Source organism: Choristoneura fumiferana, chromosome Z, assembly GCF_025370935.1.
Source record: "Choristoneura fumiferana chromosome Z, NRCan_CFum_1, whole genome shotgun sequence".
Classification (NCBI taxonomy): Eukaryota; Metazoa; Arthropoda; class Insecta; order Lepidoptera; family Tortricidae; genus Choristoneura; species Choristoneura fumiferana.
The window spans coordinates 32,371,661-32,482,684 of NC_133472.1; the positions used below are offsets into that span (position 1 = coordinate 32,371,661).

Below are 111,024 nucleotides of genomic sequence, written 5' to 3' on the forward strand. Positions count from 1 at the left end.
CTGTTTCAGGCGCATGATATTAATTTTTCATTTAAAATTTTATATAAACTGATAAGTAATTACCTATACTTTATGGTCTTTTCGCATTTCTAATTTTTCTCAACACATTGGAAATTATTTTAGTTTTTGGACAAATAAAATTAATTGACACAAGGCGGATGTTCACTAAAATTTAGTAATTGCCAATATGAACAGTGGGCAAAAAGCGAGGTGTTATTTTAGAGTTTGTTTTGATTGAAGCTGTCGTTGACAAGTTTATTGTTGACAGAAAGGAGTTCTGCTCAAAGAAAATGAAAAAAACTTTAATTACAAATTGCTAAATGAGCAGAATAAAGACTAAACAATGTTATTACAAACCAAAAAAATTGGTTCCGTGGTGCGTCTGGATATCAAAAGACGTCATACTTGTTAAGTCAAGTATAGCGTCTGTCTGAGTCCGCACTCGCAAATCTTTTGTGGTACACCTAGACGTATTTATAAAAATATTATCTTCAAGATTGATATTTTGATATGATTTATTTTTGAAAAATGGATTGTAGTTTTGGTGTCATAGGGCAGCCGCGACTTGTGTCTTCGCCGCTTAATGTGAAAAATTGTACTCTCTGTCGCTTGCATTTCTGGAAGTATGATAGAGATAGACTGGCACTGTCTTTATTTTACTAACATGTTATAATGCTACTTACATACCTACGACTGGCAGGTAATTCCAGCGGTTTTATGAAATGTGAAGTGAATGGGCATGTTATAAATAATAACCTCGAAATCAAATTCGTGTTGGCAAATTACGAGCTCTTTAGTAGTTAATTGACGTTTATATCTTTATGTTTTTTGCCGACTGCAACGATAGTGGTCGGCGTAGTGTTTTGAAATAATGAAAATATTTCATATTTTGCTTTAATATGGCTAATTTATATAACCCATCTGCTATAACCGTGCGAGAGTGATGAATGGCTTTTGAGCCGATCTTTTCAAGTCAATATTGCTGATACTTACGTAATATTATTTACTTAGAAGTATCTTGTTGTAGGTATTATTTGTGTTGTAGTGTCTTTGGCTGCATATAAGCCTGTACATTAAGGAACTGGTAGCGGAGCCACCGCCGCCGCACGCGCAGCGCGTCCGGCCGCCTGCGGCTCTGGCGCTCCGATGCAAACCGCTGCACAGAGAGTGATACATTAATAACATTTTAGGTACATTTCGATTCTTAACCACCCATTTCGTATCTTTTTCGACTCAAAAAGTTACAAAGTTTACTGTTATTGTTGAACAATAATTGTTAGGTTTTTAAGAGTTTTGCGCCCCATTAACGTTAAATTTGCATATTGGGACAATGTAAAATTTTTGGCACATATATTACGCGTTTTTGGGTTTTTACAGCCCCCATAGATATTAAATAATTCAAAAAAATAAGCAATTAAATCGTGGCTAGGCCATGGATAGAGATCATTTTTAACAGAGTTTTTTGCACGTGTACAATTTTTGAACAGTAGGTACGTTAAAGTTAAATGACGTGTAAAATATTTAAACTTATGATATGTAATTTAAAAGTTAAATTTAAGACGTGAAGTTGATTAATTAACAACAATCGAATCATGTTGAATAAAATAAAATAAATGAAAAAAAAACACAAAAAATTAACTCACCATCAGAATTAATTCGTAAAGTAAGGAAAGATAGAAGATAGCTATTGTTAGGGCGGCGAGCCAAGAGCGCCACCGCCACCCAAGAGCCCCGTGCCTTTGCCGGTCGCCGCATTCGTCGCCGGTGCCGGCCGCGCCGCGCAGCCCCGCGCCCGCGCGCTCCCGCGGCCGGCGCGGCCTGCGCCCGGCCCAACCCTACCATCGGCTCTTATAATACTAATATATACGTGGGTCACTAAATAAGTTTTGAGATAAAGAAAAAGTAATCAACATATAACTACGATTTATTTAACATTTTTTCAAAATATTCTCCACGATGCTCTATACAAACTTCCATTCGTCTAAACCAACTTGGAAACACTTTTGCCAGTCTTGATCTGACAGATCAGAAATAATCACTTCGTAGCATGATTCCTCGAAGCTCGCCCTTTGGTCTAAGCTCTCGCACAGCTTGGGTAACTTTCGGCAATAACTGTTGTATACTATTCCGAACTAACTGACCTACAAATTTCCAGCATAGATGTCGATAAATGTCCGTTCCAAGAAAAAAAACTAGCTACCATTTTTTTAACAACGTTACGAGGTCTTTGCATTTATGTAGGCAACTCTCCTTCTGAGTAGACCCAAACCGACGATTGCTTCTTACTTTCGGGGTAACACTGATAGATCCATGTTTCATCACAAAACGTTGACGCACTGAGCCTGTTTTTCAATTTCGGAGAGCAAATGCGGGATCCAATGACAACTAAGCTTCTTGACTCTAAGATGTTGGTGTAACATGGTGTTCACGCTCCGGTCTTCCCTTACCTACATTGCCTTAGTCCAAACATTTTCTGCAGTAGGTACTGCTGTTTGCGGGCGTCCTCTTTTTTGATCGTCTTCAAGGTTAGTTAGTTGCGTTCAACTATTTTTAAATAAATTTGCATTTTTAAAAACATATAACACAGATGTGTTCCATTTTTAAATTTCGAGCATCTCAAAACCTATTGAGTGACCTACGTACCACTCAATCAGTCCAACGACTTAGAAAAGTAGTAGGGACCCTTCTACCACAGTCGAATAAAAAACAGACAAATAAGTGCATGTTGACAATGTACCTTCTTCGTTATTTAACATTAAAACTTATTCATGTCTTAGAGTCGTAGTAATATGAAGTAGATTGTGTAATAACCTTCTAACTACCACGTCACGGCACCGCGGCCGGCGCCTCGCGCGCCGGCTCAGGAGCACCCACTGTTCTGACATCTTTGCCAAATGTAGTGTTTGTTTGTACAAACGACCCTTCGACTTCCTACTTAAATACTCTCTTTGATGACATCTTTCCATCCTTTTTGGCGAATCCTGAATACATATTTTTTGGAGGACTTTTGGATATTTCCGTTAGCGACTCACTGTAACCTAGTAATTATGTAAGTATCTCTAACTTAAGGTAATCGACTCATCTGCAGCTTTATACGATAACATTGTTATCTTTCGCTTGTAAACTCTCTTATGATATTTGTATTAATCTATAAAAAAATTGCTAGTTATAAGCCTTGAAAAGAGGTGATGTCGGGGCAGTGACCAGCAGTCGAGCTCGCGATGTTAAAAATATTGATAAAATCGAGTAACTAACTGACAAGGTTCAATTCTGCCTCTTGTTTCAATAACGGCATTATACTTACCTGTGAGTGCTTACTTCTAACATCGTTAAGTATCAAAACTGTATATTTTAAAGGCAATGCGCTCATTGTACCCTACTGCTAGTGCCTATAAGTACTGTATATCTAGCAATCTACCCCTATACATATGTATGTTGATTCGAGTTCAAGGTATAGAAGTAAGTACACATCGGAAAGACCACACACCACAATCCTCTCCATACATGAGAAAAAGACTGTGATGTCCACTGCACTGACTAACCTTTATATACCTAGTATTAACATTCTCATCTATTTATTGCGTTTTCCGCTTGCTCGGAGTTTTTCAAATATAATTATTTATACTATTTAATTATAGCTTTGGACTGTGAGTCAATTTATGTCATTCGACAATCTTTGTAGGCGTAAAGAAGTTAACGAACTAGAGTAGGAAAATTGTTGCGGGCTGTGCATTTCGAATAGGATTAAAGTAGGTAGGTATTACGCCTACGATATGAATTTGTTGAATGATCAGTAACGACTGACGAGCGACGAAAACAAAACCAATACCGTGTACCTACGTAGTCACCTCTCTCACGCTGTGTTTCCTTACTGATATACTTCAACGTGCACAAGTTTGAGATACGAACGATTAAGCCTAGGTTAATGTTAACCGCAGAATATGGAATAGATTTGATTACTAATCTGGATATGTATAGCTGGAAAAACTTTTCTCATTATAAAATACTTAGATATTGTGGAGGAAACTCGGCTTTACACAATATCTATTGCCCCGAATACCCAACATCGTAATGTAAAAATCCGAAAAAAATGGTACAGCAGCCTGGCAAATGATAATGTTAATAGCTCGAAAATTCGATTATTTCCAATGTTCTTAGCAGCGGTGTTTCAAAATGTTGTGTGATGGCCTGATCTATCTAGCACGCGCAAACAGAAATGTAATCATTACTTTAAAAATATATACTGTACCGATGCAGCACAGTATATTTTTACGTGTATAAGTAACAATTTATAACTATTTATTGTATAAGTTAAAATGTGCGTATGTTGTCTAGAATTTATTAATTAGGCGATTAGGTTACCTACCTCACACATTCATCGTGTAGCGTAATTCGATAAAGTCAATGTCAAAAAAGTCAAAATATCTTTATTCAGTTAAGGCTATAACACGCACATGAATGTCAAAAAAATCTACCACTATAAATATCTAATGGCTTTTTATAATTCATAGTACTGATATAATTTACCGCTTTTGTTATGTATTTATTAACTAAGTTATCGAAAGAAAACAAATAGAATGTCCAAAAGTAACCTTCGGTACCAATAAAATGTTAACTAATAGGTACACCGAACAATTTAAAATCTAACGCTGGAGAACACTCAACGAGCCTATACTTCTATCCTACCATTTATTTTAACATTTGAAACTTAACGTTGTTAAATTGTACACGTTTTTAAATGAAACAACGAAACTATTTTTAAATTGTGCTAACTTCTATAATAAAAACTTAATTAATACCGCTAATAAATGTACATGTAGGTATTTTTAGTCCATTTGTGTTCGAAATACTGAAATAACGTGTGTTACAATTTGACCGTTAATTCAAACCTTAAACTAAACGTAGTACAATTCAACATGCCATTCAAGTTTACGAGTATAATATAATATGATACCTAGTAATGGCGAATGGACGAAAAATTTAGAAACGCTTGAAACTTTTTATATCAATAACCATTCTAATTAACAGAAAAAAATATCAGATTTTTAATTAGAATCAATTACTTTTAAAAAATGAAAGAGTTTTCTTTACCGCCAAATTACAACAGCCCGGTCGGTTACGGGTTGTTCCATAGCCCAGAATAAAAAACATTAAATAAGAATTTATGTGTTCTTCTCCTTCTCTTTTAAAATATGGCTTTTCTGTCCTAATAACGGTGGTTGTAATTTTTGCAACTTGATAGTAAAATTCCAGAAACCACGTGGAGACAACTTGCGCATTAAAAAATGTCAGACACGAGAGCAATATAGAATTTTGTGATCACTGTATTCACTGTTCACTGTTAAGGTTAATCGCCGCATAAAACACTATCAAAATTATGGTTTACTAATGTTTCAGCGAAAATTATTTAGCAAATTATTAGCTCCCAAAACATTTATCCCATATTTTTATTTAGGCGAAATATTATTTCCCAACTTAACATTTCGCACTGATGTCATTTCCCAAGTAATCATTTGATAAATTATTATTATGCAAATTATTACCTGGGATTTTTAAAGATGTCATTTATGTGGTCAAATGTATTGGTTGGCATACCTTAACTTAGTAACATATTGAATGGCATCCAACCTACTTTCCTAGTGGCAGTTATCCTGGCTGCTATAAAAAAAAACCTAACATCGAACCTTAACTATCCAAGTCGCTTCTGCTCCGAACCGTCTTGCTCGCTCGCTTCGCTTGCTCGCTCAAATTATGAAGTAAAACTTTGCAATATAAAAATTGGCCAAATGTTACATAATTATTTGTCACATAAAAGTGTGATGAAGTAAAATTTTGCAATATAAAAATGTTGCCAAATAAGAAAAATTCGAAGTAAAGTTATGCCAACGAATGGTTTGCCAAATTAAACTTCGGCGAAAGATTGGTTTCTAAGTGAAATTTGGCAAAACATATTTCGCCGAATAGGCAGTACACCCAAAATTATACTTCAACTAGCCAAAGAAACAGAAATAGCAAAATTAGATATTGTCTACATCCTCCATGTTCGAACGCTACAAATCGAATCAAGAATTTATGTGTCTTTGACTCGATCGTTTTGACAGGTGACACTCTTTACCGGGCTGAATAAGTAATACTGACATGGAAATACTGACATGAGCTTCTATGGGTGTGTAGATGAAAAACAGGGTCGGTATTTCCATGTCGGTACCTATTATCCGAGCCGGTAAAGAGTGTCACCTGTAAAAACGACTGCTTCAGCTGTGCTTGCACTGTTGTGTTTCGGCGTGGAGAGTAAGACAGCCGGTGAAACTACTGGCACTTGAGGTATCCCATCTTAGGCCTCTAGGTTGGCAACGCATATGCTATACCCCTGGTGTTGCAGATGTTTATGGGCGGTGGTGATCTCTTACCATCAGGAGACCCACTTGCTCGTTTTCCATACAGTCGAATAAAAAAAAACATTTCATTATACCCGGCATTATATTTTGTCACCTAAAGTCAGTCTGCAATCAGTATTTTTAACCCAAGTTATTAATGTTCATATCTAATCTACCTTTGTCTCGAAGTTTAAAAATCTTTTGATCGTCTATTTTGATATTGTTTGACCTTTGTTTAAACCTCGTGCTATATTTTTATTTTACTTTGCAAACCGAAGGCCTTATCATAACATGTGATTTCCGTAAATATAAGATACTACCTAGATGTGTAAAAGCGAATTAAATTATTTTCATGTTTGAATGTGTTTGTAGATATATGGTCCTTGGTTTGTAGCCATGACTGCGTTACGGAAACAAATGGTACCTCCTGTTTATATCGTTCCCTGTAACAGTAACAATACATTAAAATATAAGTAACTGGCTGTTGCCCGTGACTTTGTCTGCGAAGAATTCATTTATCGCGCGTCCTCGAACGACTCATTTTTTCCAGATAAAAGGTATTGTTATAGTTATTGTGGTCTTCTAATATGATATATAGGCATTAAAGTGGAACAAACAAACAAACTCAATTTCGCATTTATAATAAGTACTTATTAAGAAGCGGCAATTACACTGCGTCGTTCACCTAATGCGGTCGCCGAGTTTTTTTCAAACTACTTCGGCGAACGACTGTCGCCTTTATTGTGCCTTTAAGGCGGTGACAGCTGTCGCTCGCCGAATGCGGCAGACTACCATGTTATTTACACTTTTGCGACTCAGCGTAATTGCCGCTTTATTTTTAACTAAGTTAATCGCACCAGCAATGTAGATACACACAGCAAACACATGGCAAAATAAAAACCAAAGAGCAGCGGCGGCCAGGGGGTGGCGAACAGGGCAATCGCCCGGGGCCTCGCTCTTGCAGAGGCCTCGCGCAACAACCTAAGCAAATTTAACAAAATATAGATTTTTTTAAACTATGTTTTCGGATCACATACTTTTCACGAAGGACAAAGGGCCTCGCAAAGACCTGCCGCCCGGACCCTCGCACTGGGTAAGGCTGCCAAAGAGCAAACTCCAACCACGTCGCGGTGTCAAATCTAAATCTGTGAAGTTTGACTTAAATTTATTATTTCTTAAGATTTTAGGACATAGGAACATTAAAATGTGTTTTTGTATGAGTGAAACGTTTTTGTATGACTGTGTGCGGATAGTCTTAAGAATAATGTTTTAATTTATTGTTTTTATTATAGGGAGCACATGGCTAATCTGTGAAAAAGGGTGACATCTAAAAGAAATGCAAGCAGCCCTTCTACTTATTTCGGCGTTTTGGGTGCTTTGCCATTTTGACATTATTTATTTATTTATTAATAGGAATTCGCGAGTCTGTCTGGTAATCAAATAGCAGCAATTAAAGTATCTTCTTATTATTCACATGTTGTGTAGGTACCTACTACTTACACAACTTTTGTAAAACGATGACCATAATTATGCAATATTTCATGACCGCGATCAGCAGTAAATAAAGGCGACTGAACAGATTAAGAGCTACCTATTCGTAAATGTGTTGGGTGGGTCTAGGTATATCGACTGGTCGAGAAGTGTTTTGCATTAAAAAAGTTTCGTAACATATTTTTTGTATACTTAACAACGTTTCGTCGAATGATTGAAATGTCGAAAATTGTTTGGTCGAAATTAATTCTCATAATATTTTTGGTCGAAAAGTTGTTTAGTATAATATGTGTATGGTATAACATTGTTTTGACGAATGTATTATAGATATAAAATTGTTATTCCGAATATTGTTACCACTAATTTTATGTCTGGAAAAGAAATATGGTTTTAGCGACTCTGGGGCGAAGTCGACGAAGCTCCGCTTCATGGAGCTCCTATTCCGCCTAGTTAAGGCGCTTCGCGCCTTGACACAATACTAACCTAACCTATATTTGAGCAATCATGATACTGGGTTTTCTTTATTGCGGGGGGCTCTGCCCCCAAGCTCCCTTGTGGGACGCTTCACCCTTCCTCGTCCCCCTTTACTGTTTCGCCTATCAAAATATCAAATATTCATTCCTTTTATTATTTTTTTAGGACATTCAATATTAGACTAAATAATAATTGGATCTAACAATATTATGAATTTATCATTTTAGTAATAAAAATTGTAGACTAAACAATTATAGACCAAAAGTACTTTAGGGAAAAAATATGTATGCAAAAAAATAAGTTTGCCATACAATATATACCAAACAATTTGGACCAAAAAAATTTAGGAAAAAAAAATTTAAACCTTTCGAAGGGCGCCCGTATTGTATAGGTACACAAATTATATAGGTACCTAATGAATAATTTAATCTGTCTATTTAGTCCATTCAAATAAAGAGCAGAGCGTATAGGTAGTACTTACCTACGCTAAAGCCGCAAGAAGCTGATCGAGTTCATGAAATTTTACATCTTCATCGTAGGTAACTTCGACAGAACACCGGTAAAATTAATTTAAGTAGGTATTAAAGATAATACTTTATTCTAGTTTTAAATCGCGAGACGTGTTGCGTACTTACATTTTTCGGTCACTAAATATGTGGTGACTGTTTGTATGATTTTATTCCATTCCGTCGCTTTCTTTTATTACAGATTTCGTTTGTATTTAATTTGTCTAATTTCAAATGGCTCTGCTTTATTACTAAATAAATGTGGATATAGTATATTTATGATTTTTATTTTAACAAAATTAGCAAGTGGACTAATAAAGCAACACTTGCTTGCATAACAGTTCTCCGTAGCTGTGCTGAAATAATATGTGCGCGCCGCGTGGTAAAGCTGCGTACCATAATGTCATGGAGGAGATTCAATTCCCGAAACACGAATATCTACGAAAGCTAATCAGAGACAGCCTAAGCCAATGTTTACACAACCACAGAATAAGTAATACTTAGTACAACACAACATCCAAAAAAAATACTTTCCGAACGACTGTCCACTTGCTAAATTACATATGGTCGGTTTTGTCAAGTACGAATACTAAAAGAGTGGGTAGGTTATCACTGGCTGAAGTTCGCGCGGATGTAAAAACACAGCCAAATGAATTTATATTTGTTGCTTTTAATACCATCGTGATAATAATTGTTTTCGGTACAACTACACAATTCGATAAAACACATCATCTATAAAGAAACTTCGATTGGCCATGTTATCAAATGGGCACCATCTTATTCCAGCTCTAGCCGAAAACCTACCTGGATGGAATATCTTTTCATAACAAATTGAAAAGATTACTACAGTATAGTAGTGTATTTAGCTATCACTAGGTATTTTTATTTTGCAGCTTAGCTCGGTGCAAAGCGCCATAATTCATTTCAAACCGTAACTATTATAGGTACATGTCTTATGAACCTATTATTACTTGTACATATTAGAAAACTGTCTTCAAAACTATTATTCTCCTATTTTACTAGTTATTACGGAAAATTCACTTTTAATATCAATGATTGATAAAATAAAAAACAATATTAAATTCGTGTTTGTAATTTTATTGATCCTTAACTTGTCACTTAATCCCAGAATTCCTCGATATGAGTATGTGCTTGTTACAGATCTGTAAGCTAACCAGCAACTAAATAGTTCACACTGTCAGGAACCTACCTCTACATTAATCAACACTGGCAAAAGCAGAGCGGACTAGTCTGGTATTAAATACAATACAATACCACTGACCTACCTATGTAGTACATTAAAAATATTTGAGAAAACCGGCCAAGAGCGTGTCGGACACGCCCGAAATAGGGTTCCGTAGCCATTACGAAAAAAATAAGTAATATTTTTCTAAGGATTTCTTATTTTGTACGGAATAATCCAAGTTTAGGTATATTTTATACCATAGGCTACTATTTACTCTTAAAACTACTAATAAACCTCAATAAAACTTAACCGTTATAGATTTCCTTGTAAGCTTGATATACTTACTTACTACCATCCTGATTTTTTTCAAATTTCTGCACCCACCGGTTTAGATTTAGAGGGGAGGGGACGCCCGATTTTAATGAAAATGTGCACTATACTTAAAGTTGAATATTTTGCAATTGGATTATTTCGTTACAAAAACCTTTGAATTGTCATTTAAAATGACAGATATTCGATCTTGAGTGGGTCCATAATTGAATATCGTGACTGTACCTACATAGGTACCTAACTATATATACTTATATATATATTAATATTATGAAATTTTCATGGAAAATTATCTAAGTGATGACGGCGAACACCGCATTAAAATTCCTTGCATAGTAAGATCCAACCGTACCTAAATATATACATAGCTAAGCTACATACATGGGACAAACCCCGAGAAGAGACTATCTTTACGTGCGATTTCGCTCCCATAAACCAATAGGTCTGCGAAGCAATCGAATTGAAATTCCGGGATTTTAATAAGTTCTCATGGGAATTATCAAAACATCGTGGTGTTCACGATTAGGTTGCGTAAAGCGACGTTGCACCATTGTGTTTTGTTTTACTACGAGTATAAGCAAAATTCATTGAACTGGCAACCTGCTGTGTTCTATAAAATTAGTACCTACGTACTTGCCAAGAATCGGGCCGTGCTAATTGTATTACTCTAGCCAAATTGGCACAACACAGCAAGTGCAGGGAAAGCACGAGCCAGCAGGAGTGGACCTATACGGTCATCTACCTCACCTACGCACTTTACGTATATATTCGGCTTTAATCCCTCCTGCTGGCTCGTGCTGAGGCACCGACCGACTTCAGACTGGTAGAAAATTATTTTCATGGTTTTTTGTAGTCGGTTCAATTTTTTTTATAAAAAAATTTTTCACGCTTTTTAGTGTAAATAATCTAAGATACAATAGTTTAATATCAACTGCTCGTCACCTTTTACGTAAGATTGCTTTTCCCGATGCTGAGACGTTCATTATTGAGGAGTCCTGGTGCTTCACCACCCTTTTTACCATATGCATTACGATGAGCATAAGTTGCTTAGCAACTGTGTCAGAGTAATTAAAATTCAACCCGTGAAATACTTGTAATTGAGTAGTAACTCCGATGGTCAACTGTGGTCTTCATCATCAGTTCCACTTCACCAAATGATGATTTTCAAGAGCAAATGCACAAGTTACTGCTAAATATATCGAATTTACTATAGGTGCCCCTACAACACTTGAAGAGTTCCCTCGATTTCCTTAAGACCCAAACATCAGATCCTGATTTGGTGCTTATGGGACCTAATTGAAGACATTCCTAGACGAACGCAAAAAAAACAAATCAGTTCATAAATGACGGAGTTCTGAGGTAACAAACATAAAAAAAAACATACAACCGAATTGATAACCTCTTTTCTTTTTTTGAAGTCGGTTAAAACAAGAAATCAAGCTGGCGGGACGCTCGTCTTGTCGGCCTGTTGTGCTAGCGTTGAAACAAAAGACGGTCGCATTGCCGGCCAGCAGCCGGAAAAGTTGTATGTACCTTCTCTTTGCAGGCCGCTGGTGACCGTCAGCAGGCAGCCGAGCCGCAGCGCCTGCAGCACGATTCTTCCCGACCTTTTTTTTTGTAACACAACGTCAATATTTCATGTCATGTTTGAGAAAATTTCTTAGTTCGTTTTGCCGTGTAAGCTTTTCCCACCCAAATCATTACAAAAGGACCACCAAAGCGGTCAATTTCCTTGATGCAGGTACTACAAAATCTCTCACCGTGTCGTTTCCATAATCTAATCCGCCGATTGTCACTACAAAACTTCACTTTCCACTCATCTGTGAAAAGCACCATACCTACTCCATTGATTTATGCCACAATACAAAATAATGTTGACGATTCCACTTTGAACCCTAGTTATGGATTCGTACTACTCGTCGTTTGGACCCTTGCTGGTCTTTATGCAGTCGATTGCGTAACGTTTGGTTACGAGTACTTACACGAGTCCCCGCTGTCAGCCGTACGCGATTTTGTAGCTTATGAGCCGTCAAAGAGCGCTATCGTCGGGCACCTAACCGAATATAACGATCCTCTTTTGCCGTTATAGTCGTGCAATGTAAATATTTTCAAAATTGCTTTCTTGGGGTTAGATATGAGGCTATTACGGGTCCATATTGACTCGCATAAAATCGATCCTCCGATTTTTTTTTTCTGCTACCGATTTGTAGCCAGAATCATCACTCTTCCGAATTTTTTACTAAATAATTTTATTTGTCATAAATTTGTACTACTACCAACTGAGGTCATAATGGTCAATTATCAGAATATCGTAATGAGGGCTATCGTTTTTTGTCTCACTAGATGGCGCACTGTTGCGTGAGGTTTTTAAGTATGGCTTTCAAAGTTTGTTATTACGGGTGTGAAAACAAAGTTTAGATTAAAATCGTATTTAATACACCTTAAACCGTACTATAAAAATGTCGAGCATGCCACAGTGTCGCATAGTCCCCGTTTTGTTCGGAAAAAAGGGAGGACAAAGGTTTCCGAAAGACAAAACTGTCTCAAAACACAGACATTCATTGCCCCGGAACGCATATTTGCCACAATTAATTTCAGATATTGCAAAATATTCACAAAATTATTCTAATTATAAATAAACCCGCGTAGCTCACTCAAAAACTATGAGATTTGACATTTCGGAGACCTCACGCTACACTAGCGCCTCTAGTGGCGAATTCATACGCGATAGCCTCATTCATAACGTTGTCTGTCACTTAGATATGTTTTCACTCATAATGCTGGTTTTCATATTTCTTTCATTCATAATCATCAATTTCAATAAACTTGTTAATCATAACATTTAAATATCGATACAGTATTTTTAAACTTAAAACTTAAATTGTGATTATCCTACTTTACTGGTGGCAGTTTGGATCTGTAGTGGTCGCAGTTCTAACCTAACCTAACCTATATTAATGACAGTAGTTTGGTTCTGTAGGGGTTGCAGTTCTAACTTAACCTAACCTACTTTACTGGTAGCAATACGGTTTTGAGGGGGTCGCAGTTTTAACTTAACCTAACCTACATTTCTGACATCTACTAAAAATTATAAGACGATTGAGGGTAAAATTCATATAAAATTGATTTGCTGACGAATTGTGTTATCTTTGTTACTTACATCTATTGTGGTTAAATAATGTCTGCAGTAATACCATACAACAGATGGGGATTGCTTCGCCCATTGATGGCGTTGTCATCGAAATACTTATTTTATCACATTTTTTTTCACTAAACAAAAGCAAATCAGGCCATAAACTGTATGACAGTGCAGCTTATAGCTACAAATAAGTCTGCTTTAAATATATATGATAAGGGAGTTTTATGAGTACAAAACAAAATGCTTAAAAAAAGTATGACAAAAAAAAGGAGTACAAGAGATATTTATGACAACTGTCATTATGGTTTTAAATGTTTCGGAGTTATGATCGGTAGTAATAAGTAGTGACTAAGTATTAATAGTGAGTATTATGACAGAAAATTGTAAATTGAAAATTTTACAAATAACGAGCTGACCCGGCAGACGTCCTGCCCGAAAAAACACTACATTAAAATTATGATAACATACCTACCAAACAACTTTACTGCGCCATCAAGCGGGTCCAATTTATTTGAATACGTTCTTCAATTTGAGGGGAGAGTTTACTCAGTTTACCGTACCGACGGGATTAATGACAGCTACGAAACTTTGTATGGTATTTTTTTTCGTAAATTTTCCAATGTTTTATTGTTATTCTATTCCTGATGAAGATAAATCCAAAAACACGAAAATCATAAAAAATGGTCCAGCCGTTCTTGAGATCATAGTTGAGTTGAGTCTGGTCGGTAGTTGCAATTGAAATTTTCGGGATTTTACAAAATTCCCATGGAAATTTCCAAAATTTCTATTGTGGTCTTCATTGGGGTTGTGTTGTGAACAACTGTACAAAATTCAGGACTCTAAACCCAGTGCTGAAATTTCAAGATTTATTCCTATCCCGTGAGAATATCGGGATAAAAAGTAGCCTATGTGTTATACCAGTGGTCCAGCTACCTACTTACTTACCAAATTTCATGGCTCTAAGCCCAGCGGTTGTTATTTCGAGATTTTATCTCTAGGTAAGTATCCCGTGGGAATATCGGGTCAAAAAGTCTCCTATGTGTTATTCCAGACGTCCAGCTACCTATATACATACTAAATTTCATGACTCTTAGCCCAGCGCTTATTATTTCGAGATTTAATCCCTATCCCGTGGGAATATCGGGATCAAAAGTACTTAACCTATGTGTTATTCCAGAGGTCCAGCTACCCACATACCAAATCTCATGGCTCTAAGCCCAGCGGTTGTTATTTAGAGATTTTATCCCTGTCCTGTGGGAATATCGGGCAAAGCACGCCTATGTCCGTCTCCTGGTTCTAAGCTACCTCCCCACCAATTTTCAGCCAAATCGCTACAGCCGTTCTTGAGTTATAAATAGTGTAACTAACACGACTTTCTTTAATATCCTACTAATATTATAAATGTGAAAGTTTGTGAGTGAGTTAAAAATTAAAATGGTTTAAAAGCATTTCTTCAGTTCATTTAAAAAGAAAGAAAGAAAGAAAGAAAATACATTTATTCACAACACAAGACACAACAATAGTATTAAGTACAAATAGACAACACGTAGGAAAGTATGTGTCATTGCGGTTGTGAATCGGAAACTGGCTCAGCATAATGCTGAAGCGTTAATAATAAACACCCCAGCGCTGATTTTCAGCCAGCACCGTTGGTGACCCTCGGACCGCTACAAAGATATACTACACAGTTTTATTACTATACATAAGACTACATAAAATAAATAGATAATTTGTAAACTATGAAACATATTATTTATTTTATGGCTTTGAAAGACATTAACATTAGTACATAAACATAATTATTACAACTATTATACACTCACTTGCCAAATATACAACACCGCTAGGTACGCGGGCTATAAGGAAACATGAAATTAACAACCGGAACAAAAAATAAGTTTTGTGTAATAGTGCTGGAAGGGAGAGGAATTATAGCTTTTGAAGTGCCAACAAATAGCCTTTAAGCTTTCGCCCAAAGATGTACCTGCTAGTCACTACGAGGTATGTCATTCCAGCACTTAGACGCCGCGAATCTGAAACTACCTCGAAACTGTGCGGAGGCGCAATAGCCTTAAATTTGCGCACACTTTTCGACCATGTGATTTTTTAAAAAGGTACGAAGGCGTCTTGTGCCGCACTACACCGAACAAAAGGGTTGCAAGGTGCAAGCGCCTGCGAGCGTGCATTTTTAATAGATCAGCAGCATTCAAGTACGGAGTGACATGGGACCGAGGAGGGACTTTGAAACAAAAACAAGCACATGCGTTTTGAACTCGTTGAATCAATCTCCTAGAACTACCAAGTATAGGTACAACCATCATAAACGACATCGCAATAGTTCAATCTAGACAATACGAGTGACTCACACAGTTGGACACGCAAATCCACACTGAGGTAGTCACGAACATTCTAAAGAATTCGGAGGCGATAGAAGCAGCTGCTAACTGACTGAGCTATATGGCTCTCGAAGCATAACTCACCATCCATAATAAGCCCATGATTTCTTGCTACATCTACCCTTTCTATTGATTCGCCCATGACAGCAACATCCCTGGTAGCCAGATTTTTCAAAGTATTACGAATCTGATACTTAGATCCAAATATAAGGTACTTGGATTTTCGGGGATTAAGAGCAGTGGATTAGACAGCTCCTCCTCGACCAAAAGAAATCGCGATCAAGGTCTGCATTAATGGTCTCCGCGTTGGTGACTGCATCTAAAGGCATACTAGATGCATAAAGCTGCAAGTCATCGGCGTAAAGATGGTATTTACTGCTCTCTATACTAGAAACGATATCGGCGCTATAAAGTATAAAGAGCAGTGGACCCAAGATCGAACCTTGCGGCACTCCTCTACTCAACGAGCTAAGGGAGGACCGCAAAGCACCACCATGCATTCCCCGCAGCTCAACCGCTTGTGCTCGGCCGGACAAGTAACTGTCAAACCACTTAATCGCCGTAGCCTCAAAACCATATATGACATCTTAGATAATAGCAAGGGTAAATTGATGCAATCAAAAGCCCTAGAAATATCCAAAAGAACTGAAATGGTACTTTTACCAGCATCCCTCGCCTGTAAGATGTTATCGACTACGTCGAGTAACGCAGTAGCAGTCGATCGACCCTTGCGAAAACCCGACTGTAGTTTAGGCAAGAATGGCAAGATGCTGTTTTTCTCTAGGTATTCCGACAGCTGATCACATCCCTTTCTATTATCTTCGATGTACAAGGGAGGATACTGACAGGACGGAGATCGGATAGGTCGGCTGGATTCGGTTTCTTAGATATTGGGGTCACTCGAGCGTTTTTCCAATCTTCTGGTAATGTCATAGTTGTAATACTTTTGTTAATAATGTATGTCAGAATGTCAGAAGTCTTTGAGAATGTCAAATGAAGCATGTCAATAGAAAGTGAGTCCAGTCCCTTTGCTGTAGATTTTATCATAGCAATAATTTTAGCGAGTCGTCGACGTCGTTGTTTAAAAGTCGAGTCTCCATGTCTGTGAAATTCGTAGAAAGTCAAGTCTGAAATAGCCACTTCTGACTGCCCTGGAACGTTAAGAAAATGGCGATTTATTAAGTCACAAAGTACATGGGTATAAAAAAAATACCACCACCACCACCAGACCTCCTGACCTCCTGGCAACATTCAGAATCATAATTCGAAAGCTTTTCTGAGTTCAAACTATTCACAGAATGCGGTCCTCTAATTTTGCATACACATTTACCGTCCTTTTTATCTCTTTTAAAACGCTTAACGTGTTCCTTGTACTCTTCAAATGCTCCGTTTCCATGTTTACGTTTTAAATAACTCAGAAAATTTGATGTATAAGTTAGAGAACCCTTCACTTCATTCAGTGGTAAACATAAGTACAATATTACATTTTTCCCATCAGAACTTCCCGAACGATGTTTAAAAAGCTTGCCGTCTAATATTTGTTGAGAGCCAGAGCTAGAAGACGACATTGCAGCGTTTATGTTGTAACAATTATTATTATTATTCCCCTTGATGGTGTTTATGGGCGGTGGTGATCTCTTACCATCAGGAGACCCACTTGCTCGTTTGCCATCCAGTCGAATAAAAAAAAAAAAAAAAAGCCATTATTTTCTGATTATATGAGCAATGTCAGTGTGACGGTTTGACCCGACGTGACATTCTGTATACATTTATTATTATAAGCTTACTTCAATAACAAACGAGGTCGGTAGATAATTTCTCTAAATAAAAAAGTTGTCAATTCACTATTTGTGATTGAATTTATCTTCGAATTTTTTTATTTGAAATAATTATCTAGATAAGAAATTGTCTAAATAACGCCCAACTCTGGGTCTAGGTACAAAAGGAGTCTTCGGGACCAATATAATAATAGTCACTTACATATGAGTGAGTCCCTGATTTGCAAATAGTTAATTCAATACTCGTCCATCAACGTTAGAACGCATATCAACTCGATATGAGTTACGAGTTACCTTTACCGATAAAATAAATATTATTCGCTTTATAAATGTTTTTTGGAGATAAACTGTAAAACATACGGGTAAGCAAGAACAGAGGTTGAGGTAAAAGGTAAGAGCAGAGGCTTATAATCATTTCTTTACAGTTTTAATAAAATCCTATTGTACAGTCAACTACAAAGTAATTGATACGGCAAAAGTAAAAAAAAATGTGTATACACGACTTTATTACCTCGACATAAGGGCGTATATACATATTCTTGTAACTTTGGCCGTATTTGATATCTTTGTACTTGACCTACTACCAAAAGAAATACGATATAAAATTCAGATAAGTCGATAAGTACTCAGAAGTACAGAATTTGGCCCGCTCAAAAATTATCTAGTACCTGGGCGACGGTAACAATCGTTTTCCCAGAGATAAGACCAAGTTAGATCGATTTTTTATCCCCGAAAACCCCTACGTATACCAAAGTTCATCGAAATCGTTGGAGCCGCTTTCGAGATCCCCGAAATATATATATACAATAAAAATATAAAGAATTGCACGTTTAAAGGTATTAGATAGATAGATTACTGCATACATTTGAGGGCCAGATTTTTTGTCGCTCAGTATATTTTTATAAATGTGCCGACCCCCTTATCAAATGAAAAAAAGGTAGCCGTTATTTTTTTTTGTATTTTCGATGTAAGTGCATACCTTATCTACTTCTTTACCCAAAATTAATCACTTGGCTACTCTCTATATGAGGAGGACATAGAAATGCTCACATTGAAGCAAATGACGTAAAAAATAAAAAAAAGCTTTCATTAAATACTTCAATAATTTATATAATAACAAAATAAATACATGCTACAAAACATCAGGAATAATTTGGGTTGGGCCCTTTTTCAATTACTTGTAATGAAAATACGTATTTAGTATTTCAATTATTTGCTTAAAATGTAATTCGTAATTCGTATTTCAAAATTACCTGACGCCGAGGTATTTTGTAGTTAGTAGGTATTTCCAATACTTATGGTTTCAAAATACATTTTAACATAACTACATTAAGCCTTCATTTAGCGATCTTATTAATGGGTGCTTTCTGAAGAAAATAGCGCTCGATAGCTTTCGTAAGCAAAATGGCGATTGGCCACCGCTAAATATGCGATCTTTAGCGTTGGCAACACTAAGGGTCCGTTGTTTGATCAGTAGTTAAACAAACTAATAGTTAAAATGAATGGCAAACATAACAATAGCATATGCAAATGCATTTCAAAGGAAATTTGAATTTAGTATCTTTAACTACTGATCAAACAACGGGCACTAAAATGAAAAGGAAACTCTAGTTTTACTGATGAATGATTTGTTAGATAATTTTCAAAAACGCATTTTTTTCTGAGTTCCTAACGTATTTTCACATCGCGGTTTTTCAGGATCGCAAATTTATTTATTTTGCTTTTTTCATGTAGCGATTTTTCATGAAGCGTTTTTTAATGTTGGCGTAGGTATATTTTTGTCGCTTATTTTACCAGTAGATTATTTTATCAGTGGCATATATTTCCAGCAGCATTAGGTAACCCACGCCTTACGTAGACGGAGCCCCGCGCGAGGTTCCTATTTCTGGGCGTTCTGCCTCAGTCTGCTTCAGTGTTGCCACCTCTAAAGATCGACATATTGAGATCCTGAAAAACCGCGATGTGAAAATACGCTACTCAGAAAAAATGCGTTTGTGAAAATTATCTAACAAATAATTATTTAGTAAAACTAGTTTCCTTTTCATTTTAGTGCCCGTTGTTTGATCAGTAGTTAAAGATACTAAATTCAAATTTCCTTTGAAATGCATTTGCATATGCTATTGTTATGTTTGCCATTAATTTTAACAATTAGTTTGTTTAACTACTGATCAAACAAGGGGCCCTTAGTGTTGCCAACTCTAAAGATCGACATATTTAGCGGTCGCCAATCGCCATTTTGCTTACGAAAGCTATCGAGCACTATTTTCTTCAGAACGCACCCATTAATAAGATCGCTAAATGAAGGTTAAATGTATTAATATTAAAATGTATTTTGAAACCATTAGTATTTAAAATAGGTACTAACTACAAAATACCTCGGCGTTGGGTATTTGAAATACCAATTACAAATTACATTTTAAGCAAGTAATTGAAATACAAATACGTATTTGTATTTCAATTACGTATTTTAATCACAAGTAATTCAAATACTGCCCAACCCTGAGTCAATATGCCTGAGTCAAGTCAGGCGGGGCACTGGCGTAGGAACTCAGAGTCGAAGTAGACGACAGTAACGGTGATGTCATCGCGGAACATGCGACTGACATCGGGCGACAGGCTAAGCAGGTGCGCAAGTCGCGCATGGTCCACCCCGTACTCGGTGCCCCCGATAGCGTGCCTTATCAAGTGGGTGGCCGCATTTCTGTCCTTTGGCTTACTCTTCAAGCTCTCTCTTCTATGAAGCAGTAACTCGTTTATATCCCCTAACTGAATATTCTTACGGGGCAATTTGAGCGGATTAAAAAACACTTTACCTTTCATGTGCTCACCGACTAACTTTACTGCTTGCAAAGGAGTCATCATGTCCCATAGTCCGTCGGAAGCTATGATCAAAAATTTATCTTTAGGTGTCAGTCTATGGTAATATATGTCTGGAAGTGCTGTTAAGTAAGGAGGAGTGTGATAGTTAGCTGGTATTGCCTTCTCGCCGTACACGGGAACTGCTAGCTGGGACAGGGTCTCCACGGACCATTTGTACCGGTAATCGCCCAAGCTACGTAAAGGAGCTAGCTCTCCCAGCAATCGATCTCTTCTGATTACTGTTTTTCTCTCGCTATCAGGATGCTCGTTCCATATCCTTTTTAATTCGTCGAAATTTTCAGAATTGTGTTCTTTTGTTATTTTTTTAGCTTTCCATTCGTCATCCTCGGTCTTCGTGCCTATCACGGCATTGCAATCCCCGACGTTAGCTACGTGCAGGTGCTGGCCATTGACGTACGACACACAAGTCACAGCTCCTGATAAAGCTACAGACAATGTCTTTGGGTTTATTTTTCCAGTACTTTTATACGGTTCTAAAACCTCTCTTGATATATCACTATCTAATTTCATGATTGCCTTCTCTAATGCCATGCTTACATCAACATCATCATTACGAGTTTCTACTAATTCTGCTAAATATTGTTTAAAGCTATTTTCATAAGTTAATTTGAGATCTTGAACAATTTCAACCTGAAAATAAAGACATGTTTGTTTGTAGATGTAGTGATGAATAATTTGGCCATCGTATTTTGTCGGAAAAGTTTTTATTTATCTTGCTCTCTCAACTAGCTTACTGTAGTTTACTGTTCTCCAACAAAATATGAGGAAAAACATTATTCACTAGATCTGTATTGAATGGGTAGCATTTTATATTTGTCACTTTAAGAGCAAATGTTGCTCAGTATGAAAATATTTATACTTTGGAAATCAAGGCCCCTGATCTAAATGTTCAAGCAATATGATTATGTGTTTTTTAGTTAGTGACTCACTCTGTCATTAAAAGTTTCCAGCAAACTTTCATGGGGTTGATCTATAATCTTCTTCAATTGATCTGTGGGAAGGAGAGCAGCTGCAACATAGTTGAAAAGCCGTTTTGATATAACTTGTGCACAAGCGGGGCCGCCATGCCCATCAAACACTCCCATCAGTAAACCTGAAAACGAAAATGTGTACAAACCTTTATTTGCTGATATGTGTACAAACCTTTATTTGCTGATATACTTAGAGACCATAATCATACGCGATTACATATATGCATATGCCTTTGCATTGTTACCCTATTTTCATTGATTGTTGCATATTTTACTTGAAACTTTTTATTTATTATATTTACAATATAATATATAAGTAGAATAATCAATGATTCATTGCTAGAAGCAATAAGTGCTAATTGCACCTGAATACAAATACTGCCTAATTATGTACGTCAGTGATTGTGGGACAATCTTTTTCCACTTTCAGAAATATTTTGAGGGCTTGAAGGCACAACTTTATTACTATAACATATTGATTCTAAAATTATTAAAAACTAAAGACTTATTGTAATGTAGCATAAAGGTTGCCTATTTAGACAATTTTCATACATATTTCAAGCTTTTTATGTTACATCATTAAATAACCTATTTTTGTTCTACTATGGATTTGTGTTCATCATGATCACTCTTTACAAATTTTCCATCATTAGAAAGAAAGAAAGAAAGATTTATTTTGGCTCCATAAGTACCACCTAAGACTAAGACTAAAACTATGTTACTTGGTGACACAACAGGATACTACTTATTTATTTGTTCATAATTTTAAGGCCTCTAACGCAACTCCTAGGTGTCATATTATTTTTCAGGAAGTTCTTCACAACAGATATACTTAGCCCAAAAATTGGCTGATATTTTTTGGTACTGAAAACTTGTCCTATGTCTCTTCTATACTCCGTTTAATTTAAGGTTTGAATTAACGGTCAAATTGTAACACGTTTCTTGGTATTTCGAACTTAAATGGACTAAAATGCCTACATTTATTAGCAGTACTTATTATGTTTTTATTATAGAAGTTAACACCATTTTAAATAGTTTCCATTTACCGTTAAGTTTCAAATGTTAAATAAAATGGAGTATACAATGTCCTGATACAGAACCGCAGAGCTGACTGGGGAGTACTGGAAATCAACCCTTATATTTTCCAAGTAGCATTTTCTTGAAAATATATAGAGTAAAAAAAAATTAATAAGCCAGATTATTAGCCCGCTGAGACAGTAAGTCCGCTGATTGTGAGCTTATTATCTAACACACTGAATCACAATTGTTTTACCACTTCTTTCTGTCACATGGTATAAGATGACCAGGGATCGGACAAAAAGTGCCGGTGACGTCAAACCACTTATAGGATGACTTCAAATAGTGGTTTTGATTTTCGTAAACAATTATCACTTAGCATTTATCAACCTCTTTATTAAACAATATGAAATTTATTTTATTCACTGAATTCCATTGATTTATTTACGATTATTTTGTTACTACATGTCACACGGAAGTTTAAATAAAAACACCATCTTGTGTGCAAGATTACGTGATTTTTACGTCATCTGCACTTTTTGTCTGACCCCTGAAGATGACGGTAGAATGAAATGCTGAATGCAATCATGCCAATAATAGACAATACGGCCTCTGGGCTTTAAGTTTGCCTGGTGCTTGCGAAATTTAAAGGTAAATATATTTTAATTAAAAATGAAAAACTTATGCTTCTTTATTTGTGAAATCTTTACTGACCAAATGAGATCCAGCAAATACTTGCAGGATTCAGAAAGCCCAGTCACGCAAATAGCGGAATTAATTTTTTCTTATTGGATAGTATTCCCTATGATCACCTGATCACCAGTTTGGTCACCTTGAGTTATCCTGCACTGAGCCTCGCTCCTGGTGTCTTCAATGGGATTGTTGGAGGCCAGCTGATTTGAGTCATAAGACTTTATTGATCCAGTTGTGAATTCTTTATTAAACTCATTTTTTCTCAAAATTATGGTTACCTGGAAAAAAACTTAAGGCTGAAATCATATTCTGTAATTAGACATTGTTATCAGATTATCAGACATTATCTGCTAGCCATACTGGGTGCTACAAAAACTGCATACTGAGGGGCGGACTGAAAATCAGCACTGAACAATGCAGGCTTACGCATGCACTCGCAGCAAATGCTGAGTCCACTCCTTTTGCCACAAAAAACTGTTTTACTGACTAGGTTTAGTGAATGTTTTTATTTTTCAACTGTTTATTTTGTTATTTATTTTTTGTGGCAATAAATGATTTCTTTTTTCTTTCTTTCTTTCATACTGATAACAATCTCCCTTTGTAATATAGGAACATAGATGCATTGCAGTAAATATACTGCCCTCCAAGCCGAAAGGCGCTATCTCAAGAAAAAATCGCTTCTTCCTTTTAGACCATGTGATGCAGAATGTTTTAAGCTACACAATAGTATTAATATAATAACTCGTGTTTTTTTGAGATAGCGCCTTTTGGCTTAGGAGGGCAGTATAGGTTATTGAAAAGAAAATAGAAGATTGTATGTTACAGATTGGGGAAATACTAAAATAAAACCTTTAAAATTGTTCTAACTAAAGTATCTAATTGCGCGCTCTGTAATAGGACCTTTAAAACAAAGTTTGAGTTTGCCAGCCATACTCGGGCACATCAATAACCAAGCTTAAAGGTTTACCTTTGTTGGGCTCAATATGGAAGACAAGTAGTATAATAGCAGTATACAGTATTAATAGCATGGATTATATTTTATATGGGTTGATAGTTAGGTTTAGGAATGTAGCTGTAGCATGTACCCAATTACTTAAAGGTAAAAAAATTAAAACATGCGTTTGATTATAGCAGTGGACAAACAGTCACCAAAGAATCTATCATTTACTTACTTCTTGCGGCGAAGGCAACACTGTTATACCATCCTTATTGACCTGCGCTTCCCCCGTGGACGAATGCAAGCCTCTCGTGTGAGCTATCGACCGACAAAACAAAAGGCGGCGACATTCGAGCTTATTACTCCTACACCAGCTGCTTATAACTTTTTGTCTCAGCTGCCTATCTAACCTCAGACAAGTCCTCAAAATTATATTTATATGCGAGGTATTCATATTATTATTTTCAAAATTGGGGTTAGCCGGGCATGTTATGCAATCACAATCTGCAGCACCAAAAATAGAATATTGACAAATAATTTATATGGGCGTTGTCACTAACTAACCGAATACTCTGAATGTGAAGTAGTTGGCGATATCCATATCACATTTTATATTTGGAAAAGTAAAAAAATAAGGAGAACTGTAGCAATCGGAATAGCAACCGTCAAATATATGTGTCAAGTAACTGTCATTTTTTTTTTTACTAAACTAAACTGGTTTCCAGGTCCAGGGCTATCAGCAAGGAGACAAGTTTTTGGTTAAAATTTCATAATACAAGCTTTTTTGCTAACTGTACCTTTTGTCGGTCGACTTTACTTGCATTGTCACCGCACCGCAACTACATTTTGTATACCAAATTTTAAGTCGATGCCATTAATTGTCTTCCAATGGACAGAGCCATATTTTTCTAAAAAATCTAATGTAACCGTTGAAGAGCTCCGTCCTGTGGCTTTTTGTGTGCCAAATTTCAAGTCAATCCGACTAAGTACTGCAAGTTGGTCGAATTTAACTTAAAGACAGACAGACAAGCAGATAGACAGACAGACAACGGGACAGGTGAACCTATATAAAAGCTTATAAAAAGAACAGCAAGAGTGTTTTCAGATTATCCGATCCGATATCGGTATCAGACGCCGATACGATATCGGAGTAAGTAAAATTGATAAAAATATATTTTATGATCCGATGTAGGATCGAATAATCTGAAAGACAGGTAAGTACCTACATCATTTTTGCCCGATATCGGTAACGGCGTCCAAAAAATCGCGGAGAAAATTACAATCCAATTTAGATTTCAGTTAAATCTCTTCTTAGCCATACGCTCTGTGTGTAACTGTTAGACATGTCAATTGATACAATTAGATGGTTCGGAGTTCGAAGATGGTTTAGCACAAAAATTCTATGCATGAGCATTGACCGTTCAAAGTCGGCTTGGCTTGAGTCAAGAATTCAGAGCAAAAATTCAAAGCAAGCAAGCATGTATACATGTTGTTGAGCTTGACGCTTGACGCGACGTGGTTTTTTTTTTAATTTGTACCTACCAAGCTAGCTAGCTACCAACGCGATGTTGCGTGCGTGCGAGCATTGTGTTAAGGTAAGCGTCCACTGATCCGCATCGTACGATTCGGACGTACCGCATCAAACGGATTGAAATATTCTTTGTATAGTCATACAATACAAGTGCCGCACTGTACGGATGGCATGGCACATTTCTATACAAAGCAACAAATCTGATACGTCCGACCGAAGCGTACGATGCGGATCAGTGGACGTTTACCTTTATCTGTTCCGTAGTCTATTAGCTCTACTTATACAAATATTTAACTGTTTCGATTAGTGAAATGTTACTAAACAAGATTGATATTACTAACCATGAAATAAGAAAAGTTGAAGAAAAACTTGTGCTTATATCAAGCCCTTTGATCAAGCCGTTTGACCGACTCCAAATTAATTGCTCAACCTACCATAATTTTTCGTGGGGCAATGATAAAATAAAATATTTGATACAGCGACACCATTCCAAACAATGTTGCCTATACACAAAAATTACCGTTCCCGAATAAGTGTCTAAACCAAAGTCTAAACTGTTTGTCTACTATACTTACCTTTGAGTATAAGGTCTAAACCTGGTCTTACACACTTCTTTCTTATTTTATTTTTCGTTGAAAATATATCTTTTCCTTTTTAGGTTTTTTAGTAACATTTTAATACTTATCAGATACTTACAACTTACGTTAATGCCTTTATAACATTATTTTGACCAACAGAATCCGCTTATTCTCATTTTTTATTTAATAATACAATTCATCATCAACATCATCAGCTGGAAGACGTCCACTGCTGAACAAAGGCCTACCGCTTAGACCGCCATAATGAACGACAACTCGCCACTTGCATCCACCGGTTTCCCGCAACACTCACGATGTCGTCAGTCCACCTGGTAGGAGGCCTGCGAACGCCTCGTCTTCCGGTTCGTGGTCGCCACTCGAGTACTTTTCTCCCCCAACGGTTATCTGTTCTTCGACCGATATGGCCCGCCCATTGCAACTTCAACTTGCATATTTTTCCAGCTATGTCTTTGACTTTATTTCTTCGACGAATAATACAATTAAATCCATCCAATCCATTAGTTAAAGCGTTTGCAGTTTATCCGATCCGATATCAGTATCGGACGCCGATACGATATCGGGGCAAGTAAATGTATGAAATATGTCCTACCTGTCTTTCAGATTATCCGATCCGATAACGGATCATATTTCATACATTTTACTTGCCCCGATATCGTTTCGGCGTCCGATATCGATATCGGATAGGATAATCTGAAAACGCTGTTACGGTCTTTTCTTTACCCAATTTAGAATTTTTTATTCCAACAAAAAGCGGACGGAGGTTTTACTTTGATTGTTCTGATAACGTCAAAATATATAGTCTGGCCATACTGGCGCATACTACGCATGCGCATGTCGAATTCGTCATTCATCGTTCGCTGTGGCCGATATCGTGAAACAGTCATCTTGTTAGATCTGTTAATTTTTCCAACAAATTACTGCATTACTATAAATATAAAATGCCGAACCAGGTGTTAACTATAGAGCCGCAAAATGAACTCAAGTTTAAAGGTGAGTGTGTTTTCTTTTACCGCGTTAGTAGCTAACCGTCGCATTGTAACTCGCATCATACATAGGTCGAGAGCTAGCTGCTGACAAATGGAGTTTCTATTTCCAGATATCGGCGTATTGTCAGGGTGCGGTTTTTTGTATTTCCCATAATCTACTCTTAAAATAACTGTTTTTTTTCGCCATAAGTCAGCTAAATAGAGTAAAAAGTTAGATAAGTAGCAGACCAGAAGTATTATTTAATTGGGTAGGGTAACTAGTCGTTCATGTTCCGGGCACGGACGTGAAATCTGCCATATGAATCTGCAGTATCGGCATGATTGTTTATTAGTGCTCACTGACTGTAACTGTAATCAATAAATAGTAATGATCCACAGCAAAATTCAATAAAATACTGGAAATAAACAGTGCTGAGTAACTAACACCCTCTCTCTATTTCTGAGAATAAATATGATATCATTAGTTCATATATAATAGAAACTTCTTTTATAATTAGTTTTTGGTATTTTAAACCATATTTTAATAACTGCTCTTTTTATTCTGTATGTTGATTATTCTTTTAATTTTATCTTGTTTTTACTGGCCTTAACTTAATTACTTATAATACCAGCTTAGTTTCTGTAATTAAAGTATGTGACTATAGGTATAGCTTAGAGGCACTTGGTAATTTTCCTATGTAGGTGGTACTTAACCCCTTGTATGCTTAAGACATGGTTCCATGTGAAATTTAAGGCTATCTTTTTGTATTTTTATAAATCAGCAGAATTTGGGCTTATTAAAACAGATGAGACTAGAATTCAGTACTTTTTAGTTCCCATATACAAGGGTTTAAGCTACACTTTTGTCATAAAGTGGAGATTGGAATTTATTAGGGTTTATACTTTGATGAAAATAAAGTGGTTTGTATGGGCCTTACACATACATAAAGAATGATAATAAATTCAAGTAAGGATACACAAGTGACACACACACACACACATTACCACAATCTTTCCAATTACATCTCACTCAATCAGGTGCGATGGGGATTGAGAAACATACTTTCAGTGTGACACAAATGTGATAGCAGAAATTACTTTGCATCTCTTTGAGACTAATTACTGTATTGCAGTTCCATTATCATGGGTGCATATAAAGCATTCTGGGCCAATCAACTTTTTTACCCACACTAATCTGTCTGCGACATTTTTCAAAAAATTGCAGATTTTTGTAAGTAAACATGTTTTTTCTGTAATTTAATAGATGGTGTACATGAATACATGCCATCCTAGGTAAGTTCAACCTATTAAACCGTGAAATATCTTGTTGGAAGTATGATTTTTTGGTAATGCAGGAGACGCCCAAAGTGTCGGTAAAATAGTTGATTCTACCAAAAAAGTAGAAAATATTTTAGCAAAGAATAAGTCTTAGAAGGGGTCATTTTGATCAATTCTCCTTCTGATTGGTTTAATAGTTACCAGAAAGGGTTAAAGTGCTATTTGCATGAACGAATTTGGCCCTATTGCTCAGATCATAAAACAAAACCACAAATAGACTGTTAATAATAAAACATTTACTATACTATGTATGTGTGTATGAGCTTTGCGGTGAAGGAAAACATTGTGAGGAAACCTGCACAAACCTGTAAAGCGAGTCAATGGTGCGTGCGAAGTTCCCAATCCGCACTGGGCCCGCGTGGTAACTATGGCCCAAGCCCTCTTGTTCTGAGAGGAGGCCTGTGCCCAGCAGTGGGACGTATATAGGCTGGGATATGATACTATGTCCTCAACATTTATGAATAAGGGATTAACTAAGTTTTCGGCATTATATTTTATATTACCTGAAGAAGTGTCCCACTCCTGGGCAAGGGGCCCTCCCCATTTCCTCCATTTGCCTTGACTTTGAGTGTGGTCCAGCTTCTCATTACATCACTATGGGAACGGATGGGGAAATGGGGTTGTTCTTTAGCATTATAAATAAAATAAATAAATAAATATCATGGGACACTTCACACCAATTGGCCTAGTCCCAAACTAAGCTAAGCTTGTACTATGGATACTAGGCAACGGATAAACATACTACATTATGTTTATTTAATTTAAATAGTGTTTCTAGGAACCATTGCCATTTAATAAAAATATTGAAATGGAGTAGGAATATAGAAAGTCATGTAAATTAATGTTTTGTTTACTCACACATACAGTTTGTCTACATTTTTAAATGATAATTTTAATTGAAGACACTGTCTAAAATAAAATGCATCCCTATTTCCCAACTTATTTTCTACCTCTGAAGTATATAGTATTATAATATAATTGCATTAGTTTGTACATATGTATGCAGCATATAATGTCTGGAAAAACAAAAGAAATAAAAATAAAAGCTACAGCAGGCTGGCGAGGACCAGAGCAATTATTTAACTCTGAGTTAAAGTGTCCCCAGCGTTACTATCATCCATAACCCAGGTTTAACGACTGTGCAGGTCAACCTAATAGGAAACTACACTAATCCGGATTATCAGATTAACATATGTTATTTTTGTCTTGTTTAAAATGTAGACGAAGTTGCCAGCAACAGCTTGTTAAACCTAAGCAGGAGAAAGAATGATTTTTTCTCCAATATGCTCGGAAATGTCCGCCTAACTGTCGCAAATATATTTCCAATTCCAATAAAGAAAAGAAATTCCATTACTGTATAGTTTTTTACTTTTTAAAGGCACATTTTGACTACGATAAGTCAATCCAAACAGCCAAATATTTGTGAAGATTAAGAGCGTTTATACCTGCTGAGCTGGCATCTTTGCATTTTTGTTAGTTTTTCTCGGTTATTCCATAAAAATTTAATGAAAATTAAAAATGTGGTCTGATAGAACTCTTCTAAATGTATATATAAATAAATAAATATTACGGGACATTATTGACACCAATTAACTTATTCCCAAACTAAGCAAATCTTGTACTATGGATACTAGGCAACGGATAAACATACTTATGTATATCGATAAATACATACTCAAATATATAATTAAACCAACCAAGACCCCAGAACAAACACTTGTATTATTCATACAAATATGTGCCCCGGCCGGGAATCGAACCCAGGACCTCAAGCTTTGTAGTCAGGTTCTCTAACCACTTGGCCATCTGGTTGTCTAAAGTTAATTTTAAGTTAATGTATCTAGGAACTCCAATAATTATTTGTTATAGACTTTTATTTTCTTTAAAAACATTAATTCGTTTTTAAAGAATATAAAAGTCTACCTACCTACCTTGGTCTTAGACGAAGATTTTATTTTATGCACTAGTGCATAAAAAGTCATTTTATGTCGCCTAGATCCAGCATAAACACGAACTTTACGAGCGTGAGAAGTGAAAATCTTATTATCTATGTATAAACGAGCAATTCTTGTATTATTTGTTTTGGGGATGTCGGAAACGGCTCTAACGATTTCGACGAAATTTGCTATTGAGGGCTTTCGAGGGCGAACAATCGACGGGCATTATTCGAGCGTTTCAATCGCCTCATTTTCGTGGTCACATTTTTTTATCAAAAGGCTGTAGAAATTGATGAATTTAATCAAAAATAATAATTTTTATACGTCCTATAGGTACTTCTACTAAATAACCTGGATACTAACAGAATCTACCATGTGACCAAAAAATGTGCCCACGAAAATCATACGAAATAAACGCACGAATAATGATTCCGACCTAACTTGGTCCTATCTCTGGGAAAACGTGTGTGGGCAACTGAATTCATACCTACAGGATGTTGCTGGTGCTGGACACAAAAAAAATGAAGTCTTAAAGTCTTTACTCTCTCAAAGGAAACTTCAATAAACGGCTAGGTACAATATTACTTTAAATTTAGCGTCTAGCATCGATAGAATAATCTTTGCACTTTTATAACATTATAAATGTGGAAATATCTGTCTGTACCTCTGTACAGTCGAACAAAATTGAATCATGACCCAGGGTGGAACCTTTTATTAATCAATTTCACTATGATTTCCTTGACAAAAGTATGAGATGTCAACATGACATTAGTAGCACAAAGGTTCCACCCTGGGTCATCATTCAATTTGTTTGTAAACCGCTAAACCTATTTAAATAAAATTTTGATATGGAAATAGCTTGAGAGCCTGAAAAGGACATATGTAGTTTCCGCGGGCAACAGCTAGTCGACAAATATGAAACATCTAATCTGTAAGGAACTGCGCTGTGTGTGACAAAGATAGTGGCCATTATTCACTACCTACCTTTAAAAATAATATGTATAAGAAATGTTATTTATTTTTTCAGTTGACTTTTCAAGGGTCTTTGAGCAAGGCCATACAACCTACATGCGGCTGATAAACCCGACTACGGATACAGTGTTGTTCAAGATAAAGACAACGGCGCCTAAGAAGTACTGCGTGCGCCCCAACTCGGGCGTGCTGGATCCCAACTCCAAGGTGGACATCGCTAGTAAGTGAACTCACAACCACTACGGCCACCGTACAAGCAGGGGGGCTACTACGAAATTTGAAGATCGATGTTCTTATCGTATCGGTCCTTTCACTCTCGTGTTATAATAATTAGCGTCATGTTGTTATTGTAATGTTTAGCAGGAATTGTGTACTTAAATGAAATATGTAGAAGTCAAGTTTTTCTTGACTTGTTTTAGTATTAAAATGATAGAGATTCATGTGTAATCCTGCATGGTAAAAACAAACAAGAAATCGCTGGGCGGACCACTTTGAGAATACCAAAGTATTGGCTTGCAGGTTGTGCTCTAGACTTAATAGTAAAGGCTGAGCAGGAATATAAAAAACCTGACACGAGGGTAACATTTCTACGTTTTATTTTGCAACATTATATACACTTACTATACAATACCTACGGGTGACACTCTTTCCCGGCCCGGATAATACCGACATGGAAATACCGACCCTGTTTTTCGTGTACACGCCCATAGAAACTCCTGTCAGTTTCTATGGGCGTGTACGTAGTCGGTCCCAAAGTTCTGTCAGAAATAAAAATAATGATAAAAACAAAAGTTCCAATCAGTTTTTAATAAATTATATACCAATTTAAAGTACATTTAATAAAGAATTAAAATTACTTAAAAATATTCAAAATGACTTCCTTTGTTTTTAATACAGGCCCTTAATCGGCGCGGCCAGTCGTCTATCGCAGCACGCACCATTTTCATGTCTATTTCAGCGACTGCTTTTCTTAAAGATGAGTTCAGGCTCTCCAAATTTTTATGGGGTTTAGCAAAGACCATCCCCTCTAAGACCTGCCAAATTTTATAGTCCAGAGGATTAAGGTCCGGACTGGAGGAAGGCCAATCTTCGTGTCTTATAAAGTCGATTTTTTGACGGTCAAACCAGGCTTGAGTGGTCTTTATGTGCTGGCGCAGAATTCTGTTGGAACACAAAATTATGTCCTGAAAATAGCGTGTTGGGCAGATCTTTGACATGCTTATGCAAAACTGTCTCTTGGTACACTTTCACACTGATTTTGACTCCTTTTTCGCAAAAATGAACCTCAGTTGGCCCGTAATAAGATACACACAACCAGATCATCACTTATGATGGATGATACCCATTTTGCACCCGTGGAACTCTTTTTTCTGCTTCTTCAGAGCTCCTAGCGTACACTCTATCATTCTGTTTATTGTACTTCTCTTCAATATCGAAAATATTTTCGTCTGTAAAGAGGATATCACGGTGTCGATTTTTCGCGTACCGCTTTAACAACTTCGGGGATCTTTTAAGCCTTATTGTTTTTAGACGGGCATTAAGTAAGTGCCCACTCTTTTTTTTGTATGCTCGTAGACTAAGATCTTCGCTTCAAACCTTTTTGACGGTTTTTCTACTGACACTCATCTGCAAAGCCATCAACTTTTGTTTTCGGACAGGATTTCTTGCTATGCGCGCCTAGATCGCTTTGATCACTGCTGGTGTTCGTACGGAGCGGGGCCGGCTAATTCTTTTCTTGTCCTCAACACTGGAGACTTCATTGTACCTATCAATAGCACGGTACACAAACCTATTTAGGCGTTATATTTAAATTTTTGAGCAACTTGAAAATGGTACGTACTTGGCGAGTGTCCACAGCGGTGCAATGCTAAAACAGCTATTCGGTTTTCTTTCAATGTCCACTCCATCGTGAGAAATTGCAGCGAATGACTGTTTTTTGTTTTAAAATATTTGTCAAACATTCAAAAATGGAATTCAATCAAATGTTCTTAAAATCATGTTCTAAATTTAAAAATAATGTGCCAGTGACAGAACTTTGGGACCGACTACGTACACAAAAAACAGGGCCGGTATTTCCATGTCTGTCTGATCCGGGCTGGGAAAGAGTGTCACCCATATCACCAGTCATATTGACAATGGGGTGATGTTATTTAAAGGAATATTTTGTAATCCCTCTGACTTTTTCTATGAAAAATACTTTTATACATTGAGAATTAGTTTCCTTCTGAAGCTATGGATAATCTTCGGCATTTTAACGCACAAAAACACAAAATAACACTTCAAAATACCACGCGCAAACAACGTTAAACTTTGACAGTAATAGACAGATGACTTGAATTTAGTGTTACCAGTGCAAGAAATTAGTTCTATTGGTTTTCCGCAATATGGCGAGGTTTTTTATAATTCTGGTCAGCCTTTACATCCATGTTATAGTACCCAACCGCTAAGAAGTCTATCCTGACACATTGCACAGCTATGAAGTTCCTGATTATTGTTAATGTCAACCATTGAAAAAAAATGCTATACTTACTACTCTGTCGCACGCAACAATGATTCATATTGTTATTATTAAGAAACTTCATAGTTTTGCAATGTGTCAGGATTTACTTCATATAGGTAGATTCATTCACGATGACGCGAGCCGTGGTTCTTATTACAATGTCATTAATATCTAATTTAGACAAAATCACGCGTCTTCGTGGATGGCACTAGGTAGGTATTACGGCCGTTGGCGATAAATACTATAATGAATAAGAATTTCTGTGACAGGTCAGTTGGCGCTAGTATTGTGAGGTTCGTTTGACAACTTGGACATTTGTGACGCGTTTGTGATTGGTTAAATAACTCCAAAAAGACCTCTCGGTACTCACGCCACCTAGCGATATTTCGCCTGTCAAGAAATCTTCATAATAAACCTAAGATGTGACCAAAATGACGATCTTTTTTTTTGGGAAAACACTATCATTACACCCTGTTGACAAGATAAGTACATGACCCTGTGTTGTAGTGTCCGGCCTTAATACTTGATGCTTTCGCCATTGAATTGTTCAATAACTGTCAATATTATTTATTTATTTTTTTCAGTAACTCCACAGCCAGTGTTCGTCGATCCTAATGACAAACATAAACATAAGTTCATGGTGCAAAGTGTAATTGCTCCTGAAGGGAAGACGAATATAGATCAAGTGGTATGTTATACTCAACACATTTAATATATTTACTACTAATAATGAATGAAACTTCCATGGTATTGAGCTTTGTTTAAACTAATCTTGATTTGCAGTGGAAGGAAACCAGCCCTGATCAGCTTATGGACTACAAGCTAAAGTGCGTGTTTGAAAATCCACGCGGTGCTATTCTGAACGTAAGTTGGATTGCTTTAGCACATACCTAAATTGAAATGGATAACGCAAAACCGGTAAAATAAATAAGAATCGAACATTGTGGTTCTTTAATTATGTCATCCGCACATTGAAGTCAAAAACATATAATAATCTACACTATCTGTTGTCTGTAATTGAATTATAAGTAGAGTCATTCACGATGACGCGTGCCGTGGTTCTTCTTACAACGTCATTAATGCCTTATTTTGACAAAATCACGCGTCTTCGTGGATGGCTCTAGGTATTAGCAAAGTAGTCGGGGTTAGCAAATTTTGCAATTTCGCTTCTGATTGTTCGTATATCTTATAAATAACTGACGTGTGGTAACATGCACTCTAATTTGATAAGAAATCAAAAGTTCACGACGCGCATGAAATATCTACTAGCGTTATCCATTTAATTAAGGGCTTACCGAGTTTTTTGCGCTAATCTACAGACTACAGAACTACAAACTACAGACCTAATCTTTTCTTCACAGTGCATGAATTACGAGTATACAGTAATTACTCAAATATCTAACATATGAGTTTTAAAACTCCTACCAGTAATGAAGTAACAAGGGATTAGGTAAATTAATGCAATGCAAATAAAACTCGGGGCGCCTTTAAATACTAGCCGGAGAGCCAGCTACAGAAATAGGTTTGCAATTTATAGAGCAACAAAATCCCTCTAAATTGTATTTAGATTCCAAAAAAGTTAACAAAGATGGCCGAGCCGAACGTCACAGTCAAGTTTCATTGTTGTTTTGTCGTTCCAGATGTAACAAACCCATGCACATTAATAAAAAAATAGTCGTATAATATTTTGTTTAGCCCTTAAATGTGTACACATTTAAGGGCTAAATAACGAAATATTAACAGTAACAGAAAACTTAACAGGAAACAAAAACTCAACAATAAAAATTACCACGAGTATTAGAATAGAAAGCATTCGATCAATTCAAACGTCAGATGCTGAATGAAGTGAAGATTTTATTGGAGCTGTCATGGTGGCCTTGTGATTTGCCGTGCCTGATTTGTTGTCAATATTTTCATGCGCATAGCAAATTAAGAGATTAATAGTATCCAAATGTTGTTAAAACCTGAAGTATTACCACTGTAATATGTTCAGTTTTCTTCTACAAAATAGTTTCTAAAAAAACACACACACAACTTAACTTAAAGCTTCTTCTTAGTTTATCATATTATAGAGATGATTTATAGCCGCGCGAGCATTACTTAACTTTGACGAGTTCCGTTGGCCAGCCTACGGTCTTCTTCGTCAGGTCCAGTTCACCAAATGATACTTTCTGAATGTTTCTGAAAATGCTTGTCTTAGTGTTAAAAATACTAAAATCGCTCTAGGTGTGCTTATGAAATTTGAGGTTTGCCCTCAATTTCCCTAGAATCGCATGATCAGATCGTAACTTGGCGACAGTGGGAGAGTGGGACTACTTCTGGAAATGTTATATTTGAATTAAATACATAATTAGCTATAATATCACACCAACCACAGAGCTCTATAAATTGCACGCCTTCATTTGATTTTACAACCCCTTTGATGCCCAACCACTGTCACACCCACCGCTGAACAGATGCCAGGAGCCCGGATCTATTAATAATGATACTATGGCATACTAACTAGAGGGATTTTGTTGCTCTATAAATAACAAACCAATTTCCGTAGCTAGCTCTTAGACTATACCGATTCATTATTGATGACACTATCTTTGTCGCTTGCATCGCCTTTATGTAATATGTTTGTGTGTATGTGTGTGTGTGCAGGACGCAGGCGACACCGCCGCTCAGAACGAAGTTACCAAGAAGCGGGTTGCGGTTGCGGATGAAGGAAAAGCACCGACAAAGGTACGAACGAATATCATTTCTTATATCCACTACAAGATAATCAGAAATTCAGGTGGTTTTCATCAACACTATTGAGGGGTTTTATCATTGGCATGGTCATTCTTGGTAACTGCCATGTCGTCGGTGTTTCATACACAGGGGCTAGCGCATCCATCCCCATTTCCCAACTGGTTTGAAAGGGATTCATGTTCTATGTCTTCAACAAAAACTTGCTTGCTGAGTCCACTAGTCGCGTTGAACTTTGTCCTGTTTGTAAACGGCGCAAGTGCGAGTTGGCGCCTCTAATTCATGTACAGTTCTAAAACTTGAATCGTGATACCTTAAGTATGTACTACCGTGAAACTTTTTCACAGTAAATTGTATAATGAAATCCAAGGCAGATATACCTTCTATAATAACTTATATGAATGCTCGATGTAATTTATGTCAGTTATTTCCATGCAATATTAGTAATCCGCATTGTAACAACCACTTTGGTTAATGTAAAATAGTGGAAGACAAGTACTGGTGGGGTCGCGGTAGAATGTAGCGCATATAGCTCAAAAATTATTCCACGTTACCTAACTAACCTAGGCGCAATTTGAGTGCGCGATAGAAATACTTTTGTGGTTTTAGGCGGTATAAAGGTACTGAAATCCCTTTACTGGTTGTAGAAGTCGTTAAAAACAAGACATGCCATTATATTGCTCGCCTTTTCGCATCACGGGACTGATGAGTACTATACTAACGAAATAATACGAACAGCTATACTTTTTCTTGCTCAAACGCTCCCTGTTTCCTTCATTCGATCTCTCTGAGTAGGTGGATAATGTAATTACGTCACCTATCTTCTCCTTTTTTACTTCAACCAAGCATCAACCAGTACTTATTCCGTTATGTTTGTATGGTAACAATTGCCTGCTATTGACATGCCAAAAATTACCGATTAAAGCATGGCAACCTTATGCATTCAAAACGAGACGGATAGCAAAGTTTGACACGAGTTGTATTGGTAGTCCCATCAGAGTTGAGGTCACGCACACAAGTACTTGTCATGTAATGACAGCGTGATTTTGACATTTACTCATTCATTTCATTCATTCTCCTTTTGTACAATCAGTTCTTCATGTAGCTGTGCGAAATCATTCACTTCAATTCTCGTGGCACTACCTATGCAAGGGGCGATTTTTCCAACGCCCCTTTTATGTAAACACCGGCGATATGACAAGCCATTCCGCATGAAACCACCTCTAATATGTATATTAATGTTAAGGTTATCATGTTTTTCAGGTGTTAGTAAGCTTTTTAAATTTTCATTTGCCCTTTCTCCCATCACGTTGTTTGTAGTTAATAATATAAGTCGAAGCACGAGAAACCCAGTTCATACTTTGTTTATTTTTCAGATTGTAAATTTAACTGTCAAATTTCATACATTTTTATAAGTACCCAGAAATTAAAATGGCTGTATTTTTAACTTTCACATTTCAAAAATATTTTTAATAGTAACATTAGTACTTTTAAATTATTAAAAAAATAGCGCTAATTTGACAGCTACATTTCTAACAAAAAAAAGTGTAACATCGACCATTGTTTATACGCATTGTTTGCTATTACTGATCATGGCAATCGCCTTATCATTTACTTCATTATTTGTGTGACTGATATCAGAGTACAGACGTGTAATTCGGAAATCGGCAAAAGGTGCAAACTCCAAGCTTGGCATGTTATTAAAATTGTCTTGCAGGATGCCGTAGAAAGCCTTAATCAAAACGACGCAAAAAGGAAGGATGAGGACCACAGAATTGGATCTCAAAGTCCAAACCCGGTTTCTACGGTACCCCATTTTCTATTCTTTCTAATCGTTTAAGGAATTTCAATTACTGTTTACATATACAGAAAGACTACAATGACGACTCCAGTAATGTGTGACAACAGTATCAACAAACAGCTGTAAATATTTGATCAGATTGTTTTAACTTTCCGGTGCACATGTTTCAATTGCCGATGTTTAGTGCAGTGTTTGAGGCGCGCGGATAACTCGGCGACTGAATCACTTAACACTGATTTACTCCGAATCACTGTCTTACAATAAAGCCCTACTACTAACTCCGGCTACTATCTTAGACTATTTATTTATTAATATCACAATCAAATTGATAAGACCAACTGGCCTATTTTCTGCTTTTTTGGCTAGCTTTTTTACACATTAACTTCAACAGGAAAATAATACCCCAGTCACCTAACACCTTCGCTCTAAGTAAAATCAACATTAATTCAAATAAGCATTTTTTGCATTAAAAATTAGGTCAGGTAATTTTCAATAATCCACGAAAATTTATCACCGCGACAGTAAAATTTTATAAAAAATAATCTTTAATAATTCTGTAAAAATCAGGCGAAATTGCTATACTTAAGCCTATTTTACTTCATAAATTAGCAGTTTTATTTATGTTCTTTGTAACACATGTAAAATCCACTTATTTTTTTTAAAGGAACTTAAAAAAATCGGCCAAGAGCGTGTGGGACACGCCATAAATAGGGTTCCGTAGCTATTATGAGAAATTAAGATATTTTTCTAAGAATTTCGTATTTTGTACGGAATATTCCAAGTTTAGGTATATATATTTTATACCTTAGGCTGCTCTTTACTCTGAAACTACTAATAATTCTCAAGAAAACTTAACTGTTATAGTTTTCCTTGTAAGTTTGATATACTTACTACCATCCCGAATTTTTTCAAAATTTTCCACCCACCGGTTTAGATTTTAGAGGGGGGGGGTCGCTCGATTTTAATGTTTTTTTTTTAAAGTTGAATATTTTGCAAACAAATCACTGAATCGAAAAATCGTTTCGGCGACCCCGTAATGGTTTTAAAAGACCTATCCAACGATACCCCACACTACAAAGTTGGATAACATACAGGACAGTAAATTTACTGACAATTTTCTTTTTACCATCTTCCGGAACCAAATTTTGGTGGATTCGATAATATAGGTTCTTAAAATTACACGTAAATTCCGTATACAAAAAATAATCCTTATATTAAATTATTTACAAAAAAAACTGTAGAATGACCAGGCTATAATAAAACTAGGAGATACATTAAAGTACAAGGAAACTGCCTGCTACTGGCAAACCCGTGTCAATTGAAGTTGCATGTTCTTGGGGTCGCATTTGTTAACTAATTCCTTATCTATCAGAAATATATCATTCGAAAACAATAAAACAATTGGTTGCGAGCGCATTGAATGCGCTGAGAGCCACAGTTGGGCGAGGGAAAGTTAACGCGATAGCGGTGTGCCTGTTACAAGAGAGTATACATTTTTGTACTATAACAAAAATACCTAAGACACCTGGACAAATTTTAAATCTATATTTCACTTTTCGCCAATTACTAATACAAAAATTATCGAAATTTACGTCCTATGCACATAGCAATATTTATTCATTGTCATTCTTAAATGTTAACGCTTGCCGGTGTCTCAAACGTGATATAGGTAGAGTCATTCACGATGACGCGTGCCGTGGTTCTTATTACAATGTAATTAATGTCTAATTTTACCAAAATCACGCGTATTCATGGATGGCACTAGGTATAAATAGGCGTATTAACCGACCATTTGAAAAACGAATAATCAGGAGTTCTTTGCCCAGCACCATAGCCTTGTTTATGATTTCCCAAGTGCATGCTTTTTATTTTTTATTTTGCGGTGTATATAACTTGATCACATCTGCTGACAACCTGTATACGCTTCATATAGGTACCTAAAAAATTTTTTTTTATATTACTATTTGGCCAATGCTATTCCGAAATTGGTAATTAAAAATAATCAAATAACAAACCTCACTGTAATGGCTTGTAGAAATGCCAATAAACTTTTTAGGACACGCATTTTTCTATGGGGTTCTCCTCAAATATTTAAATGGTTGTTTATTTTGAATAAATCATAACGTCATTCAGACTAACTTTTATAATATAACCCTCTTCAATTCTTAAAAATAAGTCTTCAGTGCTTATAAAAATAAAAACTCGTGAAATTGGGTGGTCTGATTTTTTACCGTACTTGAATTCGAGAAAAAAATAATCAATTTTGACATTCTATCACAAGGAACTTGAAACTATCCAAAGCATCATTTTTGTTTATTTTGAAAATTAAATGACGTGCTCAGAGATAAACTTAATGGTCATTTGCTAGCCATGGTGCGGGATATTACGCTACAAAATCTAATATAAAGCAGCAATTACACTGCGTCGTTCACCTAATGCGGTCGCCGAATTTGTTTCAAACTACCTCGGCGAACGACTGTCGCCTTTACATTAGTCTGTCCGTCTACTGCGGCAGCCATATTAAGGCGCTGGCAGCTGTCGCTCGCCGAATGCGGCCGACTACCGCGTTCTTTACACTTTGTAATTGCCGCTTAATATATTTTAGGTTTCCATGCTTAAAGGGTTCCAAAGAGGACCATGGCACGAGATGGTAGCTTTTTAACCATAAAAAAGATAATCAAATTAAAAGGAGCCCCATACAAAAATCGTGTTTATCTCGGGAGTTTTTGCTCTTTTAATAGTGGTCGTTACCACGGTGTACGGAGCACTTCGTTTGGTCGTTTTTCCATAAATGATCACGTCTGCTTTTATAAATTAATAATATATAAAGAATGCTTAAAATGCTGTTTGACCAACTACCTATATCAATACAATACGGAAGTTGCTTAATACACCAAAAGCATTGATTTTTTTAGTAATTTCTCAATCGCATGTCTTTTTGTAGTACTTATGTTAATGACAAATTATGTCATTATTTTATATTTTGAGTTGGGCAAAATTATTTTATTTTTTATTTTTTCCTATTTTTCTAAAAAATTTCAGACTTCGTCATTCCCTGAGAATGCAGAGAGCGACTTGCAAAAAGCAACATCAGAAGTTATTCTTTTGAGGGAGGAAGAAAGCAAGCTTAGACATGAAAATCTTCAGTTAAAAGTGAGTTTCGCGTTTATTTTATTTTTGTTGTGTCTTATTTAGGCGTATCTGTATTATTTATGTTAAAGTTGAAACATAACCCTTGCGAAATAACATTTAGATGCTGCAATGCGAAATTATTCTGAAGTTGTTTCTAAGATTTGCAGGCCACACCAATGCTGGCCTTGTACTACGAACTTCAAAAATCGAACTTCGTTTCGTACCGTCCCTCTCTTGGTAATAGTATTGAGAGAACAGGACAGCAAGATACGAACTTCAATTTTCTAATTTCGGCGTAGGCCTCCCTGCAGTTGTTGTTACAACGGCAAGCGAAAGATCAGTTTAAGCAAAAGTTTTCTTTATTTAATTATAATAAGGGTACTACGGGAAATATGAATAATTTCGATATAAGTAAATTATACCTAGATGTAACTATAACGTGAAGTAATCTTCTCGAATAAATGAATAGATCCTTTTAAAAATATCCTTAAATAAAACTAAATTACCTAGAACAATCCAGTTATATATACATCCATACTAATATTATAAATGCGAGTGTGTATGTTTGTATGTATGTTTGTACGTCCTTCACGTCGAAACGGAGAGACGGATCGCCGTGACTTTTGGCATAGAGATAGTTTATGGGCCAGAGAGTAACATAGGCTACTTTTTATCCCGAAAAAATGCGCTGTTCCTTTTAAATAAATAACTGGGTTAATCAACTTTTATTGCCATAGTAACGTCTCCTGCGTTACCTATTAAAAGTTTTATTTTATGGTCAAATAATCCACTAAAAGTTGGGAGCTATGACAGTTTTAGGGCAATTCCTTCGTGGTTCATCTCCTAAGCATGCTAATAGTATACATACATTGCAAACATTTTTTCTAAGAAAGTGTATCTCTAATGTCTCCTGCGTTACGAGACAGAATAACAACACATACAAGTTGATTGACCCAGCTACTCTTGCTAAAACACAAAAAGTGCAATTTCGTTCGCACAGCGCTAATTTGCTTGCAGTCATATTTAATCTATGGACAGAGTAATTGAAATATGGGTCTGAATAAAAGGTTATATTATTATTATTAATTCTTTATACTTACAGACTATTACCACAGTATTGTTTTCAAATGCCGAAACTCGGCTATAATTTGCGTTTAAGGTAAAAGAAACTAGCTTCCCATGTTATATCACCATGTGAACGAGGAACGAGGCGAGGAGAGGATACTTTGAACAGCAATACAGCCTAATTTGATTAGAAGTGATTGTTCACTTGTGTGCCTTCGCCCTTCGGATACTGATTTTAAGTGCTCCCACTGTGTACGTCGAGGTCATAAAATTGTGAGCAAAAAATTATAAAAAATTGTTAAATATTTTTGATCAAATTTTTTGCTTACAAGTTTATGAACTGGACTGTACAAGTTGCCTGTCTTTCTACTGCATATATTAATATCTTATATTATGCCTTCGGACTACGTTAGGTCTTTTTTCTTTAAATAATAATAAATCTAAAATATGTAGTAATTAAGATACTACGGCGTCGCACGCGGTCTCGTATCTTTTAAAATTCGACCTAGCTATTGTATTTAAATTTCGGGATATCGCCAAAATTACCGTAGGAATTCGCAAAAAATACATCACGAATTTAATTGACATTGTATTAAAAACTGGCGCCAAATTTCATAGATGTAAATTGTAATCCTACTTATTTGAAGATTGAAGTTTTGGGATTTTAACCCGATCACGTGAGAATTGCAGAATAAAAAGTAGTCTGTGTTATTCGAGACGTACGATAGCTGGACTGGATTACATACCTAACTTCGTTAAAACTTCCCCGATTTCAAAAATAATCCCAAAATTACATCGCGGATTTCATTGTAGTTGCAAAAAAAATATGCAATATCGATTGCGAAATAAATATGTTGTGATCGTGTTCCTTCATGGCGACAAACTATAAAGAGAACTGACGTTGTCATAGCGGTTTATTGGTTTGTTCTAGTCATTTGTTAGTTATTTACCTCAAAAGCATAAATTTGTAAAATGCGATTCTCCGAATTCACTTCGATCGTATAAGTATTTAATTATGGCGTTCTGTCACGATCGTTTATTATTTACTCGCATTTCTCGTCTATCGTGCATTTAACCATCGCGTTGAGTCTCAATCGTATTTTTTTTTAGTCGCTATTAGTTTTAGTTGCATTTCACCTTGATCGTGTATTAGTGTATTTTAGTGAAATGCGTCTAGGCTAAAATGAGATGCTACAAATTCATTATACTAATGTAAAAACCTACAAGCAATGTATGCCTTTGAGGTAAAGAACTAATAAATGGTGCTAGTATTGCCCCCTGCGCAGAGCCTTGCCTAATATAATATTCCCTATTGCATTTATTTTGTACTTGTGTCACTAACCGCCTGAACCGCCCCCCCCCCCCACGTCCTAAATGTGGACGTAATTTATGGAAAAAAAACAGTACATATCTATAATCTCTACCTCATTACCTAATCAGAATGACGGTGTTAGGATAAGACGAGACAGTCCTATAGTCAACGGCGGCGGTAAATGCTGACACATTGCAATGTTCAGAAACATTATAGTTGCGCAATAAGGTCAGGGTTTACTTCATAACAGCCGTTGACTATAGGTAGCACATTGTAGGTGTATTATGATATTTAAAAATATAAGGTGGAGTAAAATGAAACCAACAGAATTCAGCAAATTGTTGACAAATGTTTTCTGCCGTACAGTACATTGGTCGACGTTTAAAGTGTACCGCGCCACTTCAACTTGAATTAAATATCCCAGTGAAAAACCTTTACAAGAAAGTTAGGTCAAACTTTCCCAAGCATCTGCTGAAATAGACCAGATATAAGTTAGTCTTTGTAAACATATCGCAACGCAATGTATTTGTTAATAGGCTAAGTACATGACATCACGGCTACGTGATTCCGACTGATTATAGATTGGGTATGATAATACTGAACTATAACGTCTAATTTTAGCCAAGACAATTGACTTATGTATATGTAATATGTATTCATAGTTGGAAGCTACTAAAAGGCAAATTTTACAGCTAATTAAAAATTAATCTAATTTTTGCGGGTGTCAAATACTCTATTGCGTTTTATTTTTATTCCATAAATGGTTTACATACACATCTGCTCTTGCATCCAACTTATATCAGAACAAAACCAACTTAACTACTGTACAAGAGTTGTATTGTCAGCATTACAGCATATGCGAATTACCTACCTTAAGAACGCTCATGTATTTTTAGAGACCATTAGATTATCCTGCGTTATTTGATATAGCAAATGATCGGCTGAAGAATGTACCTAAATTATGTTAAATTATGTTGTGAACGATATCTATACGATAATTAGGAGTCAGATAATTAAAAAAATATTTAAGCATTATATTATATTCCAATAAGGAAATGTTATTTTTATAAATATATTGAGGTAACAAATACTGCATACATTTTGCATATAAACTGCAACCAGAAGATGTTGTTGCCAATTAAGTATATATATATTTATCAGAACCCGTAACCTATTTTTATCATAATTTACCGATATTTTTATTACATACATTCCATGCGGTTTCATTTAATCAAAATCATATCCGCCCTATACATCGTTACCAAGTTACATCCGCCCGCCGTCCATTTCTGATAGTGTCGAAACATGTCGAGTTAATAGCTCTTTAAGAATTTGTTTTACAGTCGCCAGTATTGAATTTGAAGTATTTTGTACTAGAATAATGTATGTGGTGTATCAGGAGGAGCTCCTGCGCCTGCGCCAGTCGGCGGGCGGCGACGGGCGCGGCGTGGCGCGCCGCCACTCGTACGGGCCCGAGAAGACCGCGCAGGTGGCCATGATGCCGTGGGTGGCCACCGCCGTGGCCATGGCGCTGCTTGGCATCATCATCGGCAAGTTCCTCATGTGAACGGTGTCCCTGCCGCCGCGGTGACCGGACGCCTCACACTCACCGCTGTTATTCCACTCCCAACGCATCTTCCTCGCACAAGGCAGCTTCACCTTTCTTTAAATGCCCTTCTGGCTGACTTTGGTCATGGCACGCTTCTGGCGGGTGCTGTGACGTTGATACCATCCCAGACTCACTGGAACAGCTAGTAACAAAAACGTGCCATGTCGCATACTTTGATTTTTATCTGCCAGCTTTAGTATTCTGAAACCTACGCGTTTTTTTTTAAATTTCTATTCTGATCCATTTAGAATCCGTTTCGAGCATCACAACAGAGACCATGTAAAGAGAACATTTTTTGTAAGTCACTCATATCATACGAATTAGTGTTTGTATAAAGATTTAATAATATCTTCTCTTTTACGTGTACTGGTGTCACATTGTTCTAGATAGAGATATACTGTAAAGACTTGAATATTTAGATTTTGTCTGAATTGATGTATCGTGGATGAGTGTGACGTCGCTGTACATTTAGAAGTCATATTACATTGGAGCGTTATTCAAACTTAGTATTAACTGTACTTGTACTTTATGAGTAATTCCGCTTTCATATATTCGGATAGGTTATAATAAATATGTAGTTATTTATAGCATTCATGATTACTGGATAAAGTAGGTTGGTGCATTGGTTATATTGTATGAGTTATGATTTATCGCAAAGTCCCCGAATCCTTTTGTTGCGATTAAATGACAAAACATTTTGAAGGTTTTAGTTTCAAGGTTCTTAGTAACCTAATAATAATAATACTAATTGTAATCTGTTGCCGTCAAACCAGCCTATGTGAATCGTCTAGCTAAACCGTTCACGTATTATGTAGCAGTAATTTTACGATGGTCCCTGTGACGCTTATAGTGCGATGTCAAAAAGTCGATTTTTTTTTAAAGTTGTCAAAGGATTGTCGTAATATGACTATTACATGTAGGATAATTGTTACCTTTAAAATTATAGTAGTTTATGCAACTGCTACGTAACAGGGGCCTTAAAACACGATGCGCCTCGTTTCATAAAAGGATCACATGAGTGTTTTAAGGCCTAATTACGTCCAATTGCATACAATATTTTATCTACACACATATTATAAGTACTCTAAGACGGGTTCAGAAACCGGTGACCTGCATTGCATTACTGACAACTTTAAACAACAATACAGCAAAAAAAAAACAATATGACAACAGTAATGGTTTTTTTTTTCAAGACAGACTAATCAGTAAAGTCCTTATTCTTATGTCGCTCCAGATAAAATTGTCGTACGATTTATATTTAAAAACATACCAAAGTGACATTTGGTATCGAGAAAATGTTGTGTCTATAGATACTAGAATAGGGGCCCATTTAAATTGTTGATTTTAACAGCTGTTCCAAATTTGAAACTCATTTCATTCCAGTACTATATTTGATACTGTAATGAACATTACGTTACTGCTGTTACCTACTACCACAGACACGAAAGTTGTCATACAAAATCGGTTGTTTAATGCTGGTCATTGCCAACGGTTTTTGAACGCATTAGAGAGGACTTATGATATGGGTGTAGATAAATAATGTTACGAATCTAAAATAATAGGTAAAAAAAACTTAAACCCACTCTTTCTTGGGTCGGTGAAGTTTGTTTAACTACAAAAAAAAATGCAAATTAATTAAGTTCGACGTTCGCACACTGGTTGGCGCAGACCAACTGTGCTGGAACATAGCATAACTATGCTATGTAATTTAGTACAAGTTACAAAGAAAGTTTTGAAAAAAAAAACAGATACAATGCTTTTCGTTTTTTAGTAAAGTAATCTAATAATTGTTATTTTATAAATAAGGCAATAAGGGAGAATATTCCACAAAAACTAAAGTTAAAATTACAGGGTTGTTTACTCTTTTATTTTCTGTAATAAATCTGTTTTCTAAAAATAAATGTAACCGGTTTTCTGTAATAAAAACACTGACACACTGAGGGTAAGCCTTACCTGTTGCATAAACAACATCCAATAATACAGTTACAACGTGTCACGCTTGTACACGCCGTTATCAACCCAAGTGTAAAGAAATCTTAAGCATTGACTTGAAAACTTCATTTTAGATTTAAATTTTTCATAGAACAGAAATAGCAATTTTTTTTCATTCAGCCATTTTACGGCCAAGATGTGGCAATTGCGAATAAAGCGACGCCCTCTTAATTTCGGTTTATATACTTAGCAGCACAAAATTTGGCCCACCCTTCATACATAATTACCGATTCTGCATACATTTGAGGGCCAGATTTTTGCCGCTCAGTATATTTGACTATTTCTCAAAAAGTTGTCCATTTTTTAATTTTTAGTTGTCCACTTATTTAAAAAAAAATCCTGACGCTATTTCACCACAAAAAATAAGTATTTTTTTTTAAATCTATACAAAACCTTGTGGTTAAAGTGATAACAAGTCAGATAATCTTTGTTGTTGGATCCAATAGAAAGTTTTGATGTAGTTACAAAATTACGATTTTTTCCTCACAAGATTTCGTGACGTTTTCTTGACGTCAAGAAATTTAGGATGTTTTATGTAGTTTATGTTTTATGATCTCGTCCTTAGGGTTAATAATTTCTTGACAAAACTGATTTCTTGTCAATTACATGACGGGACAACTTTTTGAGAAATACTCATTTAACTGATAATCAGAGCCCAATAGCATAATAAATTGAAAGTAGATATTTTGTTGCGAAAATCATTAATACTATTTCCTTGTACTTTATCATGCAATTGAGTCCTGATGTAGTGAGTCGTTTCTGTTTAAAAATTGTGTAGTAGTAAAACCGGCCCTTAATAATGAACAAAAATAAATTTCTTTGCTCACCCGCGACCTTGTTTAGAAGAAATTAAATTAACTGGTCTGGACCTGAAAGATATTCCCTTAGAATTTACGGAAGTAAGTCTGTATATTTATGCTTTTAATTTCTACTCATATTGGTTAGAACTATATATATCCCGAATAAATTACTTAAAGAATTAAGTTGTAAATAAGTACCAGGTAGTCAGACTTTATTTATTGTGATGTCACGGCAAAGTAAACCTACGATTCAGGGCAATAGACTGTTGAAAATAGTTAATTGTGATTTTATAATTGACGTGGACGAATAAAAAAATGTTATGGTTACATGGTCACTCAGGAAACTTAAATTTTTAAACGTTATTAGAAAGCCAAGAAAAAAAATATTCAGTGATAGTTCAATCGTGTTTTTAAAAAGGAAGTAAAACAAAAACGCGCAGTATATTTCCTCTAGTCCCCACTTAAAACTTACAACGAATTTTTCTAAACAGTATTAAGGTATCAAGGTTATCGCGATGTAACTTCTACTATAACTATTGCCCGGTCACAGCACCTTTGGTTAAGCCTTGGCCAGTGGGTGCCGGCGCCGCGTGCGCGCACGCTCGATGCAGACGAAGCGCGCCGCGGGGGTGAGGAAACAGCCAGTGAGGATTCTTACTTGCTTTTAAAAGCTATTAGAGTTAATGCGACCGGACGGTGTCCGGTCCGGTCCGGTTTACCGTTTATATTTAATATGTTATTTATTTTTGGTCAAAGCAAATAATGAACGTAGTTTTGAATCGAGGTGTTGACATGTTTTTTGTGGTCGAAAACTGACAGGGCAGTTATCTCTGTCAACATGTAATGATGATTCGTTTACTTTATAATATCAAGGTCTAATTATTGAATCATTTGGTATCGAATAAGCGCATAATTGCGTGAAGTTTACGACAGTTAAAAATCGCATAAGTAAGTTTATAAATTAACTTCTAACTAGTGTTCCGAAGACTATAGGCTTTTAGTCTTTTTTTGGTGGTTAGACTTCGGCTTGAAAGGCTAAAAGCCCTTAAAAACTTTTAGCCCTTTAGGCTAGGCCTATTCAAAACTACTGGTTGGAGGTCGAAAAGATCTTGCAAAGGCCTAAGCTATTTTAAGGCTCGTCTGACAACAGTAACGCTTAACCCTCTGAAATGGCTATGAAACTCTTAGTCCTCAAGTCTAAGCACATAATAATATTTTTTAAATTGCATGAATTAAATTTGCCTTTCGTGGCTAAATCGTTTTAGCGATACCTAAGTAAAACATTATTTTATTTTTCTTAAAATAAATGCAATGCAAAATACATGTTGCTTATTTCATAATTGATTTGTTGACGGCTTTCTTAGGCAGAGTCTCAAAAATAGCTTAAGCCTTAACATAAGCCTTTTACTTGAAAACAAGACACCACAAAAAAAGGCCTAAAGACTTTTATAGGCTCATAGGCTTTTTAAAATGACGAGTCTTTTAAAGCCCTGACTTATCAGCATAGCTCTTAAACAGAACTATTGCTTCGGCTTAAATTTAGGGCTAAAAGCCTGTAGTCCCCGGGAACACTACTTCTAACGACACGTCATTGTTTCCAACTGTCGACAGTCGTGTTTGATAGCACTTTAAAGTAGAATCGTGTCAGTATGTATAGGAAGATTTATCTCTTGTTAAATGCTGCATTTTTTTTGGCGTACTTATTATTAGATGCCGGGTTGGTTTTTTTTTACGCCGACAGATTGAAACTTTTAATTAGCGTTTTCTATAAGCTTATCTACCTTCTTAAAATTTAGATGTGAATATTGCAGAAATATTGTATATTTTAAGCACTTCACTAAAAAGACAAGAACTATATATGTAGTAGTGTTTTAAATAGGTTTAATTAAAACCTTGTTACCACATAATCCTTGTCCAAGGAGGTATGTAAAAATACAATAAGTTTGATCTGTACGATGGATGATATAGCAAGAACCATCTTTAGTAAGTGTTCGGACAGTCTTCAGCTTGTTAAACGTTTTAATCTTTTGGTGTAAGCGATTGTATTTTTACTTATTAACAAGTTGTATAATGAGCACAGCATACTCGGTGTGGGCGCGGGCTCCGGGGCCCTGGGCGCGCGAGTCGCAAGTCGCGACGCTCGGCCGGGTGGCGCCGCGCTGTTTTTTTATACTTTTATCTCTAATGGTATAATCGAGTACGTGGTTGTTGTCGGTGTCTGCCCGGTCGCCTGTTAGGGCCTCGAGGGTTGGTTTTATTGTCTGATAATAGTGTCCTTTTTTATTATATTCCGATGTTACTGCTTAACCTCGTGTAAAGGAATTCTGTTTTAAAATATGATTAATTTATTTGGCAAGGATATTGAACATCATTTCGGTTTCTTTTATTTAACGGAGACTATAGTTTTAAATTTTCCGTATGGTATTGTTGTTATACTATTATGCTATATTGTATCGTTTTCTGAAATAAAATACTTAATTTACGACGTCTATTATTTCTAAACGCATGTTACACGCTTGTATAATTTCATCATTAACAGCACATTTACAGAATAGTATATTTTTTATCGAGGGACTAAAATAAGCCAATATATACCCGAGGTGGTTAGACTGGTTAGCCATCCGAGCTTTAGCGAGGGTGTCTATTTATCCGAGGGTTTATATTGACTTTTAGTCTACAAGTGCAAACTCTATTTTTCTCTTCGATTGCGAGAAATATCAATTTATTTTAATCGTGTATGATTTACGCTCTACAACAATTTCAAAGTTTTCGCGGATAAGTATTTTTTCCAACCAGACACAGATATAAAATCGCATCGGCGAAATGGTCCATACACAAACTGAAATAAATAGAATGGCGCCACCTTTTATCCGGAAAAAGTATAGAACTAAGACCACGTAGACTAAGAACGCTGAATTCCGTACCAATGAGTCCATACTCCAAGAACTCTGCATTACACAGCGTCTATATCATCCATAGTGCAGTCTCGCATCCTTACTTTTTTCGGACACATGTCGTGAAGGAGACGCAGCTATGGAGCAACTTGTGATCCAGGGGAAAGTCGAAGACGAGGCGAGACGAGAAAGACGAGGTAGATCACCTATAGATGAGATGGACAGACCAGGTCAAAGCAGCAATAGAAGGACCACTACACGCAAGCATAAGGAAGGCGGCTGTCAGGGAGGAATGGAGGCGTATTGTTAAGCTTGCTACCTACCAGCACCTAGAAAATGATGACCACGACCACTCTGTCAAGAGTGAAACGACGAAGAAAAAGAGACTAAGAACGCAACATTTTCGTCATGAAAATATGGTCCACATACAAACTTATTTTATGCCAAAAACTAAGCAAGTACTGGCTGTTTGAGTTTATCTAAGTCACTCGAAATCATAAATTAAAAAAATAATTACTTTTACTCCCTAGGGACTAAAGTACTCACTTTACTCCCGCCTCGTAGGGCTATATTGACCTACTTTTAGAGCATGAGAAGTGAAAAGTGATTTTGTGATATAGTTTTTACCCATGCCCATTTTTACTCTTGAACCCAAGTAGAGGTGATTTAGCGACCACGTGCATTGACTTGGAAATTCAACCTTATTGTTTTAGTAATAAGCTACAATATCCATTGTAATTACTGAAAATACTAGCTTTAAAAATATCCTTTGTCAGGTATGTATTCGACTGGATGGCAAACTGGCAAATATTTAGCAGTCCGATAAGATAATTAGTCTAAATACACCATATTATGATTTGGACACAATCATTATTGGCATTAGCTAAACGCAGAAAGCAAAGTACTTTTTTAATCTCGGTTTTAATGTACGTGATTAGTGGACAATAAATTTGCTGGCTGTTTGTTGAATTTTCGGTCTTGGATGAAATTAAAAGTAAAAAACCTGCACAATAATAAACACTTTTTGCCACTTTTTTTAGGGTTCCGGAGCCAAAATGGTAAAATTGGGAACCTTATAGTTTCGCCATGTCTGTCTGTCCGTCCGCGGCTTTGCTCAGGGACTATCACTGCTAGAAAGCTTTAATTTTGCTCGGATATATATGTAAACTATGCCGACAAAATGGTACAATAAAAAATAAAAAAAATGAAGGGTACCTCCCACAGACGTAAAGTGGGGGTGATTTTTTTTTCTCATACAACCCTATAGTGTGGGGTATCGTTGGATAGGTCTTTTAAAACCATTATTTGGTAAGACGATTGTACGATTCAGTGATTTGTTTGCGAAATATTCAACTTTAAAGTGCAAATTATCATGAAAATCGAGCGTCCCCCCCTCTAAAATTTGTCTAAAACTTGTAAGTGGAAAAATTTGAAAAAACTATAACGGCTAAGTTTGCTTTTGAGTTTGTTTGAGAATTATTAGTAGTTTAAGAGAGCAGCAGGTATAAAATATACCTAAACTTGGAAGATTCCGTATAAAATACGAAATCCTTGGAAAAATAGTACTAAATTATTTTCGTAATGGCTACGGAACCCTATTTTGGGCGCGTCAGACACACTCTTGGCCGGTTTTTTAAAATTGATTATCGCATCAACGCATATAACGATGGACTTCCCGGTCGATTTTTCCAACATTAATGAGAACAGTTCCGAGCAAGTTGGAGAAAACTGTATTTATATATATTTCTAACTTTTTAAATTTGCTTACTCGTTAACTGACAAAAGAAAAATTACAAACAGCCAACCATCACTAGACTCTGTAAGAATTTGCGATATTGCGATGCGATGCATGGATGGATGGAATATTTTCTCACATTGTTTGAGAAAAGTACTATGCAAACCTCGGCCAGAACAGGGATTGCTAGACTTGTTTTATCCATCAATCCTTCATGGCTTCTGCAGTAATGTTACATAAGTCTCATCTAGTAAGATACTCCAGCTAACTTGAACTAAAATATTTTTTTTGCTCACCTGCGACCTTTACAGCTAACTTTTTATGTCATAAAGGTGACTACACAAATTTAAAACAACATTTCAACACACAATCTGCCTTTATTGAATAAAATGATAATCATTACATAACTATGCGCTACAATAGGTAATCAGCAGCATTTTACCTTTTCTTATTACTTTAAGACTGAAAAAGTTAAACAAGAATTGATTATGTGAAGTAATTAGAAGTGATGTTTCAGTCATAGAGTGCAATAAGTATTCAACTGTTTTGTAAATATCTTTATTATCAGTTTTAGTTTCAACTAATATTTCTAATAACAATACTTGTATGCACATTGTTTCAGGGTTCTTTAACTGATATGCAAACCGGAAAAAGTACATAATAGGAATGCATGCGGGATTACAGGTACAATCTACATCATGGGGTATAGGCCAAAAATTTTACATATAGTAGAACATTACAACATTAGCATCATGACAGTTAAATTAGAGTCATGCTTACAAACCAAACAATATCTTATTTAATGAACATGATAACCAAAGTAGGAGCATATAGTAGAATTACAACATTAGGTACATGACATTAAATTAGATCAGCTTACAAACCAAGTTCTTATTTAATGAACTGAAACCACATGTAGGCTGTTAGTTCATTAGGATTGTAAAATAATTTTTGTTTTTTTCCTCTTTACATTATTGCAAGTTGCAAGACTTCACCTACTCCTGTGCCAGTGATCGAATTGACTCGAAATTTAGCAGCATGGAGTAGGTATCATGATACAACTACATGTAGCCGCAATGCGTTTGTAATAAAGTCGTGAACAAAAAGCTTTTAGTAGAAGAATTACGTATCTATACATCATACCTGAGTCATTATCAAATTGTGTGCAGGTAAACTTGTCCTAATGTAAAAAAAAAGCTGTTTCCGTTTACACTATCCATTTTCTGCAGTTATTTTAGTGAAATGATTAATGATTTGCTGTCAGGTATATACCACAGATAATTATTGATGATTGGAATCGAAAAAAGGAGCTTAAAAATTATGTAATATTTGTAATGCAGTGGTAGCTTCATACAAATAGTAACTAGTTAGCAACAGTGTTCTGCGCTAAATTTGATAATAACTGACCTACACTACGGAACGGAGGCTGATTGAAGCGTAAGTGCGCTAGAATCTAGAGCACCCAACGGGCTTCTAAGATTGTAGCAAAAACTTACAACCAAGATCTAAGAATGGTTTTTTTGACGTCTCCGTCTAAAATGGTCTAAATGGATGTCTAGGATTAAATATATTCGCGACATCCGCCCTTAAAACTATCATATCATGTTAGTTTAGTACGGTTCGGTATTTGTTTAAAGTGATGTGATACCTCAATCGGATAGGATGTCTGTTTTTAGCTAAGTATACCTATTAAATCGGTGGTGGTGATTGGTGAATATTCTTTCTATCCTCACGGCAAATAAGCCTAAATAAAGATTTACGTACTACTATGACTTAAAATGTAGTCTAGTGACAGATTTATGAAATACCTATATGCCGTATCTGAAGCAGGACCCGCATATTTTTGGTCAGTTTTAAAACATTTTCTTAATCAAGCTCTTAACTCCTGCCATACCTATAATATTCGCACCTTTTAATATATTTAACACTAACGAACGTGATTACACGCCAATATTAATTCATTTTACATTTCACATATAAATCTATATAAATGAAACATGGCCTTAAATATTCATTTCTTATATTTATAGTAACAATGGCTGATGCAGACCTGAAATTAAATTTATCGAATACTGTGCATCACTGAGATCATATTGAAAAATTAACCTAGTTATCATAATTTAATTGTTAAGTAACGTAGATCTTAGCTTAAGAATATAATGTTAATTGGAGATGCGCGATGGGTAGGTACGTAGTGAAAGCCATCGGAACCAGAACGGAGTATTAAAAAAGAGTTTAATACAGCTTCATAAATATTCATAACTCTTTGTTATTTCTGGTAGAGTTTTAACACAGTTTTTATTACTTCTTATTATATTGTTAAATGTGCTAGTTACTTAATAATTAATGCTCTTAAAATTAAGAATAAATAGTTGCACAAAAATCCAGGCTGCATAAATAGAGAAATGCTTTTTAAAATATTCAGTGCCGGAGACACTTATTTTGTGTTTATGATATTTACAACTTGCACCGAATAATACCTCTATAGGAAAACCCAAAGGTAGTCTTAAAATAATACACGTACTATTACGAATTATACATATATTACGCACGTGTGCAGTAATCGACAGGTTAAAGACGAACATACCGCTAAAAATGTTTGCGACTTTGCGACACATCTAAATGGCAGCGCCGCTGTCAAGTGGCGTTCATCTTCTCGCTAACTGTACATACTATATCTGATATTTTATCTACATAAGTATAGAGATATCTAATTCATATAAATACAGAAATTGCTAACTATTTTGAGATTCTACGAGTGTACAAAATACATACGAGTATACTTAATATAGGAAATTTGCACAAAAGCCCTGAAGCGCCGTAAAAATTTAAAATATAATTATCTAATAGAATCATAATTAAAAGCCTAAGTAAAGGCGAAAACACACTGATATTATATCCAATGCTACGTACGACGAATATGTTTCTAAGCATACAAATATCAGGGTCCAGATATTTCATAATGCATTGCATACGTTGCGTACGTGGGATAAGTGTGTTTTCATCTTAAATATTCTCGTCTCAACATGTTGTACCTACCTACACATCTGTTACTGGTTTTATATATTGACGTATTGTGCCCATTTCCATCTCATTCAAATTGTATCCATTGATTAAGAAAAAAAACCTAATGGAATGATCGAATTTAGGCATAAAAGGAAGTTTAACTTCTAATTCATCACAATTTAAACATTCGCCCAAAACTTTAAGTCGAATAAATAATCTTTACAAAGCTAAGCTACGTCTCAAACTTTACACAGATAGTTTTTGTTTGTTTTATTTGCGTGTACCTAGTACCTACTAAATAGTATGGCTTGCAATGACGTACAAAAGAAGACTAGGCTCGTAGGAGAGCAGGACTTTAGATTTGATCTCTGTTACCATGTACATTAATGTGAAAGAAAATATGTACTTTTGTAACGCTTCAAAAATGTTTATTACACATATTTTGAAGTAATAAGGTCGTGGTTTATATTTGGGCGGTTTCAGACTAGTATTTTATAAGCGTTTATAAGCGCGTATAAGCTCGTGTAAGCGCTAGCGAGAACATGTCCTTTAGACCAAACACGCGCGAATGAGCGCGTACACGCGCGTTCGACTTAATGTAGCGTGCGTGTAAGCGCGTATACGCGCAGAAAAAAACGCTAGTCGGAAACCGCCCCAAAAGCAATTAGAAAAGATACATACTTTAACACATGTCGGAATTTGACAGCTCTGTGATTTTTTGTACAAAACCTGGCAAGTACTTCCGAAAATATATTTTTCTGTGAAAAGCAACCCAAAAGCCTGTATTTAAAAAAGAAAAAAAACCTTATCGAAAATCATTCGTCATTTCGAAAAAGATGAGTAGCCTCGAGTCACCCTTTCGTTAAATTGTTGTTAAATCTATATTTACATTACCACTACCTTACGGAAAGGTTATGTTAAAGCCGAATTTATCAAAGTTACGTCACGCTTAAGTACAGTCAAGGGCAAAGATATCGACTCGGCCAAAGATGCAAAAATATGTATATACACGGCCTTAGTGTTAAGTGCATAAAGTCGTGTATACATATTTTTGTAACTTTGGCCGTGTCAATATCTTTGCCCTTGACTGTACATACCTACATTAATGAAGATGTTTGTCATATACGTAGGTCGCCTTGTACAAGTTATAACAACAAAGGCCATAGTCGGGTTTTCATAGTAAGTCGGCCCTTACATCAAATGGGCTTGGGTTTTTTGTGAGTGCCTCTTATAGTGAAGAATATTTATGCTGAATATGAACATCCAAAAAAAAACCAGGTGGTACTTCCTTTAAAAAAATCAGCAATATGTGTATTCAAGCGGTGTTTTTTCAATGTCGTATGTATAAAAACTCCTCTATTATGATTCAGTTTTGTAATCAGTTTGTCGTATTTATGAGTAGGTTAAATGCTAATGACAACTTAAAAATAACAAAATTTTGTATACGACACTGAAAAACATCGATAACTTGGTTGCACATATTGTTGATTTTTGATAGGAAGTACCGCTTGGAAAATTTTGTTATTTAGGCAAGTACCAGGCCAATGTATGGTCCATTCTGAACAAAAAACTAGAGGTGTCACTACTTCACAACCACATAAAAAATGTGTTATTTTATTTGATATTTTTTTCATTTTTTATATGATAACTAGTATTAGTTTTTTGGGTGTCAATGCAAATAGCTTAATACATCCCTAAAAAACTACATTTAAAAAATCATATGTCAAAAACTGTCGAAAGTAGAATGTTCATATTCAGCATAAAAAGTCTTCACTACATATAAGAGGTACTCACAAAAAAAACCCGAGCTCATTTTATGTAAGGGCCGACTTACTATGGAAACCCGACTATGGCCTTTCAAAAATCATATTAAAAGATCGGCCAAGTGCGAGTCGAAGTCACGCACTGAGCTTCCATTAATTATAAATAATAATTAAACTTTTGAAGGAGATTGACCGGGTTTACCAAATGCTGCATGAACTTGGAAGTGATTTTCAACTGGTTCTTTGCATTTTATTATATCAAAAATATAAGTGCATATATTAAATTAGTTACAAGTGAAGCTAAAAATCCATTACGCCGGAGTCAGAAGTTAGTTAATTAACATTTTGTTTTTTTGACAAGTAGTTACATTAGTAGGTCCTATTGCCAATTCTTTTCACGACCCATTCAACACCCTGAATTATTAGACAAAGGGAGATTATGCACTCTGCGTTCATTTTGGGCGCAACTTGGTCCTACTTTCATAAAAATATGGTCAAAATACTTTGTACTTTTTACCAAGAGCAAACTATACATACAATATAAAATAACTTTATATTGCATAGAATAATATGGTATTTAAAAAAAAACAGCGCTATTACATAGCAATAACGATAAAGAAAATAAATATTTAAAAAAAATGTAACATTAGCCAGTATATTAACTACCATTCTAAATTTTTTCAAATTTTTCCACCCAACAGTAGATTTTAGGCGGGGGGGGGGGGACGCTCGATTTTAATGAAAATTTGCACTTCAAATTTTAATATTTCGCAAACATATCACGATATCACTGAATAGAAAAATCGTCTTACCAACCCCCCAATGGTTTTAAAAGAAAGAACTATCCAACGATACACCACACTATAGGGTTAGTCAAGACCCCCCCCCACTCGTCTAAGGGAGGTACCGTAAAAAAAAAAATATTTTTATTATACCACTTTATTTAACATGTGTAAACTTGGAAGATTCCGTACACAATACCTATAGTATTTTGTGTAATAATTTCACGAATAAATGTTTTTTCTTTCTTTCTTTCGACTTAATACGCAATCCTTAGAAAAATATTACTTGGTTTTTAGGTAAAGGCTACGGAACCCTAAACCGGGCGTGTCCGGCACGCTCTTGGCCGGTTCTTTTTTATTTTCAGTTTGTCTTGTTGCAAAGATTACTTTGTTTTGTTTATAATATGTGTGAACGCATTAAAAAACTCGTGTGATGAACCCACAATCCCTATTTTAATGCTTCTCATTATGTAACAGTCACATAAACTACTATTTTGTGGTCGAGTTATTTGACGAGTCTTTTTAGGTATAAACCTGCTTGTATCTTGCTAATGAAAGATAGCTATTAAATCATAATTGATGTCATGACCAACACGAGAAAGCTAATAATAAGTTTCCACGAAATGCTGATGAGTTGTCGGTATTTTATTGAGCATATTAACCAAACACGACAATTCCCAAATCTATTAGTAATAAGCACTAATACCGTAGGTACTAGCAATACTCTTTTCGAGATATATATTTTTTTACCCTACATGGATCAATGCTATTTTGGTTAAGTATAAAAATCAAGTGAGCTGTATTCACTATTCCATGCCATAACTAAATATTGACTGATAATAGAATGAAATGTATTTTAGCATAAATTTATATATCTTTTTTAGTAATATATTAGAAATGTTTTTGCGAAAAAAATCCTGGACAGGCTATTTTTTTTTAATAGTTTTTAATGATTTTTAATTAAATGCAAACAACCCTGTATCAACGTGTTCACATTAAAACAGCGCTTACGTTGATATATGATATACAATTTGTTCTATTATCTAATCAAGTGAAAGTAACTGGCATCAACATAACTGCTTAAGTTTATACCTTAAGTCAATATCAAATTTTCTTATTATCTCGATGATGCAAAATATATATTTTTTAAAATAATTTAATTATTTATAAAATAGGTTTCATTCTGTTATCAGACCAGTGAAGATCTTTTCAAGTTCGGATCTTAGACCAATAGTAATGCTTGCCAAATTCTAGTGTCAGAGATCAGCACTTGTCACAGTGGTTTGACCACTGATGGTTTGACGGTTTTTTTCTAACAAATAAAATATAATGAAATGACGTTTTCACTCTCGATGATGTACACTCGAACCAACTGAATTTCGTAGAAAAAGTCAGTAATATCGCATTACCTGACAAGGGAATTTATTATGACATTTACTGTGGGAACGTTCTACTACTGTGAGTCAGGAATGACTGTACATAGATAACTAGACTGAGCAGAGGAGCAACGGTTTAAAGGAAAAGTTGGAGTTCGATGTCCTAATTGGAAATGAGTATAAATATTTATAACACTCGCTTTAGCCAAACGAATAGCATCTGAAATTAAAATCATGGTACCACATACAATAGCCAAGCAATAGTGAGCGCTGCATATTCTGAATAGTCAGTAACTAATTTATCAGTGATGGCAACTAAACTATACTTATCCTTTATTGGTCTACGTCTATGTTGGTGGTGATTTCTCCAAACGTAGGTTCATCCTTCAGGAACGTCCCAGACCGCTGCATCAAAGGAATTTCGGTAGTTTGCTCGTGAATTTCTTGCCTGCTTGTATGCTTCAACGGTCCTCTGGATTTAGGGGTCGTTTTTGTTAGCTTCTCTTTCGTCGTTTTAGTAACTATTTTAGCTGAACTAGATTTCGTCGCGTTCATGAGAGAACCTGGTACTTTGCGCTCAACTAGTGCTTTATTACGCACAGAGTTCGATGAAAGTGTTAAAGTTTTGTTCGGCTGGTTAGTTCGCTTCGGAGATTCGTTGTTGTTGACGTGATGCGTCTGTTGCTTTGTCGCATGGTTGTGTTTAGCGCTTTGATTCAAATATACGGGTATTTTAGTTTTCATTTTATTTCCCGAGGATGTTGATTGCAATACACCCTGGTATTTCGTTGATTGGATAGCTAGAACAAAGCACATTTTTAAAATCTATGACGATTTTTTCGCATAACATAAATTGTAGGAGTCGTTTTATACTTACATTCAATAGAACCTTTCGTTGTGTATTTTCTTTTAGTGTAAGTGGCGTATTTGTTGCTGTTCTGCGATTCGCTGAGCGAATCGGTGGAGGGCTCGGCGGTGCGCGGGCGCGAACTGGTGGCGAGGCTGTCCTGCGACATGGCGGCGCCAGGCGCGCGCGCGCGTCCGCGGCTCGCCCGCGCGTTCCTGGCCAGGATGGGACTGGAGTTCCGCGATGACTCACTCGACGACACCATTTTGTTTATTAGTTTCTTTGTCGTGGGCGACTTCTTTTCGCTGTCCTTGCACAGTCGCGGCTCAAGGTATCTCGGCTTGGTGTTTTCGAACGTCGGAACTCGACCGCTCGTTTTTCCGGTCAGGCGATCCTGTGATTGATGATTAGTCTTGGCCATATTGAACCTGGCACGTTCCTCCTGCGCTTTCGTAGTTCTGATTTTGGGGGGAATCATCTTGACGGTCTTCCGGTCGCGCAGTTCGCGCAGGTCCTGGCTGCCCTTGAGCACGTCGAGAGCGTGCGTGGGCGCCGGCTTGGGCGCGTAGGGCACGAACGAGGTGCGCACCTGGTCGATGTCGAGGCTGCGCGCGGCGAGCGCGGCGGGCGGCTTGCCGCTCCGGGCGTGGTAGGTGCTGCGCGCCTTGCGGTCGTGCAGCGGCGAGGCGGCCGGCACCACCTGCGGCCCGTACATGATGCAGCCCAGCTCGCGCAGCCGCTTGCGCAGCTCGGGCGGCAGCTCCTTGAAGGCCTGCGTGTTGACAGCGCGCGGCGCGGCGCGCACGAGTGCGCCCTCGCACTGCAGCCGCCAGCTGGCGGCGTGCGCGGCGAGCGGCGTGTCGGGCGGCGCGCGCGCGCCGTCGGCGATCAAGTCGGGCTTGGTGCGCTGCGCGTGCGCGGCCAGCAGCGCGGACAGGTAGCCGTAGGCGCGCGCGGCCTCGTCGGGCGGCGCCCACTCGATGGCGGCGGCGAGGCAGTCGTGCAGCGCCTGCGTGGCGGCGGGCGGCGCGAGCGGCGCGCCCGCCAGCGCGCGCAGCACGCCCGACAGCCGCGGCGCCGCGAACTGCGCCGCCGCATTCACCAGCCGCCGGCACATGCGCGCCACGCACTCCGCCCACCGGCTGTTCTGCAGCGACGCCACTGCAACACGACCACGCTACACGTCACCACAGTGTCCCCGGCTCACGCTTTAGCGCAACACACACTTTTTTTTCGACGAACACCAACGCAACCATAGTTAAACACTCACCGGTAATACCGCACCCGTAGACGGTGTCAACAAGGTTCTCCGTGGTAAGATTGACGATGTGCTGTTGGTAGCACTTGTCAAGTAGTTCCTTGGGCAGCGTGGCGAAAGCCTTCGTGGGCCAGACCCGAGAGAAGTGCTTGGTGATCCAGCGCAGGCACTTCCGGTACAAGTCATCGAGGCTGTACACGGACGACAGCGGAAAGCATTCCAGGACGCCAGCCGTGCACACCGGGCAGGGCTGTTAAGGTCATAAAATAGAATAGAAATAATTTATTTGCAGGAATACCGTGAGTTACAGATGTATTCACAAGGGCTGGCATAATGGATTGAACGAAAGTAATGTTACTTACTTCCTTACTTAGATATTTTTGTTGGGAAATGGCAGATGCATGACATTGTCATATTTGCTTGAAGTGTATTCCAATTGGTAACTCACAGATACTGTCATTCACTCATTCAATCCATTCGTGCCCGCTCTTGTGAATCGACCTGTACAGGTCTTTATCATGTTATACGTAGTCAAAGTCAAAGTCAAAATATCTTTATTCAATTTAGGCTATAACAAGCACTTATGAATGTCAAAAAAAATCTACCACCGGTTCGGAAAAACCTCTGCTGAGAAGAATCCGGCAAGAAACTCAACGAGGTATATATATTTTTTTTAAAACAGATTTACAATATTATTAAATGATATGTATACATCACAAGTATTTAACACAACTTTATTTTTAACACAGTACTCTACCTGCTGCTAGCAAGCGTACAAACAAAAAGAGAAATTCGTCCATAAACTAATACACAATTAAATCATCATCATCCGAAAGCAGCCCTCTGAGTTACTTTGAGCTTCCTCATTTGGCCTATCGTTAGCGCCAACGACTCAGATCCGTATGTCATCACTAGCAACACACAGTGGTCAAAGACTTTTGACTTCAAACAGCTATGGCCCAAGCCCTCTTGTTCTGAGAGGAGGCCTGTGCCCAGCAGTGGGACGTTTATAGGCTGGGATGATGATGATGAGTTGTTGAATTATTTTGTCTCACTTAATTGACAAGATTTCATATTTCTAAGACTATAATTTGATTTGTTCTCTGTATTCTGGTTGGAAAGAGAAAGACACTGATATTTTTAAAATTTCGCTACGATTATTATTATATTATATTATATTTCGCTACGATTATTATATTATATATATTTTTTTTTTTTTTAAGATGTGCTTATTCTAAAAGGGCATAACTCCAAAACTACCACACAATAGATCCATTACTTTTGTCTAGTCTCTATTAAAAAAAAAGATCACGTAAATCTTGCGTGCGTAAATCTGACGTAGAAGTTGTCAAAATTATAACAAAATTATGAGAGCTCCTTTTTCTGGTGAAAAAGGCAAAGGAATCATATCTATTCTGTGGTAGTGTTGGCAAATTCAGATATATACATATTTTTTTTTTTAAATATGGAGAAATAAATTATAATAAATATTTTCCCATGTTCAGGAGGCAAAACTCTTTCGATTCCCGTAGTAATTTACAGGTGTTCAAAAAATGAAATCTTGACAATTGCAGCTACTAGCGTTTGTAACATAGTACATTGAATGAAAAGCGAATCGCCAAAACCCTTCATTCGTCGGACATCAATTAAGTATGTCTGTCAGTTCAGTATATCTATATATCTATGTAAGTAAGTCGAGTCGCTAAGGGAGAGAGTTATATAGGTTCTGAATATAGCAGGCAAGCTTAAAAGCAACCTTAGGCAAATAGGTAAGTAGCTGTATAGTCAATGCGAAGAAAAACACAATTAAATACCAAATCAGATAAAACAAACACAATCTCCACCTTACCCAAGTGGAGATAACAATACCAAACCTACTATATCCTATTCGTACTTCTATACTAACCAACTAAACTACACGAAAGCAGCAAACTAGGAACCCGGGTTCCACATTTAATTTACTCGCGGAATCTCTCTCAAAGTGCAGTGAGAGAGCCTATTCTAAGCTAAACTTACGTCAAGTGGGCAACTCTGCTGCCTAATTTCTAACACCCGTGTGCCGTGTGTGATCAAGAGGGACAAATACCAGTAACGAAGAATAAGAGTCTGAATAAATAAATAAACAGATAAAGCGGACAAGATCTTGGTGAATTTAAGACACCGGTATGGCATCTGAAACCCTCCAAAACCCTGGGAGAAAATTAGGCCTGTCTCTTCCGGTATAATACAAGACCCCGCCCTTACTCCATAGGCGTACTCTACACCGAAGAACATTCCCAGGGAAGCCTGTCCGTTACCACCGCTAGGTGACCTTGGCTCTCATTACCTAGGAATCGGCTTTTATTGAGCCGAGATCCGGTTGGGTTCTCCGCTACCCCAAGATTAATACTAAACCCAAAACTCGTAGCAAAATGAAAGTATTTCGGCCCATCTTCGCGCTCCTTTTTATACTTAAATTTTAGTTACATCTTCGACAAGGATTACATTTTCTACTCTGGCTATCCTGGCCTCTTTAGTTATTTTTTCTACTCTGGCCACGGTCGCTTCTTTTGTTACAATGGCTTCAGAAACTTGATCTGTCTGTCCGTCAGTATTGCCAGTGACCATATTTGAGTATTTTAGTAAAATAATATATTCGTTATTGATAATTTCATAATGAAATAGTCTCAATAGTGTACGAAATAATGTAATTTAATAAAACAAGTATATCTTTAATATATGTTTACAGGGCGCTTTTAAGTGTGTACTTGCGATAGCGCGCACGCAGGCGACACGCAATCCTAGCCCAATGCTTACGTTATCAGTATTAATCTTGATTGTGATTTAGACACAAGAGAAGTCTTTTGAAATTTGATATTCTGCTCTTTGTTCAGAGTCCCGGCATGTGTGCCGAAAGAAATCTATGTTTACATAAGATGAAACATTACAGACTGACGTCTGTAAGGTTACAATAGGGAACTTTAATCTGATGCATACCTTGTGGAAGTGGTGGCAGTACTTGGCCTTGAGCGTGAACATGATAGCCTCTTTGAGCCCCTCGAGCCCGAGCATGTCGGCTAGCGTGGCCAGCTCCACGATGCTGATGGAATCAGGGATCGTCGCCATGCCCGAGTATATGTGGCACAACGCGAAGTGGACCACGTTGAACGAGAAACTGGAATATATCGTACGCTTAAATCAGATACAACGTGTTGCGTGATCGCGTAAAGTAAACTATCGCATCTTAACTAACGATCATGATACTCGACGGTATTGCGCGAGATGATCGAGATACGATAGGCAAGCTAAAACGATACAAACGTAGAATCACCCTCTCCAAACGGTGCAAAAACGTGTCGAAACGCGGCGTATCGGAAATAACCATTGGCATGGTAACACCACGGGTTAACACCATAAATCACGAAGAAGAGAAGTTTAACTATAGAGTTTAGGGGGCTGAAACTTTGCAGATTAATTACTAATGTGGTGCCGGTGTGGCACCATCCGTTTTAAAGTTTTTTTTTTTAATTTTATAATAAACGAATAGCAAGATCGTATTGCCGACATCTCAAATTTTTACAAGGAAGGCAAACACGAACGAGTGGGTCAACTAATGGAATGTAAAATAATGAATGTATTTCCAGATATATATTGTCAATCTTTAGCCAGATTAAATGTGTCTTGTGGTCTTGTTAGGCTGATTTAATCTCGGCACCGAATATTAGAGTAATGTCACCGAGTAAAAGAGCATTACGAAGAGGTGACTCGCCTCGGGCCGGGATACATTGATTGCTTCGCTAATTGTGCCTATTTTGATAATGGAATTCAACTGTTCAACTTTTTTATCTATCGTTTTGAACGATCCTTTTGTACAAGCTTTTATTTAACTTGCAACAATATGTAACTTGTAACATTATGTATAATCTGAGCAGTGGCGTGACTATACCATCTGGGGCCCGTGGCAAATTCTTTTGATGGGGCACTAACGCCCTATCAGTAAATATTATCACGTTGTACTTAATTTAATTTTAAGTAAAATAAAATACTCAGGTACAATGTTAAAGAAATGTTTCTGAGCTCGCGGCCTCTTGGGCCCATTTTGTCAGCCCTGCCACCCTATAGTTACGCTACTGAATCTGAGGCCTTATTGTCTTACACATTTGGAATCACAATCGTTTTCACCAGTTCTTTTAGTCACACGGGATAAGTGATAAGACGAGGGCCTAGAAATAGATGGTGAATGCGATCACGAACCCCATCGACTGTATGACAGTAGGTACAATGTTTTAGTATTTACATGAAATAATAGAAAAGTTTCAAAAACTTACGGAGGCAAAACTATTACATTTCCAGCACTCTCAACCCAGCCACCACTCAATATCCTCGCGAAGTACTGACATCTGAAATATTATACATTATTAATATTAACATAGTTCACTTTAAACAATTCAAACAAAGTACGAAAGTTCTACATTACCTAGATGATAAAATACACTTATGAGCCTTGATTCGCCTTCCAGAAACTTCGACGATGACATCTGGTGTAATTTCCTCTAAAAACATCCTCAGGAGATCCTGGCCGAGTCTCGATTGGCAAAATCCGATAAGACTCGATGTCTGACTGGTTGTGTCTTCTGTTGTGCTATTTTCTAAAATCATTAACAGTTCTTAAAATTTCATTTAACAGCATTTTATTTGCTGTTTAATTTTATTTCTTACACTTTTACGAAATATTCAATTGGTTTACATGGTATGAAATTTTATTTAGATTAAAAATGAAGCTTATTTAATTCACCTTTAAGTTGCTCGATACGATACGAACGTCAAGCTAGGTAAAAAACTTTGCGTTAAGATTTTGTACGCAGCCAGTTTGAGTTTTTCAATTATTTGTAATTTTCTCTCTGTGTACCTGTTTTCTGTATCGCTTACTATTTGTGGTGTACAATAAAGTGTCATTGTACTTTCATTACAATATTTTTATGTCGGGCCACGGTTTTTCCGTAGACGAAGAACAAAGGTGCTTTATGGATTAACGGTCTGGTCCCGACTTTGTACAATCGGCAGCGCAGCGAACGATTTCTCTGTCCGTTGTTGTATGTATGGGAAAAGCACCGACCGCGCTGCGGTTAACTGGGAACAGGCCGGCAAGGCAGGTCCCGTAGGAATGATAATTAAGTATACAAGATCGCGTCGAAGTGTAACGAAAGGACCCTAGGTCAGTTGGTACTTACCGACGACAGAGCGGCACATACTGCTCTGCACGCTGCTAAGCTCCGACACGTCCGAGGCCGGCTCGTCCGTCTCCCCCCGGCTCGACGCCGCCCGCGGTCGCCCTTTGCTCGACAGCGATCCCGGCATACTCTTGCTGAACTCGTTCTTCAAGTGAGGAAACAACCTATTTAAACTCAAAGCATTCTCTGAGTGGAATGAACTAATGACATCTATTGGCCTAGACGTGCTTTGGTTTCCCCAATTGTTGTCAGGGATTGATCTTGTCATTCTGACATCTGAAACCGTCTCTTCATATACAGTAGTTATACTTGGCGTGTCGGTTTTTGGTGCTGGCCTATCTAGATCGGACAATTTGACGAAAAGATCACCAGATTGATCACCTGCATGTTCTTCGTGAATTACACCATCTCGCTGAAATGGGGACTTGTCTACGCCGGGAACTCGTGAAGGTCTCTCTTTCTTGGTTATTTCTAAAACACCCATACTTATAACTTCAGCACTATCACTTTTTGGCTTAGTTTCTGGGCAACTTATTATTTCTGATATACTTATATTTAGGTCATTGCAAAGCGATTCATATTTTTCAAATGTTCCGGGGCTACCTGAATCAGTTTTTGTAGACACTAGTGTTGATGTATTTGTTGCTGAACCCTTGATAGCTTTGCTTGCAACAGTTTTGGTCTTCACTTCAATGGTGTTATTTTTTTTAGAATTCAAAGAAAGCCTCGCTGGCATCTCTTTTAGAGTTGATTTCCCACTCAGATCGATATACATTGAAAACATATTCTTCTTTTCTATAGAACTTTCAATTTCACTCTCGTTTTTCGGTGGTATAGAGTCTGGCAAACTAGATAAGTCAATATAAAATTTCTTGCTTGATCTTTCATTCTCAATACTTAGCGAACTTGAGCTCTTATTGATATTATCAGAAATGCTACTACAATTTGAATCGTATTTTAAAGAATTGCATCCCTTTTCACCTGGTTTTTTGTTATTTCCTGGGATGCTAGACGTGTTTTTTCCATCATCTGTCTTAGGGCTCATGGACATATCAACTACCCAAGCCGCAGCAGACGATGGTTTGGGAGACTTCCTATTGTTGTCTTCTTCTATCGGTGGTATGTAAGCTCCAGACACTATAGGAATATTTTCTATTCGTCTTCTTGGAACAGGACTATCAGAATGACTACCGACCTGCGGTAAATAATCATCTATTGATGCACCTCCAGAAACAATAGGAGACGACTCATTATACTTCTGTACCTTTTTAAGATTACCAAAGCTTTCTGGTCCCGATAACGAAGAGTTCATTTTACTATCGTCAGAATCGAGCTGTTTCATTGTGCAGACATTCAGTGACATTATAGAATTATGTGGTGTACTCGTCACAAACACTGTGCTAGATAGCAAGGAGTTTTTTTCGGGGGTTTTATTAGAAGTATCCCCGGTATCTATCGCCTTGTTATTTTCGTTCGCTAACACAGGTGCATCTTCGTAAGTATTTACACACAGCGAATCTTCGGTTATAGGAGTCATTTCGAAAATAGTTGGCGATAGATCCTTTTGGATTGAATCTGGGTCTTTATTGTCAGGTTGCTCTAATGAATCCTCATTATCGTTGCTTTCGGACCAATCATTAGGACTAATATCAACTTTAGCTGTGGAACAAGGAACGGGTTGACTTGGCGTTGGTAACACGTCTGACGACTCTTTTGGTAGAATTTGTATGTTTATAGTGTCATCGTCTTCGTCCGCTAAACTTGCAGCGTCAATAAAGCAAGACGTTGACTTGAAGGGTGATTTTTGAACTAAACTGGGGCACAAATCTTCTGAAACATAAAATGTGACAAGTGACAATTGGTGAATTACTAATAGATAACTTGAAATTATTGTTATTGTAACACATTCATTTTAACTACCGTAAAATGAGGTATTTTGCTACGATATTTGCTCCAAATTTCATAATCTTTGTTTTATTTTGAAAATTATTATGCTGTGGTATGTTTATATATGTATTTATGTAAAGTAGATCACCCCTACTATGATGCCGGCTTGCTTAAACTACGTCATAATGTTATATATATTATAAACTTTAATTTAGGAACAATGTTATCCGGCGTTTGGGTAACTATGCTCCTGAATTTAATTTCATTCATAATTCATACTAGGTTTTGTGCATTTTTACCCCATCATTATCATTGCACTCTGTCTTATCACTGTACGGCGTCTGACAGGAAAAGAAAATAAAATACTTATTAAAGCAAAAATTGAAGTTCAGTGTTGTCATTTTTTTGGGAAGTGTATCGGGTACCGAGACTTCGAACTGCAAGACATTAAACAAAATACAGAACTGTAGAATAATTACCCAGTAACCCCATTTTACGGTATTTGTTAAAATTGTATACCTACCTACTTAATATAGGTTTTTAACCTGGGGAGGTTGCTAGGGTCCCGTGATTTACGCAAACACAGTATGAAAAAGGGAATAGTTATTTATGATACAAGTGCGGAAAGTAGGCAATTCCCAACGAGTGGCGGAGAATTTGAAACACGAGCGAAGCGAGTGTTTTGAGCCGGCACGAGTTGGGAATTTCCTACTTTCGACACGTATATCATACAACGTTTTACAATGCATTAAGCGAGGAAAAAAATCGAGGCAGTGACTACATCATTTATTTGCCATACTCCTTTTACTACAGTAGCAGGCAGTACATACCGACATGCACGCCAAACCAAATTCGTTAACGTATACACTTTATTAAACCAACTTTCATAACAATCATTGACTCAGAAGATTAGAACAGCTACAGCTACTAATGATAGGTAAAGGAGACTTTGTTTTAGTATCGTGATTTTTTATGATTAATTATTAGCCATTGTTGCTTGACATTTTCCACACTTATATTGGCTAGTCCTTATCTCCTGCACGCTCCTATAATGCTAAATATCAGTGCAACCCGTGAATAAATCCGAGTAATAGTTAACTATCATCAAGTATATTTTTTATATTATGTATCTAATCTACCTTAACAAAAAGTTACCGTAAATCTGAGATTGTTTAGCTTTGGAACTGTAAATAACTCAAAATTGGTTCACTAATTCTAATAGATAAAAGCAATAAAAAGAATAAGACGTACCGGTAGATGTTATAATATCCATGTGTGTAGAAGTAAATTATTCTATCAATTTACGATGTTTTTAACTTAGGTATGTATATTATAGTTCACGTATTTCAGGATTGAGTTTGTCACTGGCTGGCAATATGTGCTTCGTGGAGGACGTAAGGCGGCGTAAAGTCAGATATAAATTCATCATTTGAACTTTTCATTTTAATTTACTTATCAATTATCAAAAATTAATTCACCGGACTGAACTCATGAACATTACTTTGGCGGGGTTTCATGACAGGCGCGAACGGGTAACCATGATTGGTTCGTGCGACGTCGTGCGCGCGCACTGGAAGCTCATTGGTTAACTTTCGAGTGCGCGCGCTTGACGTCGCACGGTCCGAATTGGACTCAAGAATTTATTTCCTTTTTTTTTCATAACTTTAGACAGAATTATAATACGAATTTACGTGAAAAAATTTTATTAATGTTCTCTTTTCTGTCCCGTTTAATCTGTATTATCTTATCAGTAAATATTCAGTTGGTTGCATCAAAAGTTTTCTTATTTGTTCAAAGCCTATCTATAACGACTCTTTAGACTTATTTTTTTTAACAATAGTTTGGACATAATTTGGCAATTTAAAAAGTTACTTTACCGCACAAGTGCGGTAAGTAAAATCCATACAACTTTACTGCACACTTGTGGATGCGTGCAGGATCACTAATTTTCTATGGATATGTTGACCCACGTCAAGAGGCACTTTCCGAGCACGTGCATTGTAAAATACTTACAGGTCAAGGAACCTAATAAATAATAAATATCACGGGACATTTCACACCAATTGACCTAGTCCCAAAGTAAGCTTAGCAAAGCTTGTGTTATGGGTTATAGATAGATACATACTTAAATACACATTAAACACCCAAGACCCGAGAACAAACCTTCGTATTTTTCATACAAATATCTGCCCCGCCACGGGAATCGAACCCGGGACCTCAAGCTTCGTAGTCAGGTTCTCTAACCACTAGGCCAACTGATACTACTGTAAAGTCGCGCGCGGTGGTATCGCCATCTTGGGCGCGCTCGGACAACTGGTAAATATGGCGCGCGGTGTGAGTGAGTGGATAAATGAAATTTTGAATGAGGTGAAAGGTGAGTGTAAAAGAGTAAAGAAAGTTATGGAATGAGGGTTGGTACAGACGCGCGTGTAAAGGTAAGTCAAGACGTCTGTAGGTGGAGCGATCGAGCTAAAGGTTTTATTTTATAATTTATTATTGTTGGGAAATAATTAATAATTACGTTAATACATTTCGTAAAGATATGTAAATGTGTATATATATGTGTATGTGTAAATTTACCTTTCACGTCATCCGTGTAAGCATACTGTCGTTCTTTATTAATAAACCGTTCACAAATTTCTCTTTCAGCTAATTTAGGAGGAAACACTGATTCCCAGGAACCAGTTTCTGAAGATAAAGATGATGACTCCATAATAAATATCTCTTCATTTTGACGCTGCTTTTCTTCTTTAGATGATTTGCAACACCCTAGATCTTTGCGTCTGCTCGGTTGGTTAAGTTTCTGTCCATTGATATCAGCATGCGTGTTAGATATGACTGTATTACTCGTACTTGGTATTTTTGTTCTGTGATTTGGATTGCTGTCTACTATAGAACTGCTAGTAGAATAATGAGCATCATCTACGGTTAAATCGTGCAAAGTGCTTTCTGTTAATGATAAATCAGTTAGAGTAACGTCTTTATGACTGCTAAGGCTTTCCAAAAGACCGGTGTTTTCCAGCCCTGAGTCTGATGAAGTGAATACGTTATCCATTTTGGAAATATTGTCCCCAACATTTAATTGAGGGACGCACGCAGAAGAGCTAGCGCCTGGTGAAAAATTATACGCAGCAGACAAGTAGTCTGAGGAGGAACTGGGTTCGTCGGTGATCAAGCTGTCTGGGGAATAAGCGAGATCAAATGATTTCTCCGCATAGGACTCGCTGTTGCAGCTCTTCGCTGAATTTCGGAACTCGACTTGATTGCTACTAGACTTCACACTATTGACAGCATTATTCAATTTATCATTAGTTTTTATGATTTCGGACACAACTTTATCTTTCGGATGACATTTAAATAATATATCACAACTGTTGGAATGTTTGACTGGTTTGGAAGTATGACTAGAACTAAGAGATAGCGAAGTGGGTTTATTACACTGTGAAGATTTGGCTTTCTTCAAATCATCAGATTGTGTTTTATTAATTGAGTAAAATGCATTCGAAAGAGCGTCTTGTTCTATCAGCTCTTTTTCTAATAAATTTCCATCAATGGGTACCAAAGCGTAGTATTCTTTTGTTAATTCGGTGCTTGGACTAGAGCTAATACTTTTTTGACATCCTTTTTCGACATAGGGGCTTAAGCACTTCGGAGTCAAAAATATTTCAGTGTCCTCAGGTTCTTCTTTATCGATGCAGTTGTTATTTGGAATCACTCTTACAACTTGAAATGTATCGTTTAGGTAAGCAAGTATTTCTTTTTCTTGATTTCTGATATTGCACTCCGTATAAGCATCACTGTAAACACAATGAAAACTAGTTACGTTGGTTAAACAAAAAACTAATAAAATGTAATGTCCAAGATACTTCAGTCGACTTACCTCACAAAGGAATAAATTTCGTCAAAGGTACTGCGCCCAATGTTAACATGCAAAATGGTTTCAAGCTTATGGTAAAATTCATTCGTGCGAGCTTTTAGTATACAAGAATGAGTTAGGACTTTTAATTTCCCACACACCACTTCAAGGTCGGAATAGATAGACTCATCAAATATTCTGCAACAAGGTACCGGGAATATTAAGTTAAATACGTGCAAGACTTGAGGCAAAGTCACACACAACTAAATTAATTAAATAAATATATAATGTAGGTTAGGTTGATGGACAATACTGATTTCTACTGATATGTATTGTCACTAGATTACATAACAAATGTAACGCCATGTACATTTTCACAAAGACATAACAGACGCCTCGAACGGTAGGTAAAGATGATTAGGGAATTGATGTATAGGTAGAGTCATTCACGATGACGCGTGCCGTGGTTCTTATTACAATGTCATTAATGTCTAATTTTGACAAAATCACGCGTCTTCGTGGATGGCACTAGGTATATCGATGACGGATAAAATTAGCGTTTAGGGTTTTAATGAACTGCACCTGAATCCCAAGCATAAGTAAAATATATGAAGTCTTTATAGAAATGAATCGTACCTTGCAATGTCTTCTTCTAATTGTCTTTGAAGATGAATCTCCAGCTGCGATGCTTCATCTGAAGCTGAGGGCTCGATCGCCGGTTCCGGCTTAACCCTCGTACGAGCCCCCGGCATTAAGCATCTCTTACGCCTGCAATTAAATACCAGAAGATATAACGCCTAATTAGACTACAACAAGTGTTGTTCTTACTCGGGCGGTCAAGTTTATGAACAATCAAAGATGTAGTAAGTTGGATTTTTTTATCAAATACCTGGGGCATACTGTGAGTTTCTACATTCCTATAAATAAGACCAGGTACTATATATATATGTGTATATATATATATATATATATATATATATATATATATATATATATATATATATATATATACATATAAGATACATTTGTTGTATTTATATTCTCTCTATATTTATTTACACATTTTTGCATTCATTAAAACCAAAGTGAAAAGCTTGTTATTTAAACCAAAATAGTGATTGAATTCAAAATAGAAGTGCACAAGAAGCTTTTGAACATCAGCTCCGTTCTTTTTATGTGAATCAAACGGATTCTGTGCACAATGTGAAAAAACCATTGACGTCTGCCCGTATTTTAGAGGTTAGTATTTTGTTGATAAATAAAGTATTCACTAGTTGTTATTTATCGATTAAGAAACATAATAATTATAGTTATTTCTTAAGTTTATACCTTTGTGTCCTTGATTTATACTAAGCGGCAAAAAATCTGACCCTCAAATGTAGGTAAGTACCTACCTATGCAGTAATAGGTAAGTAATTGTGTGTGAAGAGTGGGCCTTTTGTGCCGCTGAGTATATTATGTTATACTTAGTTCTCAGATGAAATAAACTTAGTTATATCACAAAACAGATAGGTTACAGAAATCAATCTACAATTCTACATGGCTAAAAGTTGGCCAGGCATATCACGATGTTCCTGAGAAACAATACGGCAGATCGATTAGAGCAACGTATTCGTCGATATTCTAATTCTTATAAGAAGAAAAATTTAGGTACGACGAGCGAAGCGAGGAGTGGTTAGTATTAATTGTGATCAAGACGCACGAGCCGAGCGAGCGAAGCGAGCGTGCCGCGGCAGCGGCCGGCGAAGTGCCAGACCGATATGGCGGCGTTTCATGATATGCCTAGGAATTTCATGATCTGCCTAAACTGGCCAAATCATGAAATGACGGCGCTTCATGATATGCCTAGGAATTTCATGATTTTCCTAAACATCACTAGGCAAATCGTTAAACGGTGAGTTTTGAACGATATGGCGGATGTCCCTTAGCTAATTCATGAAATGGCGGCATTACACGATATGCCTAGGAATTTCGTGATCTGGCGGATTTTACGATCGGCCGCCGACATATACATTATTTTCACACAAGCATCTTTTCTTAGTAGCAAAGCTTCACACCGCGCTTTTTCATGACGTATTCATAATTTCATATTTTTTCAAGTACTTAGCAATTTTTTATTAAGTGTTTTATAGTGTTCACGTTTCTTTTCTTCGCATATTTCTTCTTCTTCTTCGCAAATAATAATAATATTAAATTATCATGGGAGACTTGACACCAATTGGGTCAATCCACGTAACTCGGACACGACAACGAAAAAATTAAGTGTTGAATTTGTTTTTTTTGCTGATTGTCTTTGCTAATGCAGCAAAGGAGTCTTCTGTACAGCATCGAGTTCATAAACTTGTGAGCAAAAATTTTAACAAAAATATATGAACACGACTCTATTGCTAACGGCGTAAGTAAAAGCGTGTTCAGATATTTTCGATATAATTTTTGCTTACAAGTTTATGAACTCGACAAGTTATCAACCTCTCTCCTCGGGAAATCGAAGCTCTTTCTAAAGAAACTTATTTAGATGCAGTATTTTCTAAGGCTTCAAAGGTTATTGGCATCTTCATAATGTACTGGCAGTGCTGCAGTGTGGAAAATTGCAGAAAGCTCAATTTTCCCAAGCGTTTGACAAAAGGGTAAAAAAAGTAACACAAATATCCCACTTGCAGAATTAAAGAAAGAATTAAAAGCCTTTTGTAATATAGAGTATACCATATTTCATGATGAATGCTTAAAAAATGATATATTTGTTTGCTAGAAATAATATAAATATTCAATAGTGTTCTGGTTAGTCGCAAGTAATGCGAGTCACGAAATCGACGTAACGCGAGTTATATATATATACATTATAGTTAATTACATAAATGTATATCTTTGATTTAATTTAGTTTTAGTTATTTTAATTTAATAGTAGTTTTAGTCCTATAGATATTTTGTATTTTCTTAATATTTTCTGTATATTAACGTTTTTATTTAATTTGGTTAAATATTAAAGAAGTTCGATTGTTTATGTCATTGTTTTGTTATTTTGTCAGTAATTAATTCATTCAAAAATCAAAGGGAAATCAATAAAGATACAAGGTACTAAAAAAACTTTGTTTGAGGTAAAGTACTTCGATTTATTATTCACTTTTTTTCCCTTTTGATATTTTTAAAGTACTTCGATATAGGCAGCAATGGATTTGAAATATACGACAAGATAGGAGAAGTAACGCGAGTCACCATGGATGGACCCAATTAACCTAGTCCCAAACTAAGCAAAGCTTGTAGTATGGATACTAGGCAACGAATAATCGTACTTATATAGATAAATACATACTTAAATAAATAGTACCTGGGCGACCGAGCTCCGCTCGGGCTGAAACTCGGTGACCAGCATTTTCCCAGAGATAAGATCAAGCTAGATCGATTTTTCATCCCCGAAAACCCCTACATACCAAATTTCATCGAAATCGTGCCGTTTCCGAGATCCGAGTTTAAATGTCCAAGACCCGAGAACAAACATTCGTAATTATTCATACAAATATATCTATCCCGGCCGGGAATCGAATCTCTAACCACTTCGCCAACCGGTCGTCACATATATATACCTACACTCAGTGAGCTCTTAAAAAACCTTCGGATTTTAGAAGCACGCTTCGGGCTTGCTTCGGGTATAGTATAGACGATGTCACGCGATCGTGATATGCGGTTCTGTTCTGTTATCAACTTGCAAAACTTTTCAAAAAGTTATGTAAAAAATAACCATCAGTACAAAATAAACCTTATTTACCTTTTTCTAATTTTAACACAGTATGACTATTTGTCATGATACAAATAAAACAAAAACAGCATTTTCGAATTCTTCCATCGTTAATTCAAATAGAGAACATCCCGCCTTAACACACTATTTTTATTTGGAACTAGATAGAGCTGTTGTTATTGGCTCTGTGCACGACATCAGCGCCACCTAGCATCCGCAACTTTTTTGGCTCTGATGCTCTGACGTTTTGAAATTTAATCGCGACATGGTGACAAAAATCAAACCTATAACGTATTAATTTATAATACAAAATTACTGTGTTACCCTTATTTGGGTGGACAAAAGGTTGTGAATTCATTTTTGGTCATTAAAATTAAATGAGGTAAGTAAAATTTATTCAATAAGTGTGTTTTATTTTCGTTATGTCAGGTTTTGTTTACTTCATGTTTCGTTGTACTTTTACTGTAAAACGAAAAGATAAAGCTATCTTATTGGTTTCTTTGAATAATAGTAAAATTATATAATTGTTCTTATATCGCTAGTAATAAATTAAATATCGAGGGCAAACCTCAATTTTATAGGCACGATTTTGGCATTTTTAGCATTAAGATGAGCATTTACATTCAGAAAGTATCATTTGGTAACCTGGACCTGATGAAGAAGACCGTGATGACCAATGGAACTCATCAAAGCTAAGTAATGCTCGCTCGTTTATAAACGATCATGATTAATATACCTACCTAGATAAGCGACTAAGAAGAAGCTTTAAGTTAATGATTCTTTCGAACTGATCTAATGCTGAAGCAAGAAGGTAGGCAACGAAACTCTGTTATAAAACAAAGCAAATAAGTCGTGTTTGGGCTTAAGGGAATCGTTGTGAGATGTACTTTGGCTACAAATCACTAGGCTTGAGTCGGTCCTGAACTAAGAACTAAAAAGAATGAATTCCCATCGCGGACCGAAAAGAACTAGTTCCTCGTAAACGATCTTAATCGGTCTCGGTCCGCGCTCCTTTGGCTCCGGAGCTAAAACGGAGCGGGAGCTGGAAGTGAGCGAGTGAACGAGGAAACGAATAGGTAAAGAGCGGAGCGGACGGCATGGCGCGGTGCTCGGTCGATGTGAACGAGACAAATAGTATTATTTCAAAGCGTATCCTGCTCAAGTGCGAGAGAGACGCATTTATTTTACATTGTACCTACATTGTCCGCTTGTTTGATGATACCAAAGAACCATACTTAGAAACCCGGTTAAACGAAACTAAACACTACGACAACAAATAAATATTTGTTTTTTTTTTATCTGATTACAACGTATAATTTTTATTATACTATGCTCCTTATTTTTTAACATTCCGATCTTTAGCTCCCAGTTCAGTTCATGACCGATTCGATTCTAAACTCCCTCCTTTCCCTTTCCCTTTCCCTTTCCCTGTTTCGGTCGGAGCCGCTCGGAGCTAAAGGAACTAAAAGACCGAACTAGTTCATTTGACCGATTGAGCGAGGTTTCCCTTTAAAGACCGAGCGGGCGCAACTCTACAAATCACTAAAAAGTGAAATATAAAGAAAATTTTAAAACAAAAAAGTAAAACCGACTCCAAAAAAATAACAAAAAATGGAACCGACTACAAAACCCTTGAAAATATTTTTCTAGGTACGTACTAGCTCGAAGTCGGTGACTCAGCACGAGAGCACGACCCAGCAGGAGGGATTGAAACCCATAGTATGTAAAAGCGGTAGACGACTATTGTCCCACTCCTGCTGTACGTACCTAGAAAAATATTTTTAAGGGTTTTGTAGTCGGTTCCATTTTTTGTTATATTTTTTTATTTTTTTGGAGTAGGTTTTACTTTTTTTTCATTTTGGTGGGCACTAAGGGAGAGGAAACGCGTACTTTTACATAACACAAAGCCCGTATAATTAACTAAACTCAATTTAAGCCGTAATAAACTAAACTGAAGTTAAATACCTCTTTCTCATCTGTTTGTCTATGATATTTGAATAATGTTGCCACTCAAACAATAGCTGGATTCAGCTTTCATTTTAGAAAACTAATAATAATAATAATATAAAATCAACGTATAAAAATCGAGTTTGAAAAATAGTACAATGCGTCTTAAGGGGCGTAAGAAGGGGATTACTAACGAGTCTATTAGTAGGCTTTTAATGATTCGAGTTTGTGATCCGGGTAAAGACCCGTGATACACACAATGATTTTCATCACATTGTGAGGAAAAAAAATTAAAAAAGAAATTATTTTGTGTCTAAACGCTTCATAGCGCGGCAAAAGAAAGACGCTAAAAACAACCTGAATAAAAATAAGCTACCCGCCGATACGGGGAGTAAAACAAAACTCGAAAATCTCGTAAATATTTGCGTCAGCATAACGATACGAACTTTTATTTTCGAATTGCGTAGTAAGTAGCCCCCCAGATTGTCACTATTTTCGAGTCGTCTACCATAGATTTCAACATGCTAAGAAAAATTTACTAAAAATCATTGCAAAACAATTTGATATAAATTAAAAATATAAAAATAACGAAGTTTCATGATGCGTGGAAAACTTTTATGGTGTTAAATTGGATTATAGCTAAGTTTTAAAGATGTAAATAAAACGTTGGCTGACTTGAAACCTCTTTAGTCTGAAATGACGTACCTACTTACTTTTTAAAACTAATGTCATAACTCCCTTGAGAAGAAAACTGTAGGTACGTAAATCCATCCATAACTCCCCCGGGAACAATTTAGGCCATTGTCCTTTAGTATACAGGCATGGAGTAGATTTTCTCAATGTCGCAAATATAATATAGTATACTTGCTCGTAGAATACTTGCTCGTCAATTAACATCATTGACAAGCAAGTGTGATAAAAATACTATATTATATTTGCGACTTTGAGAAAATCTACTGGTAAAATATGCGAATAAAATAGGTAATCGCAAACAATATAAAACGCTTTATTAAAAATCGCTACATGAAAAAAAACTGTTAAAATTGTGTTCGGAAAAAAATGCGGAAAGAATATTAGCTGCAAGGAAAAATGTTTTTGGGAAAGCGATCTAACAAATCATTTTTGATGTCGAATAAATCAATAAAAACAAACGTATTAAAGTTAAATACCACCGCTGGGAGTAATATCTTAATAAAATGTATGATAATTTCTAAGTATTTATAACAGTAGCTAAGATTGTGATAATACTTTATATAAGACATTAATTTCACGAAATGTATGCACCTACCTATCGTCAAAATGTCTTGCAATCTATCATCTAATCACCTGATATCAATCGTCAGCAGTAGCTTGATAATGGGAGATTACGCAATTCACTTTCTACCCATCGTTTACAACTTACAAGTCTATCAAGATGTAAAAAAATGTGAAGTTAGCGCCAAACGAATTGGGACAATCCGAAAATGGGATTCACGGTACGCAGAGCTGCAGGGCTACTACGAAACTCGAAACTCGAAGTTCGTGTCGTGCGGTCCCTCTGACATATATATTTATATTATATTATATCGCGGGACAATTCATACCAATTGACCTAGTCCCAAAGTAAGCTTAGCAAAACTTGTATTATGGGTACTAAGCAACGGATAATAGTAGATTGTTGCACCAAGCAGAAAGTTATTTATTATCGCACCGAGTGCCGATTTGGAGCCCGAGCATTAGCGATGGCTTTAAAAAGCACGAGGGCAATATGAATTACTTAAAGCGAGGTGCATAATCTGCTTTTCTTTCAACTATTACAGGAATAGTAGACGAAAAAAAATTCATGCTAAACAATTAATAGGAAAGAAATGTCAATAGCACTCGATGATTCCTTTTTTTGAAGTTTACATTCGCACTCTCAAAAAATGACCACGGAAAAATCGCAAGGTGCCCGCCAATTTTTTTTATTTTTATTTCTTACTTTTTGTTGGCAGAGCTAGTAGCCAGCAGATCTGTCCAATTTCATAAGACCGTCAGGTTGAGCAACCTAACATAGATCTTTTTACACTATGCAGGCTAATTTTACAGCAAAAATACTTGTGTTACCTCTTTGGTGGTGCAATTAAAAAAAATCTAAAACAATGCAATAAAGGATTTGCATACATTTTTTCTGCTCTAGAGCAGAAAAGTCCCGCTTTGTGCTGGGTATTTAGTGCGGTTATGATGAAATTAAAGCATAGTTGGAAGAAAATATAATTATACTAGCTTTTGCCCGCGACTTTGTCCGCGTGTACTTTAGTTATCAGGGCATATGTTTTTATTAACCCCCGTTATAATTGTGACATTTGTACCTGTGTGCATAGCGAAGTACTACGCCGTAAACGATAGGAAACAGTTTACTAAAGTACTTCGCTATAAACAACATTTATTACCAGTTTTGAGTTTTATGCAAAGCGGGAGAGTAAATTAATTATCTCGTGTGCTTCCGGCGAGAACCGAATCTTACTCTAGAACCCGAAGTATATATTCGAAATTGCACTGTACTTACATAATATTTTGTAAATTAGGTAAAAGATGAATAAGAACGGACAATCACACAAAAATTACGCTTATATTAATATTATTGATTTTATTATGCACAACCCGATGAGTAATTTTTAAGTTAGGTACCTACTGCATAATTATTTGCAAATTTATTTCACACATCATTTTAAATATCAATTTAATTTCCACATTTTATGTGTACATTTTGTATGAAAAACCCCCGCCCCTATTGAAGTCGCCAACACCATACGGATCATTTAAAATTATGACCCGCCATATTTTTAGTCTACAAATAAGGAAGTCTTATAGAAACTCCCCCCTAATAAGTCGAAAGCTACTTCTTCTTTCTTTATCTTTGCCTACGCAGATCATTTTTATTTTTAATCAGGACCCTGTAAGTATACCAATTTTCATAATGCTAAGCCCAGAAATGAGAAATTTTCCATACAAACTTTACCACCTATTTTACCCCTTTAGGGGTAATTATATCCATTTCACCTACACAGTTATTTTTTTATTGTAATCGAGAACTTTTATACCTATTTTCTTACTTCTAAGTCCAGAAATTAGAAAATTACCATACAATGTTTACCCCCCTATTTCACCCCCTTAGGGGATGAATTTCTAAAAATCCTTTCTAAGTGCTCATTTACTACTTACTTTATTTGAACTGAGTGTAAAGTCACGCGCGTAGATCCCCTTTACCTAAGCTCTTACCAAGTTACAGTCCCCACAAGTGGTGGAGTTAGGCGCGGTCGGTGTACTTTTTATGAGGGACCTGTGTTGTCCTGGTATAAGGCCAATTTAACGACATTGCAGTCGTATGATTTAGTAAAGCAGAAATTGACAGAACAAATCCGTCGCAAGAAGACTTGGCTCAGTCTTTTTATTATGGAAAACTGGAGCCTATGGCTGTGAAATAGGAAAAAGATGGAAAACTGGAGCCTATGGCTGTGAAATAAGAAAAAGATCGAATACCTGGAGCCTTTGGCTGTGAAATAAGAATAAGATGGAAACCCAGCGGCCATTGCAGTCGTTGTTGAACTGCAACTCCGCTCTGGGGTGCTGAGAAGCAAGAACATGAACACCAAGAACCTTCATCACCTGATGAAGAATGATGGGCAGAACATGAAGTATGAAGACTTCCACAGCTGATGAAGAACATTAGGGAACTTGTAGTTAGTTATAAAGTGTAGTTACAGGTATCAGGTTTAGGAATGGGTAAGTCAATGTGTTCAGCTTGGTAATTTAGGTGAGCACATTGATCGTGGTAAAAACCGTTTACCATGAGCTGGATGAAAGCTCGGGTGCACCTTTTGAAGGGACCTGGGTTTGCATGCATCTCATCTATTCCGGTAATAGATGGAATGTTATGGCAGTTACCGCTGTCATGATGTTTTGTCTAGGAATAGAGAAAAACTGGTCTTGTTGTCAGCAACTGCCGTCAAAGCAGATGCTGAGAGCATAGACAAGTAATGCTAGCAACATGTGCTAGTAGAGCAGATGTTGGCAGCATAGACAAATTATGCTAGCAACATGTGCTAGTGGAGCAGATGTTGGCAGCATGATATTGTTGCCATGAAGCACAGTTGTCTAGTGGCATTATGGCCAAAGATTAAATGTGACACGGATGTTTCTGAAGCAAGAATGACGTGTCAAGTTGCACCGGCAACGTCACGCGTCTTTCCATTAGCTAGGTTTTTACCGAAAAGGCGCCGTGCCTTTTTTGTGACGGGTTTTTTTTTGGCCGGCGAAGCCCCATCCTTAGTTTTTTTTTTTTAATCTATAAAACTGATAGTGATTATAGTAACATAGACTACAATTTTATGAAAAGGATGTGGCTAGTCTTTAGAAAAGGCCCTTTTTTCTATCTGTAATGTCCCCTTTAGGTAAGGCTCTTAGATTAGGTCCCCACCTCTGAGAGGAACGAGGGATATGTAGGAACTAGGCTGTATACCGCTGGCAGGTGGTAAAACTGACCACCTGGCACGCTTGATTGACTGTATTATGTATAATGATAGTATTTTTGTATTGTATGATTCTAGAATTTGATACATGCCGGAGCACAGATTGCTCCCGACTCCCGACAGTCTGAGCGGCTGGACCTATAAGTATCTGTAAAGTATTGTTAAGCTCTGAGTACATTAAATCCAAATACTGAAGAAACATCCTTTTTATTTGAACTGAGTGTAAAGTCACGCGCGTAGATCCCCTTTACCTAAGCTCTTACCAAGTTACAGTCCCCACAGTACACATTACATTGGAGGCGTGGACGGGACGGATCCGTCCCGCGGCATACCTAAGGTTCAGCATGATAGATATTTCAGGGGTAGACATTTGTATGAATAATACGAATGTTTGTTTTAGGATCTTGGATGTTTCATATAATATCCGTTGTCTAGTACCCATTGTACACACTTTGCTTAGATTGGGATTAGGTCAATTGGTGTCATTTGTCTCATGATATTTGTTTATGTATCAATAATAATATGCTATCAGTAGTTTTTACATTGAAGTCCCAATCACAGTCATTACATACCTACTCTCTGTGAAGTCCTTACGCAGAGGGTAAGCAAGGTACCTAACGACAACTAATGTATGAATTCGGAATGCTAATCATGCAGCCGACAAGCAAAATGCTGGCGAATGACATCATACATTACAACAAGTAGACACTGATATCACGCCTATTCATATGCACGACGATCAACTCCAAACGAACAAAACCTGTATCCTATACGAGACTACATACACACCCATTATTAATTAAATTACGTGAACTTAAATTTGTCGTAAAAGGTGGGTACGCAACGCACGGCACCAATAGAAAACGTAATGTTAAAAACCAGTGTTAAAAACATATAATTATTAAGTAGCTACTGGCTACTAGCATTTAATTCACACACACACACTCTCTCTCGCACACACACGCACGCACGCACGCACGCACGCACGCACGCACACACACACACACACACACACACACACACACACACACGTCTACGATATATCTGTAAATCAATATTGTTATTTTTATTTTATAATATCTTTTCAATCTATGCCTTTGTTCTTTTCATACCACCTAAGAGTAGAGTAGTAACTACTGGCAACTGAGGGTTGGAGACCCAGTGACCTGACACAAAGGCTCTGCCTAGTTCTAGCTCCAGTCACCCCCACATAAGTGTAAACTGCACACTTAAATTTATTAAATATGTTTGATACTATAACTTTGTGGTGGAGAAATATAAGTAAATAAAAATTATTATTATCATTATTAATATTGCTGTTAAAAATAAATTACTTTTGAAGTTCATCTATTGAGATGGTAACCCCTTTGAGTATTTACCTAGATAAATACTCAAAGTACCCACATGGAAATGCTACAAAAAAAAAAAGACAAATGAGTGAAACCATAAGAGTAATTTAAAACTAAAGTGCTAAATAACTTAACAAAATAGTTTACCTACAACTACATACAACCACAGGCCTGATATTCAACTACACATATGCAAAACTGAGATAAAAATAAGGATAATACGAAAAATGGTTTACTTACTATCTCTGTTTACCACAATCCTAGCTCGTGGAAAATCAAGTTGCAGCAGATTATAAGTGGTTACCTATTTTTTTTTTCTCTACTTTATTTTTTAAACAAATATGAATGCAATTATCACTGGCACAGTGCGAGTCGGACTGCATGATTCAAATTTTTAGGTATATCTAAATATAGTATGCCTTAAACTGCTGTGTCCATAAAAATATCAAGTGTTAGCAGCAGAGCCCTGCTTCTAATTAATATTTACGAATTTTGTTTTTTACTTTTTCAGTGAAGACCCATGTATGGCTAGCGTAACTTAAGCTTGGGAGAATGCAAGAATCCATTATGGTCTTTTTTATATTAAGGCTATTAGTTCCCTTTCAGAATTTTTGTTTTTGGGCCCAGTACTTCTTCCAAGTTGTGCTAATTCTTCTGTCAATCTCATTCTCATTGCATTAAAGGAAACCAATTTACCTGTGTACACATTTTCATTTGCATATTCAATCGGTTTTTCATCTAATTTGATTGTTTTCTTTTGACTGTTTGACATAATTTTAGTTCTGGACGCATTCATATGTAAGCCGTTTTTTTTTTGCTTTCAGAGTTTAATTTTTGTAAAATTGATTCTAAATCTGTTACGGATTCACTAAAAAGGAGAATGTCATCTGCGAACCTTAGGTGAGTATCCTTATGCCTTTATTTTAACAATTAATGTTCTTGAACATGTCTGCGAGTTCTGCTATGAATAGCTTTGGAGAGTGGGTCTCCCTGCCGCATCCCTCTTCCAATTTTTTGTGAATTCCTCTCCTTGTCTTTCTAGTTTTACTCTACTTACGCTTTTAGAATAGATGTTCTTTATAATATTGACATAAACTTTGTTTACATCATTATTTCTTAGAGCCATCCATATAAATGGGTGTACTATGCTGTCAAATGCTTTGGAATAATCCACAAAAGCTATGTAAAGAGGTTTACTGTTTTCTTTATATTTCTCTATTATTTGTTCTATTGTGTGAATGTGGTTTATGAACTGGACTGTACTGATAAACTTGTTTTTTTTTTAAGTTTATTGAAATTTTTCCACCCATAGGCTAGATAAAAATGAGTGGCTTTACATCGTAATTCAGATATTCTTTCACCAGTCAAATCAAAATAAGTACCTACTTAATAACATAATCGATTTACTTAACCAAATGGTTCAGAGGATAGGTGTCATAATTTAATCTTAACTTAAAAATTCTAGGTTCCGTAAACGGCACTAACGGCGCGCAATAACTCCTTTTTCACAGTAACTTTGCTAGTATTAAAATAAGAGCGACACCAGACCGGAATTGAACACAATAGGTTTGTCTTTATTTGTTATTTTGCAAAACAGCTAAATATCCAGAGTTCCGTTTGTTCTACATAACTTCATTTTAACATTTAAAACCGGCCACCATAAAGCCTTAGTTAATTACAATGGCACTCACCTCTAAGATTCCAATAATTAATGAAATGATAAATTGTGGATACTTTATTTAATATTGATGTAAAATTATAAACAATCGGCTTTTCAAGAACACACGATCGATAATTTAACAATGCTGTCGTGTGTCGTGACATTAAAGATAGATTATCCAAAATTCAGAGAGATACAGATAGTACAGTACAGACTTCTATTTATTGAAAATAAAAAAATAGTTATTACTATTTAAATTACTAAAATATCGTTATTATTATTTATTTGGATATGCAGCTTAATTAATCAATCATATGAAAATTTCATATTGAAATAATAATTTTGTAGCATACGGATTAGATATTTAGCTATTTATTTCTAACATGTTAGAAAGTTACGAAAAAAACAACAAGTGTACCGTTATTTATAAATAAAACAATATAAGGTTTAAATTTGTATTTCAGATTTTGTTTCGTTATTTAACATCTTTTGTTTTCTAAGAAACAAAAGAGAACAGCTAAAAAACATGCGTGGAACGTAACATTCCAATTTGTATTGATTTTTAATTTTAATTTCTCTCGCGCCAGTCCAGTCAGTCGCATTCGTTTCGTTCCTATCTATCTATTACTCTGCTTATCCGTAAATGACAGTTCGTGATCAAAATGTATATTTTTCGCGATTTCTATTTTTAAAAGCTTCTTAAAAAATGAAGCTATTTAAACCTTTTGTGTTATCTTTAAAACACGGTGTTTTTATCATTCATGACAATGTTTCTATTCATAAACCTTAGCGTATGAAATACTTCAGGTGGATCAGTAAAGTTATGAAGATCTTTGATTAAATAGACCATCAATTTTGAATTGTAGATTACTATTTTCTGAATCTGTTTCTGAACAAAGCAATTATTAAGTTTTTCTTACTGTTCGTAATACGATTCTGTATGAACTAATAACTATGTAAATATGGATACCCCATCTGAAAACTGGGACCCGGGTAAGTCCATGTTCACGAAATATCCAAAATTTTATTTATAGTAATACTCAGTTACGAGATAGTACGGGAATCCGGTCTATCTGGCCTTAGTTATTTTCACCAATCTCTACTTACCAACACCTTCAGATACCACACCTTTAGATAACTAGCCTAATTAATTTCTCATTACTTGATTCTCATTGATGACTGAAACTTGTATTGATTCTTGGGAAAAAAAAGAAAAGATTTAGAAAATATTTAGATCAAAAAAAAGTTACTTGTACACACACAATCAGTCCACAAAAGAGGGGCCCCCACAATAGAATTCGAATTATTGTTTATGTACTTTTAATAAGGAAATGATATGTAATTATTTCTCAAGTGGGTACTTATTACTTTAAAATGTTAAGATCAGTGTTTAGAAACATAGCGAAGTCAAAGAAATGGCTAAGTATTCATTTTCCTGAAATCGTAAAAGTAAAATTATATGTTCTTCCTTTTATTTAAGACTAGCGGTAACCAGCGGCTTCGCGCGCGTAAACTATTTGGTCTGGTAGTTACAATTGAATTTCTGGGATTTTACAAAATTCCCCTGGGAATTCCCAAAATGTATATCATGGTCTTCATTGAGGTTGGATTAAGAACAAAATTTCAAAACTAAACCCAGCTCAAGATTTTTTTCATTTCAAGATTTAAACCCTATCCTGTGGGAATATTGGGATAAAAAGCAGCTTATGTGTTATTCCAGAGGTCCAGCTACCTACATACTAAATTTCGTGAGTACGAGGTCTGCTACTTTTGTATCCGGAATCTGGGATTCCAACATTTTTAAACGCAATGTCTGATCTTGATGGTAAAATTCGTACTTTTTTAAAAATACTGTATGCTTTTTTTTTCCTTGCGTTCGCTAGTGTTTTGTTTTTGTTGGGTTTAAAATGTCATATTACTGAAATAATGGAACTCACTCGTGAAAATATTTGTGCTATGATTTATTACGATTTTCGACGTGGTTTAACGCAACAACAGTGCGTAGATCAATTAACTTCGACTGTTGGTGATGAAGCTCCATCGAAAACCACTGTGTATCACTGGTTTAGTGAGTTTAATCGTGGACGAAGTAAGCTCACGGACGAAGTTAAGGAAGGTCGCCCGAAATCCGTCGTTCTGCCACAAAATATTGAAGCTGTGCGAAAACTTATAATGCAAGACCGTCATGTTACGTTTCGCGAGATAGAGGACACTGGGCATATGTATGACGAACATTCATAAAATATTACATGAACATTTTTGTGTAAGCAAAAAAACTTTGTTTGTGTTGGATCCCGCACAACTTAACTCAGGATCAAAAAGAAGCTTGTGTCAAATGATGCAAAAAAATGTTTAAAAAAATTTACCAAGGTGACTCAAAATATGTTTATAATATCTACACAGGTGACGAATCCTGGATCTATGCATACGATCCCAAAACTAAACAACAATCAACAGTGGGTGTTTCAAAATGAGCCGAACCCTACGAAAGTAACTAGTGCAAAAAGCACCTTAAAGCAAATGGTGGCCTGCTTTTTTGGTATTAATGGCCATATGGCTACAATACCACTCGAGAAGCGTAAAACGGTCAATTCGGAGTGGTACACGACCATTTGTTTGCCGGAAGTATTTGAAGAAATACGTAAAAACAACCAGCGACGCAGAATCATACTTCACCATGACAATCCCAGCTGTCATACATCACGCGAAGGTCAAAAAAATAGAATTGACGGGTCATCCACCGTACAGCCCTGATTTGGCACCCAATGATTTCTATTTATTCCAAAATGTAAAGAATAAATTACGTGGTCAACGATTTTCGACCCGTGAAGATGCCGCGTCGACGCCTTCAAACAGCACGTTTTGGAGATACCGCAATCAGAGTGGAAAAAGTGCTTTAAAAATTGGGTTCAACGTATGCAAAAGTGCATCGATCATCGCGGAGAATACTTTGAAAATAATAAAACCATATCTAGCCATATACGTTTGTTTATTTTTTCTATTCCGGATACATAAATAGCAGCCCTCGTAAGCCTAGATTTATTTTTTCCTGAAAGACGGCCTTAATCTAGATTATAAACTAACTCAATGCCAAATCCGTCCAGCCGTTTCAGCGTGAAGTAGTAACAAACATACTCACACACTCACAAACTTTCGCATTTATAATTAGTAGGATGCTATGTTACTTGGAAAAAATAATCCTTCTAATTGAGCGTTTTGATCGTTGTCGTAAAATTGTTTTAAAAAAAAATACCATTTCTTGGGTTTGATTTCTAGTTCAGACAGGCGATTATTCAAAAATCTTTAAATGCTGATTGCAGTTAAAATTGTTTTTAAAATCAAAATAAAGTATCTTTTCATGTGGCATGATCTTGGGATAAAAACAGAAAATGAGGGCTTTCGTTTTTTGTCTTTCTAGATGGCGCCACTGTTGCGTGAGGTTTTAAAGTGTGGCTTTCAAAGTCTGTTATTAGGGGCGTGAAAACAAAGTTTAGATTAAAATCATATTTAATACACCTTAAAACCGTACCATAAAACAATCGAGCAACCACAGTGTTGCGTAGTCCCGTTTTGTTCGGAAAAAAGGGAGGACAAAAGTTTCCCGAAAGACAAAACTGTCTCAAAACACTGAACTTCATTGCCCCGTAACGCGTAATTGCCATAATTAATTTCAGGTAATGCAAAATATTCACAAAAATATTCTAATTATAAATAAACCCGCGTAGCTCACCCAAAAACTATGAGATTTGACATTTCGGAGACCTCACGCTACACTAGCGCCTCTAGCGGCGAATTCAAACGCGATAGCCCTCATTAAATGTGAACTTTATTTGATAGATGTTCAGTTAAAATTGTGAAAACAGAAATTTGTCGTGGGGCCTCAGGAGGTAAAAGTAGTCACATAATTATATGTACATTTCGTATCAACAAAAGTACCTACTAAAAAAAATTAATGATAATTAAACAGATAGACTAAAAATATTTTTATTTCTTTTCAAAGCACTCACTCGCCTATTAAGTTCATTGAAAGAAGTACAAGCTGAGGGTGAAGATGTAGCCTTCCTGAGTGAGCTCTTGCAGTCCAAGCAGCTCCATGCCTTGGTCCAAGTTCATAACAAGATTGTAGCAAAAGGCAAAGATGACAAGTTCTTTCCGCTACTGTCAAATGCAATGCAAGTGACTCTTGAAGTGCTGGACTTGCTTGGCAACGTTGTTTCAGTTTCCAAAGAATATCAACAACTTCTAAGCCTGCTACAAAAACCGCATTTCCAGGTTGGTGCCCTTTCCTCGTGTATTAATGTTTTAACTCTAAGCATGTATTATAATTTGTCTCTTTATAACAGGCTATTCTATGCACTCATGATGCCGTCGCACAGAAAGACTATTATCCTCATCTTCCTGATGTACCATCAGACGCAGATGAAGAAGAAGAAACAGTCAAAATTGTTCAGCTAGTGAAGAGTGACGAACCATTGGTATTTATATTTATTTATATGCGTTCTTTAATAATAAATAGTAAATTAATATTGGTTCTTTGATCAAAACAGTGACTGAAGAAACCAGGTCAATTAAATTTCACACTGCACTAATTTTCCTGATAATGTTGGATTTGAATCATTATGAGTTTCTTGCTGATCGCCCTAACAATTAAAGATCAATGTAGTAGGTAGATTTGTAAGTTTCTGAGAGATTAGTCAAACAACAACTTAGAACACTAGAGAATAAAAGTGTTCAAACAGTGCCTATTCAGTGCCCGTAAACAAGACATCAGCTAGCTAAATTGTTTGTGCGAGCGCGCAAGCCTTAAAACCGCTCTATATGTCGGACGAACCTCAGTCACGTAAAAGATGTGGGTGTATATTACAGGGAACTGTGATATCCATCTCACTGTAACACATCGATACTTTGGAGCTCAAAAAGCGTGAAACACAAAACACAACTTTCCAGAAGCAAAAAACTGAAAAAAATAAATTTAAAAAATTATAGTTGTTGTTTCTAATGTTACATATAAAAGTCTTCTATTGACGAAGAGCTTAGAATTTCTTGTAGTTTTTGTTAATATATTCCAATTGGATGCAAAATGTATGGTTAATTGGTTATACTTACCTAAAGATACGTGCGCTTATACGCCCTGGTGAAAAACAAGGATTGAATCAGATGTACTTACTTTAAGAAGATCTATTAATTTTGGCGTATTTTGGTTCAAATTTTGCTTTCAATGGGTCGTATAGAAAAGTTCAACTTCTTTTTATATTAATAAATTAGGACGTTTCAGGGAGTAAAAAAAACGAATTAAGTATTCCATACTTTTGATTATATTAGGCTGCGGTCTTAAGAAATCAAAATTGACAGTGAAATATTTGGTCGTAAAGGACAGTTGAATAAATTACAGCTTTTTACGCCGTATGTCTTACATTTTTTTTTCGAGGCAGTAAAGGGAGTGTAAAAATATGTGTCGCTTTAATACCGGTGTTTTTTAACATACTTTATACTGACTGCCTTGATGATTATTATGTAATTTTTTTGTTCTCTATAGGTATCCTAAATTTTGAAAATATGTAAATGTGTTTAGGGACTAAAACAGCACAGACCGTAAAGGACATTTTTGAGCGAATTTCCTTACGTGGATTATACTGATCGATAGAGAAAAAAAAACTGTATAAGATGCCATAGAGAGTGCCTTTACGCCCTTTGAGCCTCAAGGTATCGACATAATAGCATCCCCTAGATTGGCCAACGTTGGCCCACTGTGTAGAGTGGGCTTCACCCGGTGCCTACTTGGCGTATACATATTCATGTGGAAATAAAATAAAGTTTATTTGCGTAAAACATGGTGGTAGTAGATTTTAAAACAATTTATTACTCACATGTTTGGCCATTTTTAGTATAGAAGATATAAATTTCAAGTGTAAACAATGGAGTTGCCAACCAGAACACACGACACACGATTCAACTGAAGTGCAGATTTAGCACGTATACCTAGGACAGAACATGATTAATACTCACATTTGTGTTGTTTTTGTGTACGGGCACAGCTTTTTTTACATTTTAGTTCATTTTGAACGTGAAACTTTTATATTAGTTTTCTTTATGATGCATATTTTACGTATTCATCATTAATACTTTCTATTTTTTTTTCACTGAACGCTAGAACCATATAAATATAATTTTAATATCTTTGTGTCATAGAATGCTAAATTAGTATTACGGTTGACAACTCTGGAGTAGTATACTAAAACGAATATAAGTTTTGCTGAAAAGTTTTTCATTTAGAAATAGCAGCTATATCCGCACTTTAAAATGATTAAATATCTTAAAACAGCAGCGTCTAAAGGTGGAGATTAGATACCTACGTAAGTTCAAATTTTGAGGTGACTTGACCAACACACCTAAACTGAGTAAATTATTGCAAAGCATAGGTATTTTTTTTACTCGTATATGTTGTTGGTACCTATTAGGAGGGTAGAAAATTGAAAAGAAAATGTTTTCTATTAAAAGGGTGGAGCTCAGAGTGCAGAGCCAATTGTGGTAAGTCAACACCTTGTTGCTAGTTATTTTGATGCTTTCAGTTCATTGTATTCGTGCCCTGTGGATTGTAATTCGTTACTTTAAATTTATTTGTCTGTTCGTTTTCCTCTTGTGATCACCCTTCATTATCCATGTGCCTAATTTCAATATTAGCTGCTATCTCTAGATGTGCGATTTGTCACGTGCTGTCTAAACGCAATAGATCGGATCTTACTTTTTATCCCAGGCTGCCTCACCCTTGTACATACGAGTATACATTGCTTCGTAAATATTGTTTATTGTGACCACTATTTATTATTTAATGTTATGTGCAAGCTACTATTTCATTTGTTACGTAGCTGTTATTGTCCTAGTCTGACTTCTATACGGAAGCGACGACGGCAGCGGCACTAACCTATATTACAAATAGATAGATGACTATAGGTAGAGTATGTAGTATGACTATAGAGCAGTCGAACCGAGTGTTCGATTCGGTCGTTCGCGCTGATTTGAATGAAGGATCAATCCGTAGGGTGCGACGATCAAGACGGACGAAGAGACGGGGAAGATCGTGATTGCGCGTGTGATGCACGGCGGCGCGGCGGACCGGTCGGGGCTCATTCACGCCGGCGACGAGGTCGTCGCCGTCAACGGTGTGCCCGTCGAGAGCAAGACGCCCGCGGACGTGCTCGCCATCCTGGTAACGCCACCATATCACCCCAAATCCTATACGTAAACAAAACTCTTTCGTCCCACTAAACCATCATTTTTCTCTCTTTCCAGCAAAGCTCGGAGGGCACTATCACTTTCAAACTGGTGCCAGCATTTAGCAAGGGCGGCTCGCGCGAAAGCAAAGTGAGAGTCCGAGCTCTTTTCAATTACAGCTCGGCCGAAGATCCTTACATACCATGCAAGGAAGCGGGGCTTAACTTTAAGAAGGGCGATGTTCTACACATTGTATCGCAGGACGACGCGTACTGGTGAGTGTGGTGACAAACGTGCGTTAGGTACCCAAAGGCCCTGGGGCAAAAAATAATCTAGGGCCCCAACTAAACTATTTAAAATCGTTTGTTCCGTATTCGTCGTGTTTCGAATTCGACGTACTCCAGATTTGTCATTTATAGTTTGTAAGTCAGAGTCCGAGGGGCAGGAGCTTGGGGGCCCCGAGGCACTGCCCCATCTAGCCCTCCAGTAGCTACGCCACTGATGCATAATCGCGGTCATTACTAGTCGCATTGTCCTCTCGTGCCGAAATATCGAGCTTCGCTAAAATCAAGGTACGCGGATGAAAATCCGAATTTAAATCATAAAACGGTGTAATATCGACAAATCGATTCCCACCCGATTAGACTTGACTGGATTGGTCTTGGTCTGCGCCGTACCAGGTTTTAGAATAGGTCGGACCCATATCTTCCCGTGGGTGTTATAAAAGTCGACTAATAAGTACAATACAATATTTTGAGTGAAACGGCCGCTGACAGCATTATGCTGAGGCGTTAGACGCCTGCAGCGCTGATCTGAGTTCTTTCAGAACCGTCTGTAACTCACGGAATGATAAATAATATACTTATCATATCCATAATAATATTATTATGTAAAAAAAACCCCTCCCCCTCTTGCCCTCTTGTTCTGAGAGTCCCAGCAGTGGGACGTTATAGGCTAGGATGATGAAAAAAAAATAAGAAATCAAAATAGATGTAATTGTAAGTAAACAAGAAATAAATAATTTACATAGTAATATGAACAACAATATGATGTTACCTAACATGTTTGTCTTTTAGGTGGCAAGCACGCAGAGAAGGAGAGCGCATCATGAGAGCAGGGTTAATACCATCAAGGGCCTTGCAGGAGGGTCGTATTATCCATGATAGGCAAACAGACCCACAGTCTATGGACGGTAAATATTCAATATTGTTATAAGCCAACACATCTTTCATAAGTAAGACAGTTTTTCCACTTAGACTAAATGTAACTGCTACATATTCTATTTCGGAAAGCTTTGTATTCCAATTAGTACGTAGGTAGTCATTTATACAGGTTGGCTCATTTAGATCGGTCAATATGGGAAAGTCAGAAACTATAACACATACGAAAATCTGTTCATAGAAACCATGTCATTGATTTTAATAACAAGAAAAACTGCATTTACACATTTAAAAAAAACTTGTACTCAACTCGGAAATCGAACCTGGACGCTTTGAAAAATAAAACTTGCATTATTAAAGAATTTGAAAACAATGCATTTTATTCATTCTAGATATCGTGTTTCATACTAACATTTGTTGCTTATGACCTACACTGTCATTATCCAAATAGAAATAGTGTAAGTTTTTTTTTTAAAAGCGACCTGGTCCGATTACTGTACTGAGAACAAGTTTTTTTTTTTAATGTTTGAATGCAGTTTTTCTTGTTACTAAAACAGATGACATGGTTCCTAAGAACAGATCTTCGTATGTCTTATACCTTCAGACTTTCCCATACTGACCGATCTAAATGAGCCACCCTGTATAATTCAAAGTCCTGACTGATTGATATATCAATGCACAGCTCAAACCACTGAAGCGAAAGACTTGCAATTTGGCAAACATACCTTGAGTATCATAGAGGTACCTACACTAAGAAGGGATTTTGCAAAATTCTCACGGGATAGGGAATAAATAGGATTTATATTTTCACTTCAAAAGGACCTTATTTCCGTAACTATGTATAATGATTAGAGGCTTCATATTTAGCATGCAAGTATAGGTAATACCAACAGAAAAAAAACTATAGTAACTATAGTCGTACAGGTGCACTAAAAAGGGCTTTTTAGAAATTTCCACGGGATTGGGAATATAGGGCGAAGGGTAATTATTTATACTTAAGTAAAAACATTAGCTGCGATTGTTGTAATGAATGACTCGCCGAAGCAGCAGCTAGTCTTTCTTTTTTACCGCTGAATGAAATTTAAAACTTTTCGCTATCGATAGATCAGCTGCTAAATATATTAGCACCCTTTCCCAAATATTTATTTTAAGTAATAAAACTAAGTCGCTTCCCTCCGTCTGTCTGTATACATACGCCTGTCTGTATTCATATACACATACGCTTAGATCTTAAACTACACAACGGATTTCAATGCGGTTTTCATCAATATATTGAGTGATATTAGGTACATAATGTATCTAGCGATGCGCCCTGGCTCGGCCCCGGTGAAGTTTTGGGGAAAAGGAGGAGAAAAATGTGGAGTTACCGCCTTTGATTATTGACTTTTCTTATTTTATCGCCACATTTTGTTTCAATATTGCACCCGTTCCAAGCCGGGGCGGGTCACTAGTTTGAATTACAGTCTGTTCAATATAGGAATGGACGGAAGGAAAATAGGCTCTTCATAATGCACGCTTTAGGAAGTCATTTAATAAATTGTATTTTTTTTGTACACGGTCTAAACTTAATTCTAATTAAAATATCGATGACGTCAATATTAGTTTCAATTATTCATTAACTAACTGTTGCCCGCGTCTCCGTTGTCGTAGAATTCGTTTATTGCTATCCCGTGGGAACTATGCAATTTTCCGGGATAAAAACTATTCTATATCCTTCCCCGGGGCTTGTACTATCTGTTTACCGAATTTCACCTAAATCGGTTCAGCGGTTAAGACTTGAAGAGGTAGGTAACAAACAAACATGCAGACTTAAAAACTTTCGCAATTATAATTAATATTAGTGAAATGAACTTTGCTATTTTTCATATCATAATTTAAAAACAATAAAAAACTTTTTTTATTTTGTTAACATACATCTTTCTATAAAATACCTAAAAAGGTAGAGATAAAGAACATTCTGCAAGAAACGGAACGTTTATGATATTGCTAACTCAAGAAATATTCTGTACATTATTTATAGTTTTTAATCGCCAGTTTGGATCAAAATGTGATGACATTTAATCATTATACGAATAGTTAATTTTCACAACTAAAGCACTGCACCAAATTTGATGAAAATTGGAATGGTAAAAAGCTTTAACTTCATAGCAGAAACTACGAGTAGAAATATTTTAAAACAGGGAATGAGAGCGTACTACGAAACACAGTTATTAATATGTAGGTATAAATATAAAAATCTAATTAATATTTAGCAAATTACGTACTCATTAATATTGTGTTATTTTGTAAGTAAATTACGTATTAATTTACTAACAAAGTAAACAAAATTATGGCTTTATATTATTACTTCTTTTATTCATCATCATCATCGTTATTTCGTAATAAAAGTCGTCTTCACAAAAAATGTTTAGAACCCCTTCTTCTGTGAGCTTAGAGTCCAATGTTATCCTGAATGGACTATAAGAGAAATGATTGCTAATTGACAGGCGAAATATCGCTAGATCGCGTTAGTATTGTGAAGTCCATTTGACGTTAGGGTCTTGCTTGTAATTGGCTCTTTTAGTTACTTATGCCAGCTAACAGCAAGCAAGATCTAGCCCTCAATGAGTTGTGATTGGTGGCACAGGCAAGCCGGCGCTGTGCGGAGCGGCGGGCGGCGCGAGCGGCGCGGACTGCGGCCCGCAGACGCCCTGCTCACCCACGCCTACGGCCACCGCGCTGCTGCCCTGCAAATCGACGCCGAAAGTCAAAAAGATCATATATGACATTACAGAAAATGATGATTTTGACCGCGAAGTAATACCGACGTACGAGGAGGTGGCGCGGCTGTACCCGCGGCCGGGGCTGGCGCGGCCGCTGGTGCTGGCCGGCGCGCCCGGCGTCGGCCGCAACGAGCTGCGCCGCCGCCTCATCGCCACCGACCCCGACAAGTTCGTCACCCCCATACCTTGTGAGTTGTACAGCGAACTAAACTACCTTCAATAATGAACACACACACAAACATCACGCCTGTATGCCCAAATGGGGTAGGCAGAGCACCCGAAACGATACCGCTTCGGAGCCACTTTTAGCAATTTTAGGTTTTAAGTTTGACAAAAACGGTACAATAGTGACAGGTTGCTGGCCTGTCGCCTACGGTATACCTTAACCTATATCCTCAGTCGCCTATTACGACATCCACGGAAGAAATGGAGAGGTGTTATTCTAACCCGACACCACACGGGTACTAATAATGAACATATCAAATAATATATGATTCATGGATTTAAAAAAAAAAATTGAATTAATGAATACATATTTACAAACTTAAAAAATACATAAAATATACTCGTATACTCAGCGGCATAAAATACGGTATTTGACAACTGAATTTGCCATGTGTTATATATTATTATGAAAATTTAGGTATACAAACAGTGTTTAGCGAAGAGAAACCTTAAATCGGTTGAAAATTGGATTTATAGTGATTTTTTGGAAAATCTATATATATCCCTTTCTCTTTCTCAAACGCTTTTCTCTACGCAACAAGTATGGCGCTACTTGCGTGTGACGTCACATGCAAGTATGTCTTCCTCTGTCTAATCTTGAATTTCAAACCTTTATAACTTTGTTATTTGTATAGGTACTTAGCTTAAAAATTGTGTCTCTATTCGATAACAGGCATTGTGAAGTTTTAATCCTACTTCCTACTAATATTATAAATGTGAAAGTTTGTGAGTGAGTGCGAGTTTGTGAGTGAGTGAGTATGTTTGTTACTTCTTCACGCTAAAACGGCTGAACGGTTTTGGATGAAATTTGGAAAAAAGTTAGTTTATAATCTGGATTAAAACATAGGATACTTTTTATCCCGATGTTTCCACGCTAATAACCGCTGGGCTCAGAGTCATGAAATTTGGTATGTAGATAGCTGGACATCTGGAATAAAACATAGCCTACTTTTTATTTCGATATTCCCACGGGATAGGGATAAAATCTCGAAACCACAACCGCTGAGCTTAGAGTCATGAAATTTTACCATGATTGTTTTAATGTAACGTCAATGAAAACAACGATTTAATTTTCGAGATTACCCACGTGAATTTTTAAAAATACCGGAATTACCCTTATGATTTACGTGTGCGAAGCCGCGGGTACCTAAACACTAGTTTATAATACACATAAAAAATAGTCAAATACCGTATTACCTATTACAGCATATATTTTGAGGGCCGTATAGAGTACGCGTATAGTGTTGTTTGCGAAATTTCGGTGTGGTTGGCCCTTCAACGTGAAATCGATCTGCAAATAAAGCCCCGTATTCACGGTAAATATTTGTTGAGCAACATCGTTGAATCTACATGTTGCTGAGTTGCTGGCAACATGTTGCGGGGAACACTTCATTTGCAGAGTTGCTCACAGCGTGTTGCCGTGTTGCCGCTTCGTGACCGAAAACATCAGTTGAGCAGCAAATGTTGACTATACGGACAGGTTTGCAACTTTTCTAGGAACATGGCTGTAGTGTGGGAAGGGGGGGGGGGTTAAAAAGTGCTGAAATTAATGCGAGGATCCATCTGCCATTTTAAGATCACTTATCTTTTCTCTTTGCAACAGATACTTTCGTACCCACCACCTTTTTTTAATTTTTCGTAGTTTATACGATAGATAGATAGAGCACACCAATATGACTTCTTCGGGCAACATTTTGACACTGACTGGCGTGTGCAATTTTTCCAGCACCTTTGTGCCAGATGATCAACAAAGTTGAACAACTTTTGTTCAACAAATGTTTACCATGAATACGGGGCTTAAACCATTCACCCGCTCTTCCTCGACAGATACATCACGACCGCAAAAGCAAAGTGAACAAAACGGCAAAGAGTACATGTTCGTAAGTCGCGAGACTATGGAGCAAGACATCGCGGAAGGCAAGTTCATCGAGCACGGCGAGTACAAAGGCAACCTTTACGGCACTACGGCGGAGAGCGTGGAAACCATTGTTAATTCAGGTGAGAGTTGTGCAGTGTTTACCGCTGCTGCAATGGACACTGTTTTACTGTCACGCTCCCGCGGTTGTCGACGTTTCAGGCTTGTAGAGAGACCACACTTTACCACAATGAAGGTTTCTCGACAGGCTAAATATTGCTAGATGGCGTTTATATCGTGAGGTCCGTCTGACATTACTTTTTTGCTTCTTTCTTGTGGTTGGCTCATTTAGTTATTTCATTTCGATACTAGCTGCAAGTAGTCTGTCACAAAAACCCTCAAATCGCGCGGTTTGCAGAAAAATACTCTTTCTGTCTGTCTGTTACGCTTTCACGCCTAAACCGCTATAAATAAATGAGAAAGTAACTCTGTCTGTCTGTCTGTTACGCTTTCACACCTAAACCGCTATAAATAAATGCGAAAGTAACTCTGTCTGTCTGTCTGTTACGCTTTCACGCATAAACTGCTGAACCGATTTGAAGTAATTTTATCAAACTTAATGAATTTAGAAAAATATCTACTGTTGCCCTAGCCTAGACCCAGCCCAGGGCCCATGGGTCATGGTCATGACCCCCAGTAGCCGTCAGTAGCAGTCTAGTAGCCTTTAAGACGGCAGTTATCTGTGCAGGGCGCGTGTGCGTACTGAGCCCGCACTGGCAGGCTTTGAAGGTGCTGCGGACGCCGCGGCTGCGGCCCTACATCGTGTTCATCAAGCCGCCGCCGCTGGAGCGACTCATAGCGACGCGCCAGGCCGCGCACGCGCGTTCCTCCTTCGACAAGGACAGCTCGAGGGCATTTACGGTAACTACCACACGGATGTACAGCGTTATCACCATGGCTATTTGCGGGCGAGTTGAAAGCGAAGCGAGCGGTTACGACTTTGCCGCGTGTTAGCTGCTTAGTGCGCCGAGGAACTTCGAGGATCTTCGCTTTTAACTCGCCCGCACTAAGGTGATATTACACTAATCAAAAGTGCTTAGAGATATTTTTATCCGTAGACAGTTTTGAACATTTCAATATAGGCAGGCATGTACCCACTACCGAATGAAAACATCGAATTTGTCTAGGCATGATAAGTATCCCAACTTATACAATACATATTTGATGTGTGCAGTTTCCTAAAAATATTTATAAGTATTTTTGGAAATACCAGGAAGAAGAATTCGCGGACATAATCCGGTCGTCGAATCGGATCAACTTCCTATACGGGTACATGTTCGACGAGGAGATAGAGAATGACGAGCTGGCGCCGGCGCTAGCGCAGCTGCTGAAGGCTGCGTGGCGCGTGCAGTCCGAGCCGCTGTGGGTCCCTGCCTCCTGGCTCCAGTAGGCTCCCTCGTGAGGTGCATACTCTAACTCCTAAGAACTCCCAAGGGTCCCAAACTGGGTCACCGGACCGTTAAAATCACTGGAGCGCCGTGTCAGTCAACTGCAGAATCTCCATTCTGTTTTATTTCCGTACAAATTATACTTTACTGTAACCGCTGATTTATTTAGTTTTTATGACATGAAAGCTTTTGATTAACTTTACCAAAAGTGGTGTTAATGTTGGTATCGAATTTATAAATCATGCCATAAAAATTTACAGCCGAGTTCATAATCTCGTGAGCAAAAATTTTATCAAAAATATCTAAACACGTCTCGATTGTTAACGGCGTAGAGGCGTGTTCAGATATTTTTGATAAAACTTTTGTTCACAAGTTTATGAACTCGACTGTAAGTGAGAGTGACTCCGTTATTCATATATGAACGTCGTGTGTATGCTTCATTTTTGTTTGTGCACAGCACGATACTTGGTCGTGTAGATGGGCCCACTCCATGGTACTTATCTATGGAATAAATTGCACTTGTAACAAAATTATAAATAGATTTGTTGAAATGACCGGTTCAAAATTCACCTCTTTATCGATCTCATGTAAATCTCTATTGTTAGGCTAGGCTAGGCTGTGCTGGATACTTTAAGGGCACTGCTCACATTGATTTACTTAAACATTTTAATTTTAGTTTAATTGTGTAAATAGACGTTTTAATATTCAAGTACATATTAGAATTATATTTTAGTAAAATTATTTTACTGTTAATATAGAGCAATGGCGAATTTTCTCATAGTTTTATTCGGCATTTTTTTTAGCGAATGCATAGGTAACTCAAATTTTGGTCGATCTGTATCATTGCAATGGTACTTACCCGCAACTAGGGGAGCTACTATGACTCTCGAAGGTATAAATAATATAAGCGTCAGCGGGGACTGCAAGATACGAAGTTCGAATTTTGCACTTCGTATTATAGGGCCTGTATACAAAGCCCGACGATGGTTTCAGGAGCCTTTCGGACGACGCCAGTTTTTGGTTCATCTTTCCTTTGTTCATAAACGTGTGTTACACAAATTGTCTGCGCTAGACACCGACAAAACATAATTTAGCAAGAAAAAAAATGTTATATGAATTATGAATAAGGGAGTAAATTAATATTGTGTTAACATTATTGCGTCTCGTCTGGTTATAAGTAGCAATAGATGTAGTATTTTTTTTTACAGAAGCCAAATAAATATCAGTCTTATGTCAATGTCATAAAGACTTTGACATGCAAAAACTTTTGTCACTTTAACTATATACTACTTTTGTACGCGAGTAGAAAATCGGCTTCGTGACCAGAGTCAGACCAAAAGCGGCCACAACTCCGGCCTTCACTTTTAGCTCGTGCTATAAGTTGCAAAACATTTTCCATACGTAACTCTTACTTAAAATATTTTTTAATCAAATGGTAATCAAGATAAGTTGACATTTGGTTAGACACTATATTCAAAATTTTGTACGCTGGTCTAACGAGGCTAGGTATGTATTGTGCCTATCAAATTGAATAAGTACTACATGAACATGACTTAGTAATGCATAAATTAAAATGGATCTTTTACTAAAGAGACTTTGTTTCCCTTGAAGGGCTTACATATTTTCCATTAGGTGTATTAAGTGTCGCGCATTGCGAAGGGCGTTGCCAAGGGGGGAGGCGGGCATTGAGGGGCAGCTGCCAAAAAAAGTTGCCAAATGTAGAGCAACCAATCCAAACTTATTACAATTTCCGTAGATGTAAGACTCGTACTATAAGTGAAAAGCTTCATGTGCTCTCGACTTTACCGACAATTCATACTTTTCTCATTCTCCATATCAACTTGCCCCCTCGTCCCTTGGGCCATCGGCTGGTGACGCCCTTGCGCATTGCATCAATCCTACTGGGCTATTTATAAAGAAACTAACGTAAGTTACGAAGCAAGTCTCGGGTACACGTGCTAGCCGTCCAAATGAGACGTCATGGCAACCCCACTGTCTGTTTTGTGATTTTTTAAGACATAAACCCTTTGATGAACCATACTACCATAAACCTGATGTACCCAATACAATATGTACCGAATTAGTACCTACTTTAAAAAAAATGTACCTCAATAGAACCGACTGAGCTGAGGTACAATTAATTGAATTTGGGGTTGCTGCAGAGCATCTCTCCAGCAACCCCATAATTAAATTTAAGAAATTCCACATGAACTAAATTAACCAATCGCAAGCAAGACTAAAACGTCAAACGGACCTCACGATACTAACGCCATCTAACGATATTTCGCCTGTCGGAAAACCTTCATTAAACAGGAGGGCTACTACGAAAGTCGAAAATCGAAGTTCGTATCTTGCCGTCTCGCTTACGCTTATATTATTTAATACGAGAGTGAGAGGAACGGTACGATACGAACTACGATTTTCAAATTTCGTAGTAGCCCCCAGGAACTTAAATGAGTTCACATGCAACCTTCTTATTGAGTGTTAAATAAAGTAAGTATGTTACTTACGATGGCAATTTTTAGCAGTAACGATGTCTACGTGTAAATAGATAATTTGTTTTATTTTTTGCCCCTTGTATCTACCGGGTCGTTTTTTCATGGGTAGATGCTAGGTAGATATGAAAACACTTAAAATTTTTACTAAGCTTTTATAGTTACTTTGTGTTGTTTTAGTGTATTTAAAATGTTTGTTAAAATGCAACGCGAGTGTCTCTGTAGCTAGGTAAATTTAAGTCAGCATAATATTTTATTTTAAAAAATATCGCAATTTTTGTTATACAACTGCGTTTTTAAATCCCCTTTTAACCATTTTAGATTTAAGTCGGTATCCTATTATTGTATCTATACCAAAGATGATATGTTACCATTGTGACCTGAATAATTATAGGTTTAATGTGTATTAAAATCCTGGATTATAGGCAAATAATAATTGATTATATTCGAAATTTCGTAACGTTTATGTACCGACCGATGACAATACGAAACAAAAAATCAATATACTTATAATAATATTTAAAACTTAATCTATCCTATTTAAGTACTTCGTTTATGTTTGAATTTGATCTAGTTCTGATTATCCTAAACTACATGAAAAAAAAATTAGTACGGCTAAGACACCTGGTATGTTTCGATTTAGATACAAATGTTGTGAGGTCAATATTTTGCCCATATTCGGACAAGCAGTGCCCAATGCCCATGCATAACTTGATCAGAAAATAAGATATGTATCTATTTCCATTCACCACTCTGCAATCACTTTAGGCATAAAATGTCAGCTATGTAAACTACTGCTGTGTTTGCATACCTACATATTTTATAGATATAAAATTAGGGTGCTTTTTGAGTCCCGCGTGTTCAATATGCAAATGGCGACACATACAGACCACCCTTAGGGCGGTTTCAGACTAGCCTTTTCTGCTGCTCGAATACGGTCCTTTTTCGCGTGTACACGCTAGTTCAGAAATAAGCGCTTGAAGAAAACTAAACCGCACTAGTTTCCAAAGACGAGCTTATATGCGCGAATAAAACGTTAGTTGGTAATGATGGATGGATTTATACGTTATTTTATATTTGAGACAGTAATTATTTAGTCCACTAATAATTTAATTTATGTAAGTACGCGATCTTATGTGCACTACTAGATAGAAAATAATATTGTAACGCCATCGTCTGCCTGCCATAATATCATCACCAAAATTCGCATCAAGCTTATTTAATGTATGTAATTTTATTGTACAAAAGAAAAGAAACAAAACACAATTGACAAACAATTTAATTTTGTCATACTACATTAAACACTAAGTACATCGTGTCCATGATTCATATCTAACATCCGCTATTTTTGAACTGGGTCAGTTGTTATAGATTGTCTCAGAACACTATTAAGTTACTAAGTACTAAAACTTGCGCGTGGGTGACAAAGACAGAGAGAAAATAAACAAGCACAGAGAGTCTTAAAGTTTAGTCTTTTATGCTTTTGTTATTTTATCCTTTCATTCTCTGTCTTAGTGGATGGATACGAATTGATGTATTCATTTTACTTCGTTAGATTTTAGGGCCCGTTGCACTACTTTTCGATACGTTGAATGGTAGATATCTTTAATGTTGTCTTGTTTGTGCTGTTCAAATAAACAGACGGCCTTACAGATATCTGCCGCATAAAATATCATGAACTTTTGATTGTTGAAACCACAGGTCTAGGTTTGTGGGCGAAACGGGTTCAAGTCGTAGCCATCTTCGTACTTATATTGACTGCATGCGTAGGTTAACAATAATTGCTATGAAATGAATGATAGATAAGGATATGGAAATTGTGTTAAAATGATATTGACTAGTAATAGACCCAATGAAAGACACTGTTTAAAAGTCTGAATATACACAATGGGATAAATGTGTCCTATGTAAATAAATATGTTTAAATGTAGAAATAGATTCAAAATATACATTTATAATTATATATATCTTCGCGTGCTTCTAAAGCATTACTTGTGAATAGAAACAGAGTATACAAATTTATGCTCATATTTTTTTCCTAGCGAAATTCAATTTAATGTCTGTAATAATTAGATAACTGCCCATGTACCTACGAATAAAAGTATTCAACATAATTTCTGGTAAAATTGTTAGCTAAAACCTCTGACATAACTTTATTCTTGTTCTGATGTCAGTTTGCTTTGCCTTGCGTACGAGTACTGTTCAAAACATACTTACCTTCCTAGCATGAAATTATACTTGTGGGGCCTAATGTAAATATGAAATAAATAATTTATTTGTAAAGCTTAACACCTTAACAGTATTCCACTATTAAAGAAATTCTGAAAACTACACAATAATTCAAACTAAAATACGGATATCCAAAGTTACAACGATTTATTTAGTATATGAATTCTGAAATAAATTGTTATGGAACACTGTTGGCCGATTTTTTAAATCACGTAAGATTTTTTTATGTTTAAAATCGACGTTCTTAATGTACTGTAAACTGCAACTCAAATTAAAATTTCAACTAGTTGATAAAATTAAATAGAGCTCTAAACTAACTACATGTACTTTGTTCGTATTTAAAATTCAGCCCAATTTTTAACAGATTTCAAAAAACCGGCCAAGAGCGTGTCGGACACGCCCAGGATAGGGTTCCGTTGCCATTACGATAAAATCAAGTAATATTTTTCTAAAGCTTTCGTATTGTGTACCTACGGAATCTTCCCAAGTTTAGGTATGTTTTATACCTTAGGCTGCTATTTACTCTTAAACTACTAATAATTCTCAAGCAATCTTAGCCGCTATAATTTTCCTTGTAAATTGATATTGTTACTACCATTCTGATTTTTCTTAATTTTCACCCAACAGTTTAGATTTTAGAGGGGTGGGGGGATCGCGATTTCAATGAAAATATGCACTTTAAAGTTGAATATTTCGCAAACAGATAACTGAATAGAAAAATCGTCTTAGCAACCCCCAATGGTTTTAAAAGACTTATCCAACGATACCCTACACTATAGGGTTAGTCGGGGAAAAAAATGACCCCCACTTTACGTCTATGGGAGGCACCCTAAATTTTTTTTATTTTTTGTTTTACCATTGTCGGCGTGACTGATATGCACATTCATGCCAAATTACAGCTTTCTAGTACTAATGGTCTCTGAGCATAGCCGCGGACAGACAGACAGACGGACAGACATGGCGAAACTATTAGGGTTCCTATTTGACTACGGAACCCTAAAAAGGAGGTTCTCAGTTTGACCTGTATATATGTATGTATGTTTGTCCGTGTTTATCTCGCGTTAGGCTGAACCGATTTATACCGTCAGAAAAGTATTTGTTACATTAAGGAGAAGGTATTTTATTTAACCGACTTAAAAAAAAGGAACTCATTCATTAATAAAACAATGTAAAGACTAATTTGGGCTTAATGGAATCGTTGTGTGATGTACTTTAGTAACAAGTCACAAAAAGAAAGAAGTAAAGTTTTTTTTTATAAAAAAGTAAACCAGACTCCAAAAAAAATTTGTAACAGATAATAGACGACTACAAAAAACTTGAAAATAATTTTCCACTAGCCTGAAATCAAAATCAAGTAAGTCAAATTGGAGAAGTTGAAGCAGGAGTGGAATTATATTATAGTCGATTACCTCACCTGCATACTATATACATATTGGGCTTCAATCACTCCTGATGGCACGTACATGCTGAGACCCCGACTTCAACTAGACTTAATCAACTTGAGCTAAGCTAGTAAAAAAATATTTTCAAGTTTTTTGTAGTTGGTTCTATATTTTGATATAAAAAATTTTTTTGGAGTCTATTCTACTTTTTAGGGTTCCTTCCGTAGCCAAAATAGCAAAAAAAACGGAACCCTTATAGTTTCGCCATGTCTGTCTGTCTGTCTGTCCGTCTGCGGTATTGCTGAGGGACTATCAATGCTAGAATCCTGTAATTTTGCACGAATATATATGTAAACTATGCTAAAAAAAACTTTTTTAGTGTACCTCCCATTGACGTAAAGTGGGGGTGATTTTTTTTTCTCATCCAATCTTGTAGTGTGGGGAATCGTTGGATAGGTCTTTTAAAAAACCATTAGGGGGTTGCTAAAACGATTTTTCGATTTAGTGATTTGTTTGCAAAATATTCAACTTTAAAGTGCAAATTTTCATTAAAATCGAGCGTCCCCCCCCCCTCCCCCTCTACAATATAAACCAGAATGGTAGTAAGTATATCAAACTTACAAGGAAAACTATAACGGTTAAGTTTTCTTGAGAATTATTAGTAGTTTAAGGTGGGTACAAAATATCCTTAGGAATATTCCGAATACGGTATTTCCAATCGATTTCACAGATAATGATTTCCAAAATCGGCTCCCGGAGTAGAAATTTGAGATAGGGCAGGGGCAGCCCTTAGTAGAAGATACGAATAGGTATACATCGATTTTCACCAGTCTGATAATAGAATGAAACGTATTTTATAATAAATTTAGTATATTATAATCATATACATATTTATATAGATATTTTGTATATTAGATATACAGTGGTGGACATATAATTAGAAACACTTAGTACAATTTATAAATTCTTAATTCAAGCAATACTTTAAGAGAATTTTTTGTGTGACTTCAAATAATATTTAATACTTGTTAGTACTTAAACAGCTCTAGCTTCAAAATTAAATAACATTATTTAACACTCAATGGAAATTAAAAAAGAAAACCCGGTATCATACATAACAATAATTATCAATTTCTTTAACATTGGCGGCCTGGACAACTTATTAGAAACAGAGCAATTTAAAGAATGGCTAACGTTCGAAATTTGAATATTTAGAATAAACAACACTACTTACGCAGCATTACGCGTTTTGCCGCTCTTCTCAAACTGTTTATCATAAATTGTTGCGAGATTTAATAGTTGAAAATGGGTAAGAACAAAAGTTGTGATGCTTCGACAAGAAAAATTATAGTTACTTTGAATATGGATCGAAAATGGACGTATAGAAAGATTGCAGACCGTCTGGGTTGTTCACTAAAGATGGTGTTTAATGCAATCACACGTTACAAACAACACAGAACATCAGAAAATATTCCTAGAAAAGTTAGGCCTAGGAAGACTACACCACTGAAGACAAGCTCATCATTCGTTTAGCTAAGAAGGATCCATTTAATGGCTCTAACTTGATCCCAAAAGATTTTTTTTCTGAGCTCGACTCTCGAAACGTATCCGCTAGACTTGTACGCACAGGCGGTTGAAGGAAGCCAAGTTGTACGGAAGGATTGCTAGGAAAGTACCACTTCTTACAAGACAGCATAGGCAAAATCGTTTAGCCTTTGCCAGAAAATACGGGAGCTGGACAGCATGCCAATGGAAAAAAGTTTTATTTTCGGACGAAACTAAGATAAATTTGATAAATTCTGAAGGCAAACGGTACGTACGTCGCCCAGTTAATGAAACACTGAATAACAAATTCACTAAAAAGACAGTAAAGCATAGTGGTGGAAATATTAAAGTGTGGGGATGTTTTTCGGGATACGGGGTTGGTCCTGTGAGAAGGATTGAAGGGATGTTGGAGCAGTTCCAGTATAAAACCATGTTAGAAGAGACAATGATTCCACATTCCGACAGTAATTTACCAGTCACATGGATATTTCAACACGACAATGTTCCAAAGCACACAGCAAGAAGAGTGATAGCAATCCTTAGCGAACAGTTGGTGACAGTGTTGGAATATCTTGCCAACAGCTCGGATTTAAATACCATAGAAAATCTGTGGCACATCATGAAGAAAACATTGTCCAATAATGAACAACTCACCAGCATCAACGAACTTTATGACGCCTTTGTTGAAGCTTGGTCAACTATTCCAGTGGCAACGTGTGAAAAGTTGATAGAGTCAATGCCACCTCGTTGTAAAGCTGTAATAGATAACAACGGCTACCCAACTAAATACTAAAATTCTATGGATAAGGTGATGGACCTACCCTCCTACCCTTTTTAGGGTTCCGTAGTTTTTAGTTTGCTTCGCTTTGCTCATGTTAATTACTAAGGATATGTCATGTTTCTAATTAGTTGTCCACTACATAACACACTGTTTTTTTACTTTAATTTATAATTTGATAGAATTATCGCAAAACAGTTGTTTGTTTTTCGCAAAACCAAACTAAAAAATGGACAAACGAAAACGAACCCTATTATACTAAGTAAAAAAAAATTAGTTTTGTTAGAAATTTTGAAGTAATACGTTGTTTCTAATTATATGTCCACCACGTATATCATATATTTTTTTATGATTATTAAAAATCTAAAATCATTCTTTAAAAATAATTGGAAATAGCCTGTCCAGGATTTTTTATCCGACTGCGAAGAAGGAGGGTTATGTGTTTGACGCGTATGTATGTACGTATGTCTATAGTCCTCTCGTAACTACTCAACGGCTGAACCGATTTTGATAAATGATACGTCATTGGATTCGTCTTTTTGACGCGAGTGAAACTGGGTACATGAAATTCTTGAATCAAAATGGCGGATTTTTGGCGCAAGTTGTAAGTTTTCAGAAAATGTTTTTTTATTCAAATCTATCGAGTAGGGTATCAAATGAAAGCTAATAAGTAGCCCATTCTAAATATATGGTTCATAACAGTTTTAATTTACCATTTTCACAGAACTATGAAAAAAGTGTGAAATAAAACAATAAATTAAAAAAAAAACCCGACTACCTTAAAAAATACTAAAAAGAAGAAAACAAGTCTAGTGGGCTAGAAATTTGTTAAGTAGCTGAATTAAAGTTCAACACACGGGACCCATTTAAATCGTGACGCTCAAAAATTCTTACCTAATGGGTCCCGCAAATACGTTTCATTCTATTATCAGACCGGTGAAGATCGATTTTAATTCGAATCTTAGACCTTCCTTGATGCAAAAACGGTTTTAACTTAAAGGCTATTTCTATCTTTTTAACTTTTTTGTGAGTTACTATCAGTTTGAAACATATTATATTCATATGAAAAATCGTGCCGTCATTTGTAATAGGTACTTATTATGAGTCTGGCAATACTTAATGTTAACTTGGAAGACGTTGATTTGAATATTGTAGTTGAGCTTCCGCCAATTTCCCCTATCTACTTATCAATACGTTCCCCTTCCCATCGACATCCACTCGGTCCAATGTCTTACTTACGCCAAACATTACCGTGCGAATCCTAACCAAATCTTGCATTGAGATAGTGTCAGGTGTTCATGTGACCCCCAGAGTTATGTATATCTACTTCTTTTTGCCAACATCTTTGATCTAGAGGTTTCGAAAACTAGCAGACAAGTATATAAAATAATAGAAAAGAGGGTAAGAAATAAACCAAAATTTTCAGTATTAATAAGGTAACCTATTTTTAATGTTCTACATAGTTATGGCCTTGACATAATCTCAAATTTGCTCCACTAGAATATTGTTTATTAACATTTACAAATCACAAATAATTATCACGCTGTTTAATAAATTGTTTGAACATTAAGTTTTCTTTTATTCAAGTACTCACATTACCTTTATTATCTTATCCTGTATCAACTTAGTACCTAGACAAATCTTGCATTATATTTTTATCACTTAGTGGTCCGATTATC

The 111,024-nt window shown here is 36.6% G+C and overlaps 5 protein-coding genes across 11 annotated transcripts in view; 3 read left to right on the forward strand and 2 right to left on the reverse strand.

The window, feature by feature from the left end:
• The window catches only part of LOC141434641 (frequenin-2), a 209,919-nt gene extending 200,796 nt beyond the window's left edge, over window positions 1–9,123 (forward strand). The window contains exons 9-10 of one of the 2 annotated variants that reach the window (XR_012452077.1): window positions 1–4,927; window positions 4,959–9,123. The exon at window positions 1–4,927 is cut by the window's left edge and continues 650 nt beyond it. The gene's annotated coding sequence lies outside the window, so the exon portion shown is untranslated. The other variant, XM_074097065.1, reaches the window with a different exon arrangement.
• A 9,355-nt stretch (window positions 9,124–18,478) lies between these two features.
• Pdp (pyruvate dehydrogenase [acetyl-transferring]-phosphatase 1-like protein, mitochondrial) lies at window positions 18,479–25,208 on the reverse strand. The gene is made up of 4 exons (XM_074097078.1): window positions 24,411–25,208; window positions 23,378–23,516; window positions 21,487–21,650; window positions 18,479–21,187 (listed from the first exon to the last, which is right to left on the reverse strand). The coding sequence occupies exons 1-4, from the start codon at window positions 24,627–24,629 to the stop codon at window positions 20,201–20,203; spliced, it is 1,509 nt and encodes a 502-aa protein (XP_073953179.1). The 5' UTR covers window positions 24,630–25,208; the 3' UTR covers window positions 18,479–20,200.
• A 1,906-nt stretch (window positions 25,209–27,114) lies between these two features.
• Window positions 27,115–50,943, forward strand: Vap33 (VAMP-associated protein 33kDa). Of its 2 annotated transcripts, XM_074097088.1 has the most exons (8): window positions 27,115–27,295; window positions 31,573–31,737; window positions 34,602–34,705; window positions 34,801–34,881; window positions 36,664–36,744; window positions 38,468–38,557; window positions 41,594–41,704; window positions 45,460–50,943. In XM_074097088.1, exons 1-8 carry the CDS (start codon window positions 27,244–27,246, stop codon window positions 45,625–45,627), a joined length of 852 nt encoding a protein of 283 aa, XP_073953189.1. In that variant the 5' UTR covers window positions 27,115–27,243; the 3' UTR covers window positions 45,628–50,943. The 2 variants fall into 2 exon arrangements, with proteins under 2 accessions (XP_073953189.1, XP_073953195.1); XM_074097094.1 differs by lacking the exon at window positions 38,468–38,557.
• Window positions 50,944–59,318: 8,375 nt separating this feature from the next.
• Window positions 59,319–86,406, reverse strand: LOC141434673 (uncharacterized). Of its 3 annotated transcripts, none has more exons than XM_074097112.1 (11): window positions 86,286–86,406; window positions 73,712–73,843; window positions 73,100–73,273; window positions 71,800–73,016; window positions 67,333–69,159; window positions 66,579–66,750; window positions 66,430–66,501; window positions 65,099–65,276; window positions 62,135–62,372; window positions 60,895–62,025; window positions 59,319–60,817 (listed from the first exon to the last, which is right to left on the reverse strand). In XM_074097112.1, exons 2-11 carry the CDS (start codon window positions 73,825–73,827, stop codon window positions 60,351–60,353), a joined length of 5,592 nt encoding a protein of 1,863 aa, XP_073953213.1. In that variant the 5' UTR covers window positions 73,828–73,843; window positions 86,286–86,406; the 3' UTR covers window positions 59,319–60,350. The 3 variants fall into 3 exon arrangements, with proteins under 3 accessions (XP_073953213.1, XP_073953205.1, XP_073953222.1); XM_074097104.1 differs by having other exon boundaries at window positions 67,333–69,162; XM_074097121.1 differs by lacking the exon at window positions 73,100–73,273 and having other exon boundaries at window positions 67,333–69,162.
• A 445-nt stretch (window positions 86,407–86,851) lies between these two features.
• metro (membrane palmitoylated protein 7-like protein metro) lies at window positions 86,852–101,940 on the forward strand. Of its 3 annotated transcripts, none has more exons than XM_074097130.1 (11): window positions 86,852–87,247; window positions 90,255–90,526; window positions 90,598–90,729; window positions 92,753–92,782; window positions 93,294–93,461; window positions 93,545–93,741; window positions 94,543–94,658; window positions 97,253–97,576; window positions 99,441–99,611; window positions 100,217–100,389; window positions 100,742–101,940. In XM_074097130.1, the coding sequence occupies exons 1-11, from the start codon at window positions 87,217–87,219 to the stop codon at window positions 100,916–100,918; spliced, it is 1,791 nt and encodes a 596-aa protein (XP_073953231.1). In that variant the 5' UTR covers window positions 86,852–87,216; the 3' UTR covers window positions 100,919–101,940. The 3 variants fall into 3 exon arrangements, with proteins under 3 accessions (XP_073953231.1, XP_073953248.1, XP_073953239.1); XM_074097147.1 differs by having other exon boundaries at window positions 97,400–97,576; XM_074097138.1 differs by lacking the exon at window positions 92,753–92,782.
• The last annotated feature ends 9,084 nt before the right edge of the window (window positions 101,941–111,024 follow it).

Excerpts from the sequence above, each read along its gene's own strand:
- Pdp (XM_074097078.1), bottom strand. The coding sequence starts at position 24,629 with ATGAATACCTCGCATATAAATATAATTTTGAGGACTTGTCTGAGGTTA. Across the intron at positions 21,651-23,377 it reads TCAGTGCAGGATAACTCAAG|GTTTACTGATGGGAGTGTTT; the intron begins GTGACCAAACTG and ends TTTCGTTTTCAG. Across the intron at positions 21,188-21,486 it reads TGGAAACTTTTAATGACAGA|GTTGAAATTGTTCAAGATCT; the intron begins GTGAGTCACTAA and ends CTTTATTTTCAG.
- Vap33 (XM_074097088.1), top strand. The coding sequence starts at position 27,244 with ATGCCGAACCAGGTGTTAACTATAGAGCCGCAAAATGAACTCAAGTTT. Across the intron at positions 34,706-34,800 it reads AGACGAATATAGATCAAGTG|TGGAAGGAAACCAGCCCTGA; the intron begins GTATGTTATACT and ends CTTGATTTGCAG. Across the intron at positions 41,705-45,459 it reads ATGAAAATCTTCAGTTAAAA|GAGGAGCTCCTGCGCCTGCG; the intron begins GTGAGTTTCGCG and ends GTGGTGTATCAG.
- LOC141434673 (XM_074097104.1), bottom strand. The coding sequence starts at position 73,827 with ATGCCGGGGGCTCGTACGAGGGTTAAGCCGGAACCGGCGATCGAGCCC. Across the intron at positions 66,751-67,332 it reads TATGTGCCGCTCTGTCGTCG|AAAATAGCACAACAGAAGAC; the intron begins GTAAGTACCAAC and ends TAATGATTTTAG. Across the intron at positions 62,373-65,098 it reads ACTGCCACCACTTCCACAAG|CCCTGCCCGGTGTGCACGGC; the intron begins GTATGCATCAGA and ends TGACCTTAACAG.
- metro (XM_074097130.1), top strand. The coding sequence starts at position 87,217 with ATGGATACCCCATCTGAAAACTGGGACCCGG. Across the intron at positions 92,783-93,293 it reads AGAGTGCAGAGCCAATTGTG|GGTGCGACGATCAAGACGGA; the intron begins GTAAGTCAACAC and ends ATCAATCCGTAG. Across the intron at positions 100,390-100,741 it reads ACAGCTCGAGGGCATTTACG|GAAGAAGAATTCGCGGACAT; the intron begins GTAACTACCACA and ends TGGAAATACCAG.